The following is a 144179-nucleotide window of genomic DNA, read 5'->3' on the forward strand; positions in this document are numbered from 1 at the left end:
TTGAAAATCAATTAGTGTTGCCATGATAGCAACCCTGATGTAACCCTTTGAGTGTTTAGTCAGAAAAAACCTGCAAGTTTTTGTTTTCACATCATGTAAACAGTATTTCTTTAAATTGTTCAAATGTAATGGTTTGATGTTTCGGTCAATTAGGTGCAGACTATCATCACCACAGTACAAAATCCATCCCGAGTATTGATTGTGCCTGAACACACCTTCTATTTGCCACCTGACAAAAACAGTTTCACCACACAAAAGAACAGTAATACTTTTATAGGCGAATGATGTTTAACAGCCAAGAACACAATTTCATTAATATTGCAGCTGCTTTTCTGTGAAACCCTCAAATCCCTCTGTGATCTTTCCACCTATCTGTGAAATTCTTCATGCACTGTACAATTGAAGAGACTAACAAAAAGCCTGAATGTTAGAGTTGAAAGCCTTGCACACAAATAATTCTACCGACTGCGTAGTACAAACTGTCAAAAAATGATTCAATGCAGTGGAATCAAAAATTTTACTCAAACATACATTTTCAAACCACATGCCACAAGCATCTTGTGATATATTACTTATGATGATGCACATATGTGCAGCCTATGTATACTGAACAACCTCCCAATGGTGTGAAAACATCCAAACATTGTCCTATTGATGTCCCATTTTTTTCCCCATTTGGCTCTTGTCAGAGGTCAACCTCAAACAGCATGCGGTGGAATCAGGCGTTACTGTCGATGTCACATTGATGCATTACAAGGCCCAGGAGGTCATGTCTCTGTAAACATACATTATCAAAACCCATAGAAGATGTGAGGTGTTGACCTCACCGATAGTTTACAGTGTATCTTGAGGGGAAAAGGGTCATGTAATGGCAGAGAGCAACTTTGTAGCTGCAATGACTTTCTTGTTGCAAATGAAGAGGGTCAAGCAATCAAGACTGGTCGGGCTCTGTGTCAGCACCATTATCTTACGCTGTCTGAAATGATCAATGAGCTAAAATAAAATGATCACAAGCTAAAATTGGCCTGCTAATGAAAACAGACCATTTAAACATGCTGCTAGGCGAGAAGCTGGCCAGAGAAGAAATGGGGCAGCAGTTTACAAAGCCAGACATGATGTACATACAAAATACATGGAAGCTGCTGTTATCATGGCTATTTGCATGGTATGTCCACTCATTCCTATTTCTGTTTTGTTGTTAATGCAGAATCACATTTAAAATCTAGCAATAATCACTTTTGTTTCACATTAGTGATGTGATTCTCCAGCATATACCTATAAAAAAACAAACAAACATGTATCTATCTGGATGAAAGTGTTGTGATCCTCAACATGCATGTATGTAGATGTTCTCAAAAGTTTATTTAGTATTATTTATACAGTACAGGAATTCACACATTCAGCAAACAGATCCTGTCACTTAAGACTGAAAACAGTTAAATGACTTTGTCTATATGTAAATAGGTTGTATCAACAATACTCTGAAGCAGAGATTTAAAATATAAAAAGGCACTTAGGGCGAGGTACAGTACTGACATAAATCTCCTTTCCTCCCTTTTAGCAATAAATACATTCTGTATGTGCATTCCTATTATGGTACCGTGGTTGTGTAAACGTGTTAGCAGCTCTGTGCTACAAAGTACCCCAGTCAACACTGTCATGAAAGGCTCAGTCTTATAGAAAAATATTTATAAATAATTTCCCATAAATAAAAATGTATTTTCCCACTAAATATTTTTTGTTTGGCCTCTGCCGTTTCCCTATTAACCCAGATAGAATAGTGTTAGAAATTCAGTCAAAAAACAAATAAAATATAGAAAGAAAGAAAATACAGAAACATACTTTTCCTACACAACATGAAAAACAACAATTACTTTAGTTTAATCCTTATTGCTCTCTGTTATGACAATGGGCTAGACACGTAATCATACTAGGAAAAAGGAGGTTGTTTGGTGGTTGCTACCAAATGCTAGTGCTATGGGATTTCATATTTAATTCATGACTATTGCTATAACTATAAAAGCAATTCTCAAAAGAAAGGACATTCTGTAAGCTGAAAATCACATTATTTGTTTTGATTTTTTCTACTGTGCCATTTCAACTTACGGCATTTGCTTATAAGATAACTGCTATCACATTTCTTTAAAGAAAAAAAAAAAGGTCTGGCTGACTTGTGTTGAAATAACTACTCCACTGTTTTATTCCACTTCCATGGCAGACAAATCTTGCTCTCCATCAGATTTCTCCGAGGGCAGGTCTTGTGACTCTGGGGTGCTTTGGTCATCTGACGCAGAACTGGGTTCTGTGGTTGTTGGTGTCCCTGGCTCTTGAGTGTCTGTTTCAGCAGAGACATCAGCATCTTTGGTCTTCCCTGATAATTAGAGATTATTTTGCACTTCAGACAAGAATAAAAGTCTCAAAAAAAGGAAGAAGATCAGAATAATTGATACTACTATATATGTGTGTGTAAAAAGGATGCCCTATTTTAGTTAATTTTTAGCACAGATACATCCTGGTACTGGCCATATTCGGTGTATTACCATTACATTTCAGAGATATGTGCCTTGTGTGAGTGTCATTATTACCTAAAACAGATTGGTCGTCGTCTACATCAGCTACATCAGCACCAGACGATGACAAGGGTGCCTCAGATGACATCTTCAGTTCACCGGTGACCTCGGGGAGTCTAGGTGCCTGAGGCCTGGTCTTTCTTGCAGGGTTCAGGAAATAACAATACGCACATCGGAAGGCTGAAACAACACAAATAAAACACTATTCATTTATGTCACTTCACTAATACATTTTCAAACAGACACAGATTAATATACATGAATATGAACCAATGACAAAAAATGCCTGAGATGCATAAACACTTCAGATTGATGTGTAGCACTGGTTTGCATATTCAATCTTGTTGTGAATTTGCTTACAGGGGTTGGTAGTGGTAGAGGCATTTAAGAGCCAGATGATATACTACGCTGCCAAATGCTAGAGGGCAAATGAAGGCACAGTGTTTGATGGAGACTGACAAAGAGTGTTGTGTTTCTCAAAGTCTTACCAACATATTCAAATTCCTCCCTTAATGCCATGCCGTTATGGGACAGACACTGCTGACAGATGAGAGCGTATCTGTGAGGGAGGAAAGAAATCACAGTACATGGACTGGCATTGGATTGTAAAAGGGATCATTTTATTGATAAATACAATGACATTGTCCACGGATCATGTGGAACACAAGTGTTAGTAATTCACTTTTCAACGTGGGAGATCATCTGTATTTTCACACTGATCTCAACAACAAAAGGCAGATAAGTCTGGTGTTAACATATCAAATACCTAAAACCTTGGTGTTGTATCAGCACTGTAAATTTGCATAATACCTAACTATACGTTAGATTAATCATTTTGAGTCATTTTTTAATCTGGTTCCAGCTTCTCAAATGTGAATATTTTCTGGATTCTTTAGTCCTCTATGACAGTAAACTGAATATCTGACATTTGAGGATGTCATCTTGGGCTTTGGGAAACAACATTTTCACCATTTTCTGACATTTTATGGACGAAACAACTAACTGATTAATCGAAAAAATCATCGACAGTTGCAGCCCTACTATACTCGCATAAAAAAAAAAGGTGAGAGGCTGGTTGGTGTACCTGTTCTGAGGGCCGTCTCCAACAAGATACTCAATGACTCTGTCCATAGCGCCTCTTTCCCTTGGGAGCACAGGTCTGGCCAGGGGTGGGCCTGGGGGGTGCGTCCCTATTAAAACACAACATCAATGCCCGTTTAGACACAGTCTATAGTCTTGAAAACAAACCACCATAAACAGGGGACATGTTACATGAAAATCTCAGTGAAACATTGAGCCTAAGATTCACAGTTTGCTGCACAAACCATGATGAATTTTACAAAAAAACCTACTCCTTTTTCTTAATGACTTAACACTGGATCTCACTTGCAAAGCACGTCCAGATTCCCTGCTGTGTTGGTGAGTAGTAATTAATATAATCTAACATCAAGAGCAATCATAGGAAGATGACTGGTCATTTCTGTGAGACTTGGCAGAGTCTCAGTATCCTGCTGGTTATTAATTTACCAACATATGGAAACTCTGTGGTGACTCTTTGTATCAAATTGCTTTTCACTTTCAATTTTCAACAGAAGCAGGTGATAACATCAAGTCATGCAAACCATTTGTGAGGTGTTCCCAATGCCAAAGGCAATTTCACCAAGCATTAAAAGACATTTAGTGAGATTCCACCACCATTGCCCAGAGAACAAACGCAGGTCTGGCTAATTAATCATAGTTAATGTAATCCTGCTTCGTGCATACCTCACAGTTGGCATTCCACATGGCAATTACAGCATGCAGCTTCCTCTAGGAGCACATTTCCTTTACTGTTTGCACTTATTTGCATCTTTTATTGAGTGTTCATAGTCCAGAAATAATTTATATTGAATATTCAATTCCTCTACACTCCACAGATGTCTTCCATATACAACAACTGCTCTATGGAAAGTTTTTCAGTTTGCTGGCTAGCCAGCTTTTGAAATCTTTAAAAACAACCAAAGTTACCACCTACTTTTACTCTTAATTCACCTTTATGCACTTGTTGTTACTACTTACTAAAAGGTTTAACCTTTTAGTAAGTAGTAAGTAAAACTACATTCATACAAATACTTATTAATAAATTGTAACTGTGGAGAGACAGCTCTCCTCAAAGTGACTAATGACCTTTTAAATTCAAATGCAGGGCTCTGCTCGATTTGAGTTCCTCTTGACATCAGCGCTGCTTTTGATACAATAGATCATGAGCTTCTTTAAAATCGTTTGAAGGATTGAGTTGGTATCTCAGGTCCTGCTTTTAACTGGTTTGAATCTTATCTTTCTAATAGAACATTCTCAGTACTGCTTGGGGGGGTGCCACAAGGCTCTGTTCTGGGTCTCACTATACATGCTCCCATTAGGCCACATAATGCAAAGACATAACGTGTCCTACCACTTTTATGCAGACGATACTCATCACCCAAAATGACCCCAATAACCTAATCCACTTGCAAAATTGTTGGTTTAACTTAAATCAAAGAGTGGATGCATCAAAATTACCTGCAGCTTAACAATAACAAAACCGACAAACTACTAATTGGCCCAATCTGATCAACTAAGCAGCTCAAGCACCAGCTGGGTTCTCTAGCTCCCTCTGCTAGAAATCTAGGTGTCATGTTTGACTCTAACCTCACCTTTGAGGAACAGGTCAAGAAAGTTGTCCAAATGTGTTTTTTTACAATTAAGATCTATCTCCAAAATTAAATCTTTTCTGTCCTTCAGTGATTTGGAGAAGGTCATACATGCTTTTATCTTTTCTAGACTCGACTATTCCAACTCTCTGTACTCCTGCCTTTGTCAGAAGCAACTGTCACTCCTACAACTGGTTCAGAATTCAGCTGCCAGGCTTTTAATAGGTATTAAGAAAAGGGACCACATTACAGCTTTATACATACAGCATTATAGCTTCAGTTCGTTGCGCTGGCTCCCTTTACATTTTAGAGTTGATTTTAAAATTTTATTACTTACTTTTAAAGCCAGGCTTGGACTGGCCCCAGAATATATAATAGACCTCTTAACGTTCTATGAGCCTGAACGTGATCTTAGATCATCTAATCAGTTACTCCTCAATATTCCCACGTTCAATTTTGTCAGACTTTTGCTGTCAGGACCCCCAAACTCTGGAGTGCACTTCCTATAGACATCAGATTGTCAACATCTGCGTCAACATTTAAAAAACAGTTAAAAACCTGCTTTTTTAGGATGGCATTCTTGTAACATACCAATGTTGAGTGTTTGTGTGTATATGCCTCTACACGTATATCTATGTTTCTGTGCACAGATGAATATGTATTCATGTGTGCTCAAGTTATTTCTCAATACATGGCACTAAGATATTAATCATATAGTAATAGCTCAAATGCTGTGTAATCATTTAATGATTTAATGGTGATCTGATCTAATTAATAGGTGTATGAATATGTATTCATGTGTGTACGTTTGTTTTTACGTTTTGTTTTTTATCAGTTTTTACTGAATTTTAACACCTTGTTTCATCTCTGTAATATTCTATTATTTTATTTATTCTACCTTGCCGTTGTTCTGTCTTAATAGTTATTCTTATTCTCTCTACTTTTATTGCCTTATGAAGCACTTTGTAACATTTGTTTTGAAAAGTACTATATAAATAAATAAATATATTATTATTATTAGATACACCACCCTTGTTGACAACACACACCACAGAGCCTTGAGCAACTAGGGACACAGAGCCAGGGAAGAGTAAATCACACCTTAATCGACCACATTATGATGTGGTCCCCCTGTGTGCAGGTAACTCACCGACTCCTAGAACAGGTGTTCCAGGGGTCACAGGCTTCCTCATCAAGCTCTGCTGAGCAGCTATAGCCGACAGGCCCCTCTCTGGGGGTCCACCTGGAGCAGAGTGGGAAGATCGTCCAGGACAGGAGGGCCCAGAAGCAAGAGGAGGGCGGGCCGCGGCACCGCTTGCAGGATTCACTATCACTGGGGGGGTCTTTGGGATGACATTGCGCTGGCGAAGCTCTAACACAGGAAACATTGCAGGTTAATTAATACTGGTAAGAAGCACGAGAGGAAAGTAGGGGAAATAGTGCAGTCTTCTTCAGAACTCATTGTTACCTTGTCCTGGTTTAGGAGTCATCGGAGATGCGACTGGAGTGGATTCCAGCTCCTTCATATAACAAGAGAGTGTAAGAGTATGTTTTCAATATGGAGGGCATACATCCAACACAAAAAGAATTTAAAAAATTTAAAAAAACAAAACACACTGACCATTTTTTTCTTGGAATCAGGGTCGAATCTCTCCAGAATCATTTTAGCAGTTTTATAAGTCTCAGTCTCCATAACTTCTTCAAGCTGAAAAAGCAAGACATTAAACAGGTATTATGGGGTAAATGCTCAAGTTATTTCTCAATACATGGCACAAAGATATTAATCATATAGTAATAGCTCAAATGCTGTGTAATCATTTAATGGTGATCTGATCTAATTAATAGGTGTTCTATAAACACATTTCAATATTATTAGAAGCACCTACCGTGACATTATAAGTGACTGAGAAAGGGCACCAGGAAGTTACTTCACTAAATTGTACATCTTCATTTAAAATAAGTACCAAACATTTCTAAATATTTACATATAATATGAAGAATAATTACATTCACTACTTCGATAATGGAGAGTGTGAAAATCCATCAGCTCTAATTATTGAAAGTTATTAGACTTGACAGAGGATGACAAGCAATTTCTCAGATTTATTTCTTTCCTGCACTGAATGCTATTAATTACAGTGACATTAGCAGAATGGTTTACTGGGTTAAGTCATTGTACCAATCAAATGCCGTCTGTACAGATCCTAGATTAGCAAGTATCCTGCTGCAAACTGCTGAGAGGATCAATAAAAGCAAGTGCGCTTAACTAAGGACCACTAGACACCAAAATTACAAGGCATTCTACAGAGATTGAGTTATATATTCTGTTTCTCAGAGATTAGTTTAATAATATGTTTCTCTCACTTATCTGACCATGTAGCAAGCCATAGATGCGTGACAACTTCTTTTTGAAATGTCACTTTGCAGTTCTCTGAAGCTGACAGAGCTGATGTGAGGGACATTTGAGAGAAATCTGTAGGGTGCTGAAAATCACCACCCACTCAAAAAGATATGATGAAATTTTTGTAGTGGCTTTGTAACAATAACTTCTGCTACTGCTAGTGACACGGTGAGTATAAATAATCAAATGTATGAAAGTGAATACGACATGCTTCTTATTAACTTTGACAAGCACCATTGTCTTCAACTACCACTCTTTTCATTTCATTTATCTTCATCTATGAAAATAATTTGGTTTCATAAGTTTTCCAACAGTTTCATCTCTGCTACATGAGGTATACTTGAATACCAGTGAGCAACAGGTTATTTGAGAAAATATATTTCTTGTTTTGAATATACAATTGTTTTGTCTACACATGGACTCACTTTTCAAATAGTTATTTTGGGCTGTTTGGCACAAAGTTAACATCAGCTGGTTGCACAAGTGTGATAAAAGTTGGCTCAAACTGTGAGAAACTGATTAATGAGGAAATATAATAATTAAAAACAATTAAATGTACTGACATTAAACATGAAAAGACCATGTAAACTGATCTGTCAAATTCTCTCTTTAAACCTGCAATAACTGATTTTTCTGCCATTTGGGGGCAGTGAAAACAAGTTGTGCGCACGTTATTGACATCTCACCTTTTAATTTGATATGCAGAACTTGTTAGCAAACAGTTGCTTGTATACATATCCAGCAGTTACTGAGCAACATTATCATTCATTTCGAATCGCGTTTCTGGCCACTTGATTAATGTAACTCCAATATTCACTCTTTTTTAGCTCAGTTTTTGGTCTCTTCCAACTCCTGGGGGACATAAATGACTTTTTATCTGCTAAATGCTTCACTATGTTCACCAACTAGTTGTTAACTAGTGGAATACAGTAGGTTTTTCAGAGCTTTTTCGCTGAAAACAGCTACTTGCTGTGTCTGCAGACAACACTATGAGAGCGGTGAGAGTGAACCAAAACAGTTAAGCTGCAGCTGGACTGCTAAACAATAAGCTGAAACTTGCTATAAGAAGGTACGTAAAGCTGAAGGGAGCTGCAGAGTCAGGTAAGTTGTCATTTAATGCATTGGTATTATAAAATTATCAAGTATATCATCTTTAAGAATTTTAGCATTGTGGCATAAAAAAACATTTTCTCAAACTGCTAATTTTTATGTGCTTGATCTTAATCTGATGTCATGACACATTAACCTGATCAGAATATAACAGTAGTGAAAAAAAGTGAAAGGTATTTTCAGTAGTTTTGTCATGTTGGTGCAACTCTGTCCATGCTAACACACAAACTTTTGCGTTACTAGCAGCAAGATGCAAACCATCGGCTGTTTCACCTTCAAGTGTCACAGGTTCTTTAAGTCTTTTAGCAAAGTAAAACTATAGATCAAAAATGAGAAGTCAATCAATAATGTATGTAAAACTGGACAAATATTAAAACGTCACTTACTATTTTCCTCTTTTGTGCTTTAAGATCCTCTAATTTTTCATCTGGAAAAAAAAGTGTAGAAATACAACATGAAATGAATGAAACATTAAAGATAAACATTATATGTTATGTATCAATAACAAAATAGATCTTACTATTCCTTTCAGTTCTCCGTGAAAAAATAATTATCAGAAATTTTCGAAGTAACCACACTCTAAAAAGAGAAAACAGGGGGGAAAAAAAGGTTATTTTGTTTCATTGTAGTTAAAGTTTAGTGGAAATGTGATTGACTATCATGTATACTTACAATAATGGAAATATTACAAAGGGAAGTGACAATATGAGCCGCCCCATTAACTGTTCAGGCAGGTACCAGAAATACACAATTATGCATGTGAACAGGTAGAGAAGAGACGAGTACAAAAGCAGCCTCCCGACCCATAACTTCAACTGCCTTTGATACTTTTCACTGTATTCTTCAAGAGTCTGTATATCCTGTGAGGAAAAACAACATTGGCATGACATTAGTATAGAAACACAATCTTATTAACATGACAGCAATTGTGGTTACATCAAAGTTTTTTCATTCAAATGGCAGTCGATTAAGTGCCACAAGATTAACAATTTAAAATACACAAATAAGATACCATTTCCTCTTTACATGCCTTGGCTGTTTAACAGTCAGCGTTTCAACTAAAGTAACAGAATTTTCATTTCCACACCAATCTTCAATACAGAATTTTCCTAATATCATATTGGCAGCAACTACTATTAATGCCACTGGTTTGGCTTCCACCAAAAACACCTTGCAGCAGTTCCTCTAGGTCAAATTCAGATTATCATTTGTAGACTTTCACTGAAATCCTAGTCATTCATTATCAATCTGATCAGGCTGTGTTTAAAAACTAACAAAGCGAGTTACCGAACCGTTTTTACACATACTGTATGTTTACATGTCTCGTGTAATGCATTAAAATTGCAGTTGCTTTGAACATCAATTCATGATGATTATTTTACATGTGACACTGCATACATTTGTCCAATCACAATATATTTACTTTTCAGAAAAATGTCCAATACTGTGATAATGATTTCCACCATATTAACCAGCTGCAACTAACTTCCCCTCCTTTGTGAACAAATGCACAATTAAATAACTGTCTAGATAAACATGAGCAAAGTACTCTTTAATTGAAATAAATTTTCAATAATATAAACACTCAAAACTTTAAATTGAATAGAAGATTTTTTACAGTATTTCTTTTCCAAATCCATGATGTCACCACTGCCTTAATGCTATCTCTCTCAACAGTATGTGAGGATGTTGTGTCAATACATAGATGCAAATGGAAGCAAATTCTATTGGCAATAACTGTTGGACGTTTGACAGTGAACAACAACTTCTTTAACAGGACTGAACATTTAAATGTGAACTCATATCAGAGAAGCATAATGCAACCTTGTCACTAACTACTGGGAGCATACCAAGCAGTAATTTTGGTCACAAAATCTTGTTCCCTTCTAGCAGAAAAGCCAATTTATTCATGTAATTCGTTATCATTTGGTAATTGCCAAATAGCTCATTCACCTTTGGATTTTTTAGGATCAAAATTGGTGCAGCAAAACCAGAGATATGATCTTTTTTTTACCATGCATTCTTCTTCCCTGTCAAAACTTGGTGTCTTCATTACACACCATGCAACTTGAATCACTTGACTGTATAGGTTCGGGTGTGTGTTATGCAAGTAGTGGCTGATGTAGCCTTGAGCCCCAAGCAGAGATGAGGATTGGGCTACAGAGGTCTGGTAACCTTGGTTCTTTCTAAGACTACAGGCCCAGATCGCTTTCTTTTTTAAACTTGTAGTCATCAGTTTGTGCATCTCCCTCTGGAGCCACAAAAGGCCTTCTACAACTTTTTATAGATATGCAGTGGTGCTTCCTAAGACCTGTAAACCATCTTTGATGTGTAAAGTCGGTGGGGGTCTCCTTTAAAGTGTTGGTTACACAATCCAAAAATAGCTGACAGACAAAACGGGGCCTACTATTAGTCACTATGGTTTAACTGTAACATGTGTGTGTGTCACTCTAAGCGCAGGATAAACTGACACCAGCCATACAACAGGCGAGCGTACGGTGTAACCATGCACATGATAAAATATTCTTGCATGAAAAGAAGAAGAAGATTTTTCTAGAAAAGACAGACAAACACCCATCGCTTCACTACTTCAATACCACCTGGCCTCTTTGGCATATTTGTAGTGTCATTTTCTCCAAAGAGAGGGGCTGAAAATAGCCTGACACTAGCTTAACTGTAGAAGAGCACTAAAGCCCCTATCAGTCAGCAAATGAGGATCTTATTTGGCACTCATTGCAACATCTGTTCGCTTGCAGTCAAAAGATGGCCGCTTATACAACACATCTTATACAGCATTGTTTCTATATCAACAGAGGGTTAAGGGGTCATTAAGTATCAGTGATCAGACAGCATGATAATGACTAACATCTATACCTTCTTTTAATGTGTGAAGAAGAGGAAGGATCTAAGAACATGGCAACATTGCTAAAAATAGGTCAAACAAAGCAGCAAACGCAGGTGGCCAATTCCAGTTTTAACTCTGACATACCAATTTTTGAGACCTCAGCAATTACTTTGGTAAGTTCAGTGATATCCTAATTAAAATAACCAACTGCCAGAGCAATGAAAATTAAATCCAAGTTCTATTATCTGGACTTTCGCTTTAAGTATCCAGAAACCTTCTCTTGATACGTCCCACTAAGTGACTGTTCGCCTGGTGCCACAATGTGAATAATTGTATTCACTATTCTTATTCACTAACTAGTCTGTGTCAAGAGAGTAGTCTCTACAAAACTGGGTGTTTCTGAATTGTGTGGGCTTTAGAAACATCACTGGGCACCATTACACTGACAGATGCCTTTGGTGAGTTTTACTGATAATGCTTCATTGGGTTGCACTCACTGGACTGACAGTGGGCACCTTCTGCAAGCATGGACGCACCCACCTTCAAGGGATTTATTATTAAGTACTTCTGTTTAAAAGTAACCCTGGCATAAGAGAATAAAGACAAGATTTATTGTTGAATTGCTCAAATGAGGCACGTTGTCCCTCTTTTGCACCTTCACAAAGAACCACGATGGTAGTAAGTTGTAATGTACTATCTCCAAAAATCACATATACAGTATCTCCTGTCTGAATGACTGTGTGTTTGTTTCTAATTAAAGTTACTAAAACAATTAATCATCTGTCTATATACACCAAGAGGTGTTTTTAGTTGTTTGTGAAAATGTTTCTTGTTGACGAGGGCTTCGTCTACCTGTCGTTCCAATGAAACTGTCACACTTAATGGTCTGCCTTATTGTGCATGAGTCCCACAGTGCAAATTAAGCTATGCAGGAAATGCTGCAAAAACATTTAGAGCATGGATTTGTCATGCTTTAGGCATTTCATAGCATGTTATCTAACAGCCAATGCAAGTAAAAAAAAAAAAAAGGTAACACTTCTTTAAGTAAATTACACTGTTAAAATGAGATTTCAAAATAGCAAACTTCTGGCAGTCTATGTTGAAATAGTTCTGATGAACATTGTTAAAAGGTTAAGCATACCTTATCCATCCCTTCCAAAATCTCCACAGTGGATGGCTTAGCCTGTAAGGCAAAAAATGTGAAATCCTAGTTAAAGAAAGTGACATTATAACATTAGCCATAACAACAGCACTCTTTGTGCAAGCATCATCTTGATAGGATATGGAAACTTCCTTATTCAGCTTCCTGTTTTGGTGAATATGTTATGTGTCTGTTCTTCAGTTGGTGGCAATATAATTTAGATGCCCTGTGTATGCGAAATATGAAATTGCTTGAACCAGGAGAAGTATTGTCACAAATCTGAATTGTGATCATTTATAGATATATCAAAACATGTGAGAACAGTTTCTACAGAAACTATGCTGTGGTTAAATTTTTAGTAGTTCAAGCCCTAAATGCAATTGAATGAAAATGTATGAAGTCTTAAGTCAAAAGACAATAACACTTTTTCTTTGACACATATATTGTGCAATAAAGTAATTAGTATAGCAGTAGCATACAGTGAAAGACATGATCAGTAAATGTGATGAATACAAACCCTCCACCGTGAGATGACAGCCCCCATGTTGATGATGAGGGATTGTAGGCTGCTCTGTTTCTGGGACCCTCCTCTAGTGTTTTCACTCAGATAACCTCTCCACCTGTTGACAAAGGCGATGACAGTCAATAACAGTTCAGTTGCCAGATCATTAAGTACACCGAGATAAAACTAATGCGGTCAAATATAACAGCCCTGCAATAAAACCTACCTTCATTACTGTTATTCTGGAGACTTCGGTTCGTGGTATGTTTATGGCATTAACTGAGGGCCTTCTAACAATTTTCATATTTACTTTCATTAATTTAAATAAGATTCACAAACATCTATCAGTATAACATGCAATAAGATTCAACAGCACCACAAACAAGAAACTAGCAACTGAGTGCAACTAACTAACCTACGTTCAAACAACGACTGGCAACATACATTAAATAAGACTGTAACATAACTCTTTGACGACTACAAATAAAGCCAAATTAATCTGTGAAATGCATTCAAACACTAACTTAACTTAGCTTGAAAACTTTCAAGTGCCCGAGTTGAACTAAGTTACCGTTGCTAACTTAAGTTAGCAAACGTCAGAACTTCTCTATATATGTTTTCGGAGGCAGTTGACATTTCATAACGACGTTAACTATAATCAGCAATGACTAAATGGTAACGATCACCTCACAGGGAAGGTTCTTCATGTCAATGTTTGCAGCTAACGTTTCCTAAATTACTTCTTAACCCACTTAATCAACGCAGTAAACCGGTGGTGTTAGCATCGCCGTGCTGGCTAACCGCTAAGTTAGCTAGTAACGCAGACACTATTGCAGTTAGTAAATCACGATAACTTATATCAAGCATCGCTAACTTAGTTCGTCAAGGTTTTGCAAAAGCAAACGAGTCCGAATAACTTGACCAGAAAGTGAATACCAGCTCAGTGTTGAGAAATAAGAAGGGTTTACCTTTGCAGATGAGTTGTCCGGTTTCAACAGCCTGTAGCTCAGGACTGCAACCCTCCTGGATTTAGACCTCGGCTGTGTGAGCTAAGATGGGGGAGTGTCCACTGAAAGAAGGCATCTGCCCTGGTGATGAGTCCAACTAATGTTACCATGTTTGACTGTGTTTCTCATGATGATGATGATGATGATATGAACGTAGTTAACTGGACTTATCAATAGTTGTTGTATCTGTAGGCTAGCTATTCACAGTATAAGGAGTTTTCGAGAGAGAGAGCTGGGTGACACGTATGTAATTTTAATCTTAATGTAGACTTTTGAAATCTTTTTGATTCCATTAATCTTCATACAATAAAAGTATAAATACCAATGTAGATATTTATATTTATATCTACATTGGTATTTATACTTCTATTTATATTCTGCCTTTTTGCACAGTTTTTATTATGTCAATAACTGTTATATTTATTGTTTAATGTTCATGTTTATTGCTTTTTCTGTTGACATCTGGACCACATTGACTTCCTTGTACTTGCCACTTGGCAAATAAATTGGATTCTGATTCTGATACAGTATTTTAACCTTTTTTCAGTACTTGAGTCACTTCAAAAAGATAGTGGTGTTCTCAATGGGTAAACTTTGGGATGCATTTATTGAACGAATGTTTGTGTTCTTAAAGAAAAGTGTGGAAATCCTCAAGTTTTGTTTTAAAAAGAAAGACTTATTAACAAAACTCAAACTTGCACAGACTTTATAGTGACTACTGAGGGGTCCAGATGGGCTTGACTAACATCATGTAGTCCAGTCCAATGGGATGAACTTCAACTTGACAACCTGGCATGTGATAGGAGAAACTGTCATATGCGTGTGTGCGTGCGTGCGTGTGTGTGTGTGTGTGTGTGTAATGTCATGGTTACAGACATTACCAAAAGAAACTAAGGCTATCTTTCCCTCCACTAGCCTTCAGGTCACCCTTGGGCAAGGTGTAGTACCTGTCAGCTCTCCGATCAGGATTACGTGAATCCGTGGAATGCAGGCAGTGGATGACTTTACAGGCAACTTTAGGAAATTTCAATTCATGGCTGTGTGGTCATAGACATCAGGCAGAAGATTCTTCAATAAAAGAGAGCAATGTCTACAGGCAAATTGCCAAACATATTACAAGAAGTGGACAGGATGGAAGTTGACATGGTTAGAGTCACAGAGACAAACTGGAAAGGAGAAGGACTACTTGTCAGATATACCAACAGTTGAAGGCAGTTTCAGAATTTTGTACTCAGGAGGAAAAAAATATCAAGAAATGGAGTAGCGGTTATCATGAATAACAAAGCAAGAAATACAGTAATGGGATGGGACAACATCAGTAATAGAATTAGGTGCGTAAAAATAAACTCAACCCCAGTAAACATGAATATGTTCATAACATAAGCTCCAACAGCTGATAAAGAATCGGCTGTAAAAGAAGCTTTCTATAAACAACTAACAGAAGTGATTAAAAGCAAAAAGACCTTTGGTAAAAATGTCATAGTAATGGGAGACTTTAATGCAAACGTAAGAGAACAAAAAGAAGAAAAGATTGTGGGACCTTTTGGTCTTTTGGATGACAGAAATAAAAGTGGTGAAATGTTAAGATCCTTTTGTAAAGAGCAAAAATTGATCATCACCAACACATGGTTTGAACAAAAGCAGAATGCAAAGCATAGTCTACATGGCAAGCCCCAAATGGAAGAGCTTTGTACTTGTCAGTGCAAGATACAGAAATTCAGTAAGAAATGCAAAAGCAAGGCCTGGAGCAGACCATAACCCAGTCATAGTAACTCTGAAGTGCAAATTGAAAAAGGTAGAAAAAGGGGAAAAGTAAAAAAAAATAGAACTTGGATGAATTAAAACAGGGAGGAAGTAGAAACAAATTTACAGAAATGACAGATCAAAACCTAAAGCTGATAAACCAACCTGAATGGAAAGATATAGTGAAATGCACAGAAGAAGTGGCAGATGAGATATGTGGTAATAAAAAGAAATAATGCAAACAAAAATGGATGAAAGATAATATCTTGGGGGGAAAAAGGAAGACGGGAAGCAAAAAATCAAGCTAAACAAAAAGAGTACCAAAATCTAAAGAAGGAGATACAACAAATGTGTGACAGAAAAAGTGAAAGAAGAACATTTCAACAACCTGTATGAAGAACTGGAGGAACTGGATAGACAGCATAACCCAAGGTTTCATCAAAAGATGAGAGATTTCAATGGAAAAAGCACCAACAAGTCACAATCAACAACAATAAAAGACAAACAAGGAAAAGTGCTCATTGAGAAAAACCAAGTGTTTAAAAGATGAGCTGAGTATCAAAGGACAGAAGCAATGACAAATCGAGAAACAGATTACACAACTGGCATAGAAATAAATCAAATCATAGAGGAAGAAATTCAAGAAGTGATAAAGAAGCTACCCAAAAGAAAAGCATGGTGTGCAGATGGTATCCCAGCGGAACTACTTCAAAGTCTAGGACCAGAAGGAGAAAGAAAATGTCATAAACAAGGTCTGCAAATCAGAAAAAATACCAGAAAATTTCTGAGGTGCAATTTCATTCTGTGAAGAGCACAGGCTGATAAGTATCATAAGTCATGGGTCAAAGATACTGTTGAATATAATCAAGAGCAGAATATCCAGCATCATTGATAGCAGGATTTCAGAATGCCAGCTGAGTTATAGAAAAGGAACAAGATATGGCATCCTCATACTAAGAACAATTGGAGAGAGAATGATACAAAAGAACAAAAAAGTTTACATGGTGTTCATAGACAGGCTTTTGATCAGGTAAACCATGAGCGTCTAATTGAGATACTGAAAAAAGAATGACTTCCGGCACATGAAATATAATAATAGAAAATCTATATTGGAACCAGAAAGCAGCTGTCATTACAGAAAATGGAGAAACAGAAGAAGTAGACATCTTAAGAGGTGTAAGACAAGGATGCATCTTATCTCCAATTCTCTATTTGTACATGGAAAGGATGATCAGAGAAGCACACTTGCAAGAGATACAGAATGGCATTGAACAGCAAAAAGACCAAATCAATGATTATGGGAAAAGGAGAAATTGAGAAGATCAAATTTAAACCGGAGGATTCAGAATTAGAGCAAGTGCACAAATACAAATACTTGGGAAGTTAAATCTACAAAGATGGAAGATGTCTGGAGGAAATTAAATGCAGAATTGGACCAGCAAAAATGGCTTTCTTGGAGAATAAAGAACTTCTGAGAGGCAACATCAACATCACAATAAAGAAAAAGATCATTGAAACCTATATCTTTTCTGTTCTTACAGTACATATGGATCAGAGACGTGAACATTGGCAGAGGAAGCAAAAAGAAGAATAAATGCATTTGAGATATGGTGCTACAGAAGAATGCTCAAGATCAGCTGGAGAAGATTTATGTCAAATGATAAGGCTCTGAAACTGGTAGGACAAGACAGGTATTTTATGAAGGAGATTGCAGAGAGAAAGTTTGAGTTTGCGGGGCACATTCTGAATGGGTCCAGTGGGAAGCTGATGACGAGGGTTTTGGAAGGGATGATTGAAGGGAAACGAGGAGTGGGAAGACAACGCATAATGTGGCTTGATGACATAAAGAGATGGAGCGGAGAAAGAAGATATGAACAACTCAAGAGAAAGTCTGTGAAGAGAAACAGTAGGAGGACCATGAAAGCCAACCTTCGGATCAAAGACGGCACAAATGATTGATTGATATTGATATTGGACGGAGGTCTTCTGTCATTGTGATAATATGCAATTTTGTCTTTTTTTTATTTCAGCCAACGCTGCCAGTAATATTGCATCCTCAGTTAATGCAGTATTGTAAGTTGGCAATCAGTTGCAAGGTTGGTGGTTAAATCCCCGAGCAGCTCCTGCCCCCATGTCAAAGACCTGTTGAGCAAGTCACTGAACCCCAAGTTATTGTCATTGTATGTATGCAAAAAATGTAAATCACTGCCAAATAATGTAGTAGTTGATACAAGAGTATCAGTAGTTTCAGGTAATGACCATGGTTATGGTTATACAATCAAATTTTATATCACTCCCTCCAGAATTAAAAATGGATCCAACCTCCTCTGATCTCTGCTGGCAAGTGTCTACTTTAATTCATATGCTATGGATAGAAGTGTTTCAAGTGTTTCAGTGATTATGACTGTAAACCTCTCACTGCATCCTGTTGTTTACCCTGTTTAGCCAAAAGAATTAGTTTGTAGAAAGATCTGTAAGCCAAGCTGTTTTGCAATAAACAACTGTTCACTTAAATTGGGATCAAGTGAGAAGCTGTCTTTTTCCTTTCTTTCTTTTTTAAAGTCTGTATATCTGAGATTATTTTGAAACTTGGTTTATCTACAGGTCAAGTACACCTTGTGATCACAAATGCGGATAATAAACTAAATATTATGTCTAATTATGTAGTACTGTAGTTATAAGTTAAACAGTGGGATTCATTAGTGAGTATGTAAACACAGCACTGGCCTGAGGGTGCTCATAAAAGCGAGAGCAGAACACAAAAAGCTCATTATTCAGTCAAACCAGGAGTAAAAATGGACTAAATGATGGCAACAGAAGAAAGAATATGTTCCAATAAGTTTAATGATTGCAAAAAATATAAAGCGGTTACAGAAAACACCAAATCACCCAATTATTTAAGATAAAAACCATACTTTTGCTATTTAATTCAAGAAAAAAAGACATCAATTAATAATCTGATTTGGTTGATGAGGGCAACTTTAACTGTCCTTTTCACCATTTTGATCTCTTGTCATCAAGAGTAACATACAGTATGTGCATTGATGAATATTTATTTATTGACTTGTTTATTTGATAGGGACAGAGCACATTATGGAACATCAATATAAAATACAAGATGTAAACATGCCGGAGTTTGCAAAAAATGCTAATTTACATCCCTGGTCCCTAGGCAGGTTTAAATAACATGCAAATACAAATATACAAATACATAAGTAGAAAAAGACAAAATACATGACATCATGAGATACCTGATAACTATAAAGCCAGTTTTAAATCAACCTGTTTAACAGTCCTTTCAGAGTACTTTTGGGAGAGAAAACAATGGTACTGCCTGTAAATGAGCTCCAGAATGACTGAAATGAAATCTAAAGGACTTTATAGTTGATGGTCTTCTTCACATTTTCTATTAACTGTGTTTTAATGAAATTTTGATGTGACACACTAGGTCCTCCTAACACATTTTGTTAGGATCTAGTATGTCGGGTCTGTACATACAGACCCAAAATGTCTGTGGGGATCATCCTTTCTTGGTCAGACAATTGGCCTTGTTTACAAATAATGCAAAATTGAAACATTTTGTTAGCTAGCCAGTTTAAATACAAGTCATATGCCAGGCATGAACTACTGCTATTTTCAAAAAACTTTAAGATTTGGGTTTAAAAAAAAAAAAAAAAAAAAAAAAAATTATAACAGACTGTCAAGACTGTCGGAGACGGACAGGAAACAGAGAGAAGGATAACACGCAACAAAGGTCTCAGTCTGGAATCAAAGCAGAGACATTGAAAATACATGGTAAGTGTCTCAGTCAGGCACCAGGATGCCCTGAATTATGCTGTACATATAATCTGGCAGTCTCATTGAGACTAAAATTTCTTTTGCAAGAGAGACCAACGTACAACAGAAGAAATAGGTAGAGATAAATCACAATAGCACATACATAAATATAAACATTATACATTATATTATTTAAATTTTTTTCAAAGAAGTCCAACTGAAATTAAAAGGCTTTTTTTAGTCTGCTACATCATACATATCTGCTCTGTAAATTCATCAGAATACCAGTAGTTATGTCTATGTAGATGGATAATTTGTTTCCATACAGCAAATCAAATCATTTTTTAAAACACACTTGCACAAAGCAGTAACATCAGCGTTCTATCATAAGCAAAGCAGACGGTTACACTGACTAACATCCAGACAGCATCCTCCAACACAACTCTAGAGCCGCAGACTCTGAACAACCCACATTAGCTTTCCTGCTAAAGTCTCCTTATCTAACTTACAAACACACACACACACATCTTGTCCTACTTCACTTCACATCTTAGTTTGTTGAATGAGCCACCAAACAAAGATTCACTTGGAAAAGTACACTGCTGACGTCAGTCAGCAGGCTAGATAGAAAAGCTGTTTAGCTGCAGCACATTAAACAGCATGTAAATGCACTTGTAAATATCACATTGGTCTGGTTAGATGCTTGTGTGGTGCTTACTCTTCAATACTCCTGCTAACAAAACACTGTCTGCCCATGGCTTGAAAGCTACAGCTCAAGTTTATTTATTTAAAAACTCCTGGATGGTACAGGCTTATTGACACATTTATTTAAGCTTATGTTGAAGTACCTGTTACTTCCATTGTAGACAAAGTACCTGCATCTTACTGCCACTTCCTTGACATGATTCACTCCATCAGAATCCCCTTAAAGGGGACATATGCATATTTACAGGCCTATATTTTTAATCTGGGGGTCTACTGGAATATCTTTGCATGATATTCAAACAAACGTAAAAAAAACAAACAAACGTATTTATCTTATACAGGCCCTTTATGCAGCCCATCAGTTCAGCCCCTGCCTGAAACAGGCCATTTTAGCTCCTGTCTCTTTAAGGCTGCCCCTCCGAAGAGCCCACTCTGTTCTGATTGACCAGCTCTCAGAAGCTGCCCCTCAGCATATTTTGGTAGGACGAGGGTTATGGAAGTAGTAACTTTAACCCACACCACATTTCAAGTGATCATTTTAACCCAAACTACGATCTTTCCATAACCAAGTGGTTTTTGTGCCTAAAACTCAGTCCTTGACCACAGCGTTGTCACATCATAAAGCATAAGTGTCTCTAAACAGTGATTTGACAAATGAATTTGTCCTGCCAATTACTGCTAATGGAGGCACCTGATTCAGAAACACTCTTAGGGGTCATTCTGGAGCACATGGTCAAATGACCTATGTGGTTGTCTAATTTTGAGGACTTGTTGGTTTTTGGGTACTCCACATGGTAGGCCTATGCCTGTACCTCTGATGTGTAGTTTAAGACATGCAAGTCGGCTCTGGCAGTATCTTGGCTGAGCTACAGTATGTAGCCTTGTACATGGACTCTGCCACACCCTGAAAGGAGAATTATAAGTCCAGCTTAAGGTAACTTGATCTAAAAAAAAAAAAAGTGTTTAAATGCAGTAAACTGAATGCATTTAGCCATATTATGTGGAAGGTGGCAGTGGGCAGCTGTGGCATATTGATGTGGATTTGGTTCCCTCTAAAATGTTTGTTTCCTGTTTCGTCCCCTTCCTGAGGGTATAAAATGCTTGCTCCATCTCATGATATTGTATTTCATCCCATGTGTGTATTCATGTTTGGGCTTGTACAAATAGGAAGATTTGTCGTTGCAGTTCTTGGCAGCTGTGGAAGTCAGTCCTAAACAAAGCACGAAACACAAATGAGCAATTGGTCCAGTAACCTCAAGCAGGCATGTTGACTTTTCTGTTGCTGATGGTATGCTAAGTGCTGCTAACACAATGTCCATAGCAAAGTATTGTCTTACCTTGTTACTCACTTGTCTTATGTGGCTCAGGCAAAAGGACCAACATGGGATCTCATGTCTTTTGATACTTCCTGGTTCTACCATGTTTGAGGAGCATGGGGGGATCATGTATCTGTTTTTGACAAAGAGTGTTTTCCTTAAGCTGGTGTTCACATCGATGTTTGTCTCTGTAACTGCTTGGTAATTTGTGAACATGAACTTATAAAATGTAATATCTATTTTGCTCAATTGTCTGTATATATGTATTTATGTAGTGAGCTCCCACACTGGTTGTTTGGTCCAGTCCCAATGAGTTACTGGGAGGGTATATAAGCTTTGGTTATGGAGGTGCCAGGGTTTGCTACACATGCTGTCACAATGCATTTTCTCACAAGAGAGGATGTTATCCTTGCTAACATGACTTAGCTAACATGCTACACTGTAGAAAGGTTCTCAAACAAAGAAAAGCCATAAGCCTTCTTATTTTAATTAATTCTTTAACATGAAGGAAATGAGGAGCACTTCTAAAAAAAGGAAACGGTTCAAACACAAATGGTTGGTTTATAGCTGCTGTTTTATGGACATTGTTGCAGTAGGCCTGGGCTCCAACAGTAGCTGCAGCTACATGCTGTGACCACATTGTGAGGAGGTACAAACTTTGTCGTGGCTGGTTATGTCAGGCTATGGTAGTTTGCCTGTATCAGTTTTGTGGGAGAACAGCAATTGAGTAAAGTCAGCAAATGTTTTATGTTCATTCTGTGTAAAGATACTGCAGTTAAGTTGATGAGGTTACTTTAGCATTAGCTGTATTAGCTACTCTGTTTGCCACTGTGCATTGAGTTTCATGTTGGCACATTAGTATTTTATGGGTAATGGGTAATTATATATGTTGTTTTGATGTGGTGGCTGAAAATATATCATGGTCATGAACACAAGTGCATAATTTTGACTGCTAAGCTAACTAAGGGAGGCTATTGAGTTCCCTACACTGTGACTCCTGTAGCCTATGTAACCCCATGAAGACCATGCCTGACTGCTGCCATGGCTGTGACTGTGACTATGACCATGGCTATGGCTGTAGTTACAAGCATTGTGATTATGGCTATGTCTACCCCTCTAGCTGTGTCTGTGGCTGTGATTTTGGCTACGACACTGGCTGTAGCTGTGACTTTTGAGTTGCTATACCTGTGGCTGACTATGACTAGCACTGTTGTGATTACCAAAGCTGTAACACAAGCTATCTGTGAACTCTTGTTGGTATATTGGCAATCAATCTGATCTATTTGATAGAGTTGGGTTCAAATGCTGGTGGGAGTGTCTGACTCTGTAACACTTTCTTGGCTGTTACTTCCTTATGTGCTGTATAGAGTAGCCAGCCATTCATAACCATATCCTATAGCCATAGCAGTTGCCATAGTCATATCATAGCCATGCCCAGGCATAATTTGCCACACTCCTGATGTGGTCACAGCAAGTGGCTTGTTGCTACTGTATGAACTTGGGCCTTCTTCAGTTGCTGACTGCACTGTCTACACTGCCCTTTTTAAAGTTCTTTTTTGTGTTCACTTTTTCAGGAATCCATGCTTTCATCTGCCTAAACTGAGGAAAGGTTGTTATGGCAGCACTTCTTTTTATTGGGTCTTCAAATGTTCCCTTGCTGAGGACCAGATGTGCTCACTCTGTCTACATCACAAAGTTCATCACTGGGGCTTACTGAAGACCAAGGAAGGACAATGTGCTGATGTTAAACCTAATGCACCAACAGTCTGAAATGGCAGCGCAAGGTAAGTGCACTAAAACAGACTAGAACTGGTTCCATTTAACTTTGCCTATCAAGGAAGTTCATAACTGGTCAGCAAAGGTCTCTTCCAAACATGGCTTAGAAATGCAGCTTTCTTTTGTCCAAATTCGGAGGACGTAGATGTTGTATTCTTTGCGGGCCTCAATAGCCCACAACAGGGCGTGGTTTGGTCTTAATGAATGTGTTCAAGTGGTCCTAATCAAATGTGAATTCAGTTAATATTGTTATTGTGACCACATACATACCAGGTATTTGTGTTCAGGTGGTCATAATTCACTGGTTTGTAAATACATTAAATGTACCATGAATGGACCAATGAAGAAATGACAAGCAATGATTAATTCTAGCTAAGCATAAACTCTGCTGTTTGTTTTTGGATTGGTGGCAGTTATTTTGATATATAAATGTGCTAAATTATTTTCCATGTCACAACTTGTATAGTGAACTATAGTATCATAGAGCTTACTTAACATACTGTACAGATATCTATATAGTACAGACACACACCAAGAAATATAGATGAATAACATACATAACTAAATATAAGTGTGTTCCTGTAATCAGTGTGACATTGTTTTTAGAGCTGCCAGAGCAGAAAGAACAAGACTCTTATGAGAGCATGTGCTTCCCCATTTTCGCATCCTGTGACTGCATTTGGATGGGAGAAGCGTGAAATGGGTTCAGGGTTGTTTACTATGGTGAGTGCAATGGAGGCTCTGTTGCAAAGATTGGTAGGGTAAGGTAGGAGGCCAGTTATTTTGGAGGCAGTGTGTGCAATTTGAAAAAAAAAGAAAAGTTCTCATTGGATATGGATAAGATGGTAAAGAAACATGAGGGAACGCTAAAGTAATATGGATTGAGCTGTGGTTTTGCATAGCAGCAACATCAGTTGGTAAGCAACATAAGAGTGCTTTGAGTTTATGAAGTTGTTCCTGAATATTGGTGTTGTATTCGTCAAAACTGAGGTCATTGTTGAGTATGATTTCAAACTCTACCTGCGGGATGTCTGGTAGCCAGGACGCATATGCCTTTGTTGCATATCATAACACTTTCTCTCTACCCATCTTTCCTAATCATCTGTGCTGTAAACTGTCCAATAAAGGCAGTTGTATTTGCTTGTGTTTTCTGTACTTTTTATAGTATTTTTTTTCACTTTTTGTTTGTATTTCCTTAAAGGACCAGTGTGTAGAATTTAGTGGTATCTAGCAGTTAGGTTGCAGATTGCAACAAAATGAATAAACCTCCCCTCCCCCTCCCCTTCGAAGCATGAAGGAGAATCTATGGTGGCTGCGAAAAATGCGAAAGGCTCTTTCTAGAGCCAGTGTTTGGTTTGTCCGTTCTGGGCTACTGTAGGAACATGGCGGTGCAACGTGGCAGCCTCTGTGGGAGAGGACCCACTCCCTATGTAGATATAAAGGGCTCATTCTAAGGTAACAAAAACATAACGATTCTTATTTTCGGGTGATTATACACTAATTAAAACATACTTATGAAATACACATTATCCTGTGTCATACGGTCACCTTCCTTGAAAGTCTAATGGAGAGTGTAAAGAGTGTAATTTCAGTCTTATCTTGCTAAAAATGACTGTCTTGAACAATACTGAGCATATGAATGGAAAGCAGTGAAAACTCACCATCAGAATTGATTGAATTCAAGCTGACCACAAGTCTTTGTGATGGCAGGGACAACCAGTTTTTTTACCTTTCAAACCTATGGGAATGAGAATCTGATAGTTATAACATTTGTGGTAGAGTATCACATTAAGTGAACTTTTTCTGGTGTCTGTCCACCCTGACCACCTCTCAAGACTGTTTGTAGCGTTATATGAATTTCATATTTTCAACTTTCTGCTTTACTACTGACCACATACTATTTTAACCAAAAACCAATGCTGTCATTTTGTTTTAGAAAATACTTGAAACAAGGGGATTTGCACTGGAAATAGGTTGGAATATTCTTACTGCACTGACAGATAAAGAAAAGAAGACTTTAAGAACTTAATTACAGAGTAAAATGACTAAATAACTGTAAATGTTAGTTACTGCCCACCACTGCTTAGGTAGTTCAGACGGTAAACTCTATTCTGTTTATATTGGTGGCCATTTACTATTAGAAATGTAGTCTGTTATTAAATGACTGGTTTTAGGAAACTCGTGATACAAACCGGTGATTGAAAGGGGTTTTTTAAAAAACATTTATAATGCAGTTAAACTGGGAAATAAAGTATTCATTTTTTGCATTGACTGACTCTTTATACAAACATAAAGGTCACACTCCAAAAACACTTTGATTTCATTAAATTTTTTGTTTTTTATTTTTGTCTTGCTGCTATGTACTTCTGCATTCATGAAAGTATTTGTGGGCAGGTCAGGTGCAGACCACCAAGACCACCATCAGGACGAAAGACAAAATACATGCATGAGATGTCATTTCTCTGTTAAGTTGTCTCTGCATGGGGAGAAGAATTCTCTAAGCATCTTGTGGTAAAATTTTAAAAGTGCATGCCCACTTGTTTGACCTCATCAGCCTCTTAAAATGTGCTCACTGTTGACAACGTAAACATATTTATTGCCAGAAACATCAGACAGTGCAGGATCCTTTCTTACCTTTAGTGTTATTGCCACAAAAATAATCATAATGTTATAGCTTTGTCGTTACTCTTGAATAATGCAAGGCTTCACTTGTGCACCTTTGGCGATCTAAGATGTGAAATAAAAAATCTCTTGGGAACCAGGCTCATTAAAGAACTACACCAGAGACGGGTCCATAACCTACTGACTGTAACTTAAAAAATACAGAAGTGAAAATGATTTATCCTGGCAAACATCTTCTCAAAATCAAAGGATGCTGAAAGAAAAAGTGTTGACTTTTAATCCAGATGAATTTGACAATCAAATGATGATTAACTAAAAACCAAAATCACTGACTTATTCTGACACTTGCAGTGGCAGCCAAAAGTTGTATGAGTGGCACTTTCCAATAGGATTGGGTTTCAGACGAAGAAGATGAAGAAGAACTGCCATGTGTGAGCTATTATAAATTAAAACATGTCAGAAGTTCCCACAGAGCCCCACTTCTACACTAATTCTAATAAGAAAGAGGCAAGGTGAATCTCAATGAGACGAAGAATTAACCGGGGACCCAAATTTTTAAGAATGCACTGGAACAGAATGAAAATCAATCACAGGAATGTAGATGACACACATGCATCGTCCCTTACAACTATATTTTAATGTGATTTTTAAAAGTAAATTCTGTATGTGCACGATTTCATAAACTGTCTTTGGGATACTGATGACAACTTGATGATTTCAGTGTTTTGGGGTCTGCAGTATTTTCAAGTGTAATGTTCTTGTAAGTGAGAGTTTGGCTAGAAAGTAGACCCCTGTCCCACCTGATCCCCCAATCTTACAAAAAAAAATATTTTTTATTATTTAAATACTGAGATTAGTTTGTTGCTAATGTGACCAGATGTAATCAGAAAAACTTACAATACCATAACAACATTGACAAAAACATAATATTTCAAAGGTATTTCTCCATTAACTTCCTTTTCAGAAATGTGTTGCTTTTAAAATTCCCCAAATATAATATTAACCAAATTAAAAATTACTGTTAATATTGTAGATGTCTACAAGCTGCGTTTCAAGAACAGGACAGAAGAATAGCAGAATTTATTGTACCACCTTAACCGTATCCAGAGCGAAGGACCACTGGAAGATTTAGTCTTTAAACCAATAAAAGCAATTTCCAAAGATAATTGAGAACATGTTTCAATGCATATGCATGAAAAAAGGATTTTCCATAGGACCAACTCACATGCTCACGTAATTGATTGAGGGGATGACCCGTTATATTAAATGTTATTTGAGAACCATCAAAACGCGCAAAATTGCAAATTGCCCAGCTTGTATCTGAATTAATACCTCATTCATCATCATTATGAGTTGATAAGTTAATTTAACCATTTCATTCTGTCTTAATGAGCTATAGTTGAATTAATGTCATGTAATATATGAAAGTAACATTTGAACAGAGGCAATGATTTGAGACAAACAGAGCAGAAACTACTTTAGAAGCATAATGGTGGCATAAATCTCATCAAGCTGCAGTTCATGTTGCTCGTTTTCTTTACATTTTGGGAAAATAATCCAGCTATATTATTTTTTTAGTGAGTACAGGCAGCGTTTGATGATGTTTGATTGACTTAGTGGATGTTTTGATGGAACAGCTGGTATATCAGCTGTAAATACTGCATTAGATCCAAATGTGAGGACAATATGTGTTAATAAGCAGGCTGGGTTATAATGGAGGATAATATTACACGCGTGGAATTAAGTTTATGCTTTCAAAGTAACAATAGGGACAAAATAACTGCATGTACGTGTTGTATTTTATAGTCAGTTGGCTCACTGAAGACCCTACTGAGCTGCCAGTCCTTCATCTGGCGTTGAGTGACTGCATTTGACCATAGGGGTCTGCGCTGTCTTCTGGTTCCACCTTAAATGCGTTTTGGCCCCGCTTGCTCCCTGTAGTTTAGGTTTTTTGTCCTCCCGCAGCAGCTGTCACCCTGCATTACTCGCAGTCAGCTAAATGAAACATTATTCTAAACATATGCATCGTAATCAGTCCGGTCACACTTACAAGAACACGCGTTAATAAGGCAATCAATCACTCTGGAACAAGCAAGTTGTTCTGTAACAGCTCATAAACAGTGTGTAATGAAGAATTGGAGGTTAGCATGACACGGCGCTGATCAGATAATCAATGTCAAAGATGCGATGAATGTCAGTAAATGCAGTTTTCATGTCGTTTCTATAAAATCCTCAATTTACAACAAGCAGTTCAATTACCCTGAAAATACAGTCAATTAAATAGGGGTGATTGGACAGTAGGGGCAGGATCATCGATCTTTGCATTTCTATCTCGCTGGTGGACATTTAATTTGGTTTTTCTATTAGCACCGAAATAAAGAAAATATAAAATATATTAAACAACCCAAAGATTTATTTTCTTGTCAGAAACCATTCGGCTAAGGTGACAGACAGTCCTCTGCATTATGATGAATTCTTTTTTCAGTCTTGCACATTGGATACAAAACTAATCGTGTTATTGTGGGCAGTGTTTTTCTGGCCTCTGTCTTTTCCTTTTTACACCTCCATCTATCTCAATGCCTTTGTTGTATGGGTTGCAGCCCTCGCTTTAGTAAAGAGCAAGGAAACATGGTGATATATCACGCCCATATTTGCTGCCCTAATCCTATTTCTTTAATGGGGACGTTCAAAAAAGCAACTTATCTTAAAGTCTCTTGGGGCATTCTGGTGTAGGCTATATTTTAACCAAGTGCAATTAACGACAGTATCAGCTTGTATCATTTAGAGGTAATGTAAAAATAATGGTAAATTATAGGGCCGGAATGACCCGTGATGGCATGCTTCATATTCCCTATAGCTTTCCCACCTATTTATTAATTAATGTTACACAGTGTTTTCTATAGAGATGGTGCCACAGCACATAAATAAGCCGAGGATGTCTTTATTTTAGGATTTTTCTTTTATATAAATATAGCTATATATATATGTGTATGTGTGTGTCGAGCTTGTTAGTCTGTAACATGTGATATAAAATCAAATCCATTTTTTGAAGTCAACCTAGATTTGGATTATTTTGCTGCAATGTCATATAATGTGAAGAGATGGAAATGTGTAAAGATTTTTTTTTTATTTATTTTCCAAGAACAAACACGATCAATAAATAACATGATTTACATTTCATATTGCACTTTTTTTTCAAGTTAAAATATTTAAATTCATACAGTCATTGATATTTTAAACACAGAGATATAGAGTTATAACAGAGGCCCTATAGGGACAAAGGCCAATACTATTTTCATTTCATTTCATTTCAGTGCTTGTTTATCAGCCCTTTTAAAAGCCTCTTTTTGAGTGGACCGTAACGAAAATGTTCTCCATCTCAAATAATCCACCCTCTAAAAATTTCGCACGAAATACAGATCATGAATTTGGACTAATTGGTGATTTTACAGGTCAATTTGTAGGCGGGTTTTTTTTGTGATGGGCCTATTTGGCGTGTACATCCAGTGTTTTAACATTAAAAACATTCAGCAAGTCACACAAAAAAATAAATAAAAAAAAAACAAACAAAAAATGTGTTTCAAAAATAGCCTACCATCCACATTTCATGAAGCATTTTTTTTTCCAGGGCGATCAATAATTCAGTTTCCAACCATCAGTAGGACTATCCATGATATTTGCAAAATATTTCACGATTTACAATTCACATGTTTTATAATTAACATAGCTAATGGTGATGTCCCAACAGGAACGAATAAAATAGCACATAGCCATTTTTACAGGCGCAGACAGATTGTAAAACCAGGCTAATTTGTCTGAATTTTCGCCTTGCTCAGTCCCGTCACTGTGTGTACTGAGTGAGGAGGTCCTACAGGGACTACATACCTATGAAAATACTGGGTTTGATATAATGAGGTTCTGCAATGTAAATAAAAGGGAGATCACTGCATGTATCGAGGTATTTTCCCATTATGAACAAACACGTGTGAGGGGTTCTTTGTAGGCTTGTATGTAATATTTTTAAACCCTCCACGTGTCAAATAGTAGCCATGTACAGTGCATTTCTGTGTACCAGGACTGTCGCTTTGTTTCAGGTCTTTTGTATGTCTAATGACTTCCCTCCGCGGGTTGTTAGCACTTGACAGCGGGTCTCAAAACGAGGAACTTTCTTACAGTCGTGTATTCAAAGGAGCTCCATCTAGGTACATGATTGGCAATTTTTGTCATGATCCTCTCATTATTAACATAAAAATTGACACGAAAGACGCGGTGCAAAAATGATATGCACCTTCCAGCTGATTAGGCATATCCCCACAGAGCTGAGGCTGGGTGTTAGAGAAGCTGTTGCTGCCAAAATCTCAGTCTATTAGGCCTTAGTGAAGAAAGATATGCTGCTGGGATGAAAAGCAGGACCTTAGATAGCATAATTACATCAGGTTTGTGTCTTAAAACCTAAGCAGTCAGGATAGCCAGGCTGGGTCTGTCGTGTTGAATATTGGACATTTGAGCCGCATAAATGTGGAATTAGACTCAATCTCAGTTCCATAGTTTAATTTGGGGACAAGTAGAAACACATAAGTTTATTTAAAATGGCACAGTGAGTGAGGCATGGGGACAGAATGAATACTCTATTATTTTTTTCTCCAAATATGTAAGTTAATCCAGCACAGCCCATAAAAACACAAGGGCACACGCCTTTTACAAAAGGCTTTTTTATGAGTTGCAAAATTTTCGGTGCTCAGCTATTCATGTCGTTTTCGTTATAAAGAGCCTTTTTGGGTTTGAGTCAGACTTTTATAAATTAATCTTAGTGTGTGTTTGTGTGTGTCTTTACAATGCTGTGTAATAAACAAATGCTTTACCCCGGTGTGATATTTAAAGTAGGCCTATCCCCTAAAGTAGAGCAAAATATGAAACGGTCGTGTAGGCTGCATGATGAGTTATCTGTTAAGCGAAGTTTCTTCTCGTTGGTCTGGTGACGGGACTGAGGTCTTACTGAGAACAGCAGCAGAATACGGCAAAAATCCACTCTCGGATCTTTGCCCCGAAGCTGTGCAGGTAAAGTCAGCGCTGGTGCTCCTGGAGCCCAGCGCGCTGGCCGCCTGGCTGCTGTGGCAGCTGAGACACGAACAAGGCCCGGCGGCTGACGGGGCGCTTACCGCAGCCGCCGCTGCCGCGGCCGCTGCCGCCGCTGATGCCGCTGCAGAGCTATTCAGGCCTGCGGGTGACTGGTAGAGTCCCGGGTGCCTGAAGCTGCACAGGAGCTCTGGCCGTGAGTAGGGGTGGGAAAGTGCGCGGAAGGTGTCGAGGGGCCGGATGGAAGTGGCGAAAGGTGACGAGGCGGCACCGGTGGCGGCGGCGGCTGCTGCTGCTGCTGTGACACCGACGTGCGGGTAGTAATGTAGAGGCATGTGCGAGTGGAAAGGGTAAGGTAGACTTCCTGTAGCTGCCGCATGCGTCATCATGTAAGTGTAGAAGCTGGGGTCTGCTGGATGGGGCCAGGACATCGCCAAACGCTGCCTTTTATCCTTCATCCGCCTGTTCTGGAACCACACCTGCACACAAAGCCAAAACAAGGCCCATATTGAAGCTGCCATGTTGTTCCCAAGCTCTAAATTTAGACCTCTGAAGAGATTCAGCGTCTGCTTACAGACACTGATCTCTACATTCATGTTAAATCGCGAAAAAAATGTTATATGTTGCAGGAGTTAAAAATATAACAATCAACTTTTAAAGACCTGAAAATATATTTTGCTCTTTTCAATATTTTATTTTTAATAAATAGCATGCAGGCTGTGAATTAATTGTAGCCTACACATAACAGTTGTATTGATTAGCATCCAGTGGAGTGACAAATAAAAAAAAGCGTTATTTAATGTATAAATCAAAATATCACACTGCAACATTTCATCAGCAGAAATAACTGTTACGCGGCCTGTATTTAATACCAACATTATTGCTTTCTCTGCACAGACACAAACACACTATACATGCACACTGGACATAAGAATAATGAAGATTAATCTGTACCTTAATAGTAGTTTCGGGCAGATTTAGCGCTGCGGCTAATTCACATCTTCTCGGTCTCGAAACGTAATTTTCCCGGTAAAACTCTTTCTCCAGTCTTCCGATCTGTTCTCGGGTGAAAGCTGTCCGATACCTTCTGACCTGGTCGGAATTTGAATTGTTTGATCCTCCCGCTGAATTACCGTTCATACCCGGGATAGAATTTGAGCTCGACCCAGAATTACTGTCAGAAAAACCTAAATAAAAAAAAAACCAAATAGTTATTAATATTGATAATACCGAAATAATATACTCGTGTGTCGGCCTACAGTAGGCCTATATTTGACAGCCTAATATTAAAAATAATAAAACTAAAGCGTTAATTTAAAATTTGTGTCAAAAAGCAAATGCAAAAGTTTTGTCAATATATATATATATATTATTAATATTACATTTGTCCATTGTATAATAATAAAAAATAGAAGTAAAGTTATGATGATGATGATGATAATAATAATGATAATAATAATAATAATGATAATAATAATAATAGAGGAAGAATAATCGCTACATTAACATCAACATACTGTATAATTGCACAAATATAAACAAGACCAAAATATCACTGAGTGAAATAAAATCTTACCTTTGTTGTTTTCCTTGTGTTGGCTCGGGGAGCGATGCGAAGGGCATCCCACCTCCACATCACTGTTAATATCTGATTCTTGTGAAACTTCGGAGTAAATGCTCATTTTCTTCCTGCTTTCTGTCGACGAAATCTCCGCCGAAGAGCTGTTTTCACTGTTGTGGTGTGTACCGAAAAGACTGTCAATTTCAAATTTGCCTTTCGTCGGGATGTCCCCAAGATTTCCATGGAGAGAAGCCGAAGTGATTCTCGGGCTTAGCCGTCCGCTGTGCTGAGAGTTTTCCAGGGCCTCCAGCACTGAATTTCCCGGCGTCTCTGAAAGCCTTTTCCCTGCGACGGGACTGTGCAGACCTCTCTCCATCAATATCATCTCTTTTCTTATCCTCTCCATCATTAAGCCGCGCAAGACGAGGAGGAAGAGAGAAAAAAAAAAAAAAAAAGGAAAAAAAAAAACACAACACTTGTCCAGGGGGCTGGCGCACCAGTGAGTTGTACCGGAGCTAAATCCACATGCAACTCAGCAACTGTCTCTTGAATATCTGTCTCTAAACCTTTTTATAAGCAAGACGCGAAAAAATGAAAGAATCTGAATGCAATCGACGAGCGACTGCTCAAAATGTGCCGTGCATCCCTCCCCACAGCGGCAAAAAATGTCATTCATCAAAAGTGGTAGCTGTTCGTTGTTAAAATGCTCGGCTGACGTTGCTCCAATGATCATTTATTGTAACAGGTTTATAAGCAAATAAATAGGAGAGGGCTGTCACTTGATGATGGAGGCGGCCTTCGGTCAGACGAATAATATCCAAGTGGAGAGGAAGAGAGGAGCGAGATGCTTGTCCCTGGGTTGATCTCTGAGTCTGTTTTAGATTGCTCTTGGGTTTGGCCTCTTGGGTGAAATTGGCAGTCTGATTAATAAAATGAGCGGTGCAACATTTCCCTCTTCATTTAGGAATATTATTATGCTTTGATTCTCTATTGTTTCCCTCCTCTCTGTTCGCCCTCCTCCCCCCTCTGTAATCCTTGTTCTTTTATTTATTCTCCTTATTTCTTTCTCTCTTTTTTGTCTATTTCTGTGCTTTAATCAGATTAAGGTGCAAGTTTGTGATAAAAGGTGAGCTGTAGTGTTTTTCAGTTTGTGAGACCTTTTTTTTTTTAGCAAGTTTTTTGTTCCTTTTTTCTTGGATGTTGATCCACTCAGTTCTTTATTCGTTTAAGACACATTTTGATGTGGTGATAATGGGTGCATTATTACACATTTACTGACAACAGTACATACTTATATATTAATTAAGGCATGCAGAAGTAGGCTTCTTGCATGTTAAAGGACGTTTCTTTTAAAACATGACAGTCATCTAATTGTTACTGTTGGAGTTAATATAGCCTATAATTTCTGTTTCTTTACATTGTCCTTGACTTTATGAATGATTTTTCTATTGGATTTAAACGAATTACACAGATTTAAGATCGTATACTTGAATATTTTATGTTTTAACAGCATCATCAGTTTAAAAGGTCACTACAAAGTCTCCAATCCCTGTGTTGAACCTCCTATTTTTTAGTATTTATAGGAAAATAACTGGCACATGTCTGCATCATATTAACTCTAACGGAGACTGGATGTGTGAAGACATAACACCCATGCATGGACTCCTGGTTTCCTCGATGTGAAATGACTGTAAAGGGACCATCAGATTATCTTCTGTGCGTTCTCTGGCGCCTCCTGCAGGTTTTAATATTAATTGCTGTCATTGATAACAGGCGTTGAATGAGTTGTTGTGTAGCTGGTGTCCTGACTTGTGACTGTCTTGAGCACTCTGGGAACATTTCCAGGCAATGTTATATGTGTATATGGCAATAAAGAAGTAAGATAAATAGGTAGTAGTAAGAATAGTAAGTAAGAAATGGGTAATAGTAATACATGTTTTATAGGCGAAAGCCAGTCTAGAGGAAATTGGAGTTGCTGTAAGGGCCACTTTCAATGAAAGAGCCTCATTCCTAATCTGACACTTTCTCTACTTTTTAATGCTTGTAAATAATATAACAGGATTCAAAACAGAACATAAATGAGCCTCCTGTCCCATCCTGTGTGATCACAGAGTATGACACTGAATATTGACACAAAGGACTTCAGAGTCCATATAGAAGAATCTATTGAAGCCTAATTGCAGCCAATTTCAGCCCCCTAAATAATTTGTTTTTTGTTTTTTTAAAGCAGTGTTCATGTAAACCAATGTTTGATTTTTGTTTAAAAGAATAATGTCTTACAACTTGCAGGATAAGACCAATTATTACATTTTCACTTACCTTAGTTTAAGTTGTAATACACCCATCACTTTCTTGGTGAACACAGTGTTTTGTTTTAATAATAATAAAAAAATGCACTCAAGTAAAACACCAGTATGCATTCTTCTCTAAGAGCTCTAGGAATTTACATTTAATATAATTAGGTCATTTGCATACATGTACTGGATTAATTGTGCAGCTGACGAATCTTTCTATGAAAAGACTTTTAAGCTATGAAATATTTTTACACTGCAGTTTGTCTAAACCTTTACTAGTTGTTCCTTAGTTAGTTACAGTTAATATTTTTGGGTAATAGACCAAATGTCACATTTCTGCTCAGCTCCTCTTCGCCAACTGTAGAAAAAAACACTGAAACAGTAAATCTTTACTCAAGTGATTTGTTTAAGTCTTTGATTGGTTGAAGTGTCTCACTGTAAACGTCAAATGATATTGTTCATATATCACTCATATGTCATCTCACCATTATTAGAGCAAATATAATTATAAGTCTCTATCTTTTCTGTTTGAATATCACATCTAAAAATAAACATGAGCTTCTGAACTTGAAGCTTATATATTCACTTTTCAACTTTGTGATTTCTTAGTTCAAAAACTGAAAATGTTGCACCTCACAGTGAGAACAAGGTGTTTTGTGTCCATAATTTGTCACACCTCACTGTTCCCAAGGGGCATTTTTCTGTGGTAGTACAGTTGGAATTTGTTCCCATGTGTAATGAAATAAACATTTCACATATTCAGTTCAAACTGTATTGAAAATTATGTTAAGTTAAATAGCCAAAAATCCATCATACTGACCAACTGTGATAATCAATGCTGTCTTCTGTGAAATAAAATACGACAAGAATATGAAAACAAAACAAATATATTTAAAAAAAAATACAATCACGATTTTTTTATTGACATTTTGTAAAAGTGGATATAAAACAGAACAGACAGGTATAAACCTGTAAAGCTGGCTAGATTTGACAAGGAGGTGTCACATTTCATGTCATTCTATTTATGAAGACAATGTTCATTAATCTATATGTCTGTAAATGGACCAGTGTTTGACACCAAGCACGTTTTCTAATACAGACCACTGACAAGATATTCTAAAACTAATTGACAGGGTTAGAAATACAAACACAAAGACAACAAGACACTGAAGTGACAATAATGGCAACAAAATCAGAATTATCAAGATGGTGCTCGAACCCAAATATTAATACAATAATATAATGATTACATCCACTACTGAGTTTGTGTGGCCATGCAAAGTGACGCGAAACAACAAAGTACAAATGACACTTTATAGCTACGTTTTGCACATAGTAGCCATGCATAGCAGCATTAAGCAATAAGGTATGCTGTTGATAGAGAATAAGACCAGATTTACAAAATATAACAATTAAAATTAAATTTGAGTTAAAATTAACAGTTTTGGTTAAAGTCTTGATTGATTATCTATCAGATAACTGGCCATGGGAAGTTAGCATCACATTAAAATTGAGCCAACCAAGCCAATAAGTAGGTAAATCCTAGAAACCAGGACTTAAAATGTCCCATAAAGAAGAGCTGTGGTGGCACAAGCATGCAGCAACCATCATGACCAACTTTGATGTGCTGGAGCACCTGTCAATCAAGCAAATGGCCCTCAAAACATATTTATTTCAACGGCCTAAAGGTCCTGCACACCCACAAGTGTTTACCGTTATTAGACCCATGCTTAGGTTAAAGGCGGGCGAGCTATGATGGGAGCCTTGTCATTGAATTGTCTATCTACCTGTGAGGATGCGGAAGGTGTAAGTTGTCCCACCTTCACAAGTGCAACAAATCAGTCTGTGCACACTCACACAGTCTTGAGAAGAAGCATAATCAGACAACATAATTAAAATCACCTGTGTGGGTTTATCATGGCTGTGCAGGGCCTTTAATATTATGGCTTTCAAAGTCATCAATGAGCCTTTTTTCACAGAAGACAGTTTGATTTGTTAAAATAAAGATAAAAAGCACAGATGTTACTAATAACATTAACAATGTTTCTGTTCTATTCAAGTGTCCCAGCATGCACAATAACATGACCCTGAAACTGAAGCCGCTACAAGGAATTCAGCCGTTACTTTTTATTATTTACACCTGGACTTTTCTTACTGTGACATGTCAAAATGTTTTCCATTAGAGGCACATAAGAAGATGTGGGATTGACTGTATGGTGAGAAGTTGGGTACTTTCCTCCGCCACCTCAGTACAGTCAGTTTTGTTTTTGATTCAGCATCTAGTGGCCATTAGAGGAACTGCAACTTAAAGCACTTTATTGGCTTCAGCCATGGTGGCTGGCACTTGTTGTATACAAGGGTGAATAGGGCCACTTGACATAAGGGCTTTACCTCTCTGAGGGGTTTCCCTTGCACTTAGGACCCCTACCAACCCGGCTCTCTTAAATTTATTGCAGTCAGCAAAACAACTACTTTTTAAAGTGCTGGATATTTTTAGACCTAATTCATTGAAAGTGTAACGAGTTTGAAAAGACACCAATGGATAGGAATGTTGAAATACTGCACACTAAGCTCATCGGCATAAATTTTAGTTGAGTAAACAAAAAAATTTGACCCAAATTCAGAATTACTTAAACTCAAACCCTTCATTTCCATGACTCTACAATATATTTACATTTAAGAAGGACAACAACAAAGAAATACACCACTTGGCTTGTAAGTCTACTACAACTCAATCATGTGTACAAAACCATTTGTAAAATGTGTAGAAGGACAATAATACATTTAAAGCACACCTTCTGAGAGAAGTAACACATTAAAGTGGATGGTATATAGCAATATAAGATCAAGGTAGTTAAAGGGTTAATAATATTATTGTGAGCTGGGATGAACACAGATCAAGGTGGGATGGAGCAGTGGTGGTGAGACTGCAGTGTCCACTGTAAGTTCTCCTGCTGAGCTCAGGCAACATACAATTGCGGGGCGGTAACCTTGTATGAAGCTGAAGTTTTGAATTTGGTATGTGCAGCCGTATTAAATTAGCACGTGCACTAGTCAGGGGTGACTTGACCCAGATGAAAAGTTCTCAGTTGCAGGGAAGTAAACTTGAGGCAGTTTGAGGAGAGAAAAGTAAAAAGGAATTAAATAACCATGTTTCTGTGCATTATATTCTGTTTACTACATCCAACCAATGTTTCTGAATGTGGCAGCAACTTCATATGTAAATCAACAAGCAGAGATTTTAAACTTGCTTGAGTGAGGTGCAGAAATACATCACAGTTGTGGGAGGAGACTGATAAAAGTATCTGAGGGATAGCTCCACCCTCCTCTAAACAACCAACAGACGTTTATTTTGGCAAAGCAATATATGAGCATGCCTTTACAATTAACACATGCAGCAGGCAGTGAGGAATAAAAGTATATAATGCCACAATATACCCTGATGACAAAGCACCTGGAGCCACAACAGAAAAACTGGAGGGATCTGGTCTCTGTCACTGCTCAAAACACAAGAAATCATCTGTACAGCATCTGTACAGTTAAGCATAATAACATGTTTTTTTGCACTCTGTACTCATCCTGTAATACTACCCCTTGATTTTTCCTTAATAATTCAGTCAATTTATGTGATGAAGCTGTGAAGGTATGTGTTAATAAGTGGGTTGGATGAGTAAAGTTAGCTGAGAGAGCAGTTTTCCTTACATAAGAGCACATTTCAAGCATCCTGTTAAGGGTTTACTGGACTTATCACTTTAAATATATGTAGTGAAATGTAAGATGCCTTTCTGTTTGTCATTTCAAGTGCACATCTTGCAACAGGTTGTATCGACTGAACTTCTGGTACTTTATTTACCAGTTTTTAAATGTCCAAATCACACTGTGATAGAGCCAAATGACATTACAACTTAGTCCTTACATACGTTGGCATTCAAAACAAAATGCATAGGAGGACAGGATATGTTGTTTTAAATCTTCCCTCCATTTTTTAGTATATATAAAATTCTCTGCTTGGAATTTTCTACAATTGAATGTTCAATTGCTTTATTAAAAATTCTTAAAATTACATCTACTCCTTCTCCCTCATAAAAAATATAGACTATGCATATTAATTTGAAAAGTTTAACTACTGGACCTTGATTTCTCCTACTTTACTATACTGGTACGTGCATGTCTTAAAACTCAGATTTTCAATGAGCACTGAGAAACTTTCCCTCTTCAGCAGATAAATGTGAAAACAGCTTTCTAGTGTCAAACTGCACATACTGTATATCATTCTGCACAGTGAAGCTCAAACAACACAAGCGACGAAGCAATAAGCAAAACAAAATGTTGATTGGAGGGGAACTTTAATGGATTGCAAACTTATAAAAGCCATTGCACTTAAGATATTTTGGACTTATCTCTCTATGAAGTTGCCTGATCATTGAATTCAGGTGAAAGTTGTGAGCCTTTACTGATTCTCTCTACAGTAGCTTTGATCCATTTGACTCAGGGAGTTTTGGTGGCCTGTTTCCAGTATATACTTGTTTTTTCTGAATGGGTCTAAACTCTTGTGAAATAACTATTTGGTGTTTGCTTCCTTTTTGTGATTATAATTTTCAGATAAATTCTGCTAAAGTTGTGTATCACTGGAGTCAAGGGTGCAATACTGAATCTTTTTTACTGTAAAAAGTGTCTATTTGCTAACATTACACTCCAAACCGCTGTCTTCAATAAACTACTAGTCAAAAGGATATTAAGTAGCATTTACTGAGAAAGTCAGGCACTTAAGCAACATCATGAGTAACTATTACTGCTCAAGTGTCAAAGCTATTTGTTTTCTGATTCACTGGAAAAACAGCATCTAAGTTAACATGTGTATCTAATAATAAGGCAGTTGTTCATATATTATATGCTTTTGTGGCAGAATAATTATAGGTTTTGCATTCATTTGACACATTTTTCTTTTCTTTTCTTGGCACTGCTCTGTTTAATGATCCTTCAGTCACATTGCAAGCTGCATAGTACTGTCCTCTGCTCTTAGCCACTGAGGAATGTGGATTTATGTGTCTTGACAGTTTGCTGAAATGAGAGCAAATCATCTGAAACATTTTAGTTTCCATCATCAAATTTCCATCCAGGAAAAAAGCAGTTTGAGAATCTGATCATTTCCGATGAAAGGAAAAGCGATTTGCCGGTTAAAAGAAAGACTAACAATACTACTACATCGAGAGCTTGTTAACCCTGAGAAACTGATTCGATTTTTATAATAATTTGGTTTTCAAATTATGCATAATGACAATCTTTCAAATCAAATCTTTTCTTTAAAAGAACATCAGGGCAGGGCGGAACTAACTGGAGCAGGTTACTACATCAATAAGACATGTTGACATATATTTTCCTTCACCCGAGTCTGTTGTCAACTCATCTACTGTTCACTCACAACCATCTTTACACTTTTTGCTGTTTATCAATAGTTTTTTTTTTTTACTTTTTATTGTTTTATTGTTGGCTCTTCGATAGGTGTAGATTTTATAAACTTTAGCTTTTAAGCCTTTAATTTCTTGTACTTGTAATGGTTACTGCCTGAGAGTTTGACGCAACATTTCACTGGCTGTGTGCATATGTGACTAATAAAATCTCTTGAGTCTTGAAGTCTGTGTAATAGATAAGTTGCTTCATTTTTTTTGCATATTACATACCTGAGCAAGATATTAACTCAAACAGAGCTGAAATGTCTCATTAAACTGTAAAGTGATAGACGCTCTTGCTGTTGACCAGTTATTGCATCATGTCAGTTTCTCGGTAGTGCACTGCGAAGACAACTAGGCCTTTGCTTGTCTGCTGACTTCTTTCCTTAAGTGAGAGGGCCATCTAGTGGTAATTTCTTGTGAATGCAAACAACACCCCCCTCCCCCCTTCTTCCCAGAAAAAGAAAGAAAGAAAAAACCAAAAAAATCAGAAAAGGGACCAAACCTAACCACTGCTTTAACCTACAGTGTTTAAAAATCACATTCTTAAACCATGAGGCAGAGTTGCATCAAATTATTGTAACAACTGAGTAAAACTCACAACCATCTTAAATGAACAGTTTGCTGCAGGGCTATAAGTGACATGGTAGGTGGTTGTAGATGCAACATTTTCATTTTTCACGACTGGAATGAATACAATATATTTCCACTTGACCAGCATCGTCAATGATAAAATAAATTGCATTTTTTTCCACATCGTCTCGCGACTAATGAGTTAAAGAAACATTAGAAACACGACACATTGACTGAATATCGTTATGCTTTAAATAGCAAGATGCTGCTATTATTATAAGTAAAATGCGACAGTGTCTTACTCAAAATAAAATGTTTTCGAGTAATTTAAGTTCTCTAAATTTCAACAATTATCAGTCATGTTTCTTTGGCGCTACTCGACTTTATCCTTTACTTTAACTGACAAAATATCGTTGGGCCTTTTTTTTCCTGCTTTCTCCGATTCGTCGTTAAATAACTAATTATCAATATTCACAGTAAAATCTCAACAGCTACTTGTCACTTTGGTGTGAAGATGCTTCTAATTGTGAGATGACTACGAAGTAACGAATAGGCCAGTAGATGTACGACTTTACTGAAGGAGGCTCAAACATAGAAACTAAAGAGAATAGTTTAAACTTTGCATCTCAATAAATGTGTAAATGATAATGTGTAGTGATACGTTTTGTGCCATTTCAGCAGCAGAATTAATCAGGAACTATTCATCATAAACTGGTCAATATGTCGATGTACATAAAGGCCTCTGTAGGAGCTAAACATTAGCATAGACTGTTCAACATATTTCGAAGTCTATTCTCAACTCATTACTTGCTGTATTATATATTAGCTGCTCTGTTCAGGTTTATTCTGAAGCGGATTGTTAGCGATTAATTAATTATTAGTTAGTTCATGATTTGTTCATTTCTCATTCTTTGGTAGCTGCGCAGAAGTTTGTGTATTGTCAGAAGTTTTTGTGTCTTCAGATTATCCGACAAAAAGGAGCAACATTCAAGGGTAACATCTGACTCAGATCTTACCCTTGCATTGTTGCTCCTCTTTTAAACATGACCTTGGCCATAACCCCTCAGACCACGTTTCTGCAGACTTCTGTCTTAAACTGAAGACTTGTGTACTGTGTAGACTTTCCAAAGATGTAAATGTTATCACAGAACAGGCCTGTGTTTGTAGACTACAAGTTTTGGACTATTTTATGGAAATTTTTCTTTCCATTGGATAAACTACAGACGCGGAGGATCCTCTACAGTAGAATATTTTTTTTCCCCCTATGTGATCTGTTGGCTCCACACACTCTACTTTCAGCCGGATCTTTTGAAAACTGACAAAACTTATTGGAAACTGTACTAACCTTTTGGGGGATTTAATTCATACGTCAAGCAAATCCGTCAAAGGTTTAAAGGTAAATTGAATTTCTCCACCTGATTTCTATTTGTATGATTCCTCTTCGATGCCGTCGTTTGTCAGATTTGTAAGATTCCTCAGCAAAGTTTCAGTTTTACAAAAGCACGTTACTGTCAAGTATAGTCTGTAAAAAGCGATCCAAACATGAACCGTAATAAGACGATTTGTCAGCTTAGTCTGTAAAACCTTGTAAAGGCCTGCAGGCTGTTGTCTATTACTTTTGAATGGGTCTAAAGACATAGAGGAGTTTCAGATGTTCACTTAGCGCCAAATGGACATAATTAGGACACAGAAAATCATTAAACTTTTCCCCATGCAGCAACTATGAGAGTATTTTCTATGTTGTAAACTGTCCGTCTTTATTTTACATGAGATAAATGGACATTTGATTAGAGCCTACATCCTCTGTGAATTATTTTTAAACAGAATGAAACTATAAACCCAGTTTGACTTCCACTGAGTCAGAACAATGTGGATATTTCAACACTTGGACGTTTCAAGGCAACACCGCAGAGAACTTGAACGAGGGAAGCAGCAAGTTTATTACCAACGACTAGACGGCGGATAGCTTCCTTCAAAGGGCCTGAAAACATCCAGACAGGAGCTCCTCAATTTGGCTCCTGCCACCCTAAACCTGCAAGACGAAGAGCAGTAAATGACACTAAAACTCAACACTTAAACTTCTCCTCATTTTCTAATCGTGGGAGCCTGTTTATGTCTGTTACTTTACTAAGAAAATCTTTAAACCTGCATGTCAAAGATTCACCTCTGTTTTTTAAGTTTATTAAGAGATTATTATTTTTTTTCTCTCTTTAGAGAAGCGCATTTGTGTGAATAAATGTCCATTTCGCCGTTAGGAGCTCTGCACAAACTGTGATGAAACATTACGAAACTGATAAAAACATGAGCGGCTTAAAACGACACATGTATCTACACAGATATTACTGATTATATTGATGTTTCCTCTCTTTTAGTTGGGATTAGTCTGTTCACATGTTTTTTTCTGATGTGATAAACAAAAATACCCCATACTTGCTTTTTTTTCTCATTTAATTCATACTGCTTATTTTTATTTTTGTTTTTGATTTCTTTCTTGGTTAATCAGCCGCATGACGTTTAGACGTGTTTTTATGTCTTGGAATATTTAAATACATCTGGCCTATATAAACTCTCAAATAACATGAAAAAAATCCCAGATAAGTAAGCTTTTTCAAACAAAACTGTCCTATAACCGAACCAAATTATTAAAAAAGCTATATGAGCTTTCACTGTAGAGATAATGTATGCCAAATGTGTAACGCAGTTGTTTTTGTTTTAAATTTCGATATGATATAGATAGACTTTTAGATAGAGATAGATAGACTTTTGGATAGAGATAAATAGACTTTTAGAGCTGTGATTGAGCCTTTTACCTTCTGTAGCCTTTCCTTTTCATTTCTAACCGTTATCAATTCAAAAAACGTGCCAGACGTACATTTACTGGCAGAATAAGTTACACGTGTTACACGTGTTTATTCATCCGTTTTGCATGTTTGATTTCTTCTTTTAAAAGTCCCTGGAATCACTGAAATAGCCTTCGTGTTTATGTAATTTCCACACTTGTCTTCCCTCGCCTGCGGATGTTATAGTACATCATCTTATGTTTCGTCATTAAGCCACAAATAGATTTTGATTTTTGGTGAGCATGAAGCCTACATACTGCAGGATGACTGACGTTACTGATGATGGCCAATCGCTGAATTAGGCTACTGAGTAATAACAGAAAGGACAGCATGGCAAAAAATATAAGGCTATATATGAACTGGTACTGCCATCTGTTGGATTACAGTCGCAACAACTGAAATTATACATACTGAAGCGTTTTGTTTTTAAGCGTTTTAACTTATCTTTGTATTCTCTTTAGACTGATGGTTTTTCTGCACATACCTTTCCCCCAGAGGTACACAGTAGATACACGAAATAAGCCTGAAGATTTAGTTATAAGGTGACTATCTGTGAGGATTTGAGTTACTTACACAATTACTTTACTGTCTCTTTGTCTCTGTGTCGTGGTAAAGTGTGTGTGTGTGTGTGTGGAAGTTACAGTGAAGCTCTGATCAGTACAAACTAAATGCATTGTCCTACTAAATACTTCAAGATGCATTACACTCTCTGAAAAAAAAAAAACTGCTGCTCCAAGTCTGCAGTGTCAGTGTATTTTTGAACTCCCCACCCCAACACACATACACGCACACACACACACACACAGACACACTCACAGACACAAAAACACTCCCACACAGACACACACACACACTATGCAGACAAGCCCTCAGTAGGCCTAATATTGGTCTAGTTAGGTTTCATGTGTGTAGGCCAGTAAAGGGGAATATTATAGTAAAGTCAGTTATACCGTTGATCAGAAATATGTTGTAGGCCTATATATAAATAATGGGTAAAAGCTATCGTATTTCATTACTATAGATATAAAAATATATATAATACAATACAAACAGCGCTAGTGAAAACGCACTTGGGCTTCTTAATTTGTGCAAAGGAGTTTTTGATTTTTAAAATTAAAACTGAACACGTTCTTACATTTTAACAATATCATCATTTTGCGGGATGAGTTTTCTTTTCTTTGCGCTAATGTGTGACTAGAGATTCACGATTGTAGTTGTACAGAAGGGCTGCAATGCACAAGCTTTTATAGAGAGATGACGGCTGTGTCTTCACTGCGGAAAATAGGCTATTCTCTATAAAAATGAACTTAACCATGAAGCGAAAATGCTCCAGTAGATTAAGTTTAGTTTTGGATATTGCTTTTCAAATACGAGAAAACTGGGTCTATAGAAGGGTGTAAGTAGTATATATGAAAACAATCTTTTCAAACTGATTCATAGTTTTAAGCGAGCTAAGCTGAAGTTCATTGCAAAGCAGTATCACGGCAGCTCGGGGGGGAAACTGACTCATTTTTGGTCGATGCGTTTGTTTTCTCCGAAAGCTGATGTGAATTTTATGAAAACGGATATGTCTCATGTGTTGTATTCAGTCTATAATGTAGCTTTGAGGCCGACAGTAGCCTATTTACAGAATATAAAGACTACATTGTATGTAAGCGGGTGACCACAAGAAAAGCACCTCCAGGGCTACTATGTACTGTAGCTGATGTACAGCCCAATGGCCCTGTGATATATGTTCTCTGTATGAGGCTTATAATATGATAATGTTATACATTACTGTTGAGATCTATCTATCTATCTATCTATCTATCTATCTATCTATCTATCTATCTATCTATCTATCTATCGTCTACATACTTACTATACTTTGATAGACTTTCTTTTCTATCACTACTAGAAAACAATTTCCCCAAATCATATATTCTTTACAATTTTAAATAATTGTGCACTGGAAGAATTTTCATGAATATGAATGCGGGCGTGCACGGTCTCTGGTCTCCTGTGGTGCATTTAAGGCCCTGTATTTGTCATTGTTTTATGTGGGTCAGTCTACAGAGTTACTTTCTTACTCTTCATGTCACAGGGCACTGGTCCCAAAATAAAACTCATGTACACGTGCTTTCAAATAACAGCTCCCGACTAATATAAATAATGATGGTTAGAATTTAACTTCATACCTTCATATTTCATCATGGGGTATTTTGCTTTGCAGTGGCTATTGGGAGCAAGGGTGGGGCGGAACAGCATAGTTTGCATATCACGTGACGTGGTATTGACAAATCAACAATTACCTACCCTTTATTCTTCAGGAGTTGCTAAAAGGGTTGCAAGAAGCGTTTGAGGAAAGCTCCATGGAAATGTGTGAACGGAATCCTTTAAATCCCGGCTATGTTGGTTCTCTGTTGAATTTTGCTCCCCCTGAGTCGCTGTATTTCTCCAACTTGCGGGGTAATGGAGCCCATATACCCGGGCTTCATCAGATCCCTTACAATAGGAGAGAGGTGTGCACGCTCCCGTGGACTTCCTCAAGTTCGTGCACGTCTGGACCAACCGCACCACCACAGAGCCGCGCCTTTGGAGGCTACTGTCCGCCGTTTCTTTCCAACTCGGTGTCTATTAACTCCTCCAGCAGCCACGTCAAGGCGCATTTGGAGGATTCCGCTCGATGCTTCCAGGACGCAAACCTCAAAACAGAAGAGTCTGGTAGACAAGATGAAGTTTACGCAGGGGAGCACGGAGCCGCCACCGACTGCGGCTATTCAGACCTGGACAGCCGGTCACACGGTTCTGTGGCCCAACTCGGTCCGGATTCAGCACGTCGACTAAATGTGAACGGCCCCAAACAGCAGAATCCAGTTCACCCATCAGCAAGTAACACATGCTCCAGGACCACCTTTGCTGAAGGTCAAGTACCTTTTTATAGAATTATGTTATTTTCACTATTTCCAACAGCAATTCTGTTGTTTATATTCTATTATCAATTACAAAACCACTATGACACCAGTAGGGATTTGATCTGTGCTTCAGGATAGTTCCTGTTCATTATCGAACCTGTGTTGTGACCTCATATGACATTAATTGGCTATAAGACGCTGATCAATTTTTATTGGCGAATATTGTCTTATATAGAGACCCTGTAAGTTTGTCTGTGGTGTCGTCTAATGACTGATTTTATAGTCTGTTTATATCTCATGTGGCATCAGTATTAGCTACTTGAATAGACTCATAATAGACTTACAGAGGCCACTGTGTGGTTCATGGTAATATTGGCTCTATTTCATTGCTACATGTACAGTAGGCAACCCCTTATTAAACCATAATTTTGTCAGATGTGAGCAACATTTGCAGCCGTGTCCTCGGGAGCAGTTATTTTATATGTTCTATTACTAATTTAAAGTATAACGCGTATTTTCTACCTCTGCTCCCTCCAGGTGCGCCATGGTGCACATCACAAGTGAGAACCAGAAAGAAGAGAAAGCCTTACTCGAAGCTACAGCTGGCTGAACTTGAGAATGAATTTATGATGAATGAATTCATCAACAGACAGAAACGGAAGGAGTTATCAGACAGACTGGATCTGAGCGACCAACAAGTGAAAATATGGTTTCAAAACCGCAGGATGAAGAAGAAACGACTGCTGATGCGCGAACAAACGTTCGCCGCTTATTAATGACTTCTCGCCCTTGATCATGACCAGCAGAGAATCAATAGCAGGACAGAATATTGTGTTGTGCTGTGAAATGCTGCAGCGCATCACATGCCATTTCGGTTTGTGGCATGGACTTGTATTTATAAATATGTGTAAAATGTTTATATTCCTGTCACAGTAGTTTCACTGCAGTTTTACCCAGTCACAACAAGTTCAATGGTAATATTAGAGGTAATACAAATATGCAGTCAAGATTCAGGTGAATGACTTTGAGATTCTCCAAATGCGCAATAGTAGGCCCTGGCTCCTGGTGGGCACAGCCGCGATATTAATAAACCTATAAGATTATTTCTTTCTCATCCAACACAAACAGACTTATTTAAACATGACTATAATTATATGTGTTTTGTTTTTTTGTTTTTTTGTATGATGGCCTGCGCATGTAGTGTGGGCCTAACGTGAAAGCAAACAGTCTGCGCTCAAGTTCATGTTTACAAGCAGATTAAACGTTAAGAAAAGTCAATATTGCAAATTATATACAATTGCATGCCTATTTCCTAATTGCTATTATTCAGCTGAATGCCTGATTTCCCCCCATTGTATTGTAAATCTGCATAAACAAGTAAAGTTGCATTGCTTTTACTCTATCTGGCCGCGTCCACATTCAAGTTCGAGGAAAAGATTTTTTGCGCCGCATTGTGCAACAAAGTGTTTATTTGAGACGCGTGCAAAACAAGCGAGTTTGTGGATGTGAAACATGATAATGGTGTTGGTTCAAAGGCATTATAACTGTTGTAATTTAAGTGTGGATTTTATTGTCAGACCTGGTTTTGTGTTGCTATACAAACAAATGATTGTACAATGTTTGCACCGGAGTCACTCTTGCTTTGTGAATCCGGTCTTTATAAATACATAATTAATGAAACTATATTTCACTTTTAAATGAAAGTATATTTTAATTGGATTAATTTAAAAAATAATTCCAGGAAGTGTGCTGCATTATTGGTAAAGGATAAGAATACGCATCAGAACAGCCACGTTTTTACGCAAGAACGAGAGATTTTGTAAAGTGGACGCAACATGCAGATTCATATTTATAAAAATAAAGATGATTTTTAAATGACCTGTAACCAAGTTATTGTGCTTGATTTCATATTTTTAAGCAGGATGTTGAATGACAAAACTGTATCCAACCTATGTGACTTCATCTTTATATCGTTTTTTTCATGCTCTTCTAGTCAATCGCTCATCACAGTTGAGCAATATGATTTTCATCTTTTGAAATATGTGAAAAGGAACAATGTTCATATACACCACTTCTCACCACGTTGCACTGGCTTTGTTTAATACAAGTGGCGAGAAATTTCCTTAAGAAACCTCGACGGTTTTATGGCGAACATTCCTCATTTAATAGCCCCAAACTTAAACATGGATGAAATGTCGTTGTTGCCTTTATACGCAGGCATTTTAATAGGCCTAACATCTTTTTGAGGTACAATCCCCCCTTAAATCGGAACGCAAACGCTTTATAGTCTGCATTCAACTACACATTCTTCCAGCAAATACCCTTCTTAACTTTCATCTGCTCCAAAAAGAGCGAATTTAAACATTTTCACAGCCCGGTTAACAAACTCACCGACTCCTTTAGCAGCATTATTTCATGAACGTCACTTTCAATTATAAATTCTATAAACCAAATGCTGTAAAATGGGACTTTGGATTATGTTTTACAATTATTTTCACCATATTCGCTCCACTGTTGGTCATATGTTCTGTAGTGTATCTATTTATGTGGGTTTCCTGCGCGCAGACGCGTAATTCCTGCTGACAAAAAATACATAACACAGCAGCAGCTCTCACCCGCAGCCAATACATCCAATGTCAGTTAGAGGTTAGTGTGGCTGTGTAACAAAACGGATCTGTCGTAATTCAGAAGCCATATATGCGGCTTTTTAATTCCACTGTTACATCACATGCGCAATTTATGCGCCAAAACAGGTTTGTCTGTGCGTATGAGAAGAGATTTTGTTGGCGCACGTGCTATAATCACATGCGCCAACAAAACAGTGTTGTTTCTACATTTTTGTTGAGAATTGATGAAGTTTTAAGCCTGCAGGTCACAAATAGTCATCTTGGTTCTGAAGGCAGAAGAGGTAAAGAAGTTTTTCCTCGCTTAACTGTTGAATACAACCACCAACAGACCAATACTCATTAAACATTACAAGAGATTTTCCCTATAATGGTCACCCCCATTACATCATCATCACGTCATCACCGCAAGCTTTATTTTTCTATCACAGCAGTCATATTATAGCTTCATGAAAGTCATAGTGACATTTTAAAGCTAGTCATTTGAAACGAAACGTTACGAGACTCTTCCTCCATCACTGAATGTCACAGAACTCTGCTCTTTTCTTCTGTAGAGCTGCTGAAGATATTTGTCTTTATATCGAAGCAGTCTTGCTGTATTTCCATGACATTATTTTATTCAAAGTCCACCTTCCCTCCTGCGGGCCTCGTGCTCCACCTCGAGTTTTGTCTGGTTTTTCTCAGCGCAGAATCCCTCCCACACACAACGTGCTTCACCTACTATGACTTATTATTGCTAAGAAAACTCGGTGTCGCCGTACAGAATAGTCTTTGCTCCGCACGCAACGTTTTCTCTCAGTATTTGTTGCTTTATTGCTTTACTGCCAAACGCTGCCAGACAGCGTCATATAGCTCAGGCTCCTTAAGAAAGTGGGGGCGCCAAAACAAAGTTAAGGTCAAGTTAGTAGCATGTGCATTGCTACTTCTCACAATATTAGCACAAAGTTACTACTTTGTGACGATATAGAAATTAAAATAGTTACCAATATGAACGTTTTGAAATAGGTTCTCAGATGGATGTGGTGAAATTGTAGTAGTAAAGTTAGTATTACGTACAACAAAACAAGCTCAGCAGCACAACGATTTAGGAATTTGCTAACATGATCATCCAAAACTTCTCTTGTAGTAGAATTTGAAATGTTGAATTTACTTCAGACTCATTTCAACATGTTGTTGTTTTGTGCGCAAATGAATTTTACACGGTTAACGCTTAAAGCGCTGAATACACACAATTTTAGTGCGGAAGTGCAACGGATAAAGGGATGATAATAATAATAATAATAATGATAATAATAATAATGGTAGTATTATTAATAATAATGATATTAATAATACACCACGTTGCCACGCTTTACAACAAACAGGATACAATAAAAACAACAACCTTGCGGAAACAGTCACAGCAATGCGAGCAACAGGTCGTCTTAACTTTGTCCATCTGAGAGGTAAAGAAAGTAATTCAGTCTTGTACAATCATCACTTACTTTAACATTTCACTGCAAAATTGATGATAGCTGGTGATGGCTTAAGATTTGTTCAATCTGAGGGTGAATTAGTTTGTACTTGTTTTTGTTGTTGTTGTTGTTGTTTTTTTGGTTTTTTTTTACATATAGAAATTCTCAGTTTTTAGCCTAATTCAAAAGTACATGTGTGCATTTTTGTTAAGTGCCTGAGGCGTTTCAACGTGGTAAATGTTGAACACAGACACCCCGACCACAGAGCTGATTTTACCCCCCAATAACAATAAACCCAGTCGCCTTTAAGCTACTTCCACATTGCGTGTGACCTCTAAGCTTAAAGCACTGAAGAATCTTTAAGTCCTTTGGTCACAGTACAAGTGGCCTTCTAATCAGAGCATCATTTATTCTGGATGGACACAATTTGCACTGATAATTTTGCATTCAATGTACATTCCAGCACAAGGCCTGGAAAAAAACAACACCCCCCCTCAAAAAAAAAAAAAAACAACAAAAAACGAAGTGAAGCTTTAAATATTTTTCTTTCTTTCAACTTGGTTGTGAATAACAAACATAAAAATATACTCACAGAGGCAAACACAAAATATTAGTAGAGGCTTGAAGACATATAAGGAATCCATTCACCAATGTTTTACCTTTTTTCCCCACCGACACCCTGCAGCTGCCTCCGTGCAATAAAAGGATTTGGGTGCAGAGGCTTGTTGGTGAATGCTTGGTGGACATCACCTCGACCACAGACGGTCAACGCCAGTTGTTTTGGACTTGGCCATGCTGAATGTGCTTTGTGATGCATGCTTGCAATTGACTTAGCGTATGTTTTTTTTCCTGTTTTGTGGGATCCAAAATCAACTTTCCTGTAATTGCAGCAGGCAGCCGTGGGTTGTTGTATTTGGCTGTTTTCACGCGCGTTCATCTGCATTAAATATTAAGGCGAAACAAATTAGAAAAACAAGCAGCAACAATGTGTAGATATTCAGATTTTCAGTTTAAGTCAAACACGAGCCAGCTTGCATACTTTGCAATAAAATTTAGTTGCGAATTCTTTCTTGTAATTCTTTTAACAGTCTTACAGTTTTGGCTCTTGACTCTTTTGCATTGCTGCAGGCCGTGGCTGACTAGTAATTCTAATATTTCCCGCTGGCGTTTATTTGAGCGTGTTTAACTGCCCCAAACCAGCATAGTGATTATACGCAATGACCCCTTAAATTTATTTGCATCAAAACTGACTTTCTTATATGATATTAATAATATGCTTTTGAAGGGGTTTTGTAAACCATGCAGCCACACAACGCAGGCACGGAGGCCTTCTCCTTATGCTCTGCGTTAAATGCGGAGGTCAACTTCAATGTTTCCCAACCTAACTGTTGCCCATGGATGCCTGCTCCAAAGTGCGCACATTTATAGACAAATGAGCGTGTGTGGCTGTCATTACACGTCATTACACGATGAAGACTGTGTTGCTGTAAAGCATTCAATTAAATATTCCAGCGGTGGTTCACTATTTTTTTTCTTTTTCCGTGAGCTATAGGGCAAGAAGGCTGGAGAGGAGTTTCCTCTGCAGCCAGGGAGCCAATGGAGTCTCTTGCATGCGCTCACATGAGTTTCTCCGGACAGTTTCTAATGACTGATATTGATGTATGGTAATTTCTTGGCTGGATCACATGACACAATTACCTCAAGAATCGATCAAGATGTATTGCAGGTCTGCCTACGTTTCCGATTTTTTCTCCCTGGCGGGGTCTTTCCACGCGCCTGTGGTGCCATAGATGGACAAAGTTTAACACAGTCAAGCTGCCAATTCCTTTCCTCTGGTGCAAAGAGGAAAAGGGAAGAGATATGACGGAATACGATGATCGCAGCTGTGCGTCAAATATGTATTTACCGAGCTGCACTTATTACGTTTCGACGCCTGATTTTACATCAGTCTCCTCCTTTTTACCGCAGACTACTTCGTGTCAGATTAATTTCCCCTATTCCCCCAACATTGGCCAAGTGCAACCTGTTCGAGAGGTCGCTTTCAGGGATTATGGACTGGACCATCCCAGCAAATGGCACTACAGGGGAAATTACGCGTCCTACTATTCAACGGACGAGATAATGCATCGGGACTTAATCCAGTCCTCTAGCAGCAGGGCGGATGTGATATTCAAAAACGACTCCCTGTACGGGCACCACGGAGGGACGAGCTCGCCGTGCAATTTCTTCAACGGTGTCGGCCGGAATGGGGTTCTTCCCCAGGGCTTCGACCAGTTTCTTGACACTTCTAACTCGGAGAAGCCAGGCGCGGAGCCCCCCAAACAAAAGACAGACTCCTCTGTTCCCGGAGATGCTGCGAATAACAATCAGGCTTTAACCAAACTGGAGCAGCACAAAGCTGAGCCGAGCGGGAGCGTCGACGAGGATTCATCTTCCAACTGCGGCGACAAGAATAACCAACAGAGTAAGTTTTATTTATTTCCTCATTTTTCTAGTGTATAAGGTGTAAATAATTTAGACAATAGACTAGGCTGCACTGTGTCCACCGTCGCGGCCGTCCAGGGTTATGTGCCGCTTTATAAGCATGCAAAAGCTTTTATATCCCAATAAGATTTACTTTACGGTTGTAAAGGTATTTACAATGGGAAACAGTAAAGTCACCATACTTTGACGGTTGCCTTGTGTCCAGTGACAATATTCTGTAACTGGAATTTATATGTATTGTTAGGGAATAAATGAGAAATAGAAATCGCTTTATTTACTACATCTTATCAGTAATGCTGTGCAGGTAAAACACTTTGAGAAAATGCAGGCAAACCCTGAGTTTACCGCCATAACACCGTAATATCGATAAACATCAGTATAAATTCATTTTAATGCAAATTCCTCTGTATCTGTGTGTGTGTATATGTGTGTGTGTGTGTGTGTGTGTGTTTGTGTAAGTGACTGTGTGTGTGTGGGTGGGCGGGTGGGTGTGTTTGTGTGAGTGTGTGTGTGTGTGTCAGAGAGAGGGCCTTTGTGTTGAAATAAATAAACTGTGACCAATCTGTCAACCTGTTAGCTGTATTATTTTAAAAAACATTTTATAACCTGATTTTCAATTTTACAAAAACATTTCACATCTTTTTCCTCCCACTTTTTGTGCAGGTTCATCAACCAAGTCCAGGAAGAAGAGGTGTCCTTACTCCAAATACCAGATCCGAGAACTTGAACGAGAGTTTTTCTTCAACGTGTACATTAACAAAGAGAAGCGGCTTCAGCTTTCCAAGATGTTAAACCTGTCAGATCGGCAGGTGAAGATTTGGTTTCAAAACAGAAGAATGAAAGAGAAAAAGCTGAACCGCGATCGCCTACAGTATTTCACTGGGAATCCTTTATTCTGATACCTGGGAGACACACACACACACACACACATACACACACACACACACACACACACACACACACACACACACACACACACACACACACACACAGAGAGAGAGAGAGAGAAGAGTAAAATAGGTATACACACGCATATCTTTCAAAGACTGGTCCCCCCTGTGTGTTTGAACCTTTTATCATCCTGTTGAAAATAGTTTTGTTAACAAAAATTTGGCATTTGGGAAACCGAGGTGTCATATTTTTTTGCAAACAATTCCTGCATTTATTTATTTGTGTTCACATATTTTTTCGCGTTATTGGCAACAAATATTTCCTTTTAGCAAAGTGCGAGCTGTGCTTTGAAATTATTTATAAAAATATATATATGTAGGCTTCCTTGTGTATGTGCATTTATACGACGCATGTAATGAACGTTGTGGTGTGAAATAAAGTCAACAAAATGTATCATAGTCACGAAATCTGTCAAGTGAACTCAACAAAAAAAAAAAAAAAAAAAAAAAGATTAGAAAAAGAAAAAATGCTCTAAAGATCCATCAGTGGAGAAATGTGGCGCTTGCGGGCCTGTATGGTGCCATTATTTCCTCTGCTTTCAAACACTGGGTTGTTTACTAAACCTTGAACCGTCTAGACAGTACAATAAAAGTAGCTGTAAACGTCTAAATAGAGGGCTATTGGATTTTGGTGTTACAACCCCCAGACCACAAGAAGACTGATTCTTTTAGTTTAACTCCAGGCTACAAATGTTTGGAGAATTAAAGGGATTTTTGCGCATCCCGTCCATATTTAGCTTATTCTGACATCTTGGGGAACTTGTAATGCTGCCAGTCTCAGCTTGGAAACGGTTGTTATTCTAACAAGGAACCCCATATATGTGGATAAGTATTTTTATTTTCCAAGTTTATCTGCTTTTATAGTATCTCAATGCTCGACGTGTGAGTTTGACGCACGAGATTTCCAACTGTTTGCAAAAAAAAGCGCGTTTTTTCTCTTTAATGAATGCAGGTGAACCGTTTCCATCTTGGCGCACCTCCACTATAAGACACAAGACTATTTCTACAAGAAGTAGTTATATCTGAGCGCCTTGCTTTACCTCAGCAGTGTACACCACTCTGTTATTTTTTGTAACCAGCAAATAAATGCATTGATGCCACAGAAACAGTCGCTTTATTGATAATTCGTGTGATGATACTGGGTCATCGCATCACAGGAATGACACTTGTTTCAGCGTCCTTTTACGGAAAAAATAATAAAAAAAGAACTCAGGAGGAGAATTCATGTTTATTTCATTTGCGATCTATCACATCTATTTCCCAAATAGGCTATTAGAAAACTGAGGTTTCATTAAGCGTTTAATTGGGTTGTCATCATGTCCTGTAGTGAAATGACATTACCAACTGTGTTTCACTTTGATTCTCAGTGTATCCACATGAGGGCAGACTTGCAGCTTGGCTGCCAGTTGGGAATGCAGAGTTCAGCCAGATTTAACATGAAAATCGTTTCAGTGGTGGAATAATCCGTTTAACACATGTTTTGTTTAGGTTTTTTGTTTTAACTCTGAATTCATGCATCAGCCAGAACTTGGTTGTTTTCTACAGAATTTCTGTTTTTTAAATGTCCAGAAAACGCATGTGGTTTAAATCAAACCGTCCAACAATGGTTTACAGTTTGTCAGGAGATCTGAGAAATAAACAGATAATATGAATATATGTCTTTATTTTCACTCGTATCCAGCTGAACTGGTGCAATTCCTGTGTGGTATCTTCCAAGCAGCAGTTTCATTTTCAAGTCATGTTCAAGTGTTTTTAGATGACAAGGCAGAAGAAATATAACTCTACTCCGTGTCAGTAAAGCCTCTGGGTTTTCGCATCTGAACAGACCTCTATCTTTACCTGGAGGCCGCTCAGTTTTACACTGCAGGCCAACGGAATCTGTCTCTGCAGGCTCAAATATCATGCTGCTGTGGGGGATTATTGACATAAATGTGCTTCACATTTCCTTTCATTTCATTTCATTTTGCAGCTGTGTAACTGTTATTAAGTTATCTTTTATCTGCGGCTGTATTTCGGCCGCCTATTTGCTGTAAAACATTAGTGTTATGTTATGTTATGTTATGTTATGTTATGTTATGTTAAGAGCTCCCAAAAGCTTTTGCTTTGAAACTGCAACAGTGACTTTTTCCTTTTTGGACCCCCATACATCCTGGTGGTATATTATTATCATTTTGTTGTTTTTGTTATTATTATTATTATTATTATTCGTAAACCGTGGAAGAGGAGCAATGTTTTCCTTTTTTTAAATTGCTTTATTCTCCGAAATATCAGTAAGACTTATGTACATATTTTGCGTTTATGAATTGTTGTTTACACATGAAGAGAAACGTGTATTAAAGATTTTGTTTTCAGTTCAGTTCATCACGTGATATGCGAAATATCCTTATGATATCTTTGAGCGATCAGTGGCATAATTAGTAAACATAATTCAAATAAAAAATGATATCCGTGTGGTCACGTGTCTAAGTTAAATGCAGTTTTTCTGCCTTTGAAATAACTGAATGTGTTAAACGGGGGATGTATTTTCCAGAATTATTCCATAACAAAAAAATGTGGCTTGTTAGGCCTGCTATTTGTCGTTTGTGACTAAAATTTGCATACTGCACATGTAACCAAATGTATAAAGCGCTGAAAAGATTCATCATCTTAAACAAGTTCTGACAAAGCTCGATACATAAACACCAAAGATATAATCATTTCAAGCTGCATTTACTGCGTTTTGATAATTTGTAAAGACTTGTAGCAGCACTGGCGATTATTTTTAACCTGGCTTCTGAATTTTTGGACGATGGATTTTTCCAGGAGTGCTTCCAAAGTGCTTTTCTTTTATTGTTTCTCTTGCACACATTTGCCTTCCCTGCAGACAAAAACAATGGCGCCATGAGCAGAATAATCCTCACACTGTGTACACCTCCGCGTGCAGCAGGTTATTAAACTTTTTTTTTTTTTTTAATATTTGAAAGTCGAAAATACACCTGTGACAAAAATGCAAATAAAGATATTGTGCTTAATGATCTGTGCAGCTAATAAAGGACAATTTTCTATCCGTTTCTGTCTGTAATATTTGATGCAGGACAATTGACCTTCATGCATACAGAGCTGCTTTTTCATTTAAATCTGTGAATGATGGGCCCACATTTTACCTTATAGATTTGACTTTGAATTACCTTTGACTAGATTTGTTTTTTTTTTTTTTGTCTTTCGGGATATTTAAATGACTTTGTCCTTATATCGAATGTTTGTTTTAAAAAAAAAAAAAAAAAGTAGAATAACGGTCAACAGTCAAAAAAAATCTTTGAATTAATTGAAAAACAGAGCAAACAATGTAGTTTTATTTGGTATCTTCATTTATTTATTTATTTTCTGTTTCCCATTTTAATGAGTAAAATATATGCAAACACACTTAGCGCTGCTTCCATAGTGTGCGTGGAATCATGTGATGGTTTATGCAAAAAAACAAAACAGCACATTAAATTCAGTAGAGCTGGTTACATTTGTTCAAGGGCCGTTGTCGCCTTTGCGCCATGTAGGCAGCATTTTACACACACACACACACACACACACACACACACACACACACACACACACACACACACACACACGTAGGCCTACACGTTACACACACTCCCTCTCTTCTCTGTCTCTCACACAAAGACACAAACGCCTTTGAAGCTCATGAAAACCTCTCAGTGAGCATCACTTCTCGAGTAGGTGAAAATCCAAATGCGGGTGAAGTGTTTTCTGGTGACATTCAAAGTGTCTTAAAATTTTTAAAAAAAACAAACAAACAAAAAAAAAAAAAAAAAACGTGATTATTGCAGGGTTTTTTTTGTTGAACAGTCTCTGTAGTCCCGCGATGCCTCCACCAGCGCGATTCTTGTGAACCAATTTCAAGTCCGCGTTGTAGGTGTCGCTGTTGACCACGTCTGCATCCGCAGTGCGAGCGCGTGCAGGGGGAGAGGAGGCTGCGTCTCAAGGCCATTTTCAAATCTCATTGGTGGGCTTGTCATGTGGTCCGGAGGCATCCTGACTTACACGGAGATTGTTTTTCCTAGATATGTCAGCTTACAAAGGACATCTCTCTCCTCCAAAGAACTTAACCCCCCAAAATGTCCTTTCCCAGTAGCTCACCTGCGGCAAACACATATTTAGTGGACTCTTTAATTGGTGCTTGCAGGACGGACAGCTTTTACGCCAACAGCAACATGTACATGCCGTCTGGCTCAGAAATGGGAACTTACGGAATGCAAACCTGTGGACTCCTGCCGTCTTTCGGCAAAAGAGGGGAGGTCAACCACCAAAATATGGGCATGAATGTCCCCTCGTACATACCTCAAATAGATAACTGGACTGATCCGAATAGACCCTGCAGAATAGAGCCGTCCAGTCAGATGTCAAATTGTACATTTTCACAGAGCATAAAGGAAGAAAGCAACTGCTGCATGTACTCCGATAAGAGAGTGCAAAAAGTCAGCTCTTCAGACGTCCCCGCATATCCTAACGTTATTCCTGAGTCGTGTCCAGTCGATGGTCCCGAGATCCCGGTTCCGGGCTATTTCAGACTGAGCCAAACTTATGCGAACGGGAAGCACCAGGAAAACTACTGTCATGATCCACCGAGTCCAAACCCAACACTGATGCAGCTCAGCCGGCTCACGCCGAAACCGCACTCCTCCTCGTCGTCTTCTAATTTCGCAGAGGTGGAAAAGGAAAGTGAGGACGGCCCGCAAATCCCCGAAACCTCAAGGACACCCGTCCCCGTAGAAAGCCCGGATCCCAAGTCCAGCTCGGAGGAGAAAAAGTGCTCCATGGAAGCCCCTGTGTCCAGTCCTGAGCTGCACCACAAGGAAGGGAAAGGTGGGTTGGCTTCAATGAAAGCTTTTTTATCTCGTGGCGCTGTGCTGAGAAGGCTCCAGCATCATAAAACCAAGTATAAAACACAAACAACCCTAAAGTCGTAATGTTTAATGAGAGTCTTTCTCAGGTTGCAGTAATAGGCAACAGTGAATGGGTTTTATGCATGCAGAGGCATGCAGAGTATCCTCTGTGTCCCCCTGAAATTTAAATAATAAGCATTTTAGAAAATATATTTGAACAATATGTTGCTTTATATTTAGACATATTACACAGTTTTCAGAAGCTAAAAATTAAAGTAAAGCAGCTTTGATGATTCTACCACGCGTTTGCTTAATAAATGCTAAATTTAACACAAAAGGAGCCTCAGACTTTGTTAATTTGCAGCTGCATGGTCACAGTGTAATGCTGGATAATTTAGTCTGTATCTTTAACTACAATGTGATAATATGTATTATGTAATCTGTATTTGAAATTCAATTAAATATTGGCAAATGCAGCAATTTAAATACAGGTTACTTGTTAGTGTGTAGTTTTAAGGTCCAGTGATATTAATAGTTTTTAAAATGATGTGTAAATGTTGGTGCTGGTGTGCGGTTTCATCAGCTGGGATTTCTTTTCATTTCTATTTTATTTTTGGTGGCATGTACTCAAGTAATAACACCTCCTGCATATTATTTATTCTGGGAAGTCATTTATATTGTGTTATTTCCCAAAGGTGAAATTCAAAGCAGCAGGTGAGATGTTCAAGCGTAACCCCCCCAACCCTCGCACTACTCTAAAAACACTGATCATATCTTTCATTTGACTCCTCACAGACTGCAAGACTGACGCGCCAACAAGCAACTGGTTAACTGCAAAAAGTGGGAGAAAGAAAAGATGTCCCTACACAAAGCACCAGACCTTGGAGTTGGAGAAGGAGTTTCTGTTCAATATGTATCTGACCCGAGAGCGCCGCCTAGAGATCAGCAGGAGCGTCAACCTGACCGACAGACAGGTCAAGATCTGGTTTCAAAACCGCAGGATGAAACTGAAGAAAATTAACAGGGAAAACCGCATCCGTGAACTCACCTCAAATCTCACTTTTTCGTGAGCTTGCATGTACCAGTGGTTAGCTGTCTTTTTTTTTTTTCCTTTTTTTTTTTTTTTTTTTTTTTAATTTTTCCTCTCATATTCAGTTTGGTGCTTCAGTGGCATTGGACGTTTATCTTCAATTTCAAGGAAACTGTGACTCTATGTGCCAATTTTAGTACTTTGTGTGGCGTCGTGTATTTGTCTTTGTTTTATCACAGGGTAACACTTCTTGGTCTTAAATTATTGGTGCAGTAGATTTCTTCCCCTCTGTCAGCAGACATTTAATTCAGTCTGAAGAAGGATGTCGCGACGGCGAGCTGTTCGGGAAGGAGTTACTCTGTTTCAGTCATGAAAGCACACTGATTGTCGTATAGTGCAGATTTTGTTCTACAGTGGGTGCGAGCCATTTGCTAAATGTTTCTATGGGCCTTTAAAGCGGCTGAAAACAAGGTTAATTGTGAATTTATTGCATGTTTGTGGCATGTATCTTGCAATAAATAGATGGTCAAATAATCCTGTTTGTATTTGTTTATGCTGTCAAAGTCTCTGATCTATAATTATCAGAACCAGTTATACGCAACTGCAAAATACTGAGTGTTCAATTGCACTGACGCAGGTACTATTTTGCTTAGAGGCGTTTATGAGGGGAAGCAAAGGGCAAGAAAGGACATTTTCTAAATTGGACAATTGCTCTTCAACGCAACAAAGGAAACGATGGTATTAAAGAAATGTTCTTATCTCACTAAATGTTTGAAATTATCTTCTGGCTTCATGTGACGGTGACTCTTTGGGCTTAAACACTTTAAAATTTTGGTTTTTAGTTGTCCTGATAAAATGATTAGTCTATCATCAGCCGCGTTTGAGGATATTACACTTCCTCATATGCCAATTTAAGATTACAGACTGTTATTTGTGAATTTAAACACAAAAAAACGCCCAAAAGGTTTATATAAAATAGTCTAAATAAGCCTCTTCCGCCGCCCTCCTCCTCCAGTCGTCTATTTGTGTATAAAGACGCATACAGAGGAAAAGAGGCAAATCAAGTAAAACTGTGTGTTTGCTTTATTTTCGGCCCTGTTCGCAACATCTAATATTATATGGACTGTTTGACGGGGTAAGTTATGTTCAAGCACAAATTCACAGGCAAGAAACAGCTCTTCCTTCCTTTTTTGGGCGACGCAGGCCTCAGTGGCCACGTTGCCTTTCTTTCAAGGGTACAAAATAACACTTTTTTTTTTTTTTTTTAAATTGTCTGCTGTGGAGTCAAAATGTAACTCTGTCTAATACAGTCTGCAGATTTATTCCTTATCTAGTTTATAGATTATTTCCCCTGGAAAGCGTTTGTTTTGCTGGATTGAAGGTCAAGTAATTCTACTTCATAATGCGCAAAAAAGAGAAATCCACTTTAAAAAGCAAACTCAACATCTACTTTTAAATGTCAGCTTTCAGAGAGAAATATACAGATGGAGTGTGCTTCTCCAAGTCTTTTTTTTTTTCTTTTTACTGACGGCATGTTATAATCACACGCACCTCATAAAACATTTATTGATACATAAAGAGATTATTGCCTCCCTTTGAATGAATACAATAATTTCACAACTGCTGTTTCCTGCTCAACTTTAAAAATTAAACCAATGCAGAAAATATGTTTCCTCGCCGAATATTAACAACGGATACACCGCATTGTGGACGGAAATGGCGTCTGTTATTTTACAACATGTTATTACATGTATTTTACGAGGACTCCGTAAGTCTATAAACCCTTTTATAGCATTGGGGGTATCAGGACGATATTATAAGAGTTTTCTCAAGCATTAAGATGCAGGGAATCCGTGTTGGTGGACTGTGTGTGGGAGGAAAAGTGTCTTATTCCTCTGCTGAGCTGGTTGCATTGTTGCAACGTCCTGCAGCCACATGTGAAACAGGAAAAAAAAAAAGGATTAACATTTGTATTCTTTTTCTGCGATTGTTGTCGCCCTCCAGTCACATCTGATGGGACTTTTTTATTATATGTGAAATGAAAATCTAAATTAAACCTGACGAAAAGAAAAAAAAAGAAAGAAAGAAAGAGAGAGCAAGGGCAGGATTGATTTACTCGCAGTATTGGTAAATATGACCACGTGATCCATGTAACCAATCCCTGTAGGTGCAGGCCAGCAAAAATACTATGATTGTTCATAGAGGGAAGCTTCCCGTAACAGTTCAACCCTTATTATATGAGTAGGAAGAGATCAAAAATGTCTTCCAGTGGCACTCTCAGTAACTGCTATGTGGACGCTATAATGGGGCAGGAGCCGGAGGATGTGTACGGTGCTCGGTTTATTCAGGCTCCACACACGGTGACCCCGAGGCCGTCAGGTGCTGGGGACAACGCAGACTTCTCCTCTTGCAATTTTGCACCAAAGTCCGCCGTTTTCTCATCGTCTTGGTCCCCGGTTCACCCGCAGGGGATTTATCATCCGTATGTGCACCACCACCACCACCACCACCACCAGTCCCATCTCCCCGCCTCAGACGGCAGATATGTCGGCGTCCGCTCCTGGATGGACCCCATCTCCAACCACGTTTCGTTTGCCGGATTTCACCCTAGCAGTCGCCCGTACGGGACAAAGCCAGACGTCTTGCCACCGAAAACGTCAGATTGCGACACGTCGGAGGCAGAGGCTCGGCCGCTCGCCGGTCAATACGCGTGTGGAGTGTCGGAGTGTCCAGAAAAGGCGAGCAAAGAGCACAGTGGAAGTGAGCTTTCGAGCCACAGCGAGCCCAAAGACGAGAAACAACAACAACTTGACCCAAGTAAGTAAACGAAATAGCCAGTGCTGATTTACAACCCGAAGAACTGTATGAGCTGGGTGTGTAAAACTGGAGGTTTTACTAACCTATAAAAGTGTCTCGTAGCCTAGCCTACTATACTGCGGCTCGGGAAGGAGAAAGAACCCGCCCTACACGGGTTACTACAGGGGACCCTAAAGTTTTTCATGTCACGGGACACCCAAAATAGCTACATGTTGCCCCATTTCGATAAGTTTTACCTGGAGACTTTAACGACAGACGTAAAGCTAATTTAATTTCTGCTGTTTTATGAATGAAATTAATAATCCTTTGCGCCTTTTCTCGTTGTCTAAAGAACCAGAACGATTCCCTGTTTTGCTTTTGATCCCTTAAGGCCACACCAGTGCCCTTTGACGCCCCTGAACCCCACTTTGGCAACCATTTACTGCACTCAAAGTCACTGAAAATCAAAATCACCCTCATCACATGTGTGTCTTTACTTTACATGTAAACCCCCCCACCTCAACCACACTATTAATCCCCTCCTGTTCTTTTTTTCTTTTCAGACAACCCCGCAGCAAACTGGATCCACGCACGATCCACGAGAAAGAAGCGATGCCCGTATACGAAATATCAGACTTTAGAGCTGGAGAAGGAATTCCTCTTCAATATGTATCTGACCAGAGACCGACGCTACGAGGTGGCCCGCATACTCAGTTTAACCGAGAGACAAGTGAAGATCTGGTTCCAGAACAGGAGGATGAAAATGAAGAAGATGAACAGAGAGAGGAGCGGCAAGGAGCAGCTATGAAGTCCTCACATGTGATGTTTGTACCAAGGATCTGAAAAATTAAATTTTATTTTTGGTAGGAGCTTCGGTAGCCGTTTTATTTTTTAAGACGTCTTGTATAGCATAATATTGAGTGTCATTGGACAAATGCGCAAAAATTTGTCTTGGTCAGATTGGTACATACACACACACACACACACACACACACACACACAGAGAGTAAAACTATGATTTTGGCAATCTGAATTTTTCTGTTTTACAATTTTACACACACACACACACACACACACACACATACACATAAGACTCATCCACAAACTGGGATGTTCAAGCAGTTTCACAGAGATGTTGCGCATCCCCATTTTAAGGAAATGTGTGTTGCTTTTGTTAAGAATTTGGAGTTGTACATAAAACATTTTCACAGCTAATCTACTTTGACTGCTGTCTGTGTCGCACATGGGAATAATGCATCAACAAAGTGTTTGGAGATTTCTACTTGAAAAGAAATGTTTAAAAAAAAAAAAAAAAAAAAAAGATACGCCTGTGTTTAACTTTCTCACACACCAAAGTGAGCTGCTGCTGCAGTGTTTGAAGAAGAGTAAAATTATCCATCTAATCCTAAAACATCAATAAATACGCTCAGATTTTCCTTTAAGTAACACATTTAATAGGTTTCTGTGCATGTTAGTGGCTTATTAGTAGCTTGTTTTTATTTAAATAATCTTATTTTAATTGTAAAAGTAATTTAACTCCTGAGCATTGTCTTGCAGGCACATAAAAGAGAAATACAACGTAAAATGTCGCTCAGTCGCAGTCACAATTAAATAGTTTCTACACGCAACAAACGCATGTGAGGAGATTAAAAGGTTTTAAATCGCCCTTTAATCCTAAATGAGGTTACATACTGTGATGTTAAATTTCACCTTTTTTTAACAGTGGATTTCATTTGAAACGTAGATGAACGAGTAATAAAGTGTTTACGATTAGGAGAGGTGTTGCGCGGATTTCCAATTTATTGTCCAACTTGTACGAATAATGACTTTAAAGCAGGAAGAAACGCGGTCCAATAAAGCTTTAGAAATGGCTAGACGTCTGGCCTAAATTAGTTTATGAGCCTGGCCAGTAATTACACTCCCCTTTGAAACTCCTTTTCTTGGGCGTTTGCGTCTGTTGCTGACAAACAGCATGTAGACACTTTTCCACAGGGTGTCTGGTCGATGAATTGTTTCAGAGGAAATCACCCCCACCTTAATGGTCACGTTTATTCATCAACTCCACTTCCCACCGATGGGAAAAAACTTCACTTTGACTGGTGTCCAACTCAGCCTCGCTTTCATTAATGTTGAAATATAAACCATAATTCTGTTTTATACAAACTCAGAGGAAACAAATCACTCTTCCGGTTAAATTCCTCCAAATTATTATTGTTCTTGTTGCAAACATATGAATTATAATGTTTTTATTTCAGCTCCGGTCAAATCAAATGGAAAAAATCCTGAAATATGCAGAACTAAATGCAATCTGTTTAGCTTTGCTGGAGCTGTGAGCTTTATTGGAGAAGTAACGAGAGCGCTAGAGGGCGATATTGTTCTTTTAGTCTCAATTATAGCGACACATGCATAAGCCAGACCATAATCAATGTGTTCATGGATTCATTCATTTAGATGAGGAAACAACATGTTTAAAAAAGATCTGAAAAAAACAACCCTAGAATAGTTTATGTAAAATTATAAGTTTTCAGATTGTGATTTTCTAAGAATTACATGAAGGCCATGATAATGATACCATCCCGATTTACGTGGAAGCTGTTCGTATTGGAAAAAAACAAAACAAGAACATGACACTCCTTTAATATCTGGGAATAGTTAAATTCATATTTTTGTCTCGCCTGTTGCAGTTGTTGGTGTGCAGATTGTTTAGTCTAATCGTGGCAACTTTCAGATTCCACAATTCAACAGTCTGTCACACATCCAAACAAAAAGGGAAGGTTATTTTCGTCTAGACTGTTAAGAAGGGTTAATAAAAAGGCTGGAAGGTTTTTATTAGTCTCAGTCCGTCCTCGTTTGCCGTAAACAACAGTAGTAACAATTATCTGCCCTCAGAAATGAATTTCTTTAAACTTTCTCCGGCAAAGGCCTCAGAACTCAATGTATCCAATGTATTTAATATTTTTTAAATTTAGGTGCCTTTTATTTTATCCTTGTATGGTGAAGTAATACAAATAGTGTTGATATTTTAACCAGTGTCATAAAATGTGGATTTTTTCCCTCCAAATCCCTGACATAAAAAAGAGTCTAGAGGTGATTCTATATTGGATGTTTGAAAGAAAATAGCCCAAATAGATATATATATATATTTGTCTTTGTGAGTGGTACAGTCCACTGCATTCCATACAATAAATCCATACAATTACCACTAATTAACTGTAGCTAAGAGGGATTAAAAATGGGCAACAATTTGGCATTTTGTGACTCCAAAACTGAGTAACATAGACACACTTAAGGCCCGAAGTCCTCTGATTTTCCATTATCTGATACGCAAAAACCCCGCTGATCAATTCTCGCTGTTCATTTATCTCACTTGCAGCTCGTATAACAGATTATACGAGCTTTAAACACCGATGACATACTTGATGAAAACGGCCCAGAGCAGCCTACTTTTCTCTCTCTTTTCTGCTGTGTTTGGATCCAGTCTGCAGAGGAAGAATAAGAGGCGCCTCCCTGAGTGTATACTGCTCTGTGTCCTCAGGAGTCAGCGTCAGCATTACTTTAGTCATCGCCATTAAACGTGATGATTGTCATGAGGGTCCCAGTTGTAAAAAAAAAAAAAAATCCAAATGCTGAAAGCCAGCACTCTGAGCACAATATTGTAGCAACAGAAAAATATTGAATTGATTATCTGAGTCTTGATACACTTGGCTTCATGAGATGAGTACAGTGGCCTATAATCAAAATCGCCTGGTGAATGAGGTGACCTCTGACCTCAAACTGACAATGTTCAGCTTCTTTATTTGAAAATGCACGATTACACGCTGTTTACACGCGCACAATAAGTGTATTTGACCGCTTCTTTGATAAGGAGAAATATATCTTTTAACATATCGGCATGCACAGAGAGGGGGAATTCCTCTCATTATCCCCATTTTCATGCAGTAATCCTCACTGTACCGTTATAGATAGTCATGTTCCTCTTTTCCTTACAGGCCATAAGAGGGGTTAGCTTCACTCTTGTCATTAGATGCAGTCATGTTACGCCCATAGATGTTCTGCTGCTCCATATCCACACTCTTTATCCGGTGTTATTTCTGTCGAGGCTGCATGTAGGTTAAGATCAGAGCTGTGGGAATTAGCCAAACGACTGGGAACACACTTGGGGAAAATGCTCGGGCTTTTCCACAACAGGGTCAACAATAAACGTCCTTCGAAGTCAAATAAGAGAAAATGCATATAAGGGACAATATATCATATTTCAGCAATCCCCTTTGACAAGCCTGCAGGGGACTTTATATCCAATAGATCGTACATTGTGTCTCTAATCCAACCCACAAACACTTTGGTGTAAGACCATTAACTGTTTAATGTCTCCAGCCTGCTTGTTTGTGTTCACGAGGAAAGTAACAATAAATGTAAAGCAATTGAGGAAGATGACGCACTTTGACCGGCAGGTATCCTTCATTTTAGAGTGAATTGTGACGCATAACGTCACACCTGGACGCTCCTTTGTTTTTAATTCTAGACAAAAAACAGAGAAAATGAATACAGGTTTTTTAAACGTCATAAACTCAACAGTACGTGTTGAATCATGTGGTGTACAGCCTACAGTGAGTCTGTTGGCTCACTAAAGGAATTGAAATGTTGGTGTGCATGTAAAAAAAAAAAAAAAAACCCCAAAAACCTTAGTTATGTTTGATAGGTGCATAGATGGATAATAATCATTAACTTTTTTCTTTGCGACAACACTCTGATACTTGATTCCAGGGTTTGAATCCAAAAAGCAGAACTGGGTGAACATACAGCCCTGAAACGCAGTTAGTTAGTTAACAAACATGATGTAAATCATCAAATCATAGGCTTACCTTTGCAACATAATGGCTTGTGCTTATTTGGATGAATTTTCAAGGACAAGGTGGTGCAGGAAGAGCAACTAGAGCTCTGTGATGATGATAATGAACCAAGATTTTAATAATTGTACATTACAGGAGCCTAAAGTCTACTTCCCTGTTGGCGCAGCACAACATATCAAATGTCATATTTATATAGAGTGATACTTACTTTAATAACCATGATATTTTTAGTTGGAATATTTTTCTCAGAAGTAAAACAGTCATGATATGAAAATATAAAAACACATGCAGTAGCTAATTTATTGATTATTACTGGATTTCCATGAATGTTTGTCTTTGATGACTTATCTGATATGAAAGGAGGCTTTTGGCTGAAGAGATAAATTAGAATAGAAGTGAGAATAGACAGAAAGACGAGCCCTCCACACCCATGAATTAATATGCAGACAGAGTGTCGCTGTTCTGGCGAGCTGCTGCATCTTTATTAGTCATCTAGGTGTGGCTGTGTGTATTACTTCCACTACTAACTTGATCTGCGCCGCACCCCAACAAACACACACACACACACCACCACCACCCACCACCACCACTTCATGCTTTATATAGACTATATTTATCTTTCTTTTAAATAGCATGCAGATAGCAGTCAGAAATACAGGATTAAAGCAGTGGAAGGTATATTCTGGCTGTGTCTAGTTTCCTCTCATGAATAAAATGTATTTATTTCACTTTTGGGAAATAAAATCAAACACCATTTGTTTTCTCTAATCAAAGAAAATGGTCCTTGTGAGCTTCTCTTTTCGCCTTTGGCTCTCCATCATTCACATACTTTTACCTCTCTTCCAGTGCAACGTGGCGACTCTTACCAACGGTGAAGTAAAATAAAAGGCAGTAACATCATGTAAGAAGAATGAACAGACAGATGGTCCTATATCTTTACACTGAGACTAAGGCGATGCTCATCCGTATATTTCTTTCTCTCAAGAATGAATAAGAATGACCTCTTCCCAATGGACTATAGAGTTGCAATATTGTCATAGTTGTGTAATGCTACAAATCCTGATCTCTTGCATTACACACACACATACACACACACATACACACACACACACAATAAGACAGGAAACCAGAGACTGAGCCATAGTCTGACTATAAATCGCACAGTGCTGACTCTGGCATGCCACCAGATGAACGACACTGAAATAAAAGAAATTCCTTCTTGCTGCAGAAATATGCTTCACATGGACTGCATGCAGTTGCAGAATCACGCCTTTAAATCTGGAAGGTTAATGGTGTGAAAAAAAAAAAATATTGATATCACAATAATTTCTCTTTCATATGAATAACAACAGAGCTTTTTAAGGGCGTCTTACAGACTGCAGATGAACGTGATCGTTTTCCAGTACACAATCTGTGGAGACAAGTCGATGCAGCAGCACAGATCCGCTGAAAACACACCTAGAACAATAAATAGGCCCAAACATCAAGACGGAGAAGGCCAGTCTGACGGTATTAGGCTACATTTAACGAGGATAAATTAATTTCCTTTTATTTCCACTTAAGTATACGTAATTTAAACCCAGTAAGCTTACTGGTTTTATTATGTGACATTAACTTAACAGCTTTTCCACAGACCGCTCACTGAAAAACAAAAAGGAAAAGAGAAACATTGAATTTCTCCGTCCTTTTCAGAGGTGCAAAAAGCTTCTGTTCAACACAATAAAACCCTTAAATGTTAAAAAGAAATAAATCATCATGTTTTGGGGGGTAAACAGAAATGTTTTGTCAATCATTCAGCTTTTATGAGCAAAGTAAACATCGCATCATCAACATCATTTTGCCATAAGTCGAACAAAAATGTATAAATTCTGTCCAATCTAATGTTTTCTTTTAATCTGTGAAATTTGCATCTTGCTGAGGTTAACACGTTTTAAAAGGCGGCAGTCAAACTGCAGCTTCTAGATTAAACATTTGATGGCTGAGTAGCAGGAACAAACTCTTGTTTTTCTCTAGAGGACATGGCGGGGGCTTCTATATGCGCAAAGATGGGGAGAATTGCTGCAGTCCAAATTCCTTTTTGTGAGAGGGACAATTTACAGCTTGGTAGGCCTAATAGACCTTTTTATGTGCCTCCATCGCCTGTCATTGGATGCCACTGGTCATGTGTGAGAGGCAAACGTCTTCATGGCTCTTTTCCTGATTTCCCAGGCGATTTTTTTCCCACTGCATTCTGCGTCTATGGCGCCCAAACCGATACGCCACGGTTCTCTTAAAAAATTGCCAGTCATTCGTTTCATAAACGTCTGATCAGCACATATCTGCGGCACTGCGCTGCTCGGTCTCCTGGATGACAAGAGGATCGTTTCAACTTTCTCCATAACAGACGTCTTCACGCAGAGCAACACCGGCTCCTCGTAGCTTTATCAAAATGCAGAGCATAGGTAAACCTCAAAGAATAAACATGGATTACCTCCCTTCTATAGGTAAGCTTTCTGTGTGATACTGGACTTCATTTACGCGTGTGTGTGTCTGCATGTGAAGCCTGACAGCTTCCTGTTTCATTAGTCATGTAAATTAGCAGCAAGGTAATGACTCTCAGGTAATTTGGTGATTTTGCTGGATGTACTGATATGATATAAATAGTTTTTTATACTTAACACGAAGAGAAGGTTGTTGATTAACTCAGAAATGATAATGTGCATGCTACCATGCTGCAAGAATCCAAGATAATCTGATTAGAAATAAAGAAACTTTGATTATGAAATAGTTTTACAGTGTTTAATGTATCTTGTGAATGTATTTATTCTGGCTGGTGACTTTGAAGTGTTTTTATGCACACATATAGTTTGTGTTTGAAGTCAGTGATGATGGCGTCTGAGAGGTTTGAGCAGCAGTTTTTTGATGCAGTAATTTCTCCTCCAATCAGAAAAGTGCTTCGTGTATTTAACTGAATATTCCTCATTTCGATTTAGTTTGAAGCAGCATATGTCATGTCGAAAAGTCTGTTTTGTATTCATCAGTTTTCCCCAAAAGTCGCTGAACACAATTTATATAATCCTGCATCTCTCGAGCTGCTATAAAACCTGCAGTAATCTGCTGCTTTTCACACACTGAGCACTTGCTTAAATTCTGCACAATAATCGACGCATAACAAATCTGCTTTGCTATATCCAGAATATGCAATCCTGGCAGGGAGAAGTTCAGTGTTCATAGCTGTTTTCAGCTGCCTGGAGATGGGGCCAACTGAACAAAGACAGTATTTCACTGTGGCCTGACAGGCAGCTGCGAAAGTATTTACAACCTTACTGCAATGCGGCAAAATGGACCCTGCAAGACAGACACAAGTAGAAGCCTGAGAAAATGAGATGGGGTTCAGCCAGTGTTGTTAATTTGACTATGCACATAGCTTACATATTCTACATGTGTTTGTTGTCTGTAATTAAGTGGAAACTGACCGCAGGCCTCCACACATTTTAACAGATTGCAGTTTCCACGGACTGGATGTGGTTTCCCCTTTTCACTCTTATTTAAATCACCCGCAGAAATGTCTTCTGGTCACATCACAGACAGCCTTTGTAAACAAATGTTTCTTTATAACAAGCCGTAGGGAATCTAACAAGGTACAATAAGCTGTGTTTGTATACTACTTTCATTTTCTTATTTATATATTTATGTGTATATATATATATATAATTTTTTTTCGTTAGTTGGATGAATTGATTCATTCATTTATATGTTTTCATTGTTATCAAAAGCAACACGTTTATTTTCCTTCAAGTGCGTTACTATGAATAATATGATCAACAGTGAAAAATATACCAATCTAAGCATAGCATTCAGTTTCATGCTCAGTCTTTATAACCAATTTAATTGCCCAAACCAAGGGAGACAAATATGCAAAAGGATTATATGATTCTTTATGTGACTAATCCAATTTAATCTGTTTAAGGAAGGTGAAAATATCTTGAATCAAGGCTCATCAGTCAACTATAGCGTCAAAAAACATTAAGTCCAACAAAATATTAATTTAATCTCATTTGCTTTTGAAAAAAGTGCACTTCCTGCAGCCTTCTTGCACACCTGTGTCACTAGTTTTATGATATAAACTATGGGATTGGATGAAATAACTTGTTTGTATAGATGGACACTTTTTGCAGTGGAAAAAGGGGGAGACCGTCTAAAGCCAGCAGAAGGCGCTGTTGCCCAACAGTCAGCCTCTCTGCTCCCATCCAGCAGCAGGTTCCTGGACTCTGTGATTGGCTGAGACACGTGGTCACATGATCTAGCTCGTTTTTGAAAGTGCTTTTGGGGGAGTTGTGAGTGAGAAAAGTCACCCTTTTTAGGCTGCTGCAGCTGTAATAAGCTAAGTGAGGCAACACATGAGATGAGGTACTCGTTTTTTTTTTATTACTGAGGGATGTTTATGTGTTTGCGTTCTGTACAAACCACATGAAGTGTATCACAGAGCACCAGCAGAAAGACAAACTGTTGTTTATTCTCATTTATTTATCTTGTACAGCCAACACAATGGACACTTTACAACCACTTCAGTTTAAGATGCTTTAATGACAGCAGCAGCTTCAACGTTTTCTCTTGAGAGCTTCTTGAGAACTGTAGTTACAAAAAGAGGTGTAGCAGAAAGTAAAATTGCTAGATTTAATTTCTAGGTAATAAAAAATATATATGACAACTTAGCAGCTAATATGTTCTCAAACAGTAGGATCAATGTAGGGACCTGCTTCTTCTCAAACACCCTGGAGGCCAAACAGGATATTTTTGCCCTCAGATCATCCACAGGGAAATAACCTTTTTATGGGACATGCATGTAAAAAAAAAAAAAAAAGTGACAAGCCTCTGATTTGATGCCCTCCCCTTTTATTGTACCTGCTCCACAGTAGCAGCCACCCAAACCTCAACATCATCTGCTCTGTCCAGTTTGGACAGAAAAGGAGAGGAGGAGCAAAAAAGAAAAAAATGCTGTGCGCTCTGGGATTGGCTCGGATAAATGAATGACATCAGTCTTACTGTGGCAGGTTCACTGGGGATTTAAAAAAAATGTATTTGAGCACAGATCATTGATGCATGTATCATGTTTTTGTTAACACTTTAGAGGTCAAACGGCTTCAGCAAAATGCATTGAAATGAATTAAAACTATTGACTAATATAACTTGAGAAAAGGCCATAAAGCAGTCTGAGAATATTAATTCTAGTGAGCAAAGACACAGTTATTAAGAGTGACATACTTTGTTACTGGTTGACTGACTGAAATATGCACATTACTACAATGCCAACATAAAATAAAATCTATTTTTTTATGTTGTCCAAGTGCACCTCTGTTCCCATTTCAACCATGACACTGTTAAAGCCTCCCAGCTCCCTCATTCCTACGACTTTTCCTTAATGCACAGCAGCGTAATCGGCGTTATTGAGTAAGTGCAACTTTCAGGGTTATTTATGGGCCTGCGCGGTGTTGTGAATGGCTGCGAGGAAACACGTGATGCCATTAAAGTTTGTTTTATGGCCTGGGACTTGACAAGCCAAAATATAATTCTCATTGTGTATTAGTAAGACGGTCCAGATGGGTTGGAATAGAGCTTCAATTGGCGGGGAGCTGTACCAGGCGGACTTTTCCTTCGTGGATGCGTTTGTTCCGCGGTGCGCCATGTGTTGCGGTCTCTGTGGTAAGCTGCGTTTTATCAATTGCTGGAGCTATGGGCGTGTGATGTCACAGACTAGTATATGCTGTTTCCTGCCTCTAAAAGCGGCAGCAGAGTGTGTGCTCGGGCCAGAGATAGTTATGATGATGTGCTGCTGTGAGGGTTCTCTTCTGTTACACTGCTTGGTATTGGTTTTGGGTATAAAGACCTTTTAAGGCTCAATCGGTGCGTTTTTTTTGGATGGTGTTACTGAACTTGCTGGTCTGATTGGCTGCTGTATGATTGGGTTAGCTGATAGCATTGGGCTGCTTATTTGCCTGGAGACGGACAATTAAACCTGCGGTCACCAGACTCATCTTTTTTTCTGAGATTATTGGAGAATTTGGTGAATTATTCTAAAAGGCCTAATTAAAACAATACGAGTTCTTTTTCCATCACAAATCTGCTGTTTTCAGTTGTATCCGTCAGTTAGAATTTCATACATTATTAGTTTAACAGTATAAGATGTTTTTTATGCATACTGGTATGAGTTTACCACAGGAAACTACAATAACAGCTGTTTTCTATTTTTCACATGATGTGGCCTATAGTCACTATAGGCCTAATGCATATCCTCTGTAGGCCTTATGTGCTTAATTTCCTCAGTCATTCCTAGAAATGAAACCTAATAATCATAAAATGTTTTTTTATATAAATTCGACGGATTGGGATGATTAAATCTTTATTTTCTATTGTTGTCAGTCAAAAAAAAACGCGCCCTGACTTCGCCCGAAAATGAGATTAAATAGGCCTTCTGTTTTCTGCTGCTCACACGCTCAGTTTTAGAGCTTTTTGGTGGAAAAAGCTCCTAAAATGTAATGAAAAAAAGACTGAAGCTGAACCAGTTGAGCTTTCAGTTAACACAAGCAGCCAGGAAACGCTGACTTTATCATTCTTTTGTTGTGTATCTCGGCTTTGACCCGTCTGAAGGACTAGCAGGGCAAGGTGAAAGGCAGGTCAGGCTGTCTAACAAATACTGAAATGTGAAATGCATTTTTACTGATTCTGTTGTGTGACTTTTACCTGCAGCCAGAACGAATATTTTGCTGTTTTTTTTATTAATTTATTTGCAGAGTAAAGATGATGGCTGCTTTATGACAAAGTCTGTATACGAAAAGCTTCATTTTCAATTTTATTCTCATGTTACTTTACAGTGTAGTTCAACCTGAAAATGTTGAAATGCAGCCAAAATATGACATTATATCAAACCACTTCACACATCATCCACTAAATAACCAGCAGGTAAAAATGTTCACATGTTTATTTCTTATCAAAGAAGAAATCATCTTTATTTCAGGCTTTTCTCGAACTGAAATGTGTCAAATGTTGGCCACTGTGCTTTAAGAAAAAAAAAAAAACCACAACAACAAAACAAATGTCCCATGAAATAAAACCTGAGATTATAATTTCATCATTTTAATCTGACTGAAATCGATTCAAAGCGTCACGCAGGTCCCATAAGAATTTCTGGCTGATGTAACACACTGAAATTATATTTCTGCTTGATTTTGGCCCACATATTTTGATAATAACTAATATTAATATAATTTGGTTTCATTCCCGGGGTGCCTCTGTTCAGATATATATATAAAGCAGCCATTCACAGCCTTCACTCATTTGTAAAGGCTATTTCAGAAGGATTTGCAGTGGCTGCCATGGTGGTGAGTTAATGGCTTACGAGGATTTGGTAAACTTTTGCACCCTTTGAGCTGTCAGCAGCAGCGAAAATAATTGAACTTTTTGATAACTTTGTAAATGATTTAGTTTGACCTCCGTGGCCTCGAGCCTCATCTTCTGGACATGTGGTGATAAGATCTTGAGTATTAGCCAGCTACTATCTAACTGGCTATCTGCTGGTGAGTTTATATTTGGAAAAAAAAAGCGCCTATATTTTATTCTGAGCTGACAGTTTTAAAGATTATACTCTCTTAAAGAGGCTTTTTTGTTTGATTATGAACTTGGGACTGTGGTGGGTTGAAGAAGACCTGCCAGACTTACTGACTGATAATTCGTTCACTGTCTTTTTCTTGTCGTTTGCAGCTGAAATTGACAGCAATGCTCTGGGCAAAAAGACAGTTTAGCTCCTCTTTTTTTTTTTTTTTTTTTGTGAGAAGCTGTGACAGACCTGACATTTGTATCTATTGTGTGACCAGTTGTGCTTTAAACCCGCACAACACAAAGCTCATAATAAACTGCAAAGGAAGATGATTGTAGCAGAGAAAATATTAATCCTACAGAGCAAAAAAAAAAAAGAATTTAAAAAATAGCTGAGCTTCCATAAAACAAGACATATCCGATTATAATGATTCTTCAGATCTGATGCATGCTTCTCATTTCCTTATGCAGCATTCATTCTGTGATATTTATATCTATACTGACTGTTACAAATAAATTACTGTGGTTATGAAGCTAAAAAAAGTGGGCAGTGTCGCTTCCCGTCGTCTATATATACCCTGTAGAACCGAATTTGTGTGATGAAACCAGAGTCACAGATTCGATTCTAGGGGAGTATATGGTCGATGAAAAAACTTCGATTTATTGACTTATTGCCATCTTGTTAGGCGTCTGGTTCCTGATGTGCTGTCAAGAGCTACAGTGACAGTGTTGATTTGTGCACGAGAGTAAATCTGACAACACCACATTCTTCATGAAGAGTGGAGCTTAGGCATGTTGAAACTCTATAGGGCTCAAAAGGGGAATCTGATCCAAAATGTTACACATGGAAATCAACATAATTAGGAAAAAAAAAGGAGGCTGTGTTTTCTATTTGGTGTTGGGATCAAATACATAAGTCACAGCACACACTCACAGCTGTAGCTTTTCTCTCCTGTGAGTCGTGTCTGTTCTTATTGATTCCCAGAGGCTGCTGCTGCTGGCCAATAGGCTCCTGAGACAGTTTTTTTTTTTTTTCAAAAGGGATGGGAGCAGATGAAGTGATGAGATTCGTGTAACTTTTGGATGACCCCTCCTTGACAAAGACAGTCTCCATCAATTGTCCTCAGTCATTATTCCCTGCTTTTATGCCAAGGGGCTTTTTGTATCTTTTGTTGGTTTCTCTGTTGAACACCATGCCTTCAAGTCAGAGCAGTGCCTCAGGAACTGATCTATTTTCACATCTGTTTGGATAAAACAACCACAAGTCTTCAGCTAGTGTTCCAATGTTCCTTTCTTTTATTTCTTTGAATTATTTTTACATCAATATAAGCTCAGAGGTTCAAGTCAGATGTTGTTGTGTGTATTTTTTCTTTTTATTTCAGCATGACTTTGTATTTTCCAAATGTGCATGCAAATGTTTGAGGGCGAAGTTTATTTATTCCACTAGAGTCTAATTTGGGTTTATCTTAAGTTAGATTAAATTGCCTTTAGTTGTATGTTTACCCGTTTATGGACCAGCATCACCTCTATTGGCCGATCTGGTCACATGGTTCGCTAACTTTATTCAGTTGACACCAAGTAGGAGGGCTTTATGGAGGGAGGAAAAAAAGACAACTCGAGAAAAATTAGTATTTTCTACCTTCAGAAATTAATGGCCATGAGTTCGTATATGGTGAACTCTAAGTATGTGGATCCTAAATTTCCTCCCTGCGAGGAATATTCACAAAATAACTATATACCTGAGCAGGGCTCGGACTACTTCAGTCCATCGCAGGACACAGACTTTCAGCATCCAGGGATCTACCCACGGTCAAACTACACGGAGCAGCCCTTCAGCTGCAACACTGTGCAGGACTCCACAGTGCAGCCACGGGGTCATGTGCACGAGAGACCCAGCCACCCGAGCCCCTTTAACGCACAGACTGAGCAGGGGCCCCCGGTCCAAGTGGCCGGACCCCGGACTTGTGGACAGCAGCAAAACACAAAGAGCCAAAATGGGATACAAGCCAAGCAGCCTGCAGTAGTTTACCCCTGGATGAAGAAAGTCCACGTAACAACTGGTAAGATTTGCTCTTATAATTCTCTTTTGGACCAGCTGAGACCTGTAGTTTAAAATCATTCAGTGTAATATTTATGGGAGTCTTTGAAAGGCCTCGCCAATTACACAAGTCATAAATTTTTATAGCTCAGGAAATAGGCCGCTAGGTGAGGTCCTCAAAGCTTCTGAAAACACATACTGACCGGTTGTAATGGTGCTTATATCTGCAGCAAATCTGCTGCATCTAAATTCAGCTGAAATCTGTCATTTATTCTCCTTCTCTCGCTTCCGTGTGAATTTCCTTAAAGTTTGAGCGCCCCGGGTAGACAAGACAGTCCTCATTGTATTGTTTTTGCTTGCAAGCTGCATTGGTCCATTTGGTGACTTTTTCTTTTTTCTTCTGGTTTGTTTTCTTTCTCCCAGTGAACCCGGATTACACAGGACCTGAGCCCAAACGGTCCAGAACAGCTTACACCCGGCAGCAGGTTTTGGAGCTTGAAAAGGAGTTTCATTTTAACAGGTACCTGACCAGGCGGCGACGGATTGAAATCGCCCACACGCTTTGTCTCTCCGAAAGGCAGATCAAAATCTGGTTTCAAAACAGACGGATGAAATGGAAGAAAGATCACAAACTACCCAACACCAAGGGCAGATCTACACCAGCCTCCAGCCATCTGCAAAGCCTCCAGAAGGATAACCAGACTGATATCACATCATTATAAGAGAGGAGGGGGTGTCATATCTTTAGAAATTAACTGTATATAAAAAAAGACACAGGTTGCATCTGACTTTTTGCATGGGCTGATGTCGTTTTTAGCCTTTTTTTTTAATTATTATTTTTTTTTATTATTATTATTTAACAAAAAAATGACCCCAGCAGTGTTGACTCAAGGCTGAGTCAGAAAATCAATCAGTCTTTATAACTGAGAGGTTTGAAAGTTGAGCCTCTCTTGCTTGTTTTAATTTCCTCAAAGAGACACAAACTTCTTCTTTTTGGACGTTTACCCCCCCATCATCATCATCATCATCATCCCCCCTCTCTGCGGACATTTCATGGATTTAAACAAAGTGTCTCTGCTCTTCTCACGTGGATTCACGCTGCTTTTAAAGATTGAAATATCTTTATTCAAAAACAGGGAAGCCATTCGTTCAAATTACACACACACACACGAACACACACACACACACCAATAAATGTTGTTTCAGTTTTACTCTCATTGAAACTACATAATAAATGCACAATATAGGCTATATATACATATAAATATATACTTGAAAGAAACAGAACGTCAAACACAACTCAACCTCCTTTTCGTAAGTTGCAAATATCCCGTTGATTTTTTTTTTATATCAGTTACACGTTTCTTCGTGACTTGTATGTTTTAACTTATTTTGTACAATAAAGCTTTTAAAATTTTCTTAGCCTAAATGTTATTCCCAAAAATCAAGAACATTCCTGTGTGCATACTATTCCGAGTGCCCTTATAAATCTCTTTTGACATCTTTGTAAACAGTGTACATTTTAAGAGGCTCTCTCATGCCATCTGAAACTCTTTCATGAAAGATCATTTGTTCCTGCATGGCACCGAATTGGTATTGGATGTTTCTCATCGGAAATAATCAAATCCAGAATATTTAGGAGGATAATTGTTTATTTTCCTTGATACGATTTTTTTTTGCGTCCTTATTTATTTGTTTAAAAATAAAAAAAAGTGTAAATTTTCGTAGCCTATAGCACACATACAAATTTAATTAAAACTATTCGTTGGACTTTTATTAATCTAAAATATGTTTGAACTCTTGTGCATTATTAGCATGGCTTTATGCAAAGTTTAGTCTTAGTTCATGTGGGAATCTTATCATTTTCCATTTACACCAAGCTTACCGAGGGGGGCTTTCACGTCACAAGACAGATATTTCTTGTTTTAAACCCTCATTGTCTTCGGACAAACAAAACAAAACAAAAAAAAAGCCCAGAAGCTCCAACAGTTTCTTGGAGGTCTTCTCTCTCTCTGAAGTTTTCACCATGAGAGGCTTGAAAAGGTATTTCAACCGAAGGTCGACAAAGCAGCAGTGGCAGGTTCATCCAGGGGACACATTTCAGCCGCGAGGACTGACCCCAACACCCCTGACCCGCCGGACAAGCAGCATTTTCTCTCCCAGGCGCTTCTCGCTTTGGTTCAGAGGGGTTTTCCACACTTACAAAAAAAAAAGAAAAGCTAAAGCATTCAAAGCAAGAGTCATTGCGTGGATTCAATAGTTTTACACGTGTTTTAACTGTATTTATATCCGGCGCAGCCCCCAGAAAGGTCCTGATATGTGCATTTGTCTCCTCATGTCAATATGCAATCTTTTTGGTTTTATTTTTGTACATGCTTTTTACCTTGTACTGTGCATTGAGATGTGAGAAGTATATTGGAAAAAAATAAAGATTTCTACTGACTATGCATTTAAAATGATTGCAGAAAGAAATTTGTCGCGAGATTTTTTCTTTACTTCACCCGAGAAACGTTTTAATTTTGAAGAAATTTGCTCCCATCTGCCAGCCGAGGCTTCTCAAATCTAAAAAAAAAAAAAAAAAAAAAAGAAAGAAAAAAAAATGCTTTTTATTACGTATGTTTATGTGGTTATTTGTTATTTCGGGTCATTGGTGTTGCGCCATTTACAAAAAGAATCACTTTTGGTGGGAAAAGCGAGTTTTTCTTCAGTGGTAACAAGCACGTGAAGCCACATGGAGCCTTTTTACCAAACATCCACAAATGCACCAAATGTGCGCTGCTTGGGTAAACTCAGTCTGTTCTCCTGTCAAGTATAAAAATCTAAGAGTATAAATTAGTTATTGGTGTAGAATAAGTGAAGTTTGTGTATAAAACTGATAAAGAACGAGTTTTTAACCTGGCGTGACTTAATTTTCAGCCATTAGCGCTTATCGAAAGGAACTCATGCTTTGCGTAAAAACATCCTCGTTGAAATTTTTAGGCTCTTAATGAATCTTTTGAATTTTGTGCAGTGAAAATCTTGTTTGGGTTCTTAAAAGTGAGATATTTATTGCAAAATAGAGACACAAGTGGAGTTTACTGGCCCAGTGGGACTCAAAACTGAAATAAAAACTTGGTCAGAGGTGGTGGTCCTGCTCCAAAACCAAAGTACGCAACACTTAGTAGTTGCTGCTGTTTTAGCATGTGTGCACACATGAGAAAGACCACTTGGGTTATTATATGAAACCCCCTCGTGCATCACGAGTTATGCTTTTATTAGAGATGAACTTCTGCGATACTGACCCTCGACCCCCCTCCGCACTACACAATCAACTCTCATCCAAACAAAAATGGGCATTAACAGACATGTGGAAAGACAATCTACAGTCACACACTCAGCAATGTTTTCATCCCCGGTGACCACAATCTGATCCCCGCTGAGCGCGTGTGTCCCTGCAGGCGTGCACACGCGCTTATATATTTGTGTGCGTGCGAGTGTGTGTGTGTGTGTGTGTATGTGTGAAATACAAGCGTATGTCATTTGGATTCAGAGAGAAGCTGAGACAAAGTGATGCTACCAATCCACCATCCTGCCATAAATGATCTGCACATAGATGCTGAAGAGAGGATGAGAGGGAGAGAGAGAGGGGGGGAGATGAGAGGAGTGGGGGAGGGGGAGGTGGAGGGGGGGGGATTGGCACAATTGGACAACTAACCTACCTAATATACATTAGTCCTTTTGATTGCTATTCATTAATTATTATTTTAGAGCCATTTAATATCATAACCTGACTTGTCTGAACTCTTGGCCATAAAAACATCATTTGTATAAATATTTATCATAACATAGTTCTCACCAGCAATTATCAGGTCAGAGCAGCCTACTACACACCGTGCAGTGTGTAGCCACACTGACCTACATGTCTGAACAGCAATAAATGGGAGCCAAAGGCAGTGCCATTTTCAATGACACTGCACCCAGTGCAGGAATACAACGTCGTTGCTCTCCATCCGGCCATATTTGATTTCCAGCTGTTTTCGCAGAAGCCTCTCCGTGCCAGACAACCCCCCTAAGATATATTAAAGTGCGCTGTCTGCATTCAGAGATATAATCCAGAGACTATACCACTCCGCTCTCTATTCTCGACCACGTGATTGTCTAAATAATTAATGCAGCACGTCCCCCTAGAAACACGGCGTCGTCATTAATCGCAAGGACTCTATCAGACTTGAAAACTGAAGAGATCCCCCAAGAAAATAATATCCGATACCCGGCGCAACCGTAGCCCCGCACTTTAGCAACACATCCGAACCGATGGATGCTTGGGTAGGTAAATATTTCAGCATTTTTCATGTTGCCCGAGCTGGTAAATGACGATATCAAATGTCGTGATATTTTGATAAATTGCTCCCTTTGATGTGTGCGCTCTGAGCAGAATTTGTATCTGGCTAGTCGCTGTATGCACGTCTCTTATTTATATTTTTTTTAGCAAAGGCTGATTTTTTTTTTGTTTTGTTGTGTATGTGTGTATGTGTGTGTGTGTATGTGTGTGTTTGCTGTTTACGCATGTATCTTGAAAAGGATTGATAGGATAAATCGTAAAAAGTAAAGGGCAGTGACATGTATTTATGGATGCTCGCTGTGAATAAATGCTCTGTCGGACAGTGGCCCCTGCACAGGGCCCACTGATTCCTTATTAACAGTCTAATTCTGATTTTTTACTAATTTTGTCTAAAATTTTAAGAAATAACTACATATTTTTTCCAAATACACAACATTAAAATTATGACTTGTTGTGTTTTTGTTTGCTAATTAGAAATGAAGATATCTTTACAGAGGAGCTTTTCAATATAAGAAAATTTACGTTCAGTTTTTGCTTTGGTTTACTGTCGATTTCTACTGTTTTATTGTTAATGAGGGAAGATTTGATGTTGATGTCTGACAGTCGTAGAAGTTCGGACAGGCTTGACAGTTCTGCCTCCTTGTAAATCATTCTCAGTAATTCCTGAAAGGGTGCGAGGCTGTTGGGGGGCCGGGCGAAAACTGTAAATCTTTCACTTTTATTACCCTCTGAACATATGCTGCGACGCTACCAGTCCTGAACCCCTTCTTCACTTCAAAGATAACCCACCGCTGAACCAGCCGACGGGTCTCTGCGGCTCCAAATCCCCCTCTTCACAACCCATCCTGCTTCCTCTCTCTCTCTCTCTCTCTCGGTGCATTTATTTATTAGCTATTAAACCAACAACAATATATGTTTTTATTTTCTGTGATAGATATTGAAAACAATGCAGGAGAAGACACGACCATCTCACTCTTTGTGTTTCAGCAGAGACAGACACAACAAACAAAAGATGATAATGTGGTTTATTTGAATACAATCCAGTCCCAGCTGGAAGAAAAAAAATAAGTAATAAATCATCTTAAAAATGCACATCCCACATCAATGGAGCTACTGGGCGACTAAACAGTATTATTAACAAAAAAAAATACTTGCATGTGTTGCGTTATAAGCCAACTTTACAGCTTTTCCTGTGATGTTCCTGATAGTTTCTATTTGTGAAAATCTCCAAAATGCTGGTGAGCTTAAAGCTGCTGTAACATGTAAAATGCACAGATCATTTTTTACGCAAAACACACTGCAGATAATATAGCTTAACCCCTGCCCTGATAGAGCATGATAATGTGTAAATCTTTATTATTAACGCCGTAACAACAAGCATTTCAGCCTGTGTTTAAATGCTGAAATGCAGGCGAGTTGCAATGTAAGCAGGAGATGAAAAGAAAATAGGCAGTGCAACATTTTCACACAGTTCAGATGAGGAAATAAACGCCACCCTTTATCAAAATGGATTGGTGAGGTAAAGGCTTGGTTGAAGAAGAGAACAATCACGTGAACAAATATGCTTGTATCTTAAGGCAGCGCCTTTATTTGTCATCATAAAGCTTCCGAAACACCCCAAAAAATCCTGATGTTAGCTCCAAATCTGTATAGGCCTGTGCGTTTCTGAATGCATGTATGTTTCAATGGGTGATTGATTACCAGGGATTTTTTTTTTTCCAGGAATAAGGATACCTTGTTCGCTTTTTATTGGTAGTTGAATGCGAGTCCTTCCATTCTTTCGGGAATACTGTCTCCATTGGTATATGGAAATGTCTGAAAAACAGCAAGATCAGGTTTAGGACAGCATTGTCTACAGACAAAGGGTGAAGGATTTATTCTAGAGACTGCGTGGAAAGGAACTGAGACTGAGGGGGAACCTGTATATGATGAATTGATTCACAGGTAAGCAATTGCATGGCAGAATGCAACCTTTAACCACGGGTTAATATGATGCAAGGAAATATATGTGATTTATTCCATTCAAGGAGGTGATGCTTGTTAATGTGGCTTTCTCGCCGGCGAGCTTGCGGATATGGAGACCACAGCCATCTCCTCAAAAGCAGATTGATAATTTTTTTGTTGGGGAAAACGCGTCCAAATATTATCGACAGATTGAGTCTGAACTGTCCTGCACTTTTCAGCTGATTTCACGTTTCGATGAAAGCCGGCTCGAAGGAAAAAGTAGGAGAGCAACTTTTCTTTTTTGACTCCCGGATCGTAAATCACATTAATTTGTTGTCTTATCGTCACAGTGGCGTTTGCCGTGATTTATGTGGTTTCAACTGTATGGCTTTGTTAACCTGCAATGTTATATTATACATGAATTCATATTGGATGTTTTAAAGGATTAGCGTGCTGGAAAGTGATCAAGGACAAAAGGCAAATACTTCTATTTTATTTGGATACCTTTCTGACTAACTTGTATTTGGTTAATTGTAACTCATGTGAATATATTTCTCTTTAGGTGTTGACTAGACTTTATAAGAATAAACATCAAAGGCCTGAGTGGTAAAGACAATAAAAACTTATAATTAAGTTGATTATTTTATTTGGTTATAATCTGTTTGTCAATGTATTACAGTTTAATTTATGTGCACTACATTTTTACAGACAACATTCTCCTGGTTGTGCGTCTTTTTTTGCGGCTTAATCGGCTGAATTTCTACAGATATCAACAAAAAAGCAGCTTTTTTATGTTGCAAAAGGCAATTTAGCATTTTGTGAGCAGCCCGTATTTTCTCCAGGAATAAAAACAGACCAACAACAGCGAGCAGAGGTCCAACATTATGTTTATCAGCTGCTGCAAGATATAATTATCCAACATTTAAAAAACGCCTCCAAAGCTTGTTTAAAGTGGAATCTAAACAGAATTTGAAGGGATAACGAGTACAAACGACCAAGTGGGATAATAACACTCCATATTGAGTCCGGCCTATTGTGTGAACCAAACTTACCGTAACAACGCGTAGGCGAAAAACACTGTTGTTTGAAAAGAGGACCATGTCTGCGACTAGTAGCTCAGTGTGCGCAAAAGCACTTCAGGAGCACAATATCGAAGCAGCTTTACCAAAAAATAATCCACATCGAAGGCATCTTAAATCTCCATGATGATATTTTAAAGTGAATATCCTCAAACAAGCAGGAGAACAGTGGTTGTTTTCACACTCACAGTGAAAGCAAATTACCGACATTTTCTGAGGTTTCATTTCTATCTTTTTTTTTCTTCTTTTCTTTCTCGCCGCCGGTCGAGCATCTTCTCCTCTTGTTTCAGTCACCGCTGAAAAGCTGCTTTGAATTTAGTTGAGAATTTGAGTCTACTTGAAGCCAAACTGCTCGTTGTTCATTAAACTTTGACTTAGTGCTGAATGACCCAAAGGTCACCCAAAAAAGCTTATGACTGCTAAATATTTGGCCTAGCTCTTTGTGCAAAAGTGCAGATGTAGGAGTTTTCACAAGCATTGCAGGCAGTCAAAAAAAAAAAAAAAATCTATTTCTCATATGTGCTCTTTAATTCTCAAGTCTTCCAGTTTCATTAAATTAAACAGTGCAAAAATATATATTAATCGGCCAGGAATCATATGAATTAGATTTTTTTACTTGATATTTTATAATTGAATATTTAATTACAATCGTTTTTGATTGAATTTTTTAAAGTGTGAATATAATTGGGCCTGGTGTTAATCTTTATGTTTCTATTTAATTTCAGGCCCGCACATTGCTGCAATTCAAAAAAAAAAAAAAAAGAGCAAAACAAATCTCTAATGAGAATACATTTGTATTTTGTTTTTGTTTTTTTTCTTCCAGGTCGAGGTGGGAGCAGTGATGAATGCGTGAGGGATATAATAAAAGAGATTTGCACAGATTTCGGTGAGTAACACTTCTTTAATAAAGGGAGTGGTCAACAGAGCCAACTGCTAACAAGGAGAAAGGGTGATTTGTTATTAGGCTGCACATTAACGCTCTCGGTGTTTCACTGGAGGCTTAAATCACGAAAACAGACATGAGGGATGATTAGACTTTTAACTGAGCCTCTACGTGTAATTATTTGCGCAGGTTTGAATCTCATTTCAACGTGTCCTTTTCCTGCTGTTTGCAACAAAGCCTCGTGAGTGACAACACACTTGTTATTTTAATACAAAAAAAGAAAAATGCATTAAACACGTTTACAGTCACACACTCTTCTGAAATATAACTAATAAACATGCACATAAAAAAAACGTAAAATTAAGAGGAATTTCACCACTTTATCCCACGATTTCCACATTTTGCAGCCATCGCCAATATTCCCAGCCAGTTTTTTTTTTTTTTTTTTTTTTTTTTTAAACCAGCAACAGCTCCAGTCTTTCTTTCACCTCGGTGTTTTGGCTGCTGACTCGCGCGCAGCCACGAGGCATCATTTATAAACCGAGCCCCTGTATGAGAGAAGTCGCCGAGTATGAAATTCTTTCCCTTGCCTTCCTCCTACGCTTAGTTTTACACTTCTGAGGGCTTCGTGTCTTGAGGAGTGTTTTGCTTTTCATTCCTCTCTGAGGCCGTTTAACATTTGCGGTCATAAATTTTGCCGCGGTCCACACTGACAGGTGCAATTGTTATGCACGGCGCAGACTGCACCTCCTCAAGCCACCAGCATACAGTACAGAGCCTTTGATATTTTAGTTTCAACTTTGTTAAAATGCTGTTTTATCTGTTATATTCTTTAATCACATGTGTCTGTTTATAAAATAATCCACTAGAATATTTGTCTTATTTCTGCTTTAATCTAAAATATCTGCAGACATTTTAAGGTACATTTTTTCATGAATGAGGCAGAAGGAAGATACTGACTTAGCAACCCAAAATATAGGTTGTGACATGAGTTAAGACTAATGAAATATCAAATATTACTCCCACCCCCACCCAGCCAAACGAAACACAGCTCTCTCTCTCTCTCTGTCTCTCTCTCTCTCTCCCACACACACACACACACAAACACACACATATTCCAGACACTCCCACTACATTTGTGATATTAACATTAATATCGAAGCCTGGCGTCGATGAGCGTCGCCTTCTTGTGTGCGTAAACATGTGATTCAAACGCATGTGCGCCTCGGCCTTGGTGGGCTATATTTCTGCTACAGGGAACAATGCATGACGGGCTTTTGTCAGGCCTTGTGATTAGTGAAAAGGGTATTGTGTGTTTGTGTGTGTCAAATGCTGATTCAGCTTATTTCTGAGGGGCTCGTAAAGCCTTCCAGAGGGTCCTTTTTAGCGTAAGTTAAACTTTAACTGTTTTGTGCCAGAAATGAGTCACACACGGCTCGATTCTGTGGCCTGAGACATGTATCACTGTTATAGACAGTGTAGAGGCAGTTGGTAATTTCTAATTTAATAGCCGCTGTTGCACTATAGCAGAATGAATCTTGTGCAGAGCAGAGAGGAAGAGAGTCTCTTGGTTTATTGTGAACTTGTGTGTCCAAACCCCGAATCTCACGCAGTCATCTGAAGTAATGTTGAGGAAGTTAATTCATGTGTGCCCAGATGAATCTGATATATTTCTCTTTTATAGGTCACAGACTGGAGCTACGGTGGGAAAGACCAATCACGTGAATAAACAACACCCATGCCATTGGATAGAGCTGCTCTGGATTATTGGCTTTGAATTAACAAAATGCAGAAAGCAACATACTACGATAACTCTGGACTTTTTGGAGGCTACACCTACCCCAAACCAGACTCTTACAACTATGGCCCCGCTCATCAATCCTACCCTGCTTCTAACATCGAGAATGACTACCAGGGCACAGTGTGTCCCATCCAGACCTCTGCTGTCCGGCCACCAACTCTCAAAGACAGTGACCTGAACGGAGACTGTATGCGGCAAAGCAGCAGTCAAAGCAACAGCAGCAGCAGCAGCAGCAGCAGCAGCCAGGCAACGAGTATTGTGGAGCAGCAAGCACCTCCACTGTCCGCATCCTCTCCCAGCCCCAACAGCTCTGCATCCCAGAAGAAGAAATCTCCATCCGGAAGCGCTTCCAGTTCTACCACATCAGTCCTCACAAAGCAGATATTCCCCTGGATGAAGGAGAGCCGGCAGAACTCAAAGCAGAAGAGCAACAACTGCACCACTGCAGGTAGTAATCATGATGGAGAGCTGTGTGTGTGTGTGTGTGTGTGTGTGTGTGTGTGTGTGTGTGGGAGTAGGGGTGGAGGGGGGGGGGGCTTTTGGGCCTTGTGCTTTGTTGTGCTTACAGTTTGCTAGACTATAATGGTATTGAAATGGCTCATAAACGTGAAGATGCTGTTGTTTATTGTCATTGCAGGTGAGGTGAGTGATGAAAAGAGCCCACCGGGACCAGCGTCCAAACGGGTCAGAACTGCTTACACCAGCGCACAACTTGTAGAGCTGGAGAAGGAGTTTCACTTTAACCGGTATCTTTGTCGCCCTCGGAGAGTGGAAATGGCAAATCTGTTAAATCTCACCGAGCGTCAAATAAAGATCTGGTTTCAAAACAGGAGGATGAAATACAAAAAGGACCAGAAGTCTAAAGGGCTCGCGCACTCTCCCCTGGGACACTCCCCGGATAGAAGCCCGCCGCTGAGTGGCCCAAATCACATTGGATACTCTGGCCAGCTCCAAAACGTGAACAGCCTCAGCTATGACGCGCCCTCGCCCCCGTCATTCGCCAAACCCCAGCAAAGCATGTACGGTTTGGCCGCGTACACGGCACCCTTGGGTGGTTGCATCCCGCAACAGAAGAGGTACCCGGGCTCCGAGTACGAACAGCACGGCATGCAGAGCAACGGCGGCTTTGCCAACGCCAATTTGCAAGGCAGCCCCGTTTATGTGGGTGGGAATTTTGTTGATTCCATGCCAGCCTCGGGCCCTATGTTCAACCTCGGCCATCTTCCCCACCCCTCATCCACCAGTGTGGACTACAGCTGTGCCGCTCAGATCCCAGGAAACCACCATCATGGACCCTGTGATCCCCATCCCACATACACAGACCTCACCTCTCACCAAGCGTCTCAGGGAAGGATTCAGGAAGCGCCTAAACTCACGCATTTGTAATATGTGGTTCCTGTATGTGTGTGTGTGCGCGCGCGCGTGTGTGCCAAAATTATGTTGCGCTCTTTTTATTACCTCACTAGTCTAATAACTACACTCCGAGCGAGTCGTGTGTATTATTACAGTATTATTGATATTACTATTAATGCTATTGTGTAATTATTTTCTAAATAATACAGCTTTGTCCATTTCTCTTGAATATTTGGGGATGCGCAGAGGCAGACTAGCCTGGTTGTCAGTTGTTCCGTTTTTATTTTTTGTTTTTTTATCAAGTGCAATGCGCAGTTTTGACTGAATATTTCATGCCGTTACTTGAAGGTAAGTCTTGTAGATCACGAAAGTAGAAGCTCATCTTTAGAGAGAAGGACTTTTAGGCAAATTTTTCGTCTGTTTGTCAGGATCTCATTTTCCTCACGAGCATCCTATTTATTTATTTTTTTATTATGTTGAATAATCTTTCGTACTAGCATATAGCCTATTTATTATTTAATTACTTTTGTATTGCACATTATTTATCGTTTATATGCGAGTATTTATAAGTGTGGAGTTTTTTTTTTTTGTAAGATTGGACAGATCAGTGCACTTGGAAGTGTTGGCAAACAGGGTTTGAAAATGCTATGACTCGCAGTGTATTGTTGAAAAGGAGCATTTTTAATTGTAAATCTGGGATAAATGGGGCATTTTATAGTGTATAAACACCACTATGTGTCCATGGTTAATCTTGTGTCAAACCTTAAGCAAAACGTAGACTATCGAAGTATCAAATATTATACACACCAGCATGTCATTTCGTGTAGTCCATTGCTATTTTTTATTTGTCTTCCATTGTTATTCCACTCGGTTGGATATCCATAAATTTATGAAACCCTAATGATATTGAAATGTTATATTTTATTGTGTTTAACATTTTGTAAATAAAGTGCTCAAACTTGCATTTTCTATTGCATTTTGTTGATTTTTCTAGGAAAAAAAAACAAACACCCTGCAGCAGGAGGGAACTCTGACAATCCTGCAGCTTCTGATCATTTCAATTCCTCGTTTAGTTTCTGCTCCCAATGAAACTGTCAGGTAACAGTGCCGAGGAGGATTATTGACTCACAGCTCTACTGTACGGTCCAAACAGGGAGAGCCAATCAATAATTAGACACCAGGATATCTAAAAGTCATCAGACGGCTCTATGCCTCCAATGCAAAGTGCATTTCAGCTCTGGAGATTATTGATGTTTTATTGGTATGAGGGAAGTGAGTCTATGGGCTTTATTGCATCTTCCACATGTCACTTAGCAGTTTTTAGACTCGGCCACATGATTACCTTCCTATCTGCTAGGACTGAAGGGAATAAGCTCCATTTTCCTATAGACCAAAGCCTAATCACTATCTGTCTAATTGATTAACACACAGTGGGAGTGATCTTCAAAATGATTTTTCATAAATTGGCGGGAGTGGAGGTACAAACATATATCCATCCATTGATGGGTAAGGCAGATTGGTGGCAATAAAACAGAAAAGAGAAAATAAAAACACGGTGCCACTTTGACATTGGAAATGATGCAACCATGGATGTGTGTGCGTGTGTGTGTGTGCGTGTGTGTAAGAGAGAGAAAGAGAGGGAGAGAGAGAGAGAGAGAGAGAGAGAGCAGTTCATCCTTTATTGCTCCTGGAGAGCCATTTCAAAGCTCATTAATCAAAAACTCGTCGCTTTCAGACTCCTCGCTGATTCCTCCTCCTTGTGAACAAAGCATTTGCATTCCAAATCCAAGTAACACATTTCAAACCGAGCAGGCCAGTCTTTAAATGAGGGGGAGACCACAAAAAAACCCACCCTACTTTGTTCACATTTTCTAAGATGATCATATCCTCAGATTGAAGAGCGCGTCAAGGCAAATGAAACTGGTGTCAAAGACATCATCAGTGACTTTAAATCCGTGCAGGTCTCACACACAGTGGTCCCCAAAAAGTTTCACACACATACAAGCAGGGATGTGAATGTGATTCACCACGCAGGTATGATCCAAAATCCTTTAATAACCGTGTTTAGGTTTATTTCGCAATTAAATCCATCCTCCATTCATTAGATTGGCTGTGGGCTGTTACAATAGGCTACAAATCATCTCAGTGTTCAGTGGATGGCGGCCATTTTAACCCTGGGTGAGCTCTTTCTTTCATCTCCCCCCACTGCAGCTTTCTGCACCGCACAAGTCATTTACTGAACCCCGAAAATACTTCTCATGATATAATATTTGCAAAGTTGAACGACAATGATTTTTTTTTCAATCAAAACAAAACGGAATCTTAAGTCAAGTATTCACCAAATATTTTGTGATCTGATTAATTTTCTATATGTTTCATGAAAAACTACCTGATTCAAATGAAGATGCAGTTATACTGTTTCATCTAATAAAATATCTCCCTGATACGAGATGACCTGAACTTTCACTTTGAATATGCAAATAAATTATTCATTGATTTGGACCTTTGCAATGATCAACTCTTAGTCCTGATAACATCCTTTCCACCATCATGCTGGGAGGTAAAAGTCAACATTTCACTCATGAAGCATCATTTGGAGCAAATGGAGTTTAAGATTTTACGTCCTCTGACTCTGTAACTGTTTATATGAGTGAAGCTGAGATCAATTTCAACAATCTGTCATGCAAGAGGAAGTTTCACCTCAATTAGAAATAGCAGGAGCATAGTTCCCTTGATCTATTTTTGAAAAAATAAAAAATTCTACCTTATAAAGTAATATCAGGCGGGGAAACCAGAATATGAGACCAAAGTTTGTACATCAATTTTAATTGTTTGTTGCATGTGAGCAAAACAAAATTTGATCGTGTGTGTTACTGATAATCAATGGGCTGTACTTAAGTTAATTATGTGCACTTTATTCAAATGTATTAATTATAGCAACAAACAAAAAGTAGCTAACACTTGAACCAGGAGAAGCTTTTGTTGAGGAGCAGACAGTGCAGCTGGCAGCTCATTTTGTGCTCCTGATTGGATAAAAGCAGAGCAGACCACGCCTGCTCAGTGGAGGGTAATAATTACATATGGGGAAGTAGCCCTACTGTAGGCTAACTATTAATGAGAACAAGAGGTGCTAACAACCATCAAGCCATCTCTGCATAGGACCACCACCTGGAGACAACTGTATTTTTTTAATTTAACATTTTTATAGGTGTTTTTAATGTTGTTGTTTTTGTTGGTGGTGGTGTTTAGTATGATGGGAAGAGATCTTACAGCAGGGACCTCTGGGGAAGTGTTAGAAGTAGAATAAAAGAGTCATAGCTGCTTATAATACTTATTTGGATATAGGATGCAGGCGGAAACATACATTCTCACTGCATAATTATTGAGCAGTCCTCGAAGAAAGTTGTTCCGTACGTCGGCACTGGCAGAACATATCGCGATGATTCCTCAGAGTGTAAGCAGCATCCATCTCCATCCCAAGAGGGCTTTTGTTTTGTTTTTTTTTTCAACGTGCGTTGGCTCGAGAGACAAGAGGGAGTCGCAGTTGTGGAAACGCCGCAGAAGAAGAAATGATCCTAAAATCAGTAAGAAATGACTCATTTTATTTAATAGCTCCTGTTCCGCTTTATTGGCGGCGAATGAGCTGATTGTGGATTATCAAGCATCGGATCAAGAGTGAATTACTCCACAAAGCACTGGGAGAGGATTTTCATCTCAACCAAAAACCTGACTAGAACTAAAAGGGCTGGCCCGCAATTTAAAATGCTTTCAGAGCTGAAGAAAGGAGCAGAAGACGTGAAAGAAAAAAAAGGGGGGCCTGAAGGTCTGCTTTGCTTTTATCACAGCATCCCTCAACTGCGTGTCATTTATTTTCTGTAACAGAGTAGTAGTTTGTTTCTTTTGTCCATGAGGCTGAAAACCATGATGAAAAACCTTACTTGTGATTGGAAAATGCAGGATTTATTGTTGTTGATGACCTGTGACTGTAATGTTTGCAGAAGTGAAACTACTGTAAATCACAGCTGCTAATCAATAACCAATGGCTTAAGTAATGTATATTGTAGGATGCAGACTGAAGGAAATTCATTTTAAGTCCTTTAAGTGAAGGGAAATTAGGCTACCAGACACTGCTGAGGACATGTGTACGTTTATTTACCTGTTTATTTATGTCATATCTCAACAACAAAACAAATTGAATATGAACACAATCTTGTGTTTAAGTGCATTTGAACATGCTATTTTTGATTGATTGATTTTTTTATTTTTATGCCATTATGTAATATTTTATGTTGCTAAATCAAAATGCCAGTGACCTCATTGAATGTTAATGTAATGTATTCTTATACCAAATCGAAAATATATCGATGACTAATAGATCTATATTTTTCCAAATAAAAGACATGTTTTGAAATGTTTGTGTTTTGATCTGATGCTCATTTACTCACCATTTTTCTTTTTCACATAAAATACAGGAGAGCAACAGCTGTAGTGTTTTCACTTGTGAAATAGGAGCCACCCTCCCCCTCACACTAGTCCACACACTGACACAGAGCACATTTTCTTGATGTAAAAAGGTCTCAGTTTTTGTCTCAGGCAATTTAACTGATGGAAATGATTAAATTCCTCTCAGTTTTACCATGGGGAGGTCTGTAGTGATGTTTAGAAAGCATTTGGTATCAGACATAAGGAGGAAGTGATCTGTATCACTCTCCCTGACCATCTGTAAACAGTGACGGAGGATGTGAATGTTGGAGGACAGCATTGTCAGAAGTCTTTGCTGTTCTCTGGCCTCGGCTGTCATTAAGGATTCAGCACACTCTGAGTAGGTGAAGGAGAAGAGGAGGCAGACACTCTGTTCATGGCGGGGGCATCTGTGTTGTTTGCCAACTCGTAAAGTCTACACTGTATTTCTACCTCAGACCACACAAGTAATACAGGGATGTGAATTCTCATGGTTGCAGTAAGACACATTTGTCCTTCTCTGGGTGTGATATTCAACAGTTAGTCCACACACACCCACCAAAGTGAAATCATCACTAAATAAATGGTGACACTTTATTTCAAGACTCCCTATTTAGCATTTCTAAGCAGTTGAAAACATTCACTTTAATTTAATTAAAAATCAAAACACTATAATGTAGTTATAAGCAGATATAAGGACACTTTAAGTGTTTATTAGTCAACAATTGCATCAACCATTATAACATCTCCTAAGAAGACATTTTATATTATTACAACAGTGTTTTTCTATAATGTCATTCAACTGTTTATGCAGCCTCCCACTTATTGATGCCAACAGGAGAAATAAGTACATTCATAAACACTTAAATGTGCTTACAGCTACATTATAAAGCTTTTGTTACATGTTTGTATAGGTGGATTTAAAGTATCAGGGTGAAGAGCCTGCAGTAAGACACCTAAAACTGCAGCACTTGATGCCTTCCTCTCAGTTACAGTCCAACTGACTGATGTGGGGTTGCTGTCCGTTTTGCATCATCTGAAGCACCTAAAGGCTTAAAAGTAATTCTTTACCCTGTCAGCTTCTGTTCTCCTGCAACTGGCCTCTGCAGCTGACTGTAATGGATTTCCAGTAAAGCGTAGGTGGTCCTCGTTGTACTCAGTATGCCATAACAGTATAGGGTTATGGGTTAGTGTTTTCAATAAGGACATGCAAAATGTAAGAAAAGATGAGAAATTGATGTGAGACTGAAAATCTGGGTCTGAATACATCAAACTCCTGCTGTGAGATAATAAGTTTGCTGATTCATAAGACACTTGTGAGAAACCTGCAGCCAAACTGCTAACTCTGCCTGAGGAGCCCCCCTACATTGATCATGCATGTTGTCACAGAAACTGATGGGCGTGGATTTATCGCAGCTCTTATGTGTTAGTGATATTGATATAATTGTAACTATAATAAATGACTCACTCCTCTGGGTATGATTTAGAGGGCTTGGCCAAAAGGCTCTTCTCCTCCTTCCTTGTGTGAAAGATAGCTCACTGATGTGAGGAAACCTGAAGTAACTCATACATTACCCGAGCCTTGACTACAATGCTCTGGTAGTCTATATCAAAAAGTATTAGTGCCTCTACCCTTTTCTGATGCTCATATGGATTTATTTCACAGCCTTTTCTGTATGAAATTATGAGTGAATAAATTGCATCTTCATTTATCTTCGAAAAACCCTTCTGTGCTCACCGCGATACTCAGCTCTCAGCGCTTTACATAATTATATTAGTCTTCTGCTACACCACGAAATTGATTGCCCAGGAAAATGAACCTGGCTTTGCTATAAATTACACCTATGGATCATAAGAAATGTGTTATTTTGTTTAAAATAGTACCTAATATAATTAGAGCTCTAATTCATGGCAAGCTACAAGTGTGCCTATTACAGTAACAGGGTTTGGAATTTAATCTGTCTGCTGGATAAAGAATGATCCTGTGTGGTTTTCATTTGTAATAGTAGACACATTATTTCAGTAAAATAGTCTGTGACTTTTAGATATGAGAGATGGATTGTTGAATGAATAACTGTATTTATACGTTTCAGTATTAAAGTTAACAATTCATCCAAGGAAGTAAGTTTCAACATTCATATAACTTTTCTTTTATAGTCAACAGTAAGCATTGAAACCGGAGCCTCCTTCATTGGGGGTCTTAAGAATGAAGTCTGAAATATTAAGGCTGACTTGGAGTGTGAGGCATTCAAATAAAGAGAAATCTAATTTAAAGGGTAAGGCTGGTGATATATTTTTGTTATTGTCAAAAAAACATTCATGATGAGACCAAAACCAGCAATACAAAAGTCCATCTCTCAAAATTTTCCAACTGCTCTGCTCTGTTTCGGGCTCTCAGCCTCAAGCCCATTCATTCTTTAATAAGAAGTAAATCTTTATAAAACACATCACAAATATTTTAAAGATTTAAAAGATTTTTAAAGATGAAGTAGTTTCCTAAAACAGCCGGGCACTCTGGTCTTTGGTAAAACTTACTTTAACAAGAGTAAATAGTGCATTTGTTGATGCTGAGTGATTTAAATGTGCTTTAAAATGTGCTGTTAATCAGTTGGGGACTATTTTCAGATACAGGAAAATATGTAAAAGTATTTATGGTACCAGTATGATGCATGCAGGATCGACTCAACATAAACTACAGTGTCTGTGAGTCTTTGGACAACAATGGAGATCTACGGCACAGAGGATTAAACCACATCAGGCTTTGGATACACACACAATACTTGCTAACTGGTTCAATTCATTGTTGGTTTTAGTATTTTCATGGGATTTGTTAACAATGAAAAGAACCATATGAAAGAAGTAGCTATTTGTCTTTTCTGTTACTTGAGCTCTTGGTGTCTTGAGCACACGTGACAATAATAAAACACAACACTATTCAATATGAGCCACTACAAGCTATTGTAAAACCTTAAAATGTATCATTATTCATCTTTGGCTTTGACTCTTTCTGTAGGCCCCCTGCAACATCTAGATCAAGTCTGACATGTTTTGTGTGGTTTAACAACTTGATACAGTATAAATGTGAATGCAGTAACCACATGACCTCACTTTGTCTCATCATTCTGTCTTCTTTAGACAGCTCCTCTGAGTTTCAGATTTCATGTAGACGGTTGAGTGAGGTAAACAGAAGGTTGAGGGAATTTCCTTGAAGTATATAAAGCATGAAGTGTATTTTTTTTACCAAGTGGCCTTTTCAAGTCTTCTATTCACACAACAGGGTGGGTTCTGGCTGATGTGACTTGAAAGAATACACTTTTGGTAATCTGATTTCTGGCTTCAATGGAAATTAATGTTCCATAATGTAAGGACAACATGCTGTGGATGCTATCCCTATTCACATCCTCATTCGAAGAGTTAAATCTCAGTGTGCTCGGCCACAATGTGAAAGAAAATACCTAAATACAAGGACACATCTACTACCTCTATTGTTCTCCCTTCCTACAGGCCTCTGCATTACAATCTAAAAATCCAAGAGCACAGTGGCAGCGTGCAGGGTTAAGTAATTCTGCACCATTGAGAAAGACATTTGATTTCATTTGTAGTGTGTCTTGCAGCGGGCGGAGGTGAGCCCACCTTTGGCTGCGGGAGGAGTGAAGCGGCACCCATATCTAGTGTTCGGAGACACAAAATTGACAATGCATTTATCTTTGAATAATGTAAATGTCCTGAGAATATGGTGGCAGTGGTCCTGGTGTGTCCACTGAGGGCGCAGGGCTGTCAGACACTCAGCTCTCTGGCCCTGCTGCAGCATAATGTGGCCTCCGGCTCCCCTGGAGCATCCCGCTGCTCTGCTCCGCTTGCCTCAGGCCCACATTCCTGCTTCGGCACACTGCACTAGCTCCCCACTTAATTTACACTCTGGTAGGAGAGGGAGTTAATGCAGAAAAGCCTGCCAAGAAGAATCTTATCTGCTCTCCCTCTTTAAAAGGTGAGGCAGTTTAGAGCACAATATATTGAATATACTGTAGGTGTGGAGGGCAATGGTATTTTTCCGGCACATCTTGGCTGCTGATTTGATCTATGTTATATTTGTTTATCTAAATTCATTAAGCATAAAATGGAATCAGACATCTGTGTGATGAGACTACACATTCCCAGTGTTTGAATAGCTTCTATTATTTTAAGTAGTTGGCATAACTTAAATGGTTCTATGAATACTGTGAGTTATTGTGTCCAAGAAATGTGCAGCTTGGTGACTAAAGCATGTATTGCTTAAAATGGATGGTTCCTGGCAGGCTGACAGTGCTGTTCAGTGAGGCAAAGTGCCAGTAAATTGTTTGTCTTCTGCAGTGCTGCCCAATAATTCTTCTGGGAACCAATGGCATTGTGTTTGCCAAAGAGAATAATGATAGATGGGGTAAAATCAAAATAGAGGATTTTGGGATGCACTCTGACCACCAGGCATAATCTGAATACATTTGTGCCCCCAGAAACAACACCGGCAATTGTTATCTCCGTGTCTTCCCTGCATTTTGTCTGGCTCACATGGAACAACTGATTTCATTAAGATAATTTTGAGTTGTGTGGTTTGTAAGTAATGATTAATATCATCACAAATCTTATACTACCTTTCCAATTTTGATTTGTTTCATGCTTTCGTTGATGAATAGGTAATGCACTGACAGCTATCTGCTGCCATCGCGCTAGGCTATATATGTTGGCTGCAATGATGCATGCTACTCTGTACAAATCTCTGGCTCATAGTGTCTCCAGTTCTGAGGCGTAAATGTAAATGTGCAATCTGCCCGTTCAAGTGTCCTGTTGGCCCAACAACAGGAGCACGTCCCCATCTGTTCTCTCTCTGGAGTGCCCAGACAATACATTTTCCCCCGCCAGACCTTCCCATTTGCTGGAGCAGAGGTTCCCATACATTTCTAAGGTTACAGGCAGGATAAATACCTCCACCATGTGCTCACAGTTCTCTGATCAGAACTGGCTGGTCCTTATTTGCAGATGGAGCTGCGGTGAATTTTTGATGCTGAGTAATATTCAAATGTGCTGTCCTTGGCTTCCAGGCCCTTTTGTTGCTGTTGCTGCAGTTCCTCAGGATGGGAGCTGCAAAAGAAGAGCATGGCTGTCAGTGGAGTGTGATTTGTGGCAAGCCCAGCCTTGCCAACTGTGAGGCACTGAGGTGTGACAACAGAGATGCCTAACATCTCCAGTTGCCTCAGGGCCAGCCAGTCAATTACACAATACAGTCTACCCCGAGCAACGACATGTGCTCAGCCTCAGACCAAAGGCAAAGAGGAAACACATCTCAGAACAGTTTACAGCAACACCACCATTAGAAAATTATCGGTCACATGTTATCATTAACTCAGGCAGTGCTGTGGTCAGTATGTGTCTTTGTGAGCATCTGTTTGCAGTATGGTGAGACTTTTTATCTGCATTGTAATACCCAGATAACATTGTTTTTTTAAGTTGTATATTTTCAACAGTCTACCTTCAAAAGAGTAACATTTTGGTTACTTGTGGACCTCAACTGTTTATGAAGACCATGTGTGGGAAACTCCAAGAGGGTCCTTGTTCAAAGAAACCTGCCTCTCCTTTGTGAAACACTTTATCGTGTGGATGCAGATGTGCTTTTTGTTGGAACCTTGCACCTCATCCATTACCCTCGGCCTGCCAGAGAGATAGTGGAGAGTGAATCTATTCAATAGGACCATGACAGAGCCTGCTGCTCAACTGAACTTTCCATGAACTAGGTTCAACAGCGGGATCCATGCATCAAAAAAATAAGTAATTTCTCTTTGCTGCTCTGGCCTGTGTTTCATACAGATTGCTACGATCAACACGTCCGACATCCTCATGTATCAATCTGTCAATCTGATATTCCTTTGAGCACTGTATCTGTCTCTGAAGATTCAATCCAGTGGAGACTAAGAGTGAGCTGGGAATTTTGTGACTATCTTGTCTTGTTGAATCAAAATTTCACTGTGCAGGCTGTACAGATATATTTGAAAAAAACAGACCTACAATGGTATATGGTGGTTTGAGTGATGTGGATAAAATTGTGAAAACAGCTGTGCAGTGTTTTTATATATAAAAGTGCAGCTGTTAACCTTCTACTAGGAAGAATAACTTTACATATTCAAATAGAATGAATTGCATATAATTATTTCATTTCTCATTAAGAAAATGGAGATTTGTTGATGAAAGATTATACTTATACATCATACTAAATGAAAAAAAGCTGTGATAATATAACTGATTGTGTTGCATATAAATATACTGCATCTAATACAGGTACAATGGAGTTTGATGGTAGTTATTTCAGCCGCGTAAAACAGCATGTTTTGAATGCAAAGTTTTGTTGTTATAATCAAAGAGCAAAGGTTTTCCTTTAGTCTGACCATTGGCATGAACATTTATAGAACTGGGAGAAATCCTTCGTCAAAGAGACAGATACCAGTCTCTCCATTAACAGTAACCTCAACCATACAATGCAGCCAACATTACTGTCCTCAACTCTGTCCCTTCTTTCCATTTCAGTGTCCATTACAATGACTTCTTTTAAAACTGTAAACCTTTAAGCAGTGGAAGGTTACAGATTACTACTTACCCTGTTAAAAATGTCATAAGTTATGTGACTATTTTAATTACTTCATCAAAGTAATGTGACTTATTACATTGGATTACTTTTTGTTTACTTTTCTAACAAATGTTTTAAACTGGGCAATAAAGCAGAAAAGTCCTGAAAACATACATTTAAACCAGGCAGTGTAAACCTCACTGTTAACCTCATTTCCAGCACTGAAAGGCGTTTTTGTCTGCCAACATGGCCACCCGCCCTGATGTGGTCTGCTGGTCACAGTAATGGTAGACTCAGGTTGCGTAGAGCAATGCGCATTGATTTGAGTGGCAGACGAGAAGCAGTGCAAATTCAAACAAGAGAACTGATCAAAAACGACACTCAAAATTTGAATGGAAATGAATTGAGCCTGTCTAGCCGTAGCGACAGCTCCTCGCAAGACATCCTACCCTTGATGGTGTTGCACTCAAATCTGTCTCAACGGCTTTGCTGACCCACGTTGTCCAGAAATATGCCAAAAGAAGTCACTGTGAAAAGATACAAAGCAATAGAATGAATGTTATATTTTACATGTTAGCTTATTACTGAAAAGAATATATTGGGATGTAACCCCTTTGTAATCACCAACATTTTAATCAGTAACTGTAATTTAATTACATTTTTTTTTTCTCAGTAACTGTAATGGATTACAATTTTATTTATTTTTCAATTTAGTTACATAACATCATGACATGTAACTAGTTACGCCACAACACTGCCTTTAAGATTTCAGTTCTGGTTGATTTGGTGAGGTCAGTGGTGGTGGTAAGTGCACTTTAATAACAGGTCAAACACACCTTTAAGTGCAACAGAAGAAAAGCAACTCGTGTATCTGTTTGCAGGGCAGCCAAACAAATTATGGACTGAGAGGATTCACTGTTACATTTTAATTTTATGATGACATGATGACATTACCTCACTGTAATACTAAATTCACAGAATGCTGTTTTCTGCTTTATGTGATATGCACATTTATGTCAGCTTTTATTTACAACAACAAGATTAGTTAGCTAACTTGCTAACTTAGATATAGAACTAACACAACACAAAAACATAAAACAGCACTATGTTTGAAAATGGACTCTTTATTATTAGAAACTAGGTTTAACAAACGTATAGTGTACAGGCATGTGAAGTGTAAACTTATATGTTGATTTAGATTTCTAGAAAGGTGAAAAGGTGCAGAAAAACATCATGTGAGGCCTGAAAGTTTCCGGGCAACCCTGTGAAAAATAAGCAGACATACAGATACTTCTGTATTTCTACATCACCAGTCATTCAAATCAAATTTGTGCATCATCTCAAATGTCCAAAACATGCTTCTTATTGGACGGGTTTTACTGTAATAGCTGTACTGAGAGCTACTCATTTTAATCAATAATATGACAATTCGCATCTTTTTACATAGAAAAAAATTTGCATTACTAAAATCTATGTATAAAGAGATTTGTCTAGGGCGGGAGCGAAAAATGTAAACATGAAGGAAGGTTCTGAAGAAGGTCTTATCCACCTAAATATTAAGAGGGCAACATATTTCATTGCTTCGTTCAGGTCAGACCTCAAATCATTCTCCAGCTAGCTGCCTCCAGCTTTTTATTTTGTTCCATATCTCTCAACGTTTAACTAAAACTTGCAGAGTGCACCTTGTAGTCAGATCAAGGTCGGATCACATTTCCACCACAAACTGCTCCACAATTTTCCTTTGAGACCAGGCCGAAACCACTTCCTCTGAAGGGTTTCTCTATACGGTTGTTTTGATCCAAACCTGACAACGATTGCTGTGTTTAGATCAAAACAAATTGTACCAAGGGGGATAACAAACAAGAATCTGATTCAATCAAACTAAACAATGCAAATTTGAAAACACTCAAACTACAAAAACTAAAAATACAAACTACATACAGGAAGCTTTATTATTAAGTACTCAATGTAAATACACAAGCTGTTATGTTGATTACTCTTAAGTGATGTTTCTCAGTTGAAATGTTGATGTTTTTGCTTTATTGCTCTTGAGAGAGGGAGATAAAGGAAACTGAGAGGTTGACATTTGGAGTGAAAACAAAACAGCTTTTTTGCCGGCTCGGTAATGGTATTGTGGCTCTGGCACTATTGACACACACCTTGGGTTGTTATATGAAAAGTCAGTGGACACAATTTAATTTCTGTCAGCAGTCAGGCTCCACAGCCACAATGGATTTCTTTTATGCTCTAGCCTCTGACTCTCAACAATCATGGGTGTGTGTGTGTGTGTGTGTGTGTGTGTGTGTGTGTGTGTGTGTGCATGCTCGAAACACAGTTTCTGCCCAACCCCTTCCTCTCCTCCACCCACCGTCTCTGCCCTTAAGGTGCATTTCATCCACATAGAAAATGAAGTTATATCTGAACTTAGACCAATACTCTCGCTTGCCCAGGGGAAAGCACTGTAAGGAGCTCGTCTTGGTATGACCCGGCAGCACAGACCACACAGGGCTACACAAGTCCATCAATCTCCCTCTTTTCTACAGAACCTCTAATGACTGCATACATAACATAACCATTGTTCCATTTGACAAGTTTTCCAGATATGAAATGTGTGTGTGTTTCTTTTAAAATATCTGGCAGAAATGATATGAAACTTTACATTGTTCTTGCGTGATGCTGCACTGAATAGGTTGCTTTACTTCTTGCTGTAAATGTTTCTAGCTCTTCAGTCAGTCTTCCAGCTGCAGTATCTTAAACAATGCATAAGGATCCCACATGGTGTTACGATCTCAGACCTCTTGTCCTAAAACAGCATGCTGAAGGCTGGATTATATCCAAAAGGCTCCAAAAGGCCAAAATCTCTCGCATGAAAAATGTGTTGCTGACAACCTGGGTGCAGTAACTCTTGAAAATGTGACTGTTTCTGATCCTATTGGTATGTAGCAGAGCAGTGTGTTCATGGCTCTCTGGTGATTGACAGCACTCTAGTCAGGTATGACTGACAGGAAAATAAATGACATGATTTTCTTCTTGGGAAGTGTTGACATTAGACTTCTTTAGTCAAGGGTTGCGGGAATGTGATTTTCTACTAATGTGAGTCGTGTCATGTTCAGAGCTGCTTCCTCATAGTGAATATATGCACATAATATTTTGTCTCATTAAACATAACTATATCACGCCCCATGTATCCAGAATCTGACCTGCCTTAAACTCCATGAGACACCAACTAAGTGTATGTCTCTGATATCTGAAACACATGAAATCTGCGAAAAAGCACTTTCAGGAAAAAGTTATGCTGGAACATAATCAAAAACTTTGCTGGTGTCTTCTACTTAAATATAGATAATAACACACAAAGTGTTACAAAGTTACAAAGTGTTTCACAGAGCAAAGGATCAAAAGATGAGAGTAAATAAAACATATGGTAAAATACACTAAAATGAACAAACTGAACATAAGGGGAAAAAACAAAACATTCAAATACAGGGACAGTAGATATAAGTTCAGCTCAGCACAATATATGACAGAAGGTAACAGCAGGCTGCAGATAGTGAAGATGAAAATGCCTGTCTGTACAAGTGTGTTTCAAGAAGGGACTTGAAGGTTGACACTGAAGTGACGAGGCTAAGTTCCTCTGGCAAGGCATTCCAAAGTCAGGGAGCCTTCAGAGCGAAGGCCCTGTCACCTATATCACCAACATTGATCTAGGAGTAGCCAAACGATCCTTGCCAGAAGACCTCAGGCTACAATTTGGTTCATAAGGGGTAAAGAATTCAGAAATGTAGTTTGGAGCAAGACCCTGTTTAGCCTTGAACATAATTAGTTTAGACATGTTTTCTTGAATTAGTTAAAATCCTGGGCAGGGCAGAAAGTAATGAATCCTGAACGAAAATGCACCTACACCTCGACCCTATTGCCAAACAAGAATGTCTGTTTTAGGTGATTCTGCAAAACTTTGGATTATGTTCAGTGAGCGTTTTTTTTTTTTATGTCCGGTGTTTTTAAAATTCTTGCATTCCTACATTATCTGCGCATGGCAACTATGCTTCATGAAAGTTATGGCATATTAATCATGGTTAAGATATGGTTGAAGGATATTCCAACCTCGCATATTTCCCATAAATGTGGCTTTTATGGCTCTGTGGATCATCCTAACATTGCACTCACCAGCTCCGTTGAAGAGATATTGGGAAACAACATTTATCAGGCCAAATGAACATGATTTGGCTGTTCCAGGTGGCTGCTTTCTGTGTTTAGTTTCGGTCAGACTCAAAGACAAACTTTTGAAATGATTTATGTTCAAATCATGTTTATTTGGAAAGCTGCGGCTCGTGAAGCTTGCCTCAATATACTTTGGTTTTGTGCGAGTCCTCGTTTCCCCTAAATCTCAATAAACAGAGCTGGAGGGCGCAAACTTTTAGCATGACCCATAGCGTCACAGTGGCCACATATATGGGAAATAAACCCAGTTGAATTAATCTGGAATTATTCTTCAAGGTTCAAGGTGTCAACAACACTTTGGTTGAAGGCTCTACTGTCCACCCGCGCAGGTGTTTTCACTTATTTTCACAACACTATTGGTGTAAACAAAATGTGCTTGACTGACAGCTCTCTCGCTCTTTAGATGCACCTAACTTTTATCATTCCTGTTGTTATCTTGTGTTTGGTGACCTCATGTAATTACCAGTATGGGTCTTCAGAGGTCAAACCATCCAGGTTAAGTGGTAAGAGTCTTTAGGATTAGGGAAAGATCGTAGTTAACGTTGCAGGTCTTTAACCAGATGCAAACTCTGGTTTCCTGAATAAAAGTCAGATGTACTACAAGCTCAGCAACCTCCTTGACCTTCACACCTGACTTTCTGCCTTACTGCATAAAGGACACACCACTTCCTGCATTGGCGTTGGACGCATATTGTGAAGTGCAGAATTGTTCAACATGGACATGCAGTATTTCTGAGATACTGGGCTGCTGCACTTACATCACGTGACATCACAAGCCTGTCACAGTTATGGGACATTCACATGATTCAAGCAACTGATGATCAACATAAAGTCATGACTAAAGTATAAACAAACAGGCAACAATAATGTAGGATTTACTGTGGCACTGTGAAATCTCATTAATGACATGTTGCTAACCTTTTCTCAATAAAGTCAACCCATAATAAATCACACTGTCCTCCAGTGGGATGTTGCCTTACACTCAACTGTTACAACCACTTCTGTTTTTGTTTTAGCTGTGTAACTCAGTGGGAAATCCACATATTAATTGCCGTTTATTTTCTGTTCGCCATCATGTCCTTCTTCTCCCTGTGTCTCCTCTCGGTCCTCAGCAGTTGTGTCCAGCTTGTCATGTGATTTTAGAGCCACCTAAGAGATGGGATGCCCTCTTAGATCGTTTGTCTTAATTAAATTTTAATAAAATGTGGATCTCTTTGCTATTGTGTTATACAGCTCATAAATGAAACATTGTACTTTGTAGCATTACTCACAAAGTGCTCCATACATTGTTAATTTAAGTCTGCTGCAACAAATGGTGAAGCCAGGACAATAGTACACAGGCTCAATCAACATAAATTGAAAATACAGCTGGTCTGATTTAATGAAGCTTTCAAAGTCAAGGGATATTTGTTTTTATGATACAGGTTACATCATGGATGTCTTATGAATGATATATTTTGAGAAATACTGTATGCGTTTTCTCCAAGACTTCTAGTAGCCAATTGTGTTGCTTCAAATGTGCAATGAGTGTCATAGACCAAATGTAAGATATCATTTATGTAGAAATAAGCATGGAACAGACTGAATAACTTTATTGCTGCTGTTTAATAGAAGTCCTGACTTCACCTCCAGGCTAGCCTCTGATCCACTAGCTTCTGTGACTCAATAAAATCTCTCTTATTAAGCTTTTCTTTTATCTGTATTTCAGAAACAATTAACATATTCCAGGGGATTGCTTTCTATATTCTAAGATAAACTGACTTCACTAGAGCGTTTACTATTAGAAGTTGGAACCTTCATGATTTTTGATTTGTGTACATAAAATTTACCAGAAGTGTAACTTAGTATCTTCCATATTCATATTGTCCACCAAAGCTGTCTTCTAATGTCATCTGCCAAACTTTTTAATCTCTACTGTTAAAAATACAATGACACCATTCAACTCTAACTATTCTGCTGGTACAGACAAGTTTGACCTTGCAGCGGCCACCAGCTCTCTAATGAACTTGTCTCATTCTGTGATGCTGGCGACATTTCACCTGCAATGGTCTAGGTCTTATAAGAATATAATGACAAACAAAGACACTCAGAATAAAATATTTCTAAAAAATGATATAGTCTTTAAAATATTGCCTTCCTTTTTTAGACATGGAGTGAGCCATACATATTGTGGTTGAGTAAGGTTATGCTTTGAGGGCGAATTTTGGTCATTTGTGTTGTAACAAACGTCAATGTGAGTTTGAATGAGGTTTTCCTACTTCTGGAGCAGAACCTGGAAAGTTCCAGTTTCACTTCATTTAGCTAAAACAGCAAACAATCAGCATGAATGTGAACTTCACTGGCCTCTGAGGTAACTAAAGATGCAACATGGATCAAATTCCCTCACAAGAATACAACACAACCCTGTTTCAGTGATAATAAATGATGATGAGTTCTGATCTACAAAAATAAGAGTTAAGGCAGATCATGGGACAAATTTCCTCCACTGAGTCTGTTATTTTCTACATCTTTTCATGTACCATGGCCACTTACCACAGGTAGAAAGTTCAAATTGTAATTAACTTTTTAAAGTTTGTTCTCCAGTAAAGGTTTGCTCAATGTGTTGCATGAAGTCTAGCTGTAGCTTGGTAGCAACGAACACTGACCATGTGGATGTGGAGAGTGGATGTGTGTGTTCATGTGAAAGCGGAAAACTCAACAGTGCTTTCAGTTCGCTCTGTTGTTTTACTCTATTTTCTATCCTCTTTCTTATTGTCTCTGCATGCTTATGAAGTCATACAGCCTCAGGACGAGCACGTTTTTGCTCAAGTTGAAACTCCTGTGGACTCGTCTTCACCTCGGTTTCCGAAGTCTGACGTAAATTTGCACCTACTTGCATCTAACTTACCATCTCTACAATTTGCTTCATGTTTATCTGAACACACCTTAAGATTTAGCTTAATTTAACAAGCAGAAACAAGTACTGTTGCTATGGATACTGGGAGTAGGGGGAAGAAAACAAACCAGAATGACTCACAATTTATGAGATCAGTTGGGGGTTTTTTGCCTCAAACTGCACAAACCTCTAGAATACTGCATGAGAAATGTTCTTAACCAAAGAACGAATCCTCTCTGTTAGCTCAGAGAGCGTAATTAGATATTAGCATTTAATGATCTGGCCAGAACCCTAAATTATAACAAGACGTTTTGCACAGAAATGGGCATGGAAGACATGCCTGTTTTAAGGTAAGGCTCCGACTTTGTTTATGGCTGTTTAATGAATATTGCAAAGGTTTGTTAGGCTCTGTGATCAATGCTTGTCATCAGTGTTACTTGGTGACAACTGATAGAGGTGGCAGACTGATGGATTTGGATAGAGAATGCATCATGTTGTTATTCTTGTAATATTTCAGAGAAAAATCACAAACAGTTGGTAGGAATTTATTTTTATCCTTTGTGGCTGATAAAGCATATCACATGTATTGACACAGTTTGGTGTGAGTGAAGCTTTGCCTGTAAACACAGCAATATGTCTAGCATCTGGTATATTTTCAGGGTAAACTATTTATGAACATTTATGAAAGGATTTTCATAAATGTTGACATTACTAATATAATATCCAGACTGAAGTGGATTCTGTGCTCTTACCTTTAGCAATAGGACAACAGTAGGAGTGTCATATATGCTAACGTTACTTTTTATGCTAATGTTATGTGTGTGGGTGCTTCTCTAGTTTTAATCTGGGCTTCCTATTGTTGGTCTGGGATGTGCACTGTTCATGTTTCACCATCTGTAGGGTGAACTTTGTGTAGCCTCTGTTTGCTTTATTACTGGTAGCAGCAGTTGTTTCTGTCATGTAAGCTAACTAGAGCAGACGTGTCTAATGTGTGGCATGTAGTTAAAAAACGTTTGGAAATGCAAGTATGAGTGGTGCAAATTCACCTCTAAAATGCAATTTTAGATACTTATTTTTATATTTAGATATAATACTGCTTACTGGCAAATTACATCATTTTTTAAGACTGAAAATGTCCATATATTAGCTATTAGAAATGTGTTTTTTACCCCTCGTTTCCTCGATTGTTTGTAAATGGGAAACCTGTCTATACTGGTTAAACTGTCATGTCAAACAATATTAACGACCTGTTTTACAGTATTTCCATGACCAGTATATAGTATATAACATTTTAATGTTTTCAAATGGCCTATTCAACTATTTTGCATGACTAATTACACATTTTTAAGGACCAAGACTCTCTCACTTTCACTTTAACTGTGTTTTATTCATTGATGTAACCCAAGATGATGGATTCTGAGATGGGAGAACTTTTATGAGGTGCAAATTACAGGTGAGGGTCATTACAGATGATTAAGGGTGATCTAATGAGTTTAATCCCCACCTTTGTCTAATATTGGGCTATTACCTTTCCTCCCTACCAGCTTTTTAATGTTCTTGCCTTACAGCCTTTAACACAAATTAACTAAACTAACCCTCACCTCAATATCTCCGTGCTCTTGCTTTAATTTGCAGGTGACAGACCTGCAATGAATAGCTGTGCCAGGTAGCTGCTCGCTACTCACTGCACTTTTGTCTACTTGAATGTTTATGCCATGTTCAAACTTTTAGATATCATTTAGCTACATTTAATGCTATCCTGATTTTTCATTGCATTTTCAGTTTGTGTGCATTTTCTGTTTGAAAAATGTGAAAAGGGTAGTGAAAAGGTGTACACTGGAGTGTAAAGTGTCACAATGTATAGATTACAGTGGAAATATTTCAGCATTTACAGCCAAAATGAATTAAATAGGATATTTGACATGCAAACGTTGGTGTCTTTGTCACTTGTTGCTAACATGTTGCCAAGTTATGTCTTGAGGTAATCATAATTAAATAATCCAGTATATTTTCGGCAAGCTAAAAGAGATGGCTCCTATGAAAATGTTTTTGCTAAAGTTAGGCCACTACTTTTTTCTATGGCATGTATGTCTCTCTTAGCATTAATTTGTATTGTAATATCAGAGTATTTGAAGTACAGTATACTTAAACAAGAATCATCACAAGAGTAGAGGTGGCTATTGAGGAATTTGCTTGTGAATGTAGTTGTGGCACTAAAACATGCTCTCACATTCCCCGTAGAGTAAATGTAACTTTAAATAATGGGAATCTGAGATGATTGTATAGCTAGGCCTAATAAAAGGTGGCAAGGAGATGTTATAGTGAAAAGTTTGTTTGTAGTTTTTTGTTTGGTTTTAAGGCTTGTGAGAGCAACTGCGAGTTATTAACAGTAAGTTGATGTAGGCAAAGCAAGTTTCAACATTTTAACTGGGCAGTTGAAGGGCAGAAAGTTTCTGTGTTATTGAAGAAGCCAAAGGAGGACACTGCCCTCTGCAATGCGTTTGGCATTTTACAGAACTAGGTGTACTGTACACGACACTTCTAATCTCTACTGAAATTGCTGTCATGTTTAGTTTGGGGGTTTTTTGGACAATGACACAAAGGAGGTGGAACCAAAAGGCAGCTTTCAAGTCTGTCCTGTCTTTGCTCATGATGACCTGGGAGACAATTCTCTCCTTTTGAAGTGCATCAGTTGTGTCTGAGTGCTTTGTTATGCGTAGTGGCTGCAGGGAGGACCTCAGGAGCAGACCCCTAGTTCCTCCATTTCATTTACTTTCAAGAAGGGTGAAGGGTAAAGCCACTGGAATGATGAAACACAGTTACCCAGCTCTCATTGTTTTTAAGGGGCGCCTGTATGCGTTCACGTTTCTCTTTAACTCTGAGCGCAGGGGGAAATTATAATTAATCTGTTAATGACAGTCGGGGCTGTCATAAGCTCGGGGAGTGTATAATAAATTGCTGTAATAAAAATTAAGATTGCATGCATCATTGAGGCCTTCAGAGGGTTTGTTTAATGTAGTTACAAAAATGGTAGCAGCTGATGTGGCGTCCACTGCTCTACCAGGAGAACGCTAATTTCTGAGTGACACTTAACCTGCTGTAGCTCAACCACAGCTGAGGGAGGTTAGGGGAAACCTAATGAGTTTTTCCGCGTCCCATTTTGAGAACCACTGAACTGGATGGCCTGGTTTGTATCTGAAAGGCAAAAAAAAAAAAAAAAAAAGAACTTGCATTGTTCATGGGAAATTAATTAGACCCTCTGAAAATCTAGCCAATTCCAAATTTAAGTAAAAGAATTCATTATGGTCTGCCACTCTGGACAGTGAATAGTTGGTCATCGTTTCTGAGGGCTCAAACTTTGGACAAATCACCACATGCTCCGAAAAGTCATGTGAGGGTTAAAGGTTAGGTTGTTCACTTGTTCTTCTTCCCCTTAACTGGAACATGAAAGATGCTGCATCGTCTGTAACGTGCACTCTAAGGGGCACCGAGTAGTTACAGCAGCAGAGGACTTCCTCTTCTTTGATGAGAGACAAAGCTTCCTCTGTGGTGCAGGATCCCATTAGAGGAGAGCCCTCGACTTCTGCCCCGGAGGAACAAAAGACCTAATGTTAAGCATTGTTGCACATTAGTGGATTATCATTTTAGATGATGTTAGAGCTGCCTAACAAGGATACTCCTCCATGACTGAGATCAGCATCTTTTTGCACACCCATGTTCATGCACACTATCCAGTTCAACTGCTGACATTAAGAGCAGAGGTTGGCTGACCGGCTTCCTGTCTAGTGACCATGGCTGTGTCACCTCTTCTGACTCTTTCAACCAGAAATATCTGTCAAGGAGGAGACTAGGAACCTTATCTTTGGTTGTGTTGTTTGGGACACAAGGGGCCTCGTTTGGGGTTTAGCCTGCGGGCAAGCTGGTATATTGCACTTGTAGCCTGACACCAGTTGACACAGCATAGTTGCCCAGGTCACCCTACAAAAACATTGCTCTCTCTCTGGATGAAGCCACCGAACAATGGAGATATTTTTGTTGACTGACAGCCCACGGTGCTCTAATTGAGACTGAGCTCACTCGGCTCGCTGCGTAAGATTTCGCAGTGAACTTTAAAGCGATAACATCCTTCCTGTCCTGCTGTTCAACTTAGCAAGAGTCTTGTTCTGTTAAATGATGTGTCAGCTCTCTGTTAAAAAATACAACACAATAAAAATGTCCAACAAAGTTCAATTCTTCATCTTTTACCAAAAAAAAAATCAACAACAGAATACACAACAGACCACATAACTAAAACTTTCAAAGGCAGGGATTTATGTTACAGTCGTAGCCTGGGCTTTCAAAGCAGTAACCAGATGTCTGTGACTGAAACATAAAGCTTGTGAGCCGAGTCTAATAGGGCCTCAGTGGAAGGTAGACTGCAGCAGCAGATCCTCCACTGTGATTCATCTCTATTGTTTTGCTGGTTTGTTACCTTTCTCTCAAAGAGCCTATTGCTCCCATGGCTCCCACAACAATTATCACCCACTCGTCTCTCAGCTTGTCTGATGACACTATATTGTTGTTCGGGCTTATTTCCTCTTCTTCGCCACCATCCTCCTCATCCTTGTATTTACCTTTTAGGTTGTGCCATATTAGTCATATATAAACCTGTTACGCATCATCCACCGGCCATGAAAGATAATTGTGGACCAAAAGGAGCAATGGGCTTAATTTTCCAAATTAAGTGAAACTTAATAATACTCACCTAAATCCTGGCAGTGATTAATGGCTGTGAGAGGACTAGGCAACGGTGTTACGTACATACAGGTCAACTGCTTTGTGTGATAGATAAACAATGCATTATTTTTGCTCTATAACAAAACTGTTAGGTATTGGAAAAACATTAACAATTATTACACGGTAGACATTAAGAAAATGGAATAGATAAACATTATTGTACTTATTGTAATTCTAGTGTCACTTAAAAGTTTCCTTCAAAGGACATATGAGAAATAAATAGGTAGTGTACACTATATATGAGACCAAAGCAGCAAGCACCACCCCAATGGACCATCCACTTTTTCATACATTTAGGGAAAATATAATCATTCTTTTTAATTACTGCACCTAGGCACTCTATTAAAATTCTAATTCACCTCATCCACCTCGATTGATCTGTTCACAGTGGGTGGCTGTGGTGAAATGCACTGTATAATATTCATGCTGGTACGCCTTGGTTGTGCTGTGTGTCAGAAGCCATCTTGCAGCGAATCCCTCACCCACCTTGGAGCGCAGCCTGTGGAACTGATGAGGTGAAGAGCATTGCTCTGCAGCTCCATGCTAGTAATCACAGGACTGAAGAAACACATACATCATCTGCCACACAGGTTGGCATGGCGAGTGAAAAGCCTTCACATCATGTAAGATGTTGGACAAATGATGTCCATACGTGTGTTTGTCTCCTCACAGATGGCTGTGCATCTTCAGTCAGGAAAAAGCTGAGCCTGGCACTTATTCCCCTCCCCCAATCCACTCCTCTTGCTCCCTCTTCCTCTCTCCCTCCATCAGTCTTTTGTAGCATGTCCCTTTTTTTCCCGCCTCTCCTCTGCAGGAGGTTTGATATTGGCAACACAGTTAGTGCCCTCCACGGAAATAACAGTGGAAAAGATGACATAAATTATTTGCCAATTGTTTGACACATGCAGGGCATTGTCCTTGCTATAATCATCAGCACTCTGTCACCTGAAGGTATGAACGGTGCCACTGCTGCTTTGTGTCTCTCTGCTAAGCCTCTAAGGCTGTTCGGAGCTCCTGCTCTCTTCAGTAAAAAGTATACCAGGCACCTATCCTCCTAGCAGCAAGGCGGGAGGATGGTGGAATGAATCACAAGCTTTAAATTGCACAGCTTCTGCATTGACATTTGCAGATGTGCAAGTCTAGTATCGTCTAGTACTTATACATATTGGTGCCATTGTCTCACTGTTGTTGAAATACTGGTAAATATTTAATATCGCGCATTCATGAGGAACAGCAGGGACATTTAGTGACCAGACCTCAGGGGATATTGAAATAAGCCTGTCTTAATGGCACTGCAGAAAACAAACTGAGTTTTCCTCCATAGTGCTTTTCTTTGAGAGATAAATGACTATAAATATTTTGTCCAGAACAATCCTAAAAAGCTATTTTAATTTAAACACAAACATACTGCATGCTAAGATCAACTAAGGAGGATGAAAACTGCAGCTGGTTCGAAAATGAGATTGATTTTGTAACTATTGTGGAATTATCAATTAAATGATTTGACAGATAATGACGATATGTTTCAGATAACTGGACTACAACTAACTTGATCTATAAGGATATTCTTAGTTGTGACTTGTTTTCCAATTTATTAAAGGGGACGTATCATGCACGTTTCCAGGTCTATATTCATATTCTGGGGCTCCAGTAGTATATCCTTGCATTTATCTTATATTGGCACTTTAAGGCCGATTCATACTTTCCATGTCTGCATGGCCGTCAGTGTTGGTCTGCGTGACGTAAGTGTCATCATCCGACCATATCCGCGAGGGTCCGTGTGGCTCCTTTATGGTCGTCCGTGTGCAGCCCAAAATTTGAGACTGTGTGGACTGTATGCATAGCAAGCTTGTCAACTGCACATGTGAAAAGCAAACAGGAATGCTTGTCTCGTCTACTGTACTGTATTCCTATTGTCATTAAGCTGTCACTTTTCTTTTTTCAACTTTTTCTTGTTGTTCAGCAACGTACAGGAACTCCTCAGGAGCGTTCAGACTGAAAACAGCCCTGTGTAAAACAATACAAGGGGCTGTGTTGGTGTGGGCGTGTTGTTTAAAGTGCCGGTGAGACAATGAAATACGATCCAGCAAGTCTGGTTGGAGTAACAGATTATTGCATTTAAAGGCTGATCAGAGAAACACTGAACCACAGTTTGTAATACTCACAAACTGGATTTTACTACTCTGGAAAGTTATCACGCTGCAACTCTGTTTACTAGCAGGCACATGTGGAACGTGTCTGTGTCAGCAGACCTCAGAGCAAAGTATGAATGGAACTGCGTGCATGCCTGCAAGAACACAGCTGTCCGCGGAACACGGAAAGCATGAATTGGCCTTTCATGCAGCCTCTCAGTTCAGCATCTGACTGCAACAGGCTGTTTTAGGTTCTGTCTCTTTAAGCCCCCCTTTAGGAACTGACATCAGACGTCAGAACTGATCTGACATTACTTTGAGGAGGAAGTAGAGGTAACATTGCAAACAAACCTTTCAGAGCAGGCTGAAGTCTGGGCTTTTGACTTGCAGGGAGCATTTTTAAATACATTCACCTCATGTTTTGGACCTTGGACCATATTTAACGTAGACATCTGACATCATAACAGTAAAAAAATAACAGTCAATCACAAAAAGCATGATATGTACCCTTTAAATCTAACTTTCTTGTAAAATAACCAGTGCACTTACAAGCCCATGAGGCAGGAAAAACATTGAATGAGTGTGTATTTGAATATATAGATCACAACATCAGCAGGTGATCTTTATCCTAAAGTTACCTCTCAACGCAGTCCATTACTGACTTGACGTTGTATTCCTATTTAGATGATGTTACACTACATGCTATGACAAGGTCAAAAACTTGTTTAGATCCAACTTTGCAGACTAGAAGCACATTATTACTAAATTTATTTAGCCACGCACACTAGAAACTGCCTCAACTGTTGTAAATAATAGAAATTTATGTGCCTGTATTGTAGCACTTAAAGAAAGAATAATAGCAAAAATAAACATAACTTTAGTATAGTAATACATTATTCAAAATATAAAGTGTTGTATGAACTTCAATAATATCAGACCATAAAACATGTGATAACAGCATATACAAATATGTATTTAACACCATCAAACAAAAGCTAAATCACACCTGACAGTGGTGAATCTGTCCAGGCCTGCTCAGCAGTCTACAATCAGCAATGATTGACATCAAACATGTAAACAGAGTCTTCCATCATTTTTCCTCAGGCAGGGATGTTATTCTCAGCAGTCTATGCAATTCCATTAACAGTGGTGGCTGCCTACGTGAGAGAAAGAGAGACTCAGATAGAAAAACAAGGTTTGTTTATATGTGTATGAGTGCTTGGCTTATTTTCAAAGAGTTTTTCAGCGTCAGTGTGAGACAGATTTTAGTTAGCTCATGTAAAGACTATCGTTATTAAATTGTGGATGGTGATGCAATGCAATACATATAAAGCATCCACGGCAAACAAAAAAATCTCCAAGTGGCTTGATTTCAAAAAGGCACGGGCTCACGCACATTGCATGCACAGTACACAGCACATTATGGTGCATGGATATGAGATATAGTGCTGGATCAATACGTGATTTAGCTAGATGAAGAATGATGTGCAGCCCAGAAGAGGAAAATACAACAACAGACGAAAACGGTCCCTCCTCATGAAAAATGCTCATTATCAATGGGGGAGGTGTTTTGTCTAGATGTAATGAGATACTGTCATGCTGTGGTACAGTGCAGAACAAGCAGAGCCACCCCTATGCAGCCTGTACCATTCTATAATGTCCTTGCCCTTGATCAGTTCCCGCTGCCTTCAATTGCACCGAAACCCATTATAAATTAATCACCTCATCTTGCAATTTGCATAAAACACACACAGCACCATTTCCATTCACCTCTATCTATGAACTGGATTAGGAGAAACTGCATTAAATGGCACATTAAAGAAGAGGAAGCTGATCTGTGGCGAAAGGCGGTAATTCGGTGACAATGGCAGTGCAGCAATTCCTGTGAGCGGTATAATTAATGTATGCCTTGCAACCATACATGGGGAAACAGCTCAGTGTATTTGGGAGCAAAAAGGAAGAAATTTCTCCCACGAGTCCTCCAGTTCCCTCCTGCTTTCTGTAATTTCTTCAGCATAATACAATATGATCAGCCATTTTTGCTACGCTCTGACAAATATATGCATACAGAACTATATTGAGATTCCAAAGAATTTGCCGATCTTATCTTTGATGTTTTTTTTGGCTGCACAAGGCAGTGAGATGTGTACCTGCTTACTCAAATTATAACAGATTTGCCCTAGAGTGATGAGGTAATCAGCTATCCGAAAATGCCTAGCTATTACTCAGACAACGAGGAGCCAGTCACGACAATAAGCTTAACTGAAGGACTGAAGATTGATCACAGAGGTCTTATTTAGACAAACACGACTCTGAGAAAAAGGCAATTCATCTGATCTGTCTCGGTGTATTTTCTCTATGAATCAGCAAAAATAGTGAGGCCATCCCTGACTTGGATTAGAAAAAAAGTGCATAAATCATGTAATTAGGTTGTCAAAACAACATCTGATCTTTGCGCAGACACTTTTGTTTACCTATAAAAAAAAGTACTTTCATCTTTACGCTCTGCTTAGATGTTCCTAATGAATCTAGTTTTCACACCCCACACTTGCCTCCTGAATTATAAGCAGAACATGAACTTTGCATCCAAATCAAATAATCTGCTGCATTTGCAGATGTTAAAGCTAGTTTTTGATGTGGAACTTCTTTTGACCAATATACAAATGTACAATAAATACATAAATAAATAATGTGCAACAATACATTTGAATATCTGCACAGTGTAACAGTGTTTTCTTCTGTTAATTGGCTCTTAATGTTCTCCCACTACACATTTAAAATACACTAAATAAAACTAATAAAATATTTGAGGACAGTGGGCTGAAAAAAGGAGCAAAGTGCATGCAGTATAGCTATGAAATGCTCCGACTGTGTAACGGACATCGGGCTTGTAAAGCTGCCTGCCCAACAATTTAGTTTGGCAGTGAGGAACCCATATTAACAACACAACAGTAGTTATTCTCCCAGTGCTTTCCTAAATGTCACAGTTTGCATTTGTCAGATTGCAATGTATCACTTAGAGGGGGGTGATGGGAAACCCTCCAAGAGTAACCTTGAATGGCAGCCAATCGGCACGAGACCAATGGCCTCCCATTCCTCTGCTTCACTGCACTGCACTGCACTGGTGCTGCGCTCTACAGTATATTTAAACACATGCCGACACCCAAGAGGAGGAGAAATAGCACCTGACCCCTTGAAACTGATACCCTCGCAAGCAAGGGAGAAGGGAAATTGTTTAATGAAGATGGATCACGGTGATGGCTTTACATTTCATTTCTTAACAGCGGGCATACGGCTTTATTACAGCCAGTCCTCACCTTTGTCCTCTCCCTCTCAGACGAGGCACTCAGGAGGCTCTGTGTACTCACTTTAGTTATGGTTTTAGTGCCTTTTTTTGGGAGGTGTGTGTATGTGTGTGTGTGTGTGGTGTCTGTTGCCTCTTGAATGCAAAAATCTGCCTGCATTGTAGAACTTGCTTAGCTGGCTAGTCAACAGGGAAATGTTGACAATTCAGCCCACTTCCATCTGGCCACATTCTTCCTGGTCTAGCTGCTCTGTGAGGTCTCCTGTGAAATGATGTCCTCTATCAGCACTGAATGTCACAAACCCTACACCATTATTGCAGAATAGGATCCCCGCAGACTGTGTGGAAGGAAAGGGATTCAGTGTCTCTTTTGTACCTCATTCGAGTGGTTCCCTCCCCCATATACTGGAAGTAGAAAAATTCAATACAGTAGCAGCATTTTAATGCCATAACATGCATCAACTACAGTATCTTAAATGACAGCCATGTCTCCTAGAAATTATATGTATATACTACTAAATTGCAACAGAAAATATAGTTTTACGTTTTCGGATTACGTTTTCTCTGAACATAATGAGAAAATGTTGTTAATTAACGTATCTGGTAAGTCGCAAAAATGCTGATACTGAGTATATGACTGAAATATTCAGGGTTTTTTTTTCCCTGCCAAGATATCCAGTCTTGCAGTTCAGTATCTGCTGGCAATAACTATAAAGCATTATTTGACTGTTTTAAAAGCCGTGGAACAGAGTGTTATAAGTGAAAAAATGGTTAAGAAAAACAGTTTGCTTGGATTGAGGTGGGAATTTGCTCAAAACAAACTAGCTTGTGCGACATGTTGTCTGACCACAGAAGGCAAAAGTGTTTATAGCTGTTCCGAATGGGGTGAAAAGCCTGCCGTCATAGGGAGTAGTGAGACAACTATTTGAATGTGGAGATGATGGCATGCTCTTTCAGACTGTCTTTCCTGGAAGGCATTAGTGTTGCGCTCTGTTGTACACATGAAGAGTGAAGAAGAGTTTGAGAGACTTTGAAACCTGCATGCCAAAGATGGCCTGCAGAGAATGGATGTGATTGTCAAATTATCAGTTTTGGAAGGTAACAAAAGACAGAAGGTTCCCTATTCCGATTTTGGAAAAGTATGGGATTTCTCTGAATTTCGTCTTGCATCACATAGAGACACTATTTTACGTAAATAACAAAAATTAAATATACATGGCAAAACAATAAAACATTCTTAAAGAAGCAACAAATCATTATTACAAACTAACATTTGCACATTCAAATGTTACAAACATGTAGCTGCGATGCAGTCAAATCCCTATGCAGGTATGCAGGTAAAACACTCCAGCTGGGTGCATTAAATCAGATTCCTGGTGTACTGAAACCCATACTCTGATTTGAATGAGAATGAGAAACAAGGGAGGTCTGTAATCTGTTTGGTCTAGCCTGTGGAACTCTAAATCGAGTGTTTGCTTTGTCACAAAATTGTCTTTCATCATAGGTTGAATTCGACTTGTCTGAGAGACTGGATCAAGATGTCTACACTGTAATCTACTCTTAGCTCTGACCAGACATCTACAGTTGATGACCTTAAGTCAGAGTCATCACAGGCAGTGGTAGCTTCTGTGCCATCAAGTTCAGCCACTCTAAAAAAGGTCATGTAAAAGGAACCAGCTGTATTATGCTATAAATAACAGCAGCTTGACAGGAACGGCTGTGGGTTTGGGACCAGCTAAGGTTCATTCTAACTGCATGCTGAGTGTTCCCCTTAAAAGGAGGCTTACTACAATGACAACAGCTCTTTAAACCATGTTATAATTTTGGATTTAATTTGGAAACCTATAGCCTGGCTATCATTTTATTTATTGTGCAAGTATGGCAATCATGCATGTGATCAGCTCATTTGCACACAGAGCAATGTGATGGATGTCTGAGATGGAGCACAGTCTACACCTCTGAACTCTGGACCAAAGGCCAATGGTTCAAATGGACAAGACAGCCCTCAGGCAGAAAATCTGAACCCTTCTCACCAAAGATGACAGAACTAAAGTGCATCAGCGGTGCAGCATTACACTGAAACAGAGCAAACCACTACTTGTATTGAATATTTTTACATCATAGGGAGATTTTAATCCACTTATGGCACCAAACATTCTGAGGATTTGAGGCTGTGCAGAAACAAATTCAATTTAGCACCACGGGTAATTCATTTTTGTCCCGTATATCGAGATATAGATGGACATGGAGGTATGCTAGTTCCTCATAGCAAGTTAATTTTAAATGAAACTTAATGGAAGTTTCAGTCATCAAAAAACTCCTAAACTTGCTCTGGTCATGAACCAAGGGGAGCATTTGTCTGATATAACAGAGATATATGAGTCTTACAGTACACAGCTCGCTAGTCTTAATTAGGTAGCGACCATCAAATAGGAATTGTATCATCACATTGGTAAGTGTACCACAATATGCTCGCCCCTAACCTTATACATTTATGAATTTCAATATTAACAGGGGCATAGAATACTTAGAGGAATAATTAATGCCAGGCTAAATTGAGTTTGAAAGGCCTGTGGTTTACCGTGTCATTGGTGCACACTGTCAGCCATTTGCAGTGGCTGAGGGACTGGGAGGGTCAGTGTGTAATGTCCATGCGATGAGTAGGGCTGCTTTACAACTTCCATTTGCTCCAGCATGGGCAGCCTTCCCACCGGTCCTCTTAAATGACGCCTCTCTAATGTTGCATGGAAGAGCAGAGGAGGGTAATGTAAGTGGAGATAGGGGAGCCACTTGGGTAAAAATTAAAACACGATAATTGATAATATTTCAATGTATCTTAACGGAATTGCTCCATATTATGTTCAAGAGGATTATCAATGAATAATTAATAGCGCATACAAGTATTTCATAATTGAAAGACATGAGCGTTAGATGCTGGTCTGCAGGGTGTGGAAGCAAAATTAACGTATAAAACTGCAAATACTGATTATGAAAGTAACATTCAAATCATGAGCAGTTTAAGTGCAAGCTGTGTGTTTTTTGTTGTTTTTTATGAATTAAATGTATCAGTGTTATGAATTAGTTACGATGGATATAATGTTAAAAGCTTCCACCATGTTTCCAACCTGTTTCCCCACCTCTTCCACATTATTACCACAATGGCATTGTGATTAGAGGACTCTCATCTTGTTAACAGCCACACTTCCTGAGTGCTCACAGTGGCACAAACTGAACCTCTCATACATTCATAATGTCCTACTATACAGTATGTCTTCCATGTGTGTCTGAATGATATGAACTTTTTAACCTCCAAGCTATTAGCAGCACACTTTGTTTTGCAAAGGTATGCTGCTTTACACTGTAGGTGGACTATAGTGCAGGTAATGGGTTAATAGTTGTCCAGGCATGGATGAACTAAAGGAGTCATTAGAGTCAACCCCACAGTGTCATGGTGCTATAGGCTCTGGCAGTGTTGTGCTTCGGAAGTAAAATAATTGCAGGAAGAGAGGGACCCGGCTAAATCATGCCTGTCTGGGGGAGAGAGGGCAGCAGACAGGAGCTGGACTATTCGGCCGTGATGCCTATAAGTGCATTTCCTCCGCTGTGCCCCCACTGATCCAGCTGTCCCTTATATCAAAGATGCTCTGTTTATGTTTGGAAATCAATTGATATTGTGCATGATGGATGAGCTGCTGGCAGACCTGCCCTCTCTTTGGAGAGGAGTCAGAGGTGGCCCAGTTTAATGGATAGCTTGTCGGCTTCAAAACTAAATGAGCAACTACACTGCAACGTAAAATATACAGCTGGTGGAAGGTGTTGTTGGCTCACTGATATGTCATAATATCCACAGTGAACATGAATGTGATGAGTGGTGTGACATAGACCCTTCTTCAATTTGAAACTACTCTCAGAAGGGATATATTTAACTTCACGTCTTGGAAAGTGCCTTGTCGAGAATCTTCAGATATTGAATTTAAATGTGAAAACAGACAGAAATAAATATGTTTGGGAAGACACAAGAGGAAGCCTCTATCTCTACACATTATAAATGCTGTCACAACCATGACACTGTACAAACATTTCCTTATTACTGAGTTCAGTTAAATGCTTGTAATAGGTGGACTATTAGGTGCTGGAGTGTTTTTAAAGGACCTGCTAGTGCTTATGTTTTCAGATAGTGTGGGAAGTATAAGACAGATAGGTGGCCTAGATTAGATAAAGCTGTGTGTGTGTGTGTGTGTGTGTGTGTGTGTGTCTTCCCAGTCTTATACAAATAGGGAGAGCCCAGCAATAGCCATCGTCTGAACGTGCACTTTCATCCTGGTGCTTTTTCTTGCCTCCAGCGATGGGAGTGGATGACCTTTTACTGTCAACTTCTAACATGACAAATTACAGAGGCTGGATGACCGTGTTTTTTAGGAATGCAAGAGTTCACTGCCTGGTCAGGCCGCTTGCAGGGCAGCGGACCCCTACAATGGAGACAGATGTATTAATTGATAGATAATAGTCATAGACATATTGACTGGGGGCTCCGTATTTTGAGGCCAGAAATGTGATAGCTAAGGAAACCTTTAAAGGGGTTCACTATTCCCTCCCCACAGGAGCTGCCTGAACGGTACAGACCTGCACAGAAACTAGATCATGCACCCAGCATCAGAGCAGAAGACTCCTGGGATGAACCTCCACAGTGCTTCCAGTGGCTTTGTCTGGGCATAAAGACAAAATTAGGTGCAACTATGTCTTCTGTACAGCTTGTGCATGTGTGTTTTTTTTCCTTCATGTGCTTGTGGTGAAAGCTAAGAGGGTGTGTGTGACATGTCTTGGCTGGAGATGCAGGGGTGGCTCACATGGTCTGCTCTGTTGTGTGATGTCAATGCCCTGTTTAATTGGAGATCAGCTGGGCCAAATGCAGTGAGAGCTTTGCTTTCTGACCTCATCGGGCTGATCTGTGCCATCCATTCAGCCCACTCTCCTGCAACCACATCAGTCACCAGCCTGTCAGTTTGCACAAACAGCTAGTAAGTATTGTACTGATTATTTACTGATTGCGTGTGCTGCACCGACTTGCCAAGCGCTGGTCTCTCAAGATGCGCACCTGATGCTTAGGTAATATGCACCACTTCCTGCCAATAGCTGTATTGAGGTCATTGATACGTTTTGCGCTGACCAGACTGGCAAGTGTATGATCAGGGTCATTCATAAGCTACAGTGAGGGCTTTTGTTCCTCTCGTCAGATGTGCAGCCATGTGGAAATCATTACATATTTACTTGTAGTGTTCATTCTGTCCCCACACAGATTGGATCATTACATATTACCCATTTGTTCAACGACAGTACTGTATTATGCAAATGCTTATTGTAATGGATTTAGTCCCATAGACCAAATATTACTGGCATAGTTATCACATATTGCAGTGTAGCCAACAGTTAGTGAGCTGAGGAAATGAAACAGAAATTGCACGGCGTCCTATTCACATTTATGGAACTGAGCATTCTCCATTGTGGGAAAAATGATTATTTTATCCCCAGGGTTTGGAAACACTCGTAAACAATCACACCACTTTCCGTGCAAGCAGAAATACATGTTGGCTAAAATATAAACCCAGGTTCTGTTGGGCTTCAGCACAGTTACTCTATAAGAATTAATTACACTTGGTACATACAGTAAGTGTTTGCTGTACTAGACCAGACATTTTATTTTACTCATTTCTTCATCGTAAACAACTTCACAACCAATGCAGCCAAAAGTAGTTTATAAAATGTAGAATTTATATTTTAAGTAAAACATCATGAAAATAATATTAATGTGTATAGGAGGCTAAAGACTGAACACACATCTGTTTGTTATTTTCACCGTTGAACTGGAATGACATAGTCCTGGGTGCTTTCAGTATAGGGAAACAAATGTTTGGCCAATAAAATCTCTCATGCAGACTGAGGGGCTCAACCACGCTGTGGCAATATCACTGAAGGCTACCTAGATTCATGGCTAGTCCTCCAATAAAATAAACAGCCAATAAAACATCAGGCCGGGACTCCCCTGACAGCACTTTAACATCATTACACTTTCAACAAGCTTTCATTGAAAACTTGAATATATATTTGACTGTTCCCTATTACTTGTAGTCAACCACATGGGTCCAGACAAGGTTTTATGGCCTCCTACTTAATATCACATATCTCAATGCTCAGTGTAAAGTGCTGCGAGCCCAGTCAGCGTGAGCATCTTGTGGGGAGATCTGGGGCTGATTTGCGCTCACCATTGCCTAAATGAACTCCACTTCCACCTAATCACTCTGCCTTGACATCAGTAGCCAGAGAGCATATGGAGCATATACATTTTCCATCCACAGAGGAATTCACAGGGACTTTGCCAGAGAACAGGGAATTATATTACTGGAATTTTTAAAAAAAAGTTAATAACATGGTTACTCAATGACAGCAGATTATGGGAGAATGCCCATAAAGAAAAAAAAAACATTAAAATGTAATTATGCAAATTGTGCCTAAATCAACTGTATCACTGTTTGAATTATGTTAAGTTTTTCTATTATAATAAAAATCAAACTTTGTAACAGTGCCATTATATCTGTATGAAATAAATCTGTGCAACATGCAAGCGTAATATTAATGACAGACAAAATGTGTATGTAGTGTTCAGTGGTCATAATTAATGTCAAACAACCATGATTGTTGTGAAATTTAATCTGTCTTACATGCGTTGGAGCCAAGAATCACCTTTGAACTAGCTCTACTTTCTTTTTCTTTTCGTATCAGATCACTTTCTGTGAGGTTAATCCCTTTGACCTTTGCTGTTTCTACAGTATTTAACCTGGTGTGTATACAAGGATTTTCAAGAGGATTACGGAGGTCCTTAATGGGGGATTAGCCAAATCCTCTTGTTGTCCGTCCCAAATTCTATTACACTGAGGGATTACACAATCAACAATAGCTGAAGGCAGCTGGGTTAAGAGGGTGAAGTTTAAGACGTGTTGCTCTCTTTGCTCTAATTGGACTTAAATGGCTCGTAAGCTTCACAACATAATGTAAAATTAAAGGGCTGTGTGCCACTTTCCAGTGAAATCAATGAACACTGGGAAGGTGTGAATGATGTCACACTGGCAGAGGGTCAGGGTCAGAGTTTTTTCTCTCTCTTTTTTTTTTTTTAGGTTGGATTTTTGGTTAAAGTGTGTAATTACAAGCTGATGACAGAATTGCAGATTCCAACTGTGTGTGGTCCTTTCAGTGTGTGTGTGTGTGTGTGTGTGTGTGTGTGTGTGTGTGTGTGTGTGTGTGTGTGTGTGTGTGTGTGTCTTCCTGATACACAGTGGTGATGCCAGACTCCCCCTATAGGATGCCACCAGTACTTCACTACAGTGAGTGGTGGAAACTCCTCACTAATCCATCATATCAGCTGATCAATGAGATCATTTTTTATTTATTTATTGGTGATAATCCTTTTTATTTTATTCAGTTGAAGCAACTTTTGTGCACCTTTAGTTCAGTATTATTTATGGTTAAATTAAATGCATCTTTGTTCTGCCTTTGTGTGAAAGTGTTTTTCTCATCTTACATTTTACAACATAAACATAGAACTATGGAACATAAACTGTTAATATTGCATTATACTCAGTAGTGTTTCTAATATATTGTCCACCCCATTCATAACCTTAACCTTAACCCTTACCCTCACTGATGATAGACATAAATATTAGAGACACCTCTATACAACCTACAGCCTCCAAAATGACCATGAAATTGAATGTTGAAGCAGAAATTTAAAAAAACTGATTATTAAAACCTTCATAGCAGAATTCATTGCAGACTGTCTTAGAGAGCATTAGTTGTATCCAGGTGTACTTAATAAACTGCAACTGACTGTATGATAAGATGACAATTAAATATCACCCAGCAAAGCATATCATCACTTTCACCATCTCCTCCAAGTTGCCCTGGATCAGACACTAAGAGGCCACTTTACACTCAGACTGTCCTGCTTGTTTGTGTGTTTGTGTGTAAGTGTGTGTTTGCTACCAGGCCAGAGGTTTAACCAAAGGCCAGCGCACTCCTCTCACCAGATCATGTGTTTTCATTGTTTCCTCCTCAAGAAACACAAATAACTCAATTTGTTTGCAACTTGCGTTCCTGCATGCATCCCATCCCGCTTGTCAACTGATATTCATGGAATTTCGACGAGGGCTTCACAGTGAGCCTGAGCAGAGACGCGGGGAGGCTGACAGCGCTAATGGCTATAAAGATAAGTGGAAGAATGTTGACGCTTGAGAAAGCCACAGGCAATAGAAGAGGATGAGAGAGAGAGTTCACCATTTAGACCGCTCCCTCACAATGGGGGACACAACTAGTATTTATCAACCCTTGCACTTGAAATTACTGCCTTTAAGTGCTGCTTACAACATAGAATAAATAAAGCTGACTCATTCAATCCCACAAACCAACACTGTGTTTGACCCCATTGCGTCATATTATGTCTGTAAATGTTTTTGGCTACTTGTCTTCTGTGGATTTGTAGTAACATCAGGACATAAATAAGCATAGAGAAGACAGTGATTGTTGCCTGTTGAGAAATGAGATGTTGAGATTGGTGCTCCTCTCTTCCTCTGTCTTTTATGTCTTTTTTTTTGCCTTCATGTCTGTCTGCCTCTCTCTCCCTCCATCTGCCTTTCTCTGAGTTGCGGCCAAAGTAAACACCACGCTTAACACTCTCAATCACAGGATCTCTCAGAGGAAGAGGGGGCAGTGCCCTGGCACAGTGCTGGCGGCCAAGCCTGGGGAATGGGAGAGGAAGTAGGCCGCTGCCTCAGAAACGTTCTATCATTCCAGCACCAACAGGGAATTCACATCTATCAGAGCATGTGCTCACATACTCAAGTGCTCCTACTTGACATAAATATTTGCATGACATGGGCTGACATGGGAGATCCTATCATAAGTCATACAAACTCATCATAGCCCATTACAAGCAGCACTCACAGTGACCACCAAGACAGTCAGTGGCAAAGTAGAGAATAATGGCCGCCTCCTGGCCTGACGGCAGCTACAGTTACAGGGACATGGGATCATTCTGTCATCACGTTTTTAAACAAAATGTCATCCCGGCTATTAGATTGTCATTTTTAGCTGCTGTGTCACAGCCCTGCAAAAAGTCCAGTGACAGATTGTTCTCCTACTGAATGCCTCTCGGTGGTTATGCGCTTGTGCATTTTCCCACGTACTTCAACCTTTGCTTGACTGCAGCCCACATCACTCTCAATTGTGCTTTGTGTAACCGCACGAGGAAGAGCCTCTCTGTTATTTTTGGTGTATGAATGTGTCCATGAGGTGTTGTGCGTGTGTGTGAGACAGGCCTATTCATTTTACTTTTGTCCATCAACACCTACTGTATTTGAGAGGAAGCACAGTTTTCATGCAGCAAAGGGGCCAGTTTGTGTCCATATGAGCACTTCCTTCATTCAGTGCAAAAAAACATACATGCTTTGTGACAATCCTTTTTTTTTCTGGCTTGTTTTGCCCCTCAGCCTGCTCATCAGATTCAAAGTGTGTGTTACAGATAGCTTTGGCTTTGAACCAGCACAGTTTGCCAAGCAGGTTATCCTGCTGTGCTCTTAAACATAAATCTACTGCTAAATAGCAACTACAAGACATGCAGACAAGTTGCCTGAATTAAAAAAACACTTATACGATGTTGAATTGGTGTTGGGTTAACCATAAGGGGCAAAGCAGATGAGCAGAACAAGTTGAAATATATTTCATCCGAAATGTGTCTTCATCTCAGAGTGAGTCTCCATTTTTCACTGTTCCTGTCACATGAAGCAAAGGTTTATTTTATCGTCTGCATTCACATTTGAATTCTGCAAATCCTAAAATCTTACTGTAGATCAGACTATCAGCAAACCTTCTCGTAACATACTATATTTCAGTGTGGTCAGTTCAGATGACTGTGATCAAGACAAAGATTATTTGCATGCATGCTGCAACTCTGTAGAGAATGATCACTGTCATCCCGAAACAATGGAGCTGATTTATGAAATATGACAATACTGAGACATTCATGATTATTGATTGGTATTGTTAGCGGCTTTAAAAGAGCCATATGTCTTCATCTTCAGCAATGACATACGTATAACAAATAAGTTTACCACACCGTGCGAGCCGAAAACCCAAAGGCAACATTTTAGGGTTCTGATACACATCACAGGGTTACTTCATTACATCTTGTGTCATTACAGTGAGATTCTTGCATGAATTAGCAAAATAAATGAATATAAACCTTTTTCTTGACAAGCACATCCATAAAAAAACAGGAGGGAAGAGTTCGTTATTGAAATACAAATGAGCTCCATATTAGACAGGTGTGCGCTTATTGTGCTGTAATAAATACAATATCATAATACACTTATAACTTTTACAGTGCAGCTTAGTGCGAGAAATACAGCATGTGGTTCAGGGCCCATGCATCTTAGTCAAGTGTGATTCCTCTTGGAAACGTGTTTATGAAAATAATCTATCCTCTATGTGTTTTGAATGGTCACAGACAGGAGGATGTTGCTTCAGCATCCTCTCAAGGTTAGCAAAGTTGCCCAGATGAATGGTTTTTTGAGACTGTGCTCGTATGTCAATGTTTACCCCATTAGTGACAGCTCCGAGGCAGTAGGCCACTTAATATTGTCTGTGTAGCCCCGACTGTCCCCACACACCGGTTCAAAAGTTCAGCCACTTCCTCAAGGGTCTCATCACATTCTCGCCACATCTTGATTTTCAAAGCTTCATGGAGAGACTCGACCTGTCAGGAGAGATACCACAAAAAAACGATGATGGAAGACAGGTTTGGGGCCAGGGCCCGTCAGGCCAGCAAAAGCTGCCTCCTGGCTCTCTGGTTTAGGAGGCCTGGACGACGGAGCTCATATTAAAGGCTGTGTAGTGGTCCAGGGCACGGCTGCCTGCAACCAGCTAGAGGAGGAATTGATTGTTCTGGAAACTGATGAAGCTCGGGCACAATTAGATTGCAAGGCAGTGCTGTGAGGTGAGAGAGCACCCTGCCTGCCTCGCTGTTGATTGATGGTAAAATAATAACCGCTGCGTATTAACTACAGAGTTCACCACCAGGTTAAGGTGGGCCAAAAATTGTTGCTCTTATTAGATTCCGATATGACTTGCGATGTAAAAAGATTATTTTCATTGTGGCAGTGGACAGTCATTTTGCATGCAGGGTGGTGGTTTCCTATGTTACTGTCAAATGTCTACATGAGAGTCAGGGGGGCACCGGGTCAGGAGTCACACCAGGACATTAGCGAATGTTATTCTGACATTCCAGCCTACAAAAGCAGATGTGTTGCTTATTCAAATACGATCACTCACACTGAAGGTAACCTAGGGTCCCTTTATGTTTCACTGTTTCCTCATATCTCCTGCACTGCATCAATGTCTGCTCAAAAATGTCTGTGGCTCCCAAAAAGGCTGGGGGAGCATCAGTTCATCATATTACTGGACTTCAAAATGAATATCCTCTTTCATACATATGTCAGGGAGCCAAACCAGTGAGTGCACAGCCATACTCATATAATATATGAGTAAAGAAATGCTGCTCATGGACAGAGGTAGTTTCACTGAGCAATCTATTCATGGTTTAGATAAGGATTAGGGAGGCCAAACAGTCAAAGAGTAAATGCATTTTTCTTGAAGAGCATTTCCTCAACATGTGGATACAAAACAATTTTCCCTCTTGCTCAAAGTGTGTAATCCTGCTGGTCATTTGTTAGCCTGTGCATCTCCCATGTGGAGGCGAGGCCACAGGCAGAGCGTTGGGGTATACAGGAGGTGAAAGCTTATAGTAGCATATCAGAGCTCGGGGATTCACACTCATTTATCTCCATTTCTCGCACACGGTATCTAGTAATAAAGGCTCAAGTGAAAATGGTGTTTATCATTGGAATGACAACATCTCCCAGATGCTGCAGAAGAAAACTAGAGAATAGATAACGCATTACAATAACAAGTCCTTACTCTGCGGAGAATCCAATTAGGAGAGCCTTACATCATGATAATCAAGCGGAGGTGGACTGGTTCATTTAGACCGGTGGATAACAGCGCAGAGGGAGGTCTGGTCCGGGGGATCAGGGTTAGTTGCAGTTAGACCTGCTGCATACATCAGCAGCCATCTAGTGTGGGGTGTTTTACCCCCTAGTGGTTTAGAGGAGGAATACAAGCTGAGCTGCTTTTAATGCACATTATGGAAAATGTGTTTTGAGTGTTTCAATGCTGATTGCTGTAATAGAGTAAAAACACCCACAAATAACTGGAAGCATCTTAAGCAAGTTTTTTTGTTTGTTTTGTTCTTTGAGAGAGATACAAGTGACTTCATTTACAGCTAAACATTATGAATTGTATTGCAGCAGAGCAAAAACCAGTGTTCCTCCTACGTTCTTGTATGTGCAGATATTCATATGTGCGGATGTCAAGCACGGCTGTTACGGTGGGATATGTTGTTGTGTTGTTGTGGAGTGGGTGCACCACTGGGCCTGTCTGTTCTGGTGTGCTGGTTTCCTGCTGCTCAGCATTTCCCAGGGCCTCAGGGGGACACAGAGGGGTGCATCTGACTGGGCCATGCAAAGCTGAGCTAGTCACTCCTATCGTCCCACAACAGATACATCCCTTTAGCATCCTTCTGTCTCTTCATTGTCAGCCCACTCCTCAGCACGTCAGCAGCAGACATTTCGACGAGCCTGATGTTTGTCTCCCCCGTTAACAGCATCAGATCCGGAGACTGCAGAGCAGGTGCACATGTTGCCACAAGGGCAAAATGGACATTTCTGCACTCTCCTTTCTCAGCAAAGCTCTGTGCTGACATAACAATTTACCACCCACTAGCACATACTATGTTTGGATCACTCTTTAACATTTACAAGACCATGCAGTGATTTATTGGTGCTGTGATAATTCTCTGTTCAAGGATGCAAGGTATGCTCAACATGTAAAAGATTGAGAATAACAATGCTAACATACTACATTTCTGGATCTTTGTAGAATTGGCTTTTTTTTAACATTCATGCATGTGCACACACAACAAACAAGATATAAAGTTTGTTTTAAGCTAATTCTATATAAAAGTAGATGAATTCAAGCAAAAATGTCATCTGATATATCTGAATAATGTGAAGACTTCTTAGTAGTTCAAAGTGTTTCCAAGGATTTTACTAAACATTAAACAAATCAGATTCTCCAGCCCATCCAGGTTAAATCATTGTGTCATTTTTAAGGATATGTGATATGATATGATTTATTTATGGATTGCTGACATTGACATTAACAACAGCAGCACAATAAACTGTCTAAACAGTAGGGAAAGGATAAAGAACTATTTAAAATGGCATATAAACATTCAAAGTAAAGAAGTTAGAAATTGAGGAAACAACATTTAAAACCTAAATATATTATATACATTACTATACATTAGTACATATACATGATTTGTGCATTGTGTAAATAGCTGTTCAAATATATGTGTGCAGATAGTGTGAGTCTAGTCAAGCAACTTATTGAGGAAGTATTGTGAGTCATACAAAATTTGGATAGGTAGACAAAATATACAGTACATACATAAATATACAGATTTATGTTTATATTATGTATACTACATACACTAAAGATACCTATCCTAACATCAGTATGAAGAATACCAAACATGTAATTTAGTTTATTTTCAAGGCAAAAGCAAAAACAGTAATAAATACATGGATGAAAAAGAAATATCATGAAAGAGGCTTTTGCGTAATTACATTCAGGCTCATATGAGCAGCCTGTGGTGACTGTCTTCTCTCTGTGCTCTGTGCAAAGCAGCACATTGTTTGTGATGAGCATGAATTCTGCCCTCTGCCCTCTCCGGTGGCCTCTGCCCCCCCTGAAAGTTCACAGGAGGGTCAGAGAGTCCTTGTGCCTTCACAGACACTGTGTTGATGGAAACTCCAACCCCCGCCCCTTCTCTCTCTCCACCCCCCCTTTGAGTCTGTCTGTCTGTCTCAGTCAGACACAAATACACACACAAACCAAACAAACAAAACCTCGTCATGAGGTTCAGAAAATATTTCACGTCATTTGTTTATTTCAGGAAATATTAGGTCAAAACATGAAAAACACATACTCAGCCTGTATTCTAACAGCTTAAATTAATTAAAACAAAGGATCCGATGAAGTGATTTATATTACAAACTGTCACATGAAGAGATAACATTTAAAAATGAGGTCTGTTGTGGGTGTACGCAGTGATCAACGTGTCTGCCTATAGTGAGTGTCACGGTGAGGCTTTCAGGACCTCAGCTGGCGGGGCAGATTCATGCATTTTACGATGCTCTGTGGCTTCAGGCACGACCAATGGCAATGAGGTTGATGCTCATCACATGAGATATCACATGCTGCTAGGCAGAACATCTACCATGTCCTGTATGTAAGATATGCTGCTGTAACATGGAGATCATTTTCATTTGGGGGAGCCATTAATACTGAAGATCTCACAGTCCCACTGATTTCAGTATGTAAATTATCTCATGCGAGCCCAGAACATGGCAGAGTGCTCTGGGTTTGCTGCGATAGTTTGTTTAGGGATCAGATTAGGCCCCGTGTCATTTCATGGTGGAGATGATAATAATGGCTGCAACTGCCGGGATGACTGTTGACATCATTACTCATGTGTCCTGCCACACGCATCAATCTTCACATGTTGTACAGACGCTCCTGAGGTGAATGAATTTTTCACTTTGGAGTTCAGAGCGGGGTCTCACAGACACATAGTCTCACATATGAGAGGAGCACAGCAGGTAAACCAAAGGACTTCTACCACTCATTTTTCTTTTCTTTCTCGTTTTTCTCTACAGTATCACATTACTTGGCTTTGTTTAATTCTTCCACTCGGCAGACTGATATCATTACTGTACATGTTTTTGAGGAACGCTTCAGATCCAAAATGTATGATGTATGATGCTATCAAGTTCAATGACGTGCTAGGCAGCAGATGTAGCATATTTAAGGGTAATATGCGTAAAAATTGTTAGCTGGCTTGAAGTTTTGGTACACTTCAACACAACATTTTACACAAAGATGCTCATGATTGCATGGCTATATCTTTCATAAGAGCACAGAGGTGCATCGTTAACCATGGTGGTATTAGTAGTAATACAATCTGTAACCCTGCAGCATTAATACCATCCTCTACCCATCACTGGGCTTTACAAGATAAGCAGACGTAATCCCCCACTGACAGATCAGGCCTCCACATAGCAGCAGATCAGTTTGTAAGATCTTTTCTTTCCCTTTGGGATCTCAAGAATCTGTGAGGACAATACAGATGTAGATGTGATGGTCTATCATGTTTTAACAGAGGTGTATTCCACTGACAGGTACAGTAAAGGTGTAAGAAAGGCAGGATTTACCCTCCTAAACTGTGTGCTGTCATCTTTACAAAGTATGTTCAGGGGGTGTGAAAGGGATCATTAGTTGTGAAGCAGCGGAAGCAGCCACGTTGTCAGCTACCTGCTATTTACTTCCCCTCATTACTGTACGCTGGCTGGCGCTGGTGGGAGTGTCAACATCATTAACATGACTGTCATTAGTCCTGTCCCACACTGCATGGAGAAGTTAGTCCTGGGGAGAAAAATGAAGCGTCTTTCACCACCCTGCACCTCTCTGCTGCTGCAGCTAGTGCGCTGTTGAACACCTCTGTTCAGCTGGACTTGATAGAGAATATTCTGCCTGAGAAGAAGGAACAGGAGCTCTGTACTGTGAATTGAAATAGCTCACTGAGAGATGCATCGACAACACAGCCTACAGGTTAGAAAAATGTAGAATTTAGAATAACATAAAGAGACATAATTATACAATACAATACAATGTAACTGGAGAGATGAGTGTGATACACTTTGCTGAGTAGAATATTGAATACATGAAATGATAGCACCAATATTTTCTTTATATTCACAGTTGTTGCAAATGTGCAACTGTAAAAAACAAAAAAATCCTCATTTTTCCCAAAGTTGGCGAGAATGACAGTAAAATTTACTGATTTAGGAGCTGGAAGTCATGCATAGACTATTATCATATGAATGAATATGATACATTTATCTTTAATCACTAATTCTGCCAACATTTTTTAAAAACTGGATCTCTGTTGTTGTATTTACCCGCCGCAGCATCTCAGTTTTGAATTGTCACCTACAGCAGGATTAAAACAAACAGGCTCTCTCACACCTTGTCATCTGTCTGACTTGGCTGGATGTTATTGTAGCCAACTTCAAGGCCTCAGCAGCAGCTGCAATCACTTATAGCAGTCTGCCTCAGTGCGCAGCCCCTCCGTGCCCCCAACTAGTTTCCCATCAGCCTTGAGGGGGTTAGAGCTCCTCACACTCAGTTTCAACCCTCCTGCTCTCTATCTTGCCTCGCTGAGACCTCCTCGACCTCTGCAGAGGTGACTGGAGAAGTCGAACAACCGAGAGCAAAGCAGTGCAGAACATGTCCTCATGCAAACTGATTCTGAGTGGATCCACATACTATGTTTCCACATGCCTTTTGTACGGGGCTCGAGTTCAGAGTGGGCCGGGCTTTCAGAGGCACAGTGCTGTCCAATGGCAGCGCCGGGATCGTTGTGTGGCTCATCTGATTTACGATACATCATTAAGTCAGCGCATTCCTTTTCCCTGTCGCCCAGGTGGCTGTGGGGCCTGAGGCCCAGACTCACAGGAGCAGAGCCGGGCTCACTGTGAAGCACAGCACAAGCAAGGGGAGCAGCACATAACCCAGCGACTGCAGACCAGTGAATCCAGCCGCTACAGCCATGCCACATCCTCCACGACAGGAAGCACTTAATACATCTCAGCACCCTCTGTGTCTATGAAGGATACATGTTGTTTTATTTATAGGTCCGCAATTCTGTTTTCATTCAGTTTCAACTGTGCAATGTCTGAGACCAAGATTAAGAACTAAAAAGCAAGAGGGTGCACTGACCTATGGCCTGTGCAACAGCAGGATCTGTAACAAACAGCAGTGATATATAGATTTAAATAAACAGAGATTATTCCTGCCTGAAAATGGTGAAGGTCTCATTGAGGAAAATGCATTGGCTTGTCCCTGTAACAAAAAATCATTTCATTGAGGATTTATGAATTATATATTACATGTTATAATTACTAATTTACACCCTAGTGAATGAATGATCTGCCAAATATACTTTCTTCATCTCCAATATCTCAGCAGTCACAAAAACCAAGGGTGGCGGGAGTCATGAGAGATTTTTGGAGCTGCTTTGCCCTCTAGTGGTAAGGCTCTGTGTCAGAGTCCACACAGACCGGAAACCCCCGCCTCCAGTACAGCAAGCACCAGGCAGCCAGTGCGTGAGCCTCCAGTTAAATTCTTTGAACATGTAATAAGATGACTTGTCAATCTGCACAGGATTTCACCTCATCAGCTTTGTAATTTTCAGCAGACTGACAGTAAAAGAAATTAGCTGTTAGAGATCAACACTTTGTGAAACTTTACAAGCAGACTTTAATATTTACAAGGCTACTAAAAACCCTGGCAGTGCCTTGCAGCTCTGACCTATGCATTAGTGACATAGTGCGGTTTATGTTGAGGAAAGAGGCAGCTTACAGACACTGAGATGTACAACTTGTTTTATCAGTTTTATGGTTTGTTATATATAGTAACTTCAGTCTGTAAGTGAAGAAGAAACTCAGCGCCAGGCTGTCTGACATCAACTAAATCTTGATCACACAACTCCTATTTGGTGGTGTGATGTTTTTCACACAGCATGTGTTTAATTTAATTTCACAGGTTTTTTTCTGTGTTTGTGTGCGTAAGAGAGAGAGACATTTTATTCACTATCAACTATGAGTTCATTCAGGAGGGAAAAACGTTGTGGTTGTTCCAGCTCTTGGCTGCAGCACTGGGAAATAGAAACAGTGTGGTGATGAGGTACTTCCTGCGTGTATATGTGTGTGTGTGTGTGGAGCCCCACAGAAATTGTCGTTGGTGTTGGTGAAAAGCTCCTCGGCCCCCTTGCTGACTGTGGTAACGCGAGACAGACGGTGTGCCATTTGCTGGGCCTGACTCAGATGTCTTGACCTGGCCAACTGGACAGGCCTGACTTTCAGCTCTGGCTTATCTCTCTGGCACAGCATTGGTCACTTCACACCCTGCCCCTTCATCAGCAACATTTGCATGGGATCACTGAGACTGAGGCAGTTAAGTCTGCAGTATTTTGTAATGATGTGGGTGGAATATAAACCTTTGGCACAGTGGACAGTAACTAATTACATTTACTCACGAAATGTGCTTAAGTATAATTCTGAGGTACTTAATGTTGTGCTTTTTACTCCACATTTACCAGTGACCTGCTAATGCTGTGTACATGTTTTTGCAAAGTAATAATATTTGAAACAATATAATACATAATAATATAACACTGACAGTGACCAGTACTTTTGTTTTTGATACTTACAGTACTTTTTCTGCTCTTACTTCAGTGAAACTGTGGATGTGGGACTTTCACTTAAATACTTCTTCCTCCATTGCTTACGCAGCAACATCAGTCTTCACAAGCAAAACACATTTTTGCAGCAGAAGATTGGTCTATTCTTAACTGAATTTAATTCATGATATAAATAATAATTGATGCTCTATTGCTAAATTGATGTAATATAACATTACATAAAATTAATTATGCCCTTAATGCCATGTATACGCACATGAGCCACAGACTATCAATCTACTTTACAAGTATGCAGTGAGTAATCACTAAAACTTCAAGCCAGAAAAAGTACCTTAAAATACAGGTAGCACCTACACACAAGCACTAGCCTGTTTGCTGACACAGTATACTACACCCATCACACAAAATAAATGTTCCGCCCAATAGGAAAGCCATTTTGCAATGCATCACTTTAAGTGAGTGGACCTCTGTGCCGCAACCAGTGTCTCTTAACCTTTCTTTAATTTGTCTTGTCTTGTTATGAGCTCTCAAGAACAACACTGTCCTTTCACTGCCAGGTTGTGAGTGCTCAGCCTGCACAGAGCTGGACCACATCAGTTCAGTTTTTTTCAGTTCAGTTTTATTTATATAGCGCCAAATCAAAACAGAAGTTATCTCGGGGCACTTTTCACATAGAGCAGGTCTAGAATGTACTCTTTAATTTACAGAGACCCGACTTTCCCCCATGAGCAAGCACTTGGCGACAGCGGCAAGGAAAAACTCCTCTTTAATCAGGTTCTGGCTCAATGCTGAGAGGATGGAAATGTGAGTTGAAGTTGGATTTTGTTATCTTGCTCCCTGCTAGAGCCGATGCAGCTGTTTCCCCTCCCCTTTTGGTCTTTGAAGACGCACAGAAACACTGCATCATAACATGAATCCGACCCTCCGGCCGGTGCAGTGCTTCCTGTTGTCAGAGCGCCGTCATTAGTGCGCTCAAATGAGAGGTTAATAAAGAATAAGTTATTGCAACTTTCACTGCACGCTTGATTTACTGCCACCACCTTTCTGCAACACACCAACAGCAAACACTTCATTTCAACAGAGAGCTGATAAGGGCATGTTATCTCAGTGTGAAGGAGGCGGTGACCTCCCCTCTTGCTTGTAAAAGGTTAGACGATACAGCAAGAAAATATTCGCAGCATTCTCCGGCATTACCATCCTCTGTGAGCCAAGTGTAACAATTAATAGCTTGTTTACTGTAGTGATAAAGCGTGAAAAGTGGAAATATCACAGAGAGAGCTGGGTGGTTATAATCGAGCCGGTGCTTAGAGCAGGATCACATTGCATGCTTTGGTTTCATTTCAGCATTAAAAAAAAACAAGTTCTGCATCTCAGGAGGGCAGCTTTCCACTTGTATAAGGCATCATCACTCTTATTCAACAACCTGACACATATTTTGGTGGGATTGTCACCACAAGAAGGAAGTTGTAAACCAGAGAGGCTCCCTGTGCAGGAAGTCTCCTTTCATTGTGGATAATGTCACCTTGAAAACACGGAGGTCCGCAGTAGACCCAACACGTAGCTTACAATAAAACAGGGAACAGTATGTACCAAGGATACTCTGTTTCTACCTATATGAGCCCGAAAACAACATGCAATTACCTGTGTATAATCAGAGAAACCGATCAAAAAGTTAAAGTAAAAAAAAAAAATCTCAATCCACCTAGTCTGGAATGGTTGCAAGCAACATGTTTCACATTGGCAAGTTTAATTTTTAGGACTTGTTTATGTTGTGTTTATTCCCTCTCATTCCCTGGACATTTTGGTAACTCCAACCCTTCATTAAGCCTTATTACGCACACCACTCACTCAACATCTGGCTTGGGGCTCCCAGAATGGCTCATTTGTCGTGCTTTTTATTGCAGTCATATAGTTGGCGCTGTAAATGCCTGTGTGGCTGTGTATTGTTTTCTGTTGTGGAGAACACACAGTATTCTCTCCAGCGACGTGAAGCCAAGATCCCCTGCAAGCTATTCAACAAGTTATGCTTGAGGGTTTATCTACAGGTTTTTTGGGGGGTGGAAAAGCTTTTTAAACAACAGCAGGGTGACGTTTTAAGAATTATAGCTTTATCAGAAAATGCAATCAGCAGTGATAGTATTTAGACTTGAGTGGAAGTGGGTTGTTCAATTTAATCCCTGGCCTGTGATTGGGTGAGTGTCAGTTGAGTAAGGGGCATGTAGTGGAGGGATTGGCAGCTCTATAACTCCCTCAGACAGGTTTGTCATCTGTGTCAATGACCCACCAGGGAGCCGGCCCTAATATCAAACCCAGTGCTGATGGATGACCACAGTTCCAGCTGTTAAGGCACTGTCACAAAAAGGTTCCTCCATAGCCTGTCACCCAGTGCGTGTGTGTGAGTGCGTGTGTGTATTTGTGAAAGTGTGTGTTGTAAGTGGGATGCACAGCCATGGTCAGCCTTGGTTTTCTTAATCCGTGACTGCTGGTGAAGAGAGCTGTTGCTATCACTTTTGTCTGGCACCAAAATAGGTACATTCCAGTCCAATGTTTACAAAATATTCAGTGATTAAATTTCATACTGTGAACCCTCTCTTAAAACATCTTGACAGAGCAATACTTGCGACACCTTCCTAGTGTTTTCAAGTATCTATCTTTCGTGACAGGTAGAATAGTCTGCCAGACTCAGATGACAAAACTGGAAACTCCAGCAGGGATTGTTGCATCTAATTAGGTATAATCTGTATTACTAATTAGTTCAATTTAGATAATTATGGCTGCATTCATATTTTTGTCCTAAGTGTGAGATTTGGACTGATGCAGAGTTTGCAGCAGAAAAATCAGTACATGTGACATGAGACTTGGATTTTATTCTCAAGCAGGTTTACTGAAGTACACTGTCAGAAAAATAGAACAATATATTTATTATTAATTGTTCTAGCGTAAAATTGAGCCACATTTTTAATCACATCAGTATTTGTGACATATACAGGGGATTTCAATTTGATTGTAAAGCCCAAATAAAGGCATTAATACCTCACACAGAGGGATGTAAGGTTTGAATAACTACTGAAGGTGAGACAGATTTAAGTTGAAACCCATCATGACAGCGTTACAAACCACATGTCAAGTGTTACCCACATTGGCACCACTCTCCACGCTGCCTCATTGTTTCATTGTTCTGCCTCGCTTTTTTCAGCAAATGTGGTTCATAGTGGCTCTAGTGTAAACTACAGTACATCGCAGGAAGGAAGAGGGACCTGGTGGTGGGGGGTTGGGAGCAGGATCCCAGACCATAAAACCTGGCAGCCGCCCTCCTGCATTGTTCACCACCACCATTCCAGCCCAGCTTCACTGTTTTCTCCCTGTGCTCTGTGTATCCTGTCCTTTTAGTGGCAGTAAATGTTGTTGCCGTTCATCAGACAAACATGAATCCCGACCAGGCTGCTCTTCTGCCTTTGTTCTTTTCACGAAGACTCTTGATGGCAGGAAGAAGGTTGAGCTAAAAAGCAAATTTAAAAAAAAAAAAATGGTGATAAAGTTTGACACAGGCCTCATGTGGGTCCAATCAGACATGTATCAGGTTGCATGCAGCATGCATTACACTGCTGAAACAGTACAATAAATACATAAATACAGTTCCAGCCTTTCAGCTGTATGTTAACACATCCAAATCTCTTCTTATAGCACCACCCTGTGGCTGCACTGAGCTGCCTCCTCTACATCATTGAAAGCATTTACTGCTGCAGTGTCATATCAGCAGAAAGAGGTGTTCAAAGTGTGGACATCAAAAAATACACTTCACAACTGACATATTTCAATGTATATTTTAATTCCCCTAAGACTGATGAAGATGCAATTATTTTTTTAAGCGCACATTATAAAATATGATCTCATGATGACTATTCTTTTGCAAATTCAGACTCACAGCAAACCACAAAGTGTGTCCATTAAAATGTTCATTTTTGACTTTCTATCATAAATGATTTCTCAATTCTTATGCGTGCCATGAAACATTCAACATGACCTCAGCAGAAGTGAACAACTTTTGTGGAATGCAGATGCCTCTCTCTCAGTCTATTTATGTGATTTAAGGCTGTCAAGAGAAGCCAAGCAGCAGAAGCCCAGACAGGAGGCTGGACATGACAATGAAGATGAGCTCTGCAGAAACTGCTCCCCCTGCTGGCGGGGGCACAGAGGGATCTGAAAAACACTGAAAGGGGATGTGGTCTATCAAACTGTGCACCTCGTTCTTTACTTTCATTCAAGTGTTCTTCTGTCTTGTGGCTAGATGGTATAGACAAAATATAATAGATAATACCTGGAAACAAACAAGCATGCACAAGCACAAATATCTTGGCATGCAAGAAATAAATAAAAAGGATGTCAGATACTGGAGATAAAGTGCTTTTTATGAAATGTTTTCATCAAAAAATTTTCTTTTTAGGTGTTGGTCATTTGTTTTATTCTCAAACACAATCTCAGTATCACATATGATTTCTCTACTTTCCCACAAGTTCACATGTTTACTCTCAGCTCATCTGATAACCACGCAACCACTTGTTCTCTCATCAATCCCTCTGTTTGTCTCCCTCCTCTTGGCGGCACCAGAACTGTAAACACAAGGCAGAAAACGCCTCTGTGATCCCAGCTGCAAATAGAAGCTGGAGACACGGGACATTTTCTTTTTTAAAACTGCTGTATACTCCGCACTAAATGCAGCCTTTCTCTGAGATCAGAAGGACTGATGAAGCCTGTCATAATCATTTCTATGCTACATTAACAGAAGTAACACTGCAGTTTGCCTTGGCTCGGGCGAGTGTTGCTGCATGCCCTCAAGAATCTGAAACCTCTACTCCCGCTGAAGTGAAGGGTCAATGTCTGTCTGAGTTTAAGAAGTTTCCCGTCAGGAGCACTTAGAGTTGCTTTTTTAAAACTCTCTATATTTTTGTTTAGTAGAAAAAAGCAAATATTCATGCCGGATTTATAGTGATATGAATCAGATATATTTTTTTACCATAAAATCCAGTATTCACATACTAGATATGCAAAATCCTGCAAGCATATAAAATGTGAGGATGTTTATTGGTGTCTATGTTTTGTTGATTTGTTATTTCAGGATGTCTACATTTCAGAGTCTTTTATTTGTGGTTTTGGATTACAGATTCAAGAGCTCATGGGATACGCCCCCCAGTTTCAAGGCACATGGTCTGTATTTTCAAAATCAATTTCTGTCTCACAGTTGGGTTGCAGTGCCACTGAAGTCATCAGGGTCACGCACCTCCCTCTATAGTCGTTTGCCAGCAGCTTCCAGCTGAAAAATGGAGCTTTCGGGACTAGAGGGGTATATGAACAGAGATAGCTTGACACAACCATTTGTTTGGCTCAGGTGAATACAGCCAGACAGCAACAGAGTCCCTGCTCTGCAGCAGGGCTTGCACTATGGCCAGATCCTACTGGACACTCATTCCTCAAAGATGCTCCGAAGCTCAGCTCAGACACACTGCTACTGTACTGTACTGTATGTAAAAAGACACAGATGGTCTTTCTCTACTTATTGTATGTACATTTACATGATGAGTCAAGAGTTTAGCTAGGAATGCTTGTAAGGAGCATTTCATATAGATAATATACAGTATGAAGTGTACAAATAAATATTGATGCGAAATACATGCATCATCTGTATGATTTAGTGACACTTACTATAAGACCTATGTTAGGAGGTTTTGTTGGAGGATATATTTAATTTCTCAAATCCAAATAATCCCTGTTAACATCCACTATGACAAATGTGTAAAAAAGGAATATTCGCTCAATAAATCAAAGACTTGTTTCTTCAAGTGGTACTGTAGGTGTCCAGTGGAGGAAGTATTCAGATCCTTTACTTAACAGTGACAATACAACAATGTAAAATACTCCATTACTGTGTAAATGAATGTCCTGCATCCAGAATCTAAATAAACCAATTTGGGTCAAGTGATTTAGCATCAACACAATCCTGGTTTGACTTCATCCAGTACTCATGGAGGTTAGACCCCACATAAGACAAGGAGTTATTTTGACCCTGTTTATATGACTGTTGGGTTGTTTACCCAAAATAAAATATGTTGCGGTTGCAAACTGTTATAATGTACTCCAGCTCTTTTCTAAATTTACATTTCACTATTTGTTACTGATTGTTAATAATGGAGTAAGTGTGTCTTTTGCAGTTTTGAATGTCATGTGCACATCGTTTCGTACAACCAACAATAAAACTGTGACAGTTTTAAGGTAGAACTTAAGCTTATTGTGTCTGGCTCTGCAACACTGGTTAAAAAAATATATTTAAATTTGGGTAAATAACCCAACCCATTGGTACAGATTAAAGTAAATCCAGTGCTGTGTTGGTGCTATATTGACCTAAACTGGGTCCATTTTTAACATAGTGATTTTTAAATGTGTTGGATTATTTTAACCACTTTATATAATGACGGGTTGGTATAACCTGTAACACTGCATCATATTTAATAAACTGACCAAATTTTGTACATAGATTTGTATCTGCACAGTAACTATAGCTGTCAAATAAATGAACAAATGAAATGAAGTACAGTATTTCCCTCTGAAATGCAGAGAAGTATGAAGTAGCAGAAAATGTCAATACTCAATTGAATTACCTCAAAATTAGACTCAAGTAAATTTGTTAATTTGCTAGTTACTTACCACCACTGCAAAAATCCGTCTTATTATATTGGGACACAATACAACCCATAAAAGCCATCAGCACATGCAGACACACCAGTACAGAAACAAAGACTTTCACCTTTAACCTCAGTATACTAAAAAATATTTACTGCATTGAGTATAAATCAGTGAATTTTAGAAACAAGAATGGCCACAATAATGATAATAATCAATAGTAAGTAATAACTCTAAATCTGTGACGGTGATGTTGTTCTGCTCTTTGCCGTCTGCGTCCTGAACCGTCACATAAAGAGTTTTCTAACTCTTGTGTTGACTGTCACAACTTCTCAGACTGCTGTAATATTCATGGCTGCATACTGGTATGAACAGAAACTGCCTGGCTCCCGAGTGTAATGAATTTGAATCTGTAGCTGATTCAGTATTAGTCTGGGTTACTGCTCAGCACCCGCAGGAAATGAATTGCCCTTTATTTAACATTACAAATTACAGGTGACCCACAGTGAGGAGAGCTGTGAGTTTGAGAGGTGCGACAAATAGATTTAGAGGGGGGGTGCGATCGTTCCCTCTTAGATTCCTGTTGTGCAAAATTCAAGAGATTAAATGACAGAGGATATTAGGAAATAATTTGTGATACACACGGTGATAAACATAATGCAGTTAGGAGGCAATGAATATGTCTGTTTTCGTCACAGTTAAATCAAATTACATATTAGATTGCATTACATTGATTTGTTGTATTGCAAATTGTCATCTTGACGTGCTAGCAGAAGGCTAATGAGGATATGAGGTTAGCATTGCTGCAGGGGTTGATTTGTTTGAGGTTACAATGTGCTGGTGTAAGTGCTTCAGGTCTGGACCGAGCAACACCCTCATTAGACATCCTGGACTCTGCGGTAAGGATTAAATCCTCACTTTTCAGTCAGTATCGTCTTTGGCCAACGCGGGTGCCTGCAAGTAATACCTAACCTAAATGCTGTGAAGTGAAATCTTGTTGTCAGCATGGTCATGCCGCAGTTTTGTTCACTCAGTGATTATTCAGCCAGAGCTAAACCACATCAGTGGCATGTTAAGATCATATTGCCTCAGAGATAAATCAATCAGTCCCCTCGTGGACGTATGGAGGCAAATGTGTTCAAACCACGCTTTACACCATTTCAGGCTGCCTCTCCAGCCAGTGACTTGGCCTGTTGAGTAATGAAGTGTTGGAGTTCAGTAATGAGACTGTTTACAGGGCGTGCTTGTTTCACATGAATCAAGCCCAGTGTGTGGTTAGATAAATACCAGCTTGGCCCTGCACGAAGCCAGTCAAACCTTCTCCTCTGCTCAGGAAATGGCAGCCAAATTCCTGTGGAATGAATGAAGAGGAAATCTGCGAGTGGCAGCCTACCACGAGATCTCTCTGAGAGGAGCGGGTGGAAAAGCCGTGGCCCTTCCTCTGGTGTGGACCCGGGCCAGGGCTCACTAGGTGAGACTGATGGAATAATAATACACATCCTGAGTGTTCTTTTCATTAGCAGCACGGTTTCATGTTTTTCATCATCCTGCTGAGAGAAATGGAGAGACCCTTATTTCTGAGCTGGACAAATTACCCTTTCCCCTCTGGGAGATACAGCTGCATTCAATATTGTACGTGCATGTGTGTGTGTGTGTGTGTGTGTGTGTGTTTCTGTGTCAGTGTGTTTCAGGTGGGGGTCGCGGCTGGATACAGGGATTTCCTGT

General features: G+C 39.1%; 8 protein-coding genes and 1 long non-coding RNA gene across 9 annotated transcripts; 7 read left to right on the forward strand and 2 right to left on the reverse strand.

Annotated features, from left to right (window-relative positions):
* Positions 1 to 1343: 1343 nt before the first annotated feature.
* Positions 1344 to 14384, reverse strand: lnpa (limb and neural patterns a). Its single transcript, XM_067603590.1, has 13 exons — positions 14207 to 14384; positions 13254 to 13356; positions 12737 to 12778; positions 9423 to 9610; positions 9271 to 9329; positions 9137 to 9177; positions 6861 to 6944; positions 6708 to 6759; positions 6390 to 6611; positions 3655 to 3760; positions 3059 to 3129; positions 2586 to 2750; positions 1344 to 2371 (listed from the first exon to the last, which is right to left on the reverse strand). The coding sequence occupies exons 2-13, from the start codon at positions 13278 to 13280 to the stop codon at positions 2199 to 2201; spliced, it is 1230 nt and encodes a 409-aa protein (XP_067459691.1). The 5' UTR covers positions 13281 to 13356; positions 14207 to 14384; the 3' UTR covers positions 1344 to 2198.
* Positions 14385 to 20562: 6178 nt separating this feature from the next.
* hoxd3a (homeobox D3a) lies at positions 20563 to 89884 on the forward strand. The gene is made up of 5 exons (XM_067603592.1): positions 20563 to 22341; positions 23361 to 23570; positions 85715 to 85777; positions 87459 to 88023; positions 88213 to 89884. The coding sequence occupies exons 4-5, from the start codon at positions 87561 to 87563 to the stop codon at positions 88959 to 88961; spliced, it is 1212 nt and encodes a 403-aa protein (XP_067459693.1). The 5' UTR covers positions 20563 to 22341; positions 23361 to 23570; positions 85715 to 85777; positions 87459 to 87560; the 3' UTR covers positions 88962 to 89884.
* evx2 (even-skipped homeobox 2) lies at positions 29105 to 35765 on the reverse strand. Its single transcript, XM_067603591.1, has 3 exons — positions 32837 to 35765; positions 32215 to 32447; positions 29105 to 31739 (listed from the first exon to the last, which is right to left on the reverse strand). The coding sequence occupies exons 1-3, from the start codon at positions 33228 to 33230 to the stop codon at positions 31125 to 31127; spliced, it is 1242 nt and encodes a 413-aa protein (XP_067459692.1). The 5' UTR covers positions 33231 to 35765; the 3' UTR covers positions 29105 to 31124.
* hoxd12a (homeobox D12a) lies at positions 46330 to 47648 on the forward strand. The gene is made up of 2 exons (XM_067604594.1): positions 46330 to 46849; positions 47410 to 47648. Exons 1-2 carry the CDS (start codon positions 46330 to 46332, stop codon positions 47646 to 47648), a joined length of 759 nt encoding a protein of 252 aa, XP_067460695.1.
* Positions 52061 to 58151, forward strand: hoxd11a (homeobox D11a). The gene is made up of 2 exons (XM_067603594.1): positions 52061 to 53414; positions 54098 to 58151. Exons 1-2 carry the CDS (start codon positions 52811 to 52813, stop codon positions 54331 to 54333), a joined length of 840 nt encoding a protein of 279 aa, XP_067459695.1. The 5' UTR covers positions 52061 to 52810; the 3' UTR covers positions 54334 to 58151.
* Positions 58425 to 61091, forward strand: hoxd10a (homeobox D10a). Its single transcript, XM_067603593.1, has 2 exons — positions 58425 to 59241; positions 60057 to 61091. The coding sequence occupies exons 1-2, from the start codon at positions 58494 to 58496 to the stop codon at positions 60329 to 60331; spliced, it is 1023 nt and encodes a 340-aa protein (XP_067459694.1). The 5' UTR covers positions 58425 to 58493; the 3' UTR covers positions 60332 to 61091.
* On the forward strand, positions 62026 to 63956 carry hoxd9a (homeobox D9a). The gene is made up of 2 exons (XM_067603595.1): positions 62026 to 63108; positions 63651 to 63956. Exons 1-2 carry the CDS (start codon positions 62529 to 62531, stop codon positions 63893 to 63895), a joined length of 825 nt encoding a protein of 274 aa, XP_067459696.1. The 5' UTR covers positions 62026 to 62528; the 3' UTR covers positions 63896 to 63956.
* On the forward strand, positions 76156 to 80188 carry hoxd4a (homeobox D4a). Its single transcript, XM_067603598.1, has 2 exons — positions 76156 to 77569; positions 77971 to 80188. The coding sequence occupies exons 1-2, from the start codon at positions 77101 to 77103 to the stop codon at positions 78267 to 78269; spliced, it is 768 nt and encodes a 255-aa protein (XP_067459699.1). The 5' UTR covers positions 76156 to 77100; the 3' UTR covers positions 78270 to 80188.
* Positions 89885 to 107767: 17883 nt separating the features above from the next.
* On the forward strand, positions 107768 to 111049 carry LOC137192126 (uncharacterized). Its single transcript, XR_010930519.1, has 2 exons — positions 107768 to 108530; positions 108713 to 111049. It is a non-coding gene; the product is annotated as an uncharacterized lncRNA (long non-coding RNA).
* The last annotated feature ends 33130 nt before the right edge of the window (positions 111050 to 144179 follow it).

The sequence above is a fragment of the Thunnus thynnus genome, chromosome 11, assembly GCF_963924715.1.
Source record: "Thunnus thynnus chromosome 11, fThuThy2.1, whole genome shotgun sequence".
NCBI classification, from domain to species: Eukaryota; Metazoa; Chordata; class Actinopteri; order Scombriformes; family Scombridae; genus Thunnus; species Thunnus thynnus.

Bases quoted from the DNA above. Each gene is read 5' to 3' on its own strand.
- lnpa (XM_067603590.1), bottom strand. From the start codon at position 13,280: ATGGGGGCTGTCATCTCACGGTGGAGG. The intron at 6,945-9,136 runs GTAAGTGACGTT...TTGCTTTTTCAG, and splicing joins AAGCACAAAAGAGGAAAATA to CTTGAAGAAGTTATGGAGAC. The intron at 2,751-3,058 runs GTAAGACTTTGA...GTGTTGTTTCAG, and splicing joins GGAGGAATTTGAATATGTTG to CCTTCCGATGTGCGTATTGT.
- evx2 (XM_067603591.1), bottom strand. From the start codon at position 33,230: ATGATGGAGAGGATAAGAAAAGAGATGATATTGATGGAGAGAGGTCTG. The intron at 32,448-32,836 runs GTAAGATTTTAT...TTTTTTATTTAG, and splicing joins ACACAAGGAAAACAACAAAG to GTTTTTCTGACAGTAATTCT. The intron at 31,740-32,214 runs GTACAGATTAAT...CTTTGTGTGCAG, and splicing joins TGCCCGAAACTACTATTAAG to GTGTGGTTCCAGAACAGGCG.
- hoxd12a (XM_067604594.1), top strand. From the start codon at position 46,330: ATGGAAATGTGTGAACGGAATCCTTTAAATCCCGGCTATGTTGGTTCT. The intron at 46,850-47,409 runs GTAACACATGCT...TGCTCCCTCCAG, and splicing joins TCCAGTTCACCCATCAGCAA to GTGCGCCATGGTGCACATCA.
- hoxd11a (XM_067603594.1), top strand. From the start codon at position 52,811: ATGACGGAATACGATGATCGCAGCTGTGCGTCAAATATGTATTTACCG. The intron at 53,415-54,097 runs GTAAGTTTTATT...CTTTTTGTGCAG, and splicing joins CGACAAGAATAACCAACAGA to GTTCATCAACCAAGTCCAGG.
- hoxd10a (XM_067603593.1), top strand. From the start codon at position 58,494: ATGTCCTTTCCCAGTAGCTCACCTGCGGCAAACACATATTTAGTGGAC. The intron at 59,242-60,056 runs GTGGGTTGGCTT...GACTCCTCACAG, and splicing joins GCACCACAAGGAAGGGAAAG to ACTGCAAGACTGACGCGCCA.
- hoxd9a (XM_067603595.1), top strand. From the start codon at position 62,529: ATGAGTAGGAAGAGATCAAAAATGTCTTCCAGTGGCACTCTCAGTAAC. The intron at 63,109-63,650 runs GTAAGTAAACGA...TTTTCTTTTCAG, and splicing joins ACAACAACAACTTGACCCAA to ACAACCCCGCAGCAAACTGG.
- hoxd4a (XM_067603598.1), top strand. From the start codon at position 77,101: ATGGAGGGAGGAAAAAAAGACAACTCGAGAAAAATTAGTATTTTCTAC. The intron at 77,570-77,970 runs GTAAGATTTGCT...TCTTTCTCCCAG, and splicing joins GAAAGTCCACGTAACAACTG to TGAACCCGGATTACACAGGA.
- hoxd3a (XM_067603592.1), top strand. From the start codon at position 87,561: ATGCAGAAAGCAACATACTACGATAACTCTGGACTTTTTGGAGGCTAC. The intron at 88,024-88,212 runs GTAGTAATCATG...TTGTCATTGCAG, and splicing joins CAACAACTGCACCACTGCAG to GTGAGGTGAGTGATGAAAAG.